The sequence below is a fragment of the Antechinus flavipes genome, chromosome 4 (genome assembly GCF_016432865.1).
Source record: "Antechinus flavipes isolate AdamAnt ecotype Samford, QLD, Australia chromosome 4, AdamAnt_v2, whole genome shotgun sequence".
Lineage (NCBI taxonomy): Eukaryota > Metazoa > Chordata > Mammalia > Dasyuromorphia > Dasyuridae > Antechinus > Antechinus flavipes.
This window is the reverse complement of record NC_067401.1, coordinates 135,039,952-135,184,130: the sequence shown is the minus strand read 5'-3', so window position 1 is coordinate 135,184,130 and position 144,179 is coordinate 135,039,952. Positions and strand designations below refer to the sequence as shown.

Below are 144,179 nucleotides of genomic sequence, written 5' to 3'. Positions count from 1 at the left end.
GGATCAAAAGGTAGGCACAGTTTGATAACTTTTTGAGCATAGTTCCAAATTGCTCTCCAGAATGGCTGGATGTATTCACAATTGCACCAACAATGTATCAGTGTCCCTGTTTTCCCACATCCCCTCCAACATTCTGCATTGTCTTTCCCTGTCACTCTAGCCAATCTGACAGGTGTATAGTGGTATCTCAGAGTTGTCTTAATTTGCATTTCTCTGATTAATAATGATTTGGAGCATATTTTCATTTGACTATAGTTTTAATTTCTTCATCTGAGAATTGTCTGTTCATATCCTTTGACCATTTATCAATTGGAGAATGGCTTGATTTCTTATAGAGTCAGTTCTCTATATATTTTGGAAATGAGGCCTTTATCAGAACCTTTGACTGTAAAAATGTTTTCCCAGTTTATTGTTTCCCTTCTAATCTTGTCTGCATTTGTTTTGTTTGTACAAAAACTTTTCAATTTGATATAATCAAAATTTTCTATTTTGTGATCAATAGTGATCTCTAGTTCTTCTTTGGTCATAAATTCCTCCCTCTTCCACAGGTCTGAGAGGTAAACTATCCTATGCTTACAATATTTTTTAAAGGAGGGAGAGGATAGCACAATTATTAATAATACCTAACAAAAATAGGAAAAGAATAAACATAAAAATTAAAATAAAAAAATTCAGAGTGGTGAAGATTTTGGAGGTACAGGAAGATTTCTGAATGCAAATATATCACTGATTCTAGGCCAGTTTTAAAATCGAAATTAGAAGGGATAATTTAGTTACTCTAGATGATTATCAAAAATTAGTGAGGGATATTAATTGGATAAAACACATGAATTGACAAAATTATTCAAAATTTTAAGAGGAGATTCTAACCTTTATTCAAAAAGAAGTCTGAGGATCAACTGCAAGTAATTGATGGTATTTACAGATGTTACTAATAAACAATCAGCTGCTTTATATATATTCCCCCTTACTACTAAATACGGTTTTAACACCCTGTTTGAATACACAGCAGAATGAATTATATGCAATTATTATTGCACTGTATACTGTTCAAGAACTTCTTAATATTTTTTCAGATAAGCAAATATGCTATTTCTATGGTCAACACATAACATAACATAGAAACATCCCCAACCCTGGGCACCTTGCTAGCAAAGTGAGATTCTTTTAATGTTAATTATTTCTGTTGTTTAAAAGAATGGTATGTGTTTGCACAATATTAGTAACTGAGTAGTTATTTTTATTTTTCAAGTTTATGGCTTTTGGCAAAGCTGAAACAGTTTCCTTCCATGTCATTTTTGTCTGTGTCTGTTGATTGTGTTTCTGCAAAAATGTTTGTATCATGTTTGTTCTATGAGCTAGATTTTGTTACCTGGAAAGATTTTTTAACATCCTTAGTTCCCATTTTAAAAAAGGAAATAGCCTGACTTTTTCCTGTGGATCCCAGTTCTGGCCAAATTGAGGGCTGCAGAAAATAAGTTAGTTAATCAAAATTTGTAAAGATAACTAATCGTTGTTGTGAAAAATCACATGATTGCAAAAGTGCTTAGCATAAAACAAATACTATATGAATGTTAATTGTTTTATTGATAAAATTGCTTCATATTTGATAACTTTATAGGTTTTTAGATATGACCAACATACAATACCAATGTTGAGATAAATAATTTTTGGGTGTGTGTAAATTAAATTAAGGAAATTCAACTAATTTAAGACCTCACCAGGCCTAGGAAGATAGTGTATAGAATCTCTTTCTCTTTCCTCCTTCTTTCCTCTTTTCCTAACGGAAAGAAGAGTTAAGAGAGAAAGAGAGAGAAAATATACACAATTCAGTGAAATTTGTTATTTGAGATATGATAATAAAAGCAGCTTTAAAGGAACTCTAATCAAAGCCCACTAAAAGGTTATATAAATTGTAATCTATTTGCACTAAATTTAGGAAAATAGAAAAGCAATTCTTTGCCACTTAAAAACTGCCCAAAAAAAATGCTTTTGAGTTACCTAGAGTCAGGCTTCTCAGAGCCCGGTCATACACACACACACACACACACACACACACACACACACACACACACAAACACACACAAACACACACACACACACAATTTTTCCTGTCTCACAAAAAAGAAATGATTTGTGAACTGGAAAATATCAATTCAGTTTGTCTAGAACATTTAATTGAAATTAGGAAAGCTCATGAACTAAAGTTAGGTAAATTTTAAAATCTGTTCTATCTTTATTTTTAAAATTGTTTTATTTTCACTCTTAAAAAGAAAAAAAGAAAAATTATTTAAGGGAATAGAAATCCTCCCTGAGAACTTCCCAGCTCAGCTTGAGGATAGAATAGATTTGTCAACTAAAAGATGGAGAATTTATTTAGCTTTACTAATCCTGTTTTACCATATATATACTTATATATATAATATATATTTTTTTTGCTGAGGCAATTGGGGTTAAGTGACTTGCCCAGGGTTACACAGCTAGGTAGTGTTAATTTTATAATATTTTGTAAATATAATTTAAGGAATTAGTATTTTCACTGTCTCTGAAAAATTAAGAAAAAATTACAATTAAGACTATTTGGCTATTATTAAGGAAAAGTCTAAAATTGTTAACTAGGGGCAGCTAGGTGGTGCAGTGGATAGAACATCAGCCCTGAAGTCAGGAGGACCTGAGTTCAAATGTGACTTCAGATACTTAACATTTCCAGCTGTGTGACGCTGGGCAAGTCACTTAACCCCAATTGCCTCAGCAAAAATTAAAAATAAATTAAAAAAATAAAATTGTTAAGCTATTTGGTACTATTATTAAACCTAAATCTGATACCTTTGCTATTGATAATATCCGTTTTGACAGATAACTTTACTATTGATAATTTCTATTCTTTACAATTCTGTTTTGACAAATACCTTTACTATTGATGATTTCTGTTATTGATGACCCTGTTACCATGGATAATGTGTTATTGCTAGTTAAGGTGAATTGAAAGTATGATTTATGCATTAATCCTGGAAGGTATATGGTGCCCCCTGGAGGTGGTTGTTTGTTAATGTAAGACTAGTTTAAAGAATATAAAATCCTGACATTCAGATTAATAACCGAAGATTGCAAAGCATATCTTCTGCCTGGCCTTGGGTATTCATTACAGATACATACTTTTGGCATTCACTAGAGTTAGACTCCAACACTTTACATCTTTTTTCCCCAGATTTCTTTGAGGAAATTGGATTGGAATATTGCTGTAGTATAGTAAATCATGAGCTGATTGATTTAGAAAGACATGGGAAGATGTATCATTGGGATTAGCTCTCTGGAGGATCTCTGTACTAGCCCAATCAAAGACCAGTACCTTGGTCTTAGAAGAAGAGTGAAAAGGCAGGAATCCACGTGGATGGTCAATCATGGAGTCTCTTTATTTCAAGTTCTTGTAGCCTACAATTATATCACTACAAAATGAGCAGAACCAGGAGATCATTATACACTTCAACAACAATACTATATGAGGATGTATTCTGATGGAAGTGGATTTCTTCGACAAAGAGAAGGTCTAACTCAGTTCCAATTGATCAATGATGGATAAAATCAACTACACCCAGAGAAGGAACACTGGGAAATGAGTGTAAACTGTTTGCATTTTTGTTTTTCTTCCCAGGTTATTTTTACCTTCTGAATCCAACTCTCCCTGTGCAACAAGAGAACTATTCAGTTCTGCAAACATATATTGTGTCTAGGATATACTGTAACATATTTAACATGTATAAGACTGTTTGCCATCTAGGGGAGGGGGTGGAGGGAGGGAAGGGAAAAATAGAAACAGAAGTACGTGCAAGGGATAATGTTGTAAAAAATTACCCTGATATGGGTTCTGTCAATAAAAAGTTATAATAAAAAAATTTATATCACTACAGCTATAGTGCACATATGCCAATTATAAGCACCATGCTATTATTATGTAGATGCCTCTTTACTACAAGTATCTTTGCTTCAAGTAGAACACAGGTTGTCATGCCCCCTGAATTCTCAAGAAGGCTGAGATGCCATGAAGGGATGATGAGAGCAGAACCAGACATTGTCAATACATTCCCTCTGGGCTGAAGGGTTTTATACCTCACCCAGAGTTCTCCCAATCTCTGTGAATCTCTACAGGAAGACTTGGATTTATGAAAGGAAAATACTATTCATCTGTCATCAGATGACAAATAGAAATAAGCATATTACAGTCTTACATATATATGTAGGAGAATATATGTTCATATTTATAGATATCTGTACACATAAATATACACACAACATATACACACATTCAAACATATCCACAATTAATTGTAGCCTTCTTTAGGATGAAGAATGGAAGTAAGGGAGAAAAAAATTAAAAGTATACCACAGAGAACAAAAGAAAATCTATCAGGAAGCCAAGAAAAACCAGGCCAGCTTTGAAAACAATGGTATTATATTTAACATATATAGGACTGCTTGCCATCTGGGGGAGGGGGTGGAGGGAAGGAGGGGAAAAATCGAACAGAAGTGAGTGCAAGGGATAATGTTCTAAAAAATTATCCTGGCATGGGTTCTGTCAATAAAAAGTTATTATAAAAATTTTTTTTAAATATTGGTTTGGGTAGAGGAAAAAAAAGAAAACAATGGTACTTATATAGATTATATATATATGTAGTATTTATTATATAGATTTTCTTGAAATGAAAATTTATCATTCTATTTTGAATTTTCTTATGTTATTCTTTGATCATGGCAGGTTTTTTTTTTCCTTTTCTCATTTTGTATTTCAGTTCAAAATAAATTTTAAAATTTACCCCCCCCCCAAAAAAAAAGACCACTGGTCAATTCTTCAGTCAACCAATAGCTAACTTTCTGATATTTACTTTAAGTCAGCTTGAGATACTTCTCATCTCCTAGAGGAGTAAAGAAGTACTTTTTATATCCTTTACACAGATGAGTTGTTTTTGTCCTTCATTCTCAGAAGGAACCATGACATCATGAAAATGATGCCATGACATGCAAGTAAATTGAATTTAAGTGAGGAAGGACTGTACAAGGTCACCTGTGTCACTTTCTCCTCCAGAATCATCTGGGTCCAATGGCCAAATAGAGATCAGGATACCTGGAAATGGCCCTGGATAAGTAAAGATAAGGGAGCTGTATTGGTACATCTATGGAAACAGAGGCTCTGGATATATGTAATTACAGAGATAAAATCAGCTACACTTGGGAAGAGGAAGAATCATACAAAGTGAAATGGGTGTGCAAGTATATGGGTATGTAGTGGGAAAGCAAGTATTTATGAGAAATCTTCTATGTGCTAATTGCTTTACAAATAATAACTCATTTGATGTTTCATGTAGGGTAAACACCACTAATTGGGGGAATCAGAAAAGTCCTGTAGGATATTGTCCTTTAATTGATTCTTGAAGAAAGTTAGGAATTCTAATTCAACAAAGAAACAAATTATAGCTCCAAAACTAGATTTAATCTATTATCCTGAAACTAGCTCTTTTTCTAACTTCACCATCTGTTGGGGGCAACATTCAAAATCCCATCTTGAATTTTTAAAATATTGAGGTCATCTTTGACTGTTTCTCTTCCTTATTTCAATGTTACCAAGTCTGACTGATTCTTTCTTTGTAATCTGTTTCCATTGACACCCTTCTAGTACAGACCCTCACTTCTAACTGCCTGAACTATTATCATTGCCTCCTAACTATTCTTCTCATTTCCACTCTCTCTCTCCTTTTCATCCATTCTTCATATTCCCAGGCTAATAATCTTCCTTAAATATGGAAGGTCATAATCTCACCTCTGTATAAAATCCTTCAATAGTTCCTTTTGGCCAGGGAATAATACACAACATTCAAAGGTATTAAGACTCTCCAAAATCTGGCTACCTAATATACCTTTTCAATCTTATTTTATGGCTCAATTTGTCACATATTTTTCACCCTCCTCAAACCCAAATTTTCTGGCCTCTATGATTTCCTATTATTCCCATAGATAAGTGGATCATCTTCTCTACTGGAACAATTATTTCTATAAAACTAGGTCCCAATTACTATGAATAAATAATTCTCCGAAATTCATACTATTCAAACTTATAACCAGAATATCATGAGAAGGAACTGAACTTTAAGAATGATCAGTTTTCCTTCAGATACCTAAAAGTGTACTCTTAAGAGATATTTGAGAGATGGCAGATAGATATAACTCAAAGTTATAATAATGATTTCAGCACAGTGGAAATAGGTTATTTGAACTTGCACTAGCTATATATATCTTATATCCTTTGATTAATTTTCAAACTTACACCAATCACCTTAATATACTTATTCACTTAATATAATGCCTGATCTATAATGCTATCCTGAGTAACAGTCAGAAAGGGAGAACAGAAATATAGTAAACAAGAGTTTTTACTATGTAAATCCTTCTCAATATGCCAGTTAAGACTGTCATAGAGGTATTTTAGCCAACAAAATTAAGTGTATCTGCATGTAGTTTATGTGTGGGATATGAGGGACAATCTATATATGGACATGAGATTTGAGAGTGGTATAGACAGATTTAATCTGAGATCTGGCCCATATATGTGGGAAGCAAGAGGCAGGCCTTGTCTGCACTGCCAGCAGTCGTAAGTAGGAAGGAAAGGAGAGAAGATCCAAGGAAAGACATTCTTTTTCCTTTAGCCCTCAAAAAGAATACTGGGTCAGAATTACATGTGTCTACCATTCTTCAAATGTCTCTATTCTAGTATAATTTAGGGTACCAGAAAGTAAGTTGATCACTCTCAAAGCTAAGTTTCTTCCTACAAAAATGCTGGTTATACATAAGATCATCACAAATAGTGAAAAGCAAGTAAACCCATTAAGCAAAACACAAACAGGAATCAGAGTTTTACAGATTAGAATATACCAAAAAATACATGAGTTAAAATGAGTTAAGAGGGAAATAAGATTTCAACTCAACCTGAGAGAAAAAGAACAATCTCATCATAGGCAAGCTCAGTCATAGCAGCCTTTAGAGTTGGAGGCTCTGAAGGTCAAGGAAGATTAATGAGTTTAGCTTTTCATCAAGTCCATGGCTCCAAGGGCTCTAGTCTGACATTTGAAAATTCACATCATTGAAAAACCTGTCTCTCTTTCTCTTACCCCCTCTCCCATGTGTGCCTGTTTCTCTATCTTACTGTCTTTATCTCTGTGACTGTTTCTTTGTCCATCTTTCTCTCTTTTTTTGAAATATCTGAAAAATAAATTCAAGTAAGTCTAATTAACATCAGGACTAATATCTCCTTCCACATACACACAAATCACAAAATACAAAACTGTTTTTCAGGATACCCTCCACGGGGATGTTATATACATTTGGAAGTATAAATGTGTAATCTCATGGAATATACTCAGGGTTGCCCTTCCTACTTTCAGTCAACCAAGTGGGAACTTTGGGTTTGATTCTAGTTATGATGTAACCCAGTGCTGTACTGATATAGAAATCCAGAAAGGAGATAAAAAAGGCAATGCTCTCTAAGTCCTGAAAATCCCACATTTTATTTTCTTTGCCTTTAAAAGGGTTTTCTTTTGCTAATTTCAGTGGTGCAAGGGAGAGAAGAGAATGAGATGCATGTTGCCTTGTTCCTGCTAGTCACAAAAAGCAATTGGCTTCTTTGCTCAAATAGACATTTTTCAAGTACAGTTAACACACACACACACACACACACACACACACAGAGCCATGGCTTGAACCTCGATTTACTTGTACTTTGATGGGGACAACATGATAATAGATGCAAGACAAAGATATGTTACCTATTAGTACTGTGGGGGGTTGGTATGGAGCAGAATGAGTCAGGATTGAAATAGAGATGAAATTCTGGCCACCTGGACCAACAGCTTCTGAAAGCTGTAGCAACTGGTGAGATGCAAGGAGCACAAACTTCTTTCTCCCACACTGTTTCTTTGATCAAGTTAACTGAGGCCCTGAAAAGGAGTCCTAGGTAAATTTCTGCTCCTTTCATCACTAGGGAGAAGAAGAAAGGACAGCAGGAGGATGTTTTTTTCTGTGGGGAATTGGTTTGAGGCCATTTTCCTGTTTCTTTTTTTTTTCCTCTGTTTAGGAAAAAAAACCCATATTTTTGTTTTTTTGTCCATTAAGGTGTACTGTTTGTAAAATGACATATACAAGACTTCTGATTGAAAAGAATCTCCCAGTTGTGAGCTGGGGATAGAGTTAAGGTGAGAGCTATGTTAATATTTCCAAAATATTAATAATTAAGAGTGATATGTCATTGTCTTTTTGTCATCATATCTTTAGATGAAGATGGAATTAAGGTACCATTACTACCCGATTCTGTTACACCAGAAGCATAAGAGAGGTCTGGCTATAAGAACTTGAATTTTATACATGTACTGATGCAAAATGAAGTAAGGAGAACCAGGCGAACATTGTATATAGTATCAGCAACATGATTCTATGATTAATCATGACTGACTTAGTTCTTCTCAGCAATACAATGATCTAAGACAACTCCAAAAATCTCTTGATGGAAAATGCTAAACATATCCAGAGAAAGAACTGAGGTTCAGAAAGAACCTGAATACAGATCGATATTGCTATTTTCATGTTATTTTTTGTGTTTTTTCCATCTATTCTGTTTCTTCTTTCACAACATGACTAATATAGATGTATGTTTTACATGATTGCATATATATAACATATAAAATTGCTTAAAATATTTTGAAGGAGGATGATGAAAATTTGGAACTCAAAATTTTATATAAAAATGAATGTTAACATGTAATTTAAAAAAATAAAATATTATACTGGAAAAAAAATTTTTAAACAGAAGTTGAAGTCTAGCACACTCTGGTAAGCATTAAAGCTCTTACTTTGACTGGGAAAGCCAGTGTATTTATATACATTTTAGATTCATATTATATTAAATACATTATATTGTATACTGGCTAATCTTTGAGGAAACCACTTGTAGGAGGTGGTATCCTGAAGACAGCACCATCTGGTGGCCAAAATATATTCTACACTTCAAGATTGGTTAATTAAGTGATAGCCTGCTTTTCTGTAGGTAGCAGAAAGCTGGGAGAGGAGCCAGGTGTAGGCTGTTAGTTTTTTAATCCCACAGAACACATAATTAGCATGCTGACTGTCACAAAGGCAACACAAAGCACTGGAGTCCTGTGACTATTGGAAAATCGAAAACTTCTGCATCTATAGTGTATTCAAGTCCTAGAACCAAGACTCACTTGATCTAAGTCAAATCTGCTGAGCTACTAATTCCCCACATTTCTGTACACTAATAAGGAACTTTAGTATGTAAATTTTCTACAAATTACTCTGAATGATAGCTTTGCAAATTATTCAGATGTGTTTTAGCAAATGCAAACCTGTACTAACTTTGATAATTAGAAGAAGCTATTTGACTCAATTTGGAAATCAGGGAGACAAATCTTTCAATTAGTTACATTCATTCTTTAACATAAAGGCCTAATCTCTTATAAACTCCATCCTGGGTATCAACAAGAGAAAGAAAAGATGTAGAAAGATGTGATCCTTGCTTACTTGAGCTTAGAATTCAGAGTGGGAATACATAAGGGAAAAAATACAAAATGCATGACAAAATAATCCATATAACCCACAAGGAAGATCCTACATAGAAGAACTGCCCAGAAGTAGAAGGCAATTCAGATATCTAGTGGTTCTGATGTTTGGAAGCACCACAAATTGCCCCCTTTTTCTATAACTCAGATAATGAAAGAAAAAAAAGTTTAAGAAAAATGGGAAATCTTGTATGAACTGACACAAAATGAGCAAAACCGGAAGAGTAATTTATAGTATAACAACAATATTGTAAAAACACATAACTTAAAAAGAAAACTTGGATTAATGCACTGATCATTGCCATGAATATTTGTTACAAGGATTTTTTAAATTTTTATTTTATTATATGTGAAAGATGAGAGGGAGGGAAAATTAATTTTTATGAATTGAAAAAAATTTTAAAACATGAAATATAAAATAAGGAGGTTGGGGAAAAGAAAATCCAACTCTAAATTGCCCTATCAGAGTAAGGCAGGAAGACAATTGAGGGGCTGTGTATCTTTCAGGAAGCCAAGAAAAACCAGGCCAGCTTTGAAAACAATATTTATTATATAGATTACGTATATATATATATAATATTTCTTATATAGATTTTCTTGAAATGAAAATTTATCATTCTATATTGAATTCTCTTACGTTATTCTGTAAGCATGGCAGGGTTTTTTTTCCTTTTCTCATTTTGTATTTCAGTTCAAAATAAATTTTAAAATTTACCCCCTCCACCAGAAAAAAAAAAGAACTAGAGGAGAGAACTAGGATTTGGGAACATAAAGCTCTATGATGGAAGAAACTCTAAAAATCTGCAAAAATTCAGCGATCCTAGATAATTCGAATGTACTTGAGATGGAAAATGCCATTTGCGTTCAGAGAGAACTGTGGAGACTGAATGAAGCTTTATATGTTCACTTTTTTGTTATCATTTTTAATTTACTTGCTTTTTTTCTCTCTTGATGTTTTCCCTTTTGATCTGATTTTTCTTGTTCAGAATGATAAATATGAAATATGTTTAGAAGAATTGCACAAGTTTAAACTTTGGTTGTTTGCTGTCTTGGGGGAAGGAGGAGGTAAGAAAAGGAAGAAATTAAAAATTGGAACATGTCCTACAAAAATGAATGTTGAAAACTATCTTTACATGTATTTGGAAAAATAAAATATTATTAAAAAAAGAAGAAAAAGACCACATGAGGAGCAAAGAATTGGGAGAACAAGGGAAAATATCTTGACTTTACAATCCAAATCAAGTCAAATATTTATAATTTTATGGGGCTTATTTGTATTTTTAAAAACCAACCTTTTGCATTAGCCAAGATTGGATCAATATAGTATATATTAATATATTAATAACAAATCATTATTAATTATTTCTAATAAATAGTATTAATACTAATACCATTATTAATAATAATACTAAAATTAAAATAACTACAAATTATGAGGTCCTGAATGGTGGATGTAATTGGCAGAGAGAAACTGAAAAATTGATAAGAATTATTTCCTGGGGTAGATGGGAAGAAGGCTCTGATAATCAAGATCATTTTAGTATCTTGGTCCCATCCTCTCGAGTAGATTCATTCAGAAATCCAAAGTTACATGAAGTCCCTGAGGCTAAACTTTCTCTACAAAAAAGTTTATGAACCATGGCCTCGATACCACCCTCCTCTGGGTTAGTTGCCATGACACAATGTTTTCCAACCCCATTTCTCCTTACAGATAACTTTTAGGGTACTAAGTCCCTTTCAAGATTTAGCCTGCCAGCTAAGGACATGCCCCAATCTCAAGGCTACTCTCTTTCTACTTGTGAGTTCCACTGAGGAACGTGTCTTTTGTGTGCTCTCCCACTGTATTTCATATTGACCATTTTTGGTGTCTATTGTATCCCAAAATTATGTCCGTAACTCTTCCCTAAATAAACCTGCCTTTTGCCAAAGAGAATGGCCATTGTGAATTCTTCACACAACCGAACCCTAAAGCACATCATCTGGTACCTAAATGACAACATTTGGGGCTACATCAGTCACATCACAAAGACATATCTGGGAACCTGCCACCTGAAGAAGAGACAAAGAGCCAGGACAGAGCTTACCTGGGATGGGGAAGTGCTGCCATCTGGTAACTTTCTATTCTGTCTAATTATTGGTGATTAGCTAGTGAATTTATTTTTCCCATCTGCTAAAGGTAGACGTGCCATTTTTTTTTTAAACACCTGGAACAGAGACTCAATTTGACAATGAATTTTCTTTCATAGATACAATTGATAATGACTCTAATCACTAAGTGGTGTTTTCCTAATTGTACGATTTCTGTTTTCTGAGCTGTTGTTCTTCCCTTTTTATTTTGTAATATTGTTGAAGTACCAGGTGTGTGTCTTGGTATCTCTAATAGAATTCAGGCTCAAATTAAGCATGAGTATTTATTTGGAATAGCACAATCAGTAGGCTCCCCTCCTTAAGGGAAATAGTAAGCCAGCAGAGTAAGATGAGGGTTTATATAGAGAAGGGAAAGTAAGAAAAAACAGGAGAATTGGGCAACACAGGAAAATTGGACAGTGTCAGATAAAATGGACGTGAGAAAAATCCCTTGATTAGATATATCTCACATAGGATATGCCTGGGGAAAAACAGTGTTGATCTAGTAAGGCTCTTAAGAGAGAAGGAGTCAGGATTTTGGAGTTGGGGCAACAGCTAAGATTTCATCAATATCAGGGAATTTTTACTTGGATCTTTGCAACAAATGATTTGGTCTGATCATACAAGATGTCCACAGAATGACCAATTAATAAATTATTTTGGGGGATAAATGATTGGAATAATAACGATGAGACACAGCAAGAATCAGAAGAGAATCTCCTTGAAAACTATATACTTAAAAGTCATTGGTCACTTGAAGATAGCCAGCTTTTAAAATTTTTTCAAAATTATTTTATTTTTTCTAAATATATGTAAAAATAATGTTTTTCATTTAATTTTTTAGTTCCATTTCTTTTTAAGGAAGTGTTTTTTAATTGATGTCTTCTATTTCTTAAATCATCAAAATTATTCCAAGTACCTCTTCCTGTTCTTCCTACATATATATATATATACATATATATATATGTGTGTGTGTGTGTGTGTGTGTGTATATATATGTTCATATATGTATGTGTGTATAGTGCTTTTAGAAGGTGGAAAATCAAACAAAACCAATCAATACATTGAAAAAGTTCAAAAACATATAAAATGTGTAACAACTGTGGTCTTCCCACTTCCACAAAGGGGTGGGTTAGGGGTATCCTCTCACATTTCTTCATTTGAATTGTGCTGAATCTATAACTTTGCCACATTTACTTTTGATTTTTTTTGGTGTGTGGTTCTTTCCATTTACATAGTTGTAGTTATGTGTATTGTTTTCTTGGCTCTGCTAACTTCACTCTCAGTTCAAATAAGTCTTTCCAGTATTTTTTGTATTCATCAATGTTACAGCATAATATGCTACTACATTCATGTACCACGATTTATTTAGTGATATCCTAAGTGATGGACATCTATTTTGTTTCCAATTCTTGTCTGTCAGAAAAAAAGAAAAAAAATGCTGCTATAAATATTTTGGAGTATAAGCCCAGTAATGGAGTGTCTGGTTCAAATGATATAGAAATTTTAGTCATTTTATTTATATAATTCCAAATTGTTCTCCAAAATGGTTATTTCACAGCTCTATCAAAAATATATGAGTGTGCTAATAATGTCCACAACCCCTCCAACATTGACTATTGGCATTTTTGATCATTTTTGCCAATTTGCAATGTTTGAAGTAAAATCTCAAGGTTAGTTTGATTTCTCTTTCTCTTATTAATGATTTGAAGCATTCTTTCATGCAGTTGTGAATATTTTGCATTTCTTCTGTTGACAACTATTTGAATACTTTGACCACTAATCTATTGGGGATTGTCTATTAGTCTTAAATAGTTTTTAACTTTATGTATATTAGATACCAAACATTTATCAGAAAAATTTGATTTAAAGTTTTTTTTTCCCCATTTGACCCCTTCTCTTATCTTAGGTATATTAATTTTGTCTGTTCAGAAGCTTTTCACTTTTATGCCACCAAAACTGTCTGTTTTATTTTTTGTGATTGTCTCTATCTTGTTTGATTAAAAATACATCTCATATCTATGGCAGTTAAAGGTGGTATATGATCTGTTTCTCTTCTAATTTTTCAAGAGTGTAATATAAAGGTTAGATATGCCTTTATAAGGTAGTTTTGGTGAAAATTATTGGCTTAAGCCTAATTTCTGCTTAATTTTCAGTTTTCCTAGAAGTTTTTAGCAAATAAGGAGTTTTTCCCTAGGTAATTTATGTTTTACATTTTATCACACATTGGATTATTGTGTTATAGTGTTTTCAGTTCTCCATTAACTAATCTGTTCATTGATCTATCTCTCTATTTTTTAACCAATACCAGATATTTTTGATGACTGCTGCTTTACAATATACTTTGAGATCTTTTCATCATTTTCTTTGATATTCCAAATCTTTTTCTAAAAATTAATTAATTTTTTTGCTGAGACAATTGGGGGTTAAGTGACTTTCCCAGGGTCATACAGCTAGGACGTGTGTTAAGTGTCTGAGTCCAAATTTGAACTCAGTTCCTCCTAACTTCAGGGCTAGTGCCCCAATCTTTTGTTTTTTAAAACAAAACTTATTTCATCAAGTTCTATAAAGTATCATCTTGGCAATTTGATTGCTATAGCATTAAAAGTATAACTTAGTCTTGATAGCATTGTCATCCCCTCCTCCCATTTAATAGTATTTGTTTGTTTCTTTTTATGATGCAGTTGGAGTTAAGTGACTTGCCCAGGGTCATACAGCTAGTGTTTAAGTGTCTGAGGTCCTTTTGAGCTCAGGTCCTCCTGACTCCAGGACTGGTATTCTATCCACTTGCGCCATCTAGCTGCCCCTATTTAACAGTATTTTCCCCAAAATTTCATATAAAGATAATTTTCAATATTCATTTTTGTAAGAGTTTGAGTTCTACACAACATAGCATTTTCACACTTTCTGTTATTTACTTGCATTTTGTTTTCTTTCTCAGTTTCTTTTTCTTCCTTCTTGATCTGATTTTTCTTGTGCAACAAGATAACTGTATAAATATGTATTATACATATATTGGATTTAACGTATTTCAACATATTTAACATGTATTGGACTACCTGCCAGCTAGGGGAGAGGGTAGGAAAAAGGAGGGGAAAATTTGAAACAAAAGGTTTTGCAAGGTCAATGTTGGAAAAATTATCCATGCATATGCTTTGTAAATGAAAAGATTTAATTTTAAAAAAAGATTTTGAGTTCCAAATTTTTCTCCAATCTTTTCTTCCCTCCTCCTGTCCCCAAGACAGCAAGCAATCTAATATAGGTATAGAGATATAATCATGTAAAACATAATTACATATTAGTCATGTTGTGAAAGAAAAATCAGAACAAAAGGGAAAAATCACAAGAAAAAAAAGATGGGGGGGGGAATAGTATGCTTTGATCTGCATTCAGTCTCTCTATTTTTTTTTTTTTCTGGATATGGCTGGCATTTTCTATCACAAGTCATTGGAACTGTCTTGGATCATTGTATTGGTGAGGAGAACTAAGTGTGTCAATGTTGCTGTTACTGTGTATATAATATTCTCCTGGCTCTGTTCACTTTATTCAGGTTCAATTCATGTAGGTTTTTCCAGATTTTCCTGAAATCTGTGTGTAGGATTATCATATTTAGCATATTAACATAATTAGCCACGAGCACTGAATGTTCCTCTATTTAAGTTATTTCTTCAAGAAGCACTTTGTAATTAACTCTATACAAGTCTGTTTAGATATTTTATGTATTTAACAGTCATTTGGAATGGGATTTCCATAACACTTAGACATTATAGTACCAATCCACTCCTAGCTTTATTTCTCCAGATAGTAAAGAACTAGTTGTGATCTCATATCCCAGACATCTGCCATTCTCAAGTAAATAAAATATCTGATTGTCTGTGCTAGAGTTAAATTGCTCTGTAATCCTCAGCTGGGGTGCTGTTGTATTCCTTCAGAAAACAGAGAGGGTCAAGATGGTGGGATAAAATTAGGAAGCCTGACCCTTCTACTGCACCTTTTTGACAAAGATCTAGAAAAACTTCCAGACAAAATTCTAATTAGTAAATCCAAGAAAAATTCACAGTGAGTCATTATTCCTGGAGAGACTTGGGGAGATAAACAGACTGAGAGGTCTGTGGACTCTGGGGATGGGTCTGACCAGGAATGCATGCAGTCCCAAGCATGCTAACGTGAGAACTGAAAGAAGCCAGACTGGGCACTGGGGGCAAGAAGTTCTGGGGCAGACAGATATCCAGGGGGATCCCTGAGTGCAGGAATAGGTGCCATCTGGCAGATCTGTAGCTCATTACGTAGTGGTCTCAGAGGAATAGTCTGGAGGAAGGTCCCTAACGGTATAATGAGCAAGGAACAAACTCCAGAGGCAAATATAGTAACAGCTAGATAGCTGGAATCCCAAAAGTAAATCTGGATTGTTTGTAGCCTAGGGTGGAAGCCTGTACAGCGGAATAACCAGGACAGTCATTGAACCTGCTAGTAGGTTTAAATGACTGGAGTCCAGCAACTGTCTAGTGAAACTCCCAATCAGGAAGATGAGAGACCCAAACCAGGATCAAGAGCTTGAAGAACTTAAAGTAGCTGGGCAATGAGTAGATTTTTCCTCATTTGAGAACATTGAGAGATGGCAGGTTCCCAGTTGAATTGTGAAAACAACAGAAGCTCAGAGCAGATATTCCACCCTCAAGAAGTACAGAACATAGCATTTACATAAAGTCCATAGTTAAGAAATGGGCTAGAAGAATGAGCAAACAAACAAAAATCCCATATAAAGAGATATTGGGGCAATTTGGTACTGGCTAAGAAATAAGAGTAATTGATCAGTGGAATAGGTTAAGTTCATAAGACACAATAGTCAATGACTATAGTAATCTAGTGTTTGACAAACCCAAAGACTGCAGTTTCTGGGATAAAAACTCATTATTTGATGAAAATTCCTGGGAAAATTAGAAAATAGTAGCAGATATTAGGCACTGACCCAAACCTAACACCTTACACCAAAATAAGGTCAGAATGAGTTTGTGATTTAGAGCAAAGGCTTGTCTACCTCTCAGATGTGTGGAGAAGAAAGAAATTTATGGCCAAAGAAAAATTAGAATATAGCATAAAATGCAAAATGATTAATTTTGATTATATTAAATTAAAAAGATTTTGTACAAACAAAACCAATGCAGATGAGATTAGAAGGGAAGCAGAAAACTAAGAAAAATCTTTACATCCAAGGGTCCTGATAAAGGCCTTATTTTTAAAATATGTAAATAACTGACTCAAATTTATAAGAATACAAGTCATTCTCTAATTGATAAGTGGTTAAAGGATCTGAATAGATAATTTTCAGATGAAGAAATTAAAATCATTTCTCATCAAATGAAAAAAATGCTCTAAATCATTATTGATCAGAGAAATGCAAATTAAGACAACTCCAAGTACCATTACACACTTCTCAGATTGGCTAAGATGACAGGAAATGATAATGATAAATATTGGAGAGGATGTGGGAAAACTGGGACACTGATGCATTGTTGATGGAATTGTAAACTGATTCAACCATTCTGGAGAACAATTTGGAACTATGCCCAAAGGACTATAAAACTGCTTACCTTTTGATCCTGCAGGGTCTCTATTGGGTTATATCCCAAAGAGATCATAAAAGAAGAAAAGGGACCCATATGAGCAAAAAATGTTTGTGGCAGCCCTTTTTGTAGTATCAAGAAACTGGAAACTGAGTGGATGCCCATCAGTTGGAGAATGCTGAATAAGTTACATGAACTGATGCTAAGTGAAGTGAGTAGAACTAAGAGAACATTTTACACAGCAGCAAGATTATGTAATAATCAATTCTGACGGACGTGTTTCTTTTCAGCAATGAGGAGATTCAAGCTAATTCCAATAGACTTGTGATGGAGAGCCATCTGCATCCAGAAAGAGGAACATAGTTTTTTCATCTTTTTTGTAGTAGTTTGCCTTTTTTTCCCCATTTTTGACCTGATTTTCTTATGCATCATGATAAATGTGGAAATATGTATAAAAGAATTGTACATGTTTCACATGTTTAATATTGGATTACTTGCTGTCTGGGGGAAGGGATGGAGAAGGGATGGAGAAAATTTTGGAACACAAGATTTTGCAAAGGCAAACGTAAACTATGTAAGCATATATTTTGAAAATAAAAAGGTTTTATTTTTTAAAAAGAGAGAAATTGGGATAGTTTAGGAGGCAAAATAGATAAAAGTACCTGCCTTGGAGTCAGACAGATTCATTTTTGTGAATTCAAATCTGCCTTCAGACACTTACTAGCTGTGTGATCCTGATGCTGTGGGAGAGTTTTTAGTTTGGAGAGCATTTGGTTTGAAGCTGGAATACAAACACTTGCACAGGATTTTCTTTAAGTCAAGGCTTTATTTCACCAAAGTAGGCAGGCCAAATAGCATGGGTAACTAATTGGCAATTAAGGGCAGGGGGAAGAAAGCTTTTATACCAAAATGTTGGCTCTACGCCAAGTTAGGGCTACAAAGGCTGCTAAAAACAGAATCTTTTTTCAGGCAGTTAAGTAGCTTAGCCACAGGATCTGTTAAAAAACAGTTTGTGAAAACAGAAATTTGATTACCTGGGTTCAGTTTATTGGGCAAATAATTCTTTCTATGGGCCCAGAAAGTCTAAATATACAATATTAGTGATTTTAGAAAATGTTTATGTTAAAAATTTTCATAAGCTATTCTAAGGCCTAGGGTTAGAGTTCAGCATGTCTTTTACACTAGGATAGTCACTTAACTCTATTTACCTCAGTTTTTCATCTGTAAAATAAGCTGGAGAAGAAAATGGCAAACCAGTGTAGTATCTTTGCCAAGGAAACTCCAAAAAGGGTCACAAAGAGTCAGATTCCACCACCACCAAAAAGACAGTGATGATGATGATGATGATGATGATGGAGATGATAGAGTTCCTACTATTTGCCAGGCATTGTGCTAAGCACTTTGGAAACATTATCTCATCTGATCTTCACAATCTCAGGATTTAGATGCTATTATCATCTGCATTTCATGGACAAAGAAGCTTACATATCTAGCATCTAAGCATCTGAGGCTAGATGCTTTCTGACTTCAAGGAGAGAGGACAGCCAAATGATGCAGTGGATAGAGAGCCTGATTTGAAATCAGGATTCATCTCTGTGAATTCTAGTCTGGTTTCAGACACTTACTGTGTAACTCTGGACAAGTGACTTAGAGACTTGACTCTTGACTGAGACGAGAGAGAGAGAGAGAAAGAGAGAGAGAGAGAGAGAGAGAGAGAGAGAGAGAGAGAGAGAGAGAGAGAGAGAGAGAGAGAGAGAGAGAATTCCATTTTCTATTACTTCAGATGAAAATGAGATTCAAGTGTTACCTCCCTGGTCCGTGTAGTATAATTTCTACTTTTTTATATAAAGTTGTTACATACTTTCCCCTATATTCCAAAATAGTCCCCCTTCTCACCCTTTCTATATTTGTTTTAAAATCATCAAAATGTAGCAGAATCAATCCCAGGCCTCCTGTCAATTTAGACTACCACTGTGCCCCTAGTGATGATGATGGCATTCTGAGGGGCTACATGTATTCTCTCTCCAGTTTTCTGTCTCTGTTTTCTGTAAAATCAGCTGGAGAAGGAAATAGCAAACCACTCCAGTATCTTTTTAAAGAAAACTCCAAGTGGGATCAGGAGTTGGACATGACTCAACAACAATAACAAAAGCTGTCCCTATGACAGGGAAGATCCAGACACAAACCCAGAATAGAATATCTCAAAAAACATCTATAAAGGAAATCTTAGAAAAATGTAGATTAAATTTGGAAGTGCGCCCAGAGTTATAAAACTATGTATACTTTTTTACCCAGAAATACAGTTACTAGCTCAATATCCCAAATAAATTAAATAAATTTTTAAAAAGGGGGAGAGGGGAAAGAAAATTTGACCTATAAACACAGGAGTCGAGAGAAGTATAGAATGTAAATGTGGACATGCAATCAAAAGGGACTGAACAAGATTAAACTGTTTACATTCTGTAAGAAATGGATGGGCAGTTTTTTGATTTCCACAGTTATGAAAAATAAATTGGAGAAATAAAAATTAAATTAGAAAACTGAAATCCGCAGGGATATCCAAGGGTGGTCTGGAGTGGAGGTTATTGCTCCCCAAAGAATGTAAGAATAAATTCCTTAGGAGCAGGGACTGGGTCTCTTAATCAGAGTGATGTCCATAGCTTTCCATTGCTATCTTCCCCTTGTAGAATGAAAGCTCCTCAGGAGCAGGGACTGAATTGCGTAGGAAATACCCTGTCCGGTTAAGCATTATGATAGCCTCAGGCTTTCTTAGCTCACATTTTTAGAAACTGCTTTAGAAACCCTAGCCAATGGGTAAAGGAACCAGGGGGTCCGGGAGGGGAGTCAAGTTAGGGAATAAAAAAGGGACTGCCCCTTGTCTAAGTGTGTGTCTCTCTTAAACCAGACTTTGTGTGTCAGAGAATGTGCACCCTTTCTCTTGAGAAATAAACTTTTTCCTGCACTCATACTCAAACTTCTGATTGTTTTAGTGGTCGTTACCATCCCATGCAATTCTTATATGGAGAGAGAATACATGTAACCCCTCAGAATGCCATTATCATCACCAGGGGCACAGTGGTAGTCTAAATTGACAGGAGGCCTGGGATTGATTCTGCTACATTTTGATGATCTTAAAACAAATATAGAAAGGGTGAGAAGGGGGACTATTTTGGAAGATAGAGAAAAGTATGTAACAGAACTTTATATAAAAAAGTAGAAATTATACTACACGGACCAGGGAGGTGACACTTGAATCTCATTTTCATCTGAAGTAATCGAAAATGGAATACTCTCTTTCTCTCTCTCTGTCTGTCTCTGTCTCTGTCTCTATTTCTGTGTCTCTGTCTCTGTCTCTGTCTCTCTAGCTCTCTGTCTGTCTGTCTGTCTCCTCTCTCTCTCTCTCTCTCTCTCTCTCTCTCTCTCTCTCTCTCTCTCTCTCTCTCTCTCTCTCTCTCTGTGTGTCTGTCTCCTCTCTCTCTGTCTGTCTCTGTCTCTCTGTCTATCTCTTCTGTCTCTGTCTTTGTCTCTCCTCCTTTGTCTCTCTGTCTTCTCTGTCTCTGTCTCTGTCTGTCTCTGTCTCTCTGTCTCTCTCTCTGTCTGTTTCCTCTCTCTCTGTCTCTCTCCTTCTTTGTCTCTGTCTCTGTCTCTCTTTCAAAGAGTTGTGAATAGAAATGCATTTTACCCAGAAGTAAAAGGAAGGAAAGAAATCAAGGGAAAGGCAAAGTCAGAGAATAAGAGAAGGTAGATTAAGGATGAGATTAGTCAGGAACAAAACAATCTCTTAAAAGAAAAATTGGAGAAAAAAATTTTAAAGTATGAAACAATAGAACAGAAGGAAATACACAATTAGCTACAATAACTGTGAGTGGGAATGAGATGAATTTATCCATAAAATGGAAGAAGATAGTCTCCAATACACACTTGAAAGAAACACACTTGGAACAGAAATGATATGGTTGACATAGACACCAGATGATGGTAGGGACCAAATGTTAGGATTCCGTCGTGTGAAGAATTCACAATGGCCATTCTCTTTGGCAAAAGGTAGATTTATTTAGGAGAAGTTACAGACAAAATGAAGAGATACAATAGACACTAGAATGGTTAAAAAGGAAATAGGGGTTGGGAGAGCTTAAAAAAGGGTTTTATGGAAAAGGCAAGTTTCCCTAGAGGAACTTGCTATTTATCAGGAGAAAGAGAGCAGCCCATGAGGTCGGGGCATGTCCTTGGAGCTGGCAGGCTAAATCCTTAAAGGGACTTAGCACCCTAAAAGAGTTAATTAGCTATAAGGAGGAGAAGTGGGGTCAGGAGAGAAGAGACATCATAAAATATGAGGGAGGGGTAAGCAAAAAGATACTATGAGGCAGAGTGTATGAGTCAAGCATGACATGGACTCTAAGTAGATTTATAGGGAAATTTTTTTTTGTCTGCTCATTTTAAAAAAATGTTATAGCTTTTTATTTACAAAACATATGCATGGGTAATTTTTCAACATTGACCCTTGCAAAACCTTCTGTTCCAACTTTTCCCCTTTCCCACATCCCCTCCCCTATGTTAAAATATATATTAAATGCAATATATATATAGATATATAGATAGATAGATATATTTATATAGTCATCTTGCTGCACAAGAAAAATCGGATCTAGAAAGAAAAAAAGTATAGGGAAAATTTAACCTCAGGGACATGACAAGGATTTCTGGCAGGACATGGCAAGGTGGGCTGCCTATGACCTCCACAGACAGTGGGCTCCAGTGGTTTGACATAATTTGTATTTCTGTCTGGATGACAAGACAGAGGATGATTGGATCTTGAGACTAAACTGATCTCTATCAGAGCTTTTCCCTAATTGCCTCAAGGATCCATTTGATCAATTATTTAGTTTCTCTAAGACTCACACACCTACCATTCAGGACCTCATCAGAAAGATGAAAGAATTAAAGTGAAGAAATAGAGCAGACTCTATTGTTTTTTAGTAGAAGTAAAAAGGGAGTAGCAATCAAGACTTCGGATAGACCTAATTAAGAGAGAAAAACTGAAATTATATTTTACTTAAAAGGTGCCATAGTCAATGAATTAATATAAATGCATATATGTACCAAATGGCATAGTATTTAAATTTTTAAAGGAGAAATTAAATGAGATACAAGGAGAAAGAGTAAAAGTATAATTGGAATATTTAATCTTTTCAGCTCTAGATAAATCTAATAAAAGATAAGAAATTAAAATGTTCAATAATGTTTTAGAAAAATTAGATATAATAGAACTCTGGAGGATATTGAAAGGAATATTATAAAGGAATATTTCTCGTGCATGGCACAAAAAAAATGGAAGAACTTCACAAATACAGAAAAGCAGAATAACATATATCTCTTATGACTATAATGCAACAAAAATTATATTCACCAAAAGGCCTTTTAAGAATAATTGATCGGAAACTAAATAATATTAAAGAGTGGAATGGGTGAGTCAAAGAACAAATAGAAACAATACATAATTTCCTTACAGTTTACACAATTAAACAATATCTCAATCTTTGCAGCTAAGAGTTAGGGGAAAATGTGTATCTTTAATTCCTTTTGTCAATTCAAAAAAAAAAAAAAAAAAAAAAAGAGATCCAGCAGATCAATGAGTTGGGCAACTAAAAAAGCCTAGGAAAACCAACAGATTTTAAAATTTCAAACATCATAATAGAAATTCTGAAAATCAACGGATATTAACAAAATTGAAGAAAACCCATTGGATCAATAAATAAAACTAGGGCTGTGTTTTTTTGTTTTTTTTTTTTTTTTTGGAGGGGAGTTGGGAGGGGTGGGGAGGAAAGTACAATAAAATAGATAAGCCATCAGCTGACTTTATTTTTAAAGTAAAGAAAAACAAATTACCAGCACCAAAATTTAAAAAAGGTGAATTCACACCCAATTAAGAAATTATAAGCTATTTTGCCCAATTATATAGCAGATAATCTAAATGAATATTTAGAGCACAGAGAACTTTAAAATTTGGTTTAATCATTTCCTGTTCTTTTCCTTCAGGGACTTAACCCAGAGATTTGCCACCACTTAGACAAGAGGGAATTTGTTTATAAAGCCTTTCCTTTTGGGAACCCCTTCAGAAGGTAGACTCAGTGAGATACCTTATCCTAATTTACAGTGACTAGAACATTTCCCACATTTTCATTTTTTCAAGCAAGACCGTATTTAGGCAATAATCATTTGTCCAATAATCAGTAAACAACCCAGCAATTCGAGTTGTAATTTTAAATACCCTCATGATTTGGGGTTGGTTTATGTTAGAAAAACGGACAGAAGCAAACCTATTCCCCAGGGGCCAAATTTCTTGTTTGTGCAAGGGCTAAGGTAAAGAGGCAATCTAGGTCCCTGGGGACAAATTCTTTGTCAAGCTTTTCATGTGCAAATTAGCTACTCTAAGCCCCGCTTTCTTTATTTGGTGCAAATGAGGCCAAAGTTTTTAGTCTTTTGCGGAGTATAGAAAACTCCACTTAACATCAGAAAAGGAGCTTGTGGAACCCACCGAAGGTCCTTACCGGAGAATAATAGAGTGGTTGGAGGGAGGGCCGAGGCTTGGACAGAATTGCCCTTTAGGAAAATCACCCCCGGGAGAGACTAGAAACGCGGAGAACTATTAGGACGTAATTGCTATAGTCCAGTTGAGAGAGGAAGAGGGTCTGATCTAGGGAGGTGGCCCGAGAGGAGAGATGGGGATGGAGACAGAGTGGAAGAAGACATGACGAGGTTTGGCAACTGTTGGGGATCCATGTGAAGAGTTGAGTGTGACACTGAGATTATGATTCTGCTAAACAGGAAGGACGATGGTGTCCTCAATACAAACAGGGAAGTTTTCAAAGACAATTGGGTTTGGGAAAATATTAAGTTCTGTTTTGAACCTCTGAAGTTGTTAAAGGACCTCCAACTTGGATTTTACAATAGGAGCTGCAATACAGGCCTGAACAATTTTCAAAGGAAATTCTGGTAGGGATGATTTGCTCTGCTTTAGTTAGAAGTTTGAGGACTTTCTGACTTCTTAGTGAGAAAGAACATTTCAAAAACAACGTAGTATTTTAATAATAGAAAACGTGGTTAAGGGGGCACCCGGATTTGAACCAGGGACCTCTTGATCTGCAGTCAAATGCTCTACCCCTGAGCTATACCCCCACACGCCCTGGGTCAGCTGTTCTTCCCAGTCCATTTGTAGTGACTCACTCCTAATAGGTTCCACCCATACTGGTTTCTGTGTGCTAAGCTCCTCCTTTCTTTCTACATTCACTTTTCATCAAACAAAAGACACCAGGGCAATACAAATAGCTTGGGTCACTTGGAAAAAAGATTTGTTCTAATTTCCCTTTGATTGCATCTTTGACACACCCTGGAAACTACAGCCCAAATGCTGAAAAGGAAACCAGTCCCATCCTGTACGCAGAAAGCCTACACTTAATAAAAATGAATAGTTAATCACCTTCCACTTTCTGACTGAATAGAACTATCAGGAGGACGCATTCAGACATTCCTCAGATCTGCCTTCCAACATACATACAGAATGCTGGGTTTGAATTTGAGCTCTGCTACTGTAGACGTGCTGCACAATGCCAGCTCATTCCTTATTTGTAAAGGGAAGAACTGAACTAGACGGCCTGCTAAGTCTCCTTCTAGCTCTAAATTGATGATCTTTTGATTTCAAGGCTAGTCTGCCGATGGGAAGGACAGTTCCTAGGAAAGTTCCACATTTCCTCCCTCCGGCACTCTTATCTTAAGGAACTCCTTTCTAAAGCCAACTTTAGGCCTCTGTTAGTGCCTGTTTCGTCTTGGATGAACAGGGAGAATAACTAGTTGCTGTCACCCCAAGAGCAGGGAGACATTGTGACTCCATGGACAACTGTTTTTCCATTCCGTCTCAGACTGAGAAAGAACATAGAAAATGGAATGAGCGTCCTTCCTCATCCTTCTACTCTCTCCCTCTCCACCACTTTATAGAAGATGAGAGGTAGGGAAATTTGTGGAATTTTTTCTATCCTATGCTTGACTTGCTTATCTGGGGGGAAAACCCACACTAAAATGTTTGGAGCCACAGTTTGCTAAAATAAAGCAAATTAAAAATCAAAATTTATTTAAATGTATATACTGCGAAATAGGGTAAGGAATAGGGAGGAAAACCAGTGAGATGAGGCTGTTATTAGAATAATGGAAATGCAGTGACTTCTCCAAAAACTGATGTGCGCTGGCGAAGGGCAGGAGTATTTCGGCGATAGCCAAATCGCCCATTATAACCCCGGATCGTTCTGAGATCTGCATTGAAGCTGTCATGTCCAGTCACCTGCTGAAGGGAGTGTCCTTTATGGGCAAAGAGAGAAAAGTTAACTCTCCTACTTCGGTCAGAATCTCATCCTCTCCCTCCAGCACACAACCTCCCCCTCCCCCAAGGAGGACAGAATGGGAAGCACGCAGAGAAGTACAATTGAGTGCTCAGAAGTTGGGTCAAATGGAGAGTATTTTAAAATGTTCCAAGCTCTTGGAATGAAGCATTAAGGCCCGAGGATCACAGAGTTGAACCTCTACATACCAGAGATTATTGGAGGTGAGATCAGAGAGAAAGAAGGGAAAATTTCAAATAAATGCAAGGGAATTGGGGTATCTTAAGCATTCCTAAGTAGCAAGCAAACAAGTTCCTTTCATGGGAAGTAATTCTGCATTTCTTCTTGGTTGAGTCACTGGATCAGTTTGACCCCTGATGAAAGGAACCCATAGGTTCACCTGAAAGAAGGAAGAGCTTCCCTTGCCAAAGGGAAGATCTGTTCTCTGGATAGATGCTTTCCCAGTGCTGCTGCTTCTGAACCTCCTTCAAATGGGAAGGAAACTACATAGGTAGGAAACAGCACAGTTTTCCTGGCGGGATGTCAAAAAACCAGAGGGCCTAAATTATAACATTATAAATAATTACAAACAGAGGGCCCTGTTATAACATTTCTCCCTTCCCCCAATTTGTTTCCTTTAGGCTTCAATTCTCTCTGCCCACACCCTCCACCCCCTTTTGAAAGATGAAGAGGCTCTTACCTGCCCCTGCCCAATTTCTCCTGTTCAGATATCTCTGTCCCGGCCCAAAGATGTGGAAGTAATCTACTATCCAGCCATCTTGACTTGTCCCACCATGTGTCTGAGGGAGTAGGGAGTTGGGGGAGGGGAGTGTAGGGAGGGGTAGAAAGGAAGTACAGAAATTGTCACTTCTTCAGTGACAACACTGGTTGCTCCTATCTCCTTGAGGCTGGAAGAGGTCAAGAGGAGTAGGGGCCACTAAAATTTGGACACATTTATCAGGTGACCTAGTTCTTCTTTCCAAGAGCTTAATGTAAGCCATGGCATTTTTCAAACTACAGATAGTATTGTGAAATAAGGGTCATATAGATGTGTATGTGTATATATGTGTATACATACACATAACCTGTAATCACGCTCATATATATATATAAAGATGTATGTCTGGGCTAAAAAGAGGCAGCTGGATGGCTCAGTGTATAGAACTATAAAACTCAGTAGATGGAAGTATAATTCTGGGTGTTAAATCAGGAGAAACTGAGTTCAAATGTAGCTCTACATACTTACTAGCTGTGTGACTCTGGGCAAGTCACTTAACCTGTTTGCCTTAATTCATTGGAGAAGAAATAACACAACATTCCAGTATCTTTGCTAAGAAATCACCACGGACAGTATAGGTAGGAAGAATCAGACACAAATAAACAACATGGGCTCAAAAAGAAATTTCCCTTAGCTGCCCTCCTCCCCAAAGTAATGTACACAGACACATAACTATGAAAGCAATGGCAGGGAATACGAATTAGAAAGATTAGCAACTGTGAGGCTACTTGGGATGTACGGTCTTCTTGAGATGAAGTCAGTTGGATGAGAGCTAAGAGAAATGGATGAGAATTTCCCTTTCCCGCATCAGTGCCTAGAATAGTCCAGAATAACAACAATTGGGAATCTCCTGATTTCCCATCTTCATGAAGTCCCCCCTTCCCTTATGCTATCAAGGTTTAGAGCTCCGATTATGACATCACAAGGCAGTGAAGATAGAACTCAGGTACTACTTTCCCTTTGTTCCGTCTTCTGACGTTAAAGGTCTCCACTGTCTGGAAGCTGTCTGTGGACAGCCCTCCGGAAGGTCAGGACCATGACGTCATAAAGGACCCCGCAAACGATTGGAAAGCTTAATTCGAGAGTAAAAGTGCCGTGCCGCTTCTTTTGGTTAATCCTTCAGCATCCGAAATCGGAACTTCCAACATCGACAGATTTCTAGAAATCCATTTCTTCCCAAATTCTTCCGCTTCCTGCCGTCACCTAATTCTCTACCCAGTTACAGGTTTTTATTTGTATCTTTTGTGGGGGGCGGAGGTGAGAAGAAAGAGGAGGGGAAATCTATAAGGTGGGACTGGATCCTCCTGTCACCCACCTAGGAATTCGAGGAAACAATGGGGGAGGAGGAGAGCGTGGACTGTTAGTTGTGGGAAGTTGGATGGTAGGACTTAACTCATTCTGGGAAGCTTCTTAAGGGGCCTAAGAGGGTGGGATCTGCTTGGTAACAGCGAGGGAAAGATTCCCCCCTCTTCCCTCTCCCCCCACCCCCCAGGGAGACCCATCCTCCTCTCTCTGATTTCTGGACCTTCTCACCTGGTCTGTTTTTCGCAACACGGATTGGACCACGGGAGACTGGAAGTAAGAGCGCGCGTGGACGTCCAGCTGTGCGTTGTAAGGAGGTATAGCAGACCAGAGCTTGGGCAAAGTGCGTTGGTAAGAGCTGGCCATGGTGCTCAAGGCCACCCCATCTAGGATGAACTCCTTCTCCTGCCGCAGGGAACGCTCCGAGAGTCGCACCATCTCAGCCTGCCACGCACCCAAGCTGCGGTGGAATTTCTTTTGCCAGGACCCTGAACAGTTCCTTGCCTTTCAGGCTCCGCCCACATTGTTACGTGATTCCAAAGCCCCAGGCGCCACAAACCTTTTTGGACCCACCCTGCCCTTGCACCCAGATTCCGAGGTTCGGGAGAGCAGTACGTTCTCAGCTACGGTCCAGATCGCACTGCTTGGGGAGGTCTTATCCTGAAGACCTCTTGCTTGCTACAAAGGGCCAGAGAGGAAAAGAGGTAAACCTTTTCGGGATGCTCCAATTAAATCTTGATCTACAGATCTGCCTTTCCCAAGAGGGTGGTAATAAAACCTTGGCCCCCTTTACATTAAGCCTAATTAAACAATTAACTCGGTGTTCCCTAAGGAAGTTGGAGAGTTCACTCTGAGGATCTCATATTATTACTGGAAGTTTTTCCTTCATTTTCCGTGTTGTGTTAACTTGGATAAACCTGCATTTTTTTTATACTCAGATTATCAAAGACAGGAAGAAAAGACCTTGTCGAAACTATTCATTTTTGCCGATGAAAAGAGCATTAGAGATGAAGTGGATTCTAGTTCTGGGCCTAGGGAGTAAACTCTGGATGTTCCCAGCCAATTCCCATTAGTGATGCTCACAATCCATAGCTAGTTCTTTTCTTCCCCCACTGTTACTTCAATATGCATTTATAAACTCCTAAGTGCCAGGTGCAGGAAATATAAAGGTAAATTGCACAGCCCCGGCGGGGAAAAATTACACCTAAAAAGAAAGCCCAGGGATAAAGGTCCTGGCAAAACTTTTCTCTTCAAATGCAGATTTCCTTTTTCTTTAGATTATTTCTAGTAATACATTTCTCACCAAGACAAATGCTTTGGGAGGGTATTCAAGTTTGAAGATTCAAAAAATGCAATATGATAATAAGCTCAAGAATGGGTGGATTTTTTGGAGAGGAAGAGCAGATGGAAAAAGAAATAGCAAGATATTCCTGGGTGCCTTGTTGTAGAGTGGATGAGAGATGCCTGGGTTTCTCCCATTCTAAAAACCTTCGCTTGACCATATTGTCAGTCCTTCAGGATATCACAGGATTTCCCCCCAAAGTCCAGCTTTACAGTCATTGCCTTCCCCTTAACTTCTTTAATAGGAATTGTTTGGGTTTGTTCTTAAGTTCCCAGAGCCCAAACACAATACTGGACACATAATAGGTACTTAGGGTTTACTGATCCTCACCTTTCAAATTTGAACTCAGGGCCTTTTGACTCCAGGACTGGTTGGTGCTCCATCCACTGCTCCAGCTAGATGCCCCCAGGAATTACCAGTTTCTAATTGGCTGATTTTATTGGCTTGTTTTGTTCTTATCCTCCTTTATCTGTATCACTTGACTAGACATACCCTCTACTAGAATGCTATCTCCCCATTTTCTTGACACTGATTTTTCTCATGTGTCTGGCTGACTTCTTTGTAGCCTTTGCTGGACTGTCTTCTATAAGCCATCCCTAATCCCCGGAATCCCTCAAGGTTCATTCAACTTTAGGCCCCTTTTCCTTTCCATACTTGGGTCTTGTGATCTCATGACCCAATGATGGGTTCAATAATCATTTTCCTCAATCTCTCCTTAAACTCCATTTTTATATCAGGAAGATGGTTAGCTGCCTATGAGGTAGGATTATTACTATAAATTCAAAAGCAACATGCTAAAGTCCTCTCTCAACTCACATCTCCCAGCCCTTTTCTGTTTAATGGGGAGGACTCACTGTTGTTCCAGTAACAATGGTTTACTATCTCATTCATCTTTCTTTCCCCTTACCCCAATTACCAAATTCTGTGACTGTTTCTCACACTCACTCAGTATCTTGAATATATCTTGATTTGACTCATCCATTATTTCTTGGGACTTCCATTCTCTTTACCTTAAGTTGTCAAAATAATCTTAAAGCATAGATTGACCATGTTACTGTCCTGATAAATATTTTCATTAACCATTTGCTCATAATATAAAACTCTGCAGTCAAACCTCTGGCTTCTGATTTATCTTGCATTACTCTTTTCACTTGTATCTTCTGAAATCCTTAGCTTCCTTCAAGACTTATTTTACATACTATTACAAGAATCTCTTAATACCTATTTTGAACACTTAATTGCAGAAAGAATTCAAATTGAATTGCCAGAATAAGGGGCTACCAAAAAACTTTGAGCATATTAAAGGTTAGAGAGGATGCCAGTTTAGATTTCTTCTGCATTCTGGTTAAGGCTTTGAATGTAAGGGAGGCAATAGTGAACCTTCGTTCACTAACAGCAACCTAACACTTATTTCGACTTCCCATTAAGAACTGGGTGGGGAAAAAAAGTTGATGAGTATGACACTTCATCTTTTCCTTTTCAAAGAGGGAAGATTGTTACTTTACTTTTGTGTTTGTAAGCTCTTTCCCCATCAAAACCTTCCCATTAAATGTAGCTATGTTAAAATTAAGCTCAAATCACATTAATTTAAGGTTTTAGGGCTTCAAGCATCTCGAAGAAGAGCTTCACAAAAATCACCTAAGAGGATGTTCAGGTTCCATGACAGGGCAAGTACATTACCATGCCCTGAAGAAGTGAGTCAATAAACTTTTATTAAGGCACCTACATACTATATACATTGTTCTAAGTACCAGGGACAAAAGGTAAGATAGTCTCTGTCCTCTAGGAGCTCACAATATAAGGGGGGAGGGGAAGAGAAGACAATATGTAAATAACTATGTACAAATAAAGTATATACAAGATCAATTGAAAGTAGGTCCAATTCTTTTCCCCCTTATGCCCTGTTGCTCACTTCCCCTCGTATTTCTCAAAGTTTGAAATGGAAATCCTATTTCACAATTCACTTATCCAAACCCCTCAGTCTCTCACAAATCAGATTCTATCTAAAGGCACATTTGTCTAGTTGGTATCCAACTGTTCTATAAATCACCAAAACCTAATCTAAAGGAACTATTACTATCTTATTATTTGTAGCACAACACAATGAAAACCTCAATCTACCAAATCACTGAACCAGGAAGCAACAGGGAAGGGAACATATAGTATATACAGCATATCCTGGCGTCATTGAATGACTCAGTTTTTTTTTAATTAGCAGAAATGCTGGAGTTATTTGCTATCCTTTTCGAGCTCATTTTACAGATGAGGAAACTGAGGCAAAGAGGTTTAAGTGACTTATCCAGGATTACAGAATATCTGAGGTCAGTTTTGAACTTAGGAAGAAGAGTCTTCCCGACTGACTTCAAAGTCAGCTATTCTGTCCATCACACGACCCAACTACTCCTAAGATTACAAATCACTTCACATTTATTCATCAGGCTAATAAAATACCAATATTTTAATATATCACTGACACACTGGAATCAGTCCCAAGTAGATGGCCCTAGCTTTGGGTAACAGAACCACTAGTGGGACAACTTTAAAGTTTTAGAAAAACACTTGTCCAGTTTTTAAGATTTCAATGGCTTTGAAAGAAAACCAAAAAACACAATGTAAGAAAGCAAATAGATGGGCAGACACTTTAATGAGGTTTTTTTTTTTTTTTTTACACAAACGGGCTTTAGGAGAATCAAGCAATGCTGCCAGCATTAGATGCAATCCTGGGCCACAAGTCAGCACACTCCTTGGCAACAGGACCCGTGATGGCTGAGCCTATAGAAGAAGAGGAAAAGCAAAAGCTGAACAGGTACTATCTTTCCCAGGAACTAACCACCCAACCACAGAAGAATAAACTGAAATCCCTACCTTTCATCTCGCCTTTGTTGTTTACTATCACCCCTGCATTGTCTTCAAAATAAAGGAACACACCATCTTTTCTTCGATATGATTTCCGTTGCCGTATTACCACTGCTGGATGAACTACAGAGGAAAACAGAGTGCATCTATATTAGGTATGTTACTGAACAAGGGAGGAAATACGGACATTCCCTTACTGGTCTTCTATATCTTCCTCTACTACATATTAAAAACAAACTTTAAAGATATCTGGATTTTTAGAGTTCATCTTCTTGTTTTTAGCTTAAAAACTTAGACTTGAAAAGAGCTTAGAAATCACCTAAGCCTACCCCTCCTTTTTTCAGAGAAAAGCATCCATAAAGTGAAGTTACTCTCCCAAAGTCACCCAGGTACTGAGTAGCAAACTGTGAAGCCAATCCCTTTGACTCCAAATGCAGTGCTGTTACACTAGGCTACTAGGTTGTTGGTTCTCAAAACGGATAACCTGAACGAGTCTCTGACAAGATTAATTAGTGAATTTTGAAAACACTTAAAAACTTTCCTTCAAAGCCACCTGAACTCAGTTTGGGAAATACCGCCTCAAACATTTTTTCTATTGAGGAAAAACTGCAAAGCAATTAAAAAAAAATTCCTTAAGAGTATAGGCTTCCTACCTTTGAGATGCTAACATTATATTTAGGGGAAAGAACTAGATAGGTTCTTAGTTAGGGGTCTATAATCTTTCCCGAAAATAAAAGTCACATAAAAAGTTCTCTGGTGAAAAAGTTTAAGCCTTGCCCTGCCTGATTTTTAAAAATCTGTAGACATATCACACCACTGATTGAGACCAACAGCACATTGAGCTGTCACCTCACCCAAAAGTGATGGTTGTTATATTCTGCCCTTTCTGGACGACTTCCTAGGCCACTGAAAAGACCCATAAAGTGCTTTTGAAAGGGCTCTATCTACTTTTCTATAACCTTGGCCCAACTAGGAATAAGCAGTAAGTAGCCAGACATCTTGGGAGACAAGGTTTCAAAACTAACCTAAACTGCAATTTGTGCAGCAACCTCCTTATTCCTGATTATCAGAGTCAGAGGCAGGGACTTCAGAAATCCTTATTCCACACATATTTCAAGATATAAATAAAGATATATATACACACACACATACATACATATATAGAGAGGACACGTGGCACATACTGCCATCCATATTATGAACCATTTAGATGGTTGTGGACCAGAACTCATGAAGAGAAGCAAAAATTATAGCACGATGGTGCTTTGTGGTCTTTTAAAAAAGCTTAAGCAAATATGTGACATCAGGTGAACTTAAATAAAATCCTTTCTGATGCAGTCAAGCAATTTAATCTCAGAAATCACTATTTGTAGTCTTTATGCTTCTCAACACAAAGGAGGTGAGAGGCCTTTTCTCCTGTGGACAGCCACCTTTCAGAGCTTAATTTCTCTTCCTGAATGTGGATATTACCCCATCAAAGGCATGCAGAGTCCACCTAAGCAAACCACTGTTGAGCAGATACTGAGGTCTAACATTCCAGAGCCAAAGCTCAAGGCCACAGTAAATGATGTAATTGAAAATTCTTGATAAGGGATCACAAACTAAAGTACGTAGTTCAATTCTCATCAAGAGAACGAAGGGAAGATTCTTTTTCCTCTACTTACCCTTTTTCCGGAGTTCTGGTTTTCCCTTTTTGACTGTAGCCATTACCATGTCACCCACACCAGCTGCAGGAAGTCTATTCAATCTCCCCTTAATCCCCTTCACAGAGATGATGTACAGGTTCTTGGCACCTAAGGAGATGTAGCAATGCTTTAAAACAAAACAAAACATAAATTGCTACCTACTTCCATAAAGCAATTATTCTCACCATTCTGCTCTTCGTGAAATAGACACTGAATAATACCTGTATAAAAGTTTTGTCACACCACTGATTGAAGCCAAACAGCACAAGCTGCCGCTTCACCCAAAAGTAATGTCATTTTCTTTACCCTTTCACGACGGCTCTATGGGTCATTGCAAGAAGGCCCACCGAGTGCTTTTTGAAGGGAGTAATTAAGTACAGCTAGATAGTCAGATGCTTCAGGTTTCTACCAGATGATGGTAAAATCCAAAGGGAGATTAAGAGCCAAGTGTATGTCCCAGGGACTCACCTGTATTATCAGCACAATTGATGACAGCTCCCACTGGGAGACCCAAGGAAATTCGGAACTTGGCTCCGGAAGACCCACCTCGTCCTAGGAAAGATGTACAAGAATCAACCTACAATCCAGAAAGTTCTCCTAACTAGGTCTTTATTTCTCCTTAGAAAGCTGCTTTTGTTTTTGGACTTTAGGTCAAAAAGGAACGCAGAAACCACCTTATTCTACACTCAACTCGCTTTCACATTTCCCGCGTTTCATGAGTATGGCCTTATTTGTGGCTGTAAGGGAGAGCTGACCAACTATCACAAGGCTCCTTTGTACTGGAGACTACTGATCTTATAATAACAAGTATTATATGAAACATCTTCCTTCTTGGGATATCCACACCTTCTCTTGCATAGGTTTGGCTATCCAGGAGAAAACTTCAGGCTCCTATAAGCAGAAGCCCTATTCAACTTATTAGTAAGTATTTATTAAAACCACACTGTGAGAGGACTGGCGAGACTTACATGAACTGATGCTAAGTGAAATGAGCAGAACCAGGAGATCATTATACACTTCGACAACGATATTGTATGAGGACATATTTTGATGGAAGTGGATTTCTTTGACAAAGAGACCTGAGTTTCAATTGATAAATGACGGACAAAAGCAGCTACACCCAAAGAAAGAACACTGGGAAACGAATGTGAACTATCTGCATTTTTGTTTTCCTTCCCGGGTTATTTATACCTTCTGAATCCAATTCTCCCTATGCAACAAGAGAACTGTTCGGTTCTGCAAACATATATTGTATCTAGGATATACTGCAACATATCCAACATATAAAGGACTGCTTGCCATCTAGGGGAGGGGGTGGAGGGAGGGAAAAAAAAAATCGGAACAGAAACGAGTGTCAATATAAAGTAATAAATAAAAATTAAATTAAAAAAAAAAACACACTGTGCTAGGTACCAAGGATATAAGGAAAAAATGGGTCCATTTCTCAAGTTTATATTGTACTGAAAAACATGTAAACTGACAACTAAGCAGAAATGGCCTCATGATGGAGCTGATACTTGTGCTGAAGGTAAGCGACTCAGCTGAGAAATCCTGCCATTAAGGACCACCTACAAAAGATATATGAGGAGTACGGGGAATTTTAAAATAATACAGTGGAGTTGGTCAAGGGGAGTAAGGGTGTGCCAGGCCGGGAGACGTAAGCTGGAATTAAAATGAAAAGGGATAAACTTGGGTGTTCGCTTTTACAATGGGCCAACAGCAAACCATAGCAGCCTTTCGAGCAGGGGAGCGATACAGCTGTGTGAAGGCTCCATTAAGGCAGCACTAGCACGGTGGTTGCGAACGGAGAAGGGATGGAACATCCTGCCCCCTACGACGAGAGCTGCATGAGTCCGGCCCTAGCCCACCCCCACCTCCCTTTTCCAAACAGCCCCTTGCTCCTCAGCAAAGGCCCACACGTTGCAAGCCTCCTTCCCCGGAGCCTCCCCCTTGGCCTCCTTTCGGGACTCCCCGCTCTCCTAGCTGCCCCACCAGGCGGGCCGGGCTGGGCTCGCCTGTAGCTTAGACCTCCGGAAGCCAGGCCACGAGAAAATGCCGGGTGGCCCAGTGCTCGAGTTCATGTGTCACTGAAATCAGGAACAACCAGTCGGGCCCCTCTATCACCTCCTCCCCACCATCTCCGGGACTTTCCCGCTGCTCTCTCTCAGGACTAGGCCTTCCCCAATTGGGTCCCGAGAGGAGCTCAGAGTTCTCGCTTTCCCATTCGGCGACTCTCCGGCAGGCCTCGGTCCCGAGGGCGACGGATGGCGGCGGATTCCCCAGCTCAGGAAACTCACCTCGCTTAGACATCTTGGCTCCCGGAAAGCACGAAAGAGAGAGGAAACAGGGAGGACGTCGGGATATGAACTTAGAAGCTCCGCCTCGCTACTCTTGTCACGTGACCAAGGGCTTGCTCCTTTCCCCGGGAACGCTCCCCTGTCACGTGACTCGGAAAACACGCTAGCATCCGAGTGGAGGGCGCTGCAAGACAATTTGGCGCCCTCTTCAGCTCTGGCGGAGGAACTGCAGTTTGGAGCCACTGCTTTCACATATCGTTCCATCTCTCATTTGAAGAGGTGGAGGATTAAGGGTGTGGAATATTGTATGTATTTTTGTTGTTCAGTCCTTTTCAGTCGCGTATGACTCTTCGTAATCCTTTTCGGGATTTTCTTGCCATTTCTTTGTCCACCTTATCTTAGCCCACCTGGGCTTTGGCACAGCCCAGGGTCACAATTTTAGTCGTGTCCGAATGAAAATTTGAACTCGGCGTTTCCTGACTCCGGGCCTGACATTAATCACTGCGCCACCTAGCGCCCAGCTATGTTATTATCAATCCTGCTCTATTACAATGAGGCATGAACCAAAAGGGATTATTACAAAGAATAAAACAAACAATAAAGAGAAATAAAATTCTATGAAAAGCAATCACTCATCAACCGAATTTGAGTATCTGCAACATTAACACGTTAATGGCAATAATTCGTTAGTCAATATAAAAATTATGTATGGACAGTTTAATTGACATAATTTATCATTTACATCTGCCAAAATAATATAAATTGTAAAATCTGAATATACTAATTATTTAAATGAAATTACACTACATTTTATTAGTTATGAATGGTATAATTTCAAATAATTTATTGACATATCATTGTAATATAATTTCCATATCAATAAATTGTTATAATTAATTATATGCATATTATCAATATACATCTTATTTTATACAATACAATCTTATTATGCTAAATTATAACAAAGGATTGGCTCGCTGGGCAGGAGGAGAGCTATATATTCAGAAATGAAGGTAGTGTCAAAACAAAAGGTATCCACACACATAAAAAGATTTTATTTTATTTTTTTAAATTTAATTTAATTTAATTTTTTTAAATTTTTATTTAATAATTACTTTATATTGACAGAATCCATGTCAGGGTAATAATGTAAAAAAATTACAACATTATCCCTTGCACTCATTTCTGTTCCGATTTTTCCCCTCCCTCCCTCCACCCCCTCCCCTAGATGGCAAGCAGTCCTATATACGTTGGATATGTTGCAGTATATCCTAGATACAATATATGTTTGCAGAACCGAACAGTTCTCTTGTTGCACAGGGAGAATTGGATTCAGAAGGTATAAATAACCCGGGAAGAAAAACAAAAATGCAGATAGTTCACATTCGTTTCCCAGTGTTCTTTCTTTGGGTGTAGCTGCTTTTGTCCGTCATTTTATCAATTGAAACTCAGGTCTCTTTGTCAAAGAAATCCACTTCCATCAAAATATGTCCTCATACAATATCGTTGTCGAAGTGTATAATGATCTCCTGGTTCTGCTCATTTCACTCAGCATCAGTTCATGTAAGTCTCTCCAAGCCTCTCTGTATTCATCCTGCTGGTCATTTCTTACAGAACAATAATATTCCATAACATTCATATACCACAATTTACCCAACCATTCTCCAATTGATGGGCATTTATTTTCCAGTTTCTAGCCACTACAAATAGGGCTGCCACAAACATTTTGGCACATACAGGTCCCTTTCCCTTCTTTAGTACATAAAAAGATTTTAAAAACTCAATGTTTAGTGAAAGAGATTTGGGAGTTAATTCATTTTAGTACAACAAGAATTTACTAAAGTAGTAACCGAAGATAAGATAAAATGGAAAACTCCCTTCTCAAGAAGGATTTCAATTTTCTACTTTCGAGGGAAGACTGAGACCTCACAAATGTCATCTGGATCCTTCTAGTTTTCTACTGCATATTTTACCTTTTCCCAGATGAGATAATATATGTGTCATTTTGCAAATTGTGTTGTATAAATGTCAGTTATTGTTCTAAATTTTAAGATGGTAATTTATTAATATGAGAGCAGGTGCTTATTCCAGGGGTGTAATTTTCATGAATTAACAGTGGTGTAAGTATGTCTACACCTCTTCCACCATACACTCTGCCCGAAATTATACTTTACTTATGATAACTAGTTCACACACTAGGTGTCAATCTCCACAATATATTCACTTACCTCTCTGATACAGGTGATACATATATGACCTAGGAGTCTTCCCGAGACTGACTTTTCTAATTGTGTTCTTCTGACTTCCTTTTACAAAGTTCTCTTGGCCACCTCATTCTGGCCTTTGGGTCGGCTGGATTACCAGTCCCAGAAGACTGAAGCATTTGGGATTAGAATACTCCTGAATTTAATCAAATTACTTTGATTAAAAAGCTGTTTCCTTAAGGGGGCACCCGGAATTGAACCAGGGACCTCTTGATCTGCAGTCAAATGCTCTACCTCTGAGCTATACCCCCCACACAATCTCTCGTCCTTGTTGTTGCTTAAATGGATTATCAACAAGGCACTTTAAGTACAGAACATTCTTGGTATATGTAATAAAATTAAGTCCACTTTCCCAGACTCAGAAACGATAATTCAATTTTTCAAGCTTTTTTTTGTTGTTCTTTCCACTGACTTTGTTATAGATAACGTGCATCTTGTTTTTCTTGTTCTGCCTACTTTACAAAATCTAGTTTTTAGTGGGGGATGGTATTGAAGAATTGGAATCTGCCCCTGACCAATAGGTCAAATGAAAAGAGAAGGGGTGGGGGGCACCTTCTTCCTGCTGGACCTCCATTGTTGCTCTCTTTATGTGGAGGAAGTTCTTCATTTCTAATCTCCACTTTACTGGCTCGTACATTGTATTTCATTTCCCTTAGGTGTTAAGGCAGCTAGGAAGTCCTTTGAGTCTAAATTCAATTCTACTGCTTTAACTTATTTAATTTCCAAGAATGGTGAAAATCGAAGACCGGAACTCTCCCTGAGAAAAACTTTAAAATGGTAGTCTTGACCCTGGTTCATTGGCATTGCCAATTTTCATTACTTAGCATGACTTCAAGCTAGAGTATTGGAAAATCCCATCTAGATCACCATAAATTTATTGTCCAACTTTAACTGCATCCTCTTTAATTACTGACAATCTTTTTCTTCATTTCATTGAATCCCTCTTACTCACAATAACAAAATTTTAGCCCCATCCCTCCCCATCTTTCACTTTTGGCACAAGGCCTACAATTTAATTTTCCTGATACCCAAATAATCAGGTGTTGTATCTTCATCTCTACTTGCAAATCTTTCTCCCTATATATAAATCTTTTTTTATCTCAGAGGAAGAGGTGTCCTTTATAAGTCTGGTGATCTTATTCCTCCTTCCTTCATAGTTATCTCCTCTCTGTGTCTGGGTCTGGGTCAGTGTCTCTCTTTCCTAATTGCCTCCCTCTAGCCCCTCAGTAAAGGAGGAGGTTGAAGGTTGGACTAGATGTCCAAATCCAAATCTCTTCTCCTGTGATTGTCAGTTTTTCCTTCTTCACCTTAGCTTAGATATGTACAAGTCTCTAAAATTTTGATAATTATTTCTTTGCTGCTCATTCTTTTCTTATCCCCTCCATTTTAGTATAACTGCTCTCCCAAAGTTTACAAAAAAATTTATAAAAACCAACATTCTTCCCAATTTCTGTTCTTTTACAATATCTGATCCCTTCTTGAAACTAATTTCTCTTCTCTTTTGGTTCCCTGGCTACATTGCTTTTATCTATACAAAATATTGTTAATTCAATGTAATTAAAAGTATCCATTTTACTTCCTATGAAGTAAAAGTATCTATTGATCATAAATTCTTCCATCATTCATAGATCTGACAAAATTTTTCCCCTTGCTCCTCTAATTTGCTTATGTTATCACCTTTTATAGGTAAATATGTTCATTTTGAGCTGATCTTGGTATATGGTGTGAGATGTTCTTGCCAGGTTATTTTCTGTTTTTTTCCAGCAGTTTTTGTTCAAAAGTAAGTTCTTGCCATCAAAGTTTAAATCTTTAATCAAACATTAGATTACTATGACCATTTACTAATGTACATTGCATAGCTAATCTATTCCACTAATCACCACTTTCTTATCTTCTATCAGATTTGTTTTGATGATAACCACTTTATAATGTAATTTGAAATCTGGTAGTATTAGACTTTCTTCGATTTTGATTTTCTTTGTTCTTCCAGATGATTTTTGTTATTATTTTTTCTTGCTCTATAAAATAATTCATTCTTTGGCAGTTTGATCCCAGCACTTTGCACACTGTAAGCAAGTAATAAAGGCTCATCCATTCATCCCTCCCTCCCTCCCTTCTTCCTTCCTTCCTTCTCTCTCTCCCTCCCTTCCTCTTTCCTTCCTTCCTTTCCCCTTTCCCTCCCTCCCTCCCCTTTCCCTTCCTCCCTTCTTCCCCCTTTCCCTCCCTTCCTCCCTCCTTTCCTCCTTTCTTCCCTCTTTCCTTCCCTCCCTCCCTCCTTCCTTCTCTTCCTTTCTCCTTCTTTCCCTCCTTCCCTCCCTCCTCTCTAGCTCAGTTTGATGGTCTCCATTCTCTAGTAATTATCACCTATATTACTAGTTATCTGTCTCTCTGAATTGGTTCACATTCTTTATATTATTCTTCCTTTTGGATTAAATGGTCTCAGTACATAATAAGTGAATAGCTGACTGAGTTACACAAAGCCATTCCCTTACTTGCTATGTAACCATAGTATAAAGTTTTTTCTGTCTCAGACTGAGAGGAAGTAATTCAAGTCTTTTCTCTCTCTTTTGGTTTAAGTCACTGAATTTGTTGCTTCTTAAAAAGAAAGAGACACTGCGTGCAAGTTTGGTGATCTGTAGTTCTTTAAGACTTGATGGCCTGTCTTAATTTTTTCATCTGCAAAATAGGCAAAAAGCAACTATATATTTAATAGGATTATTTTGCTCCGAAGCTCAGATTTTGTTTTCTTCGGCAGACATCGTGAGAAACAACATCTGTCTAGTCCTGAGGAAAAAAATTTTTTTTTATTTTGCTAGTACCCAGAGGAAGAAAGATGGCCGGGTTCCAGAAGAGAAAACCAGAGAAGTCGTTTGATAATACCTTATCTGTTCTCTTTACAATTTATAAATCCTTCCTAATCTCAGATGTTCTCACAAGATCTTGTGAGTCGGACGGAATAGGGATTTTTATCTTTAATTTGGGTATATTGGAAATGAAACTAATATTTTTAAAAATCTGTGATTTTAGGGTTGGAATTTTAGATCTAGCTCAAACATTAGGAAAACTAATATTTGAGGGAAAAAAATCTATCTTTTCAGACGGAGAAAATTTAGCACAAGGTTTTTTACAGCTGCAGGAAGGCGATTGCGTGGGATTTACCAGCAGAGGGGGTATAGCTCAGTGGTAGAGCATTTGACTGCAGATCAAGAGGTCCCCGGTTCAAATCCGGGTGCCCCCTGGGTCTTCGCTTTTGCGTTTTCGTTAGCAGATTTCACATACTAAATCAAACCCCTGGAAACAGGAAAACCCAAAGCCAATTCCAACGCAAACATGAAAACCGACCGAGTGTGAATTCTGTAATCGATTGAAACAGAACAAATGGTCTCGTAGACCTGAAATAAGGCTGAGCGGAATTGGGAAACCCGCGGTTCTATAACTCTTCAATTTGATTGTTCTAGTCCTAGTCCGGACCCACCAGATTCCCACCCCCTCTACCTCCCCCCATCCCCAGTATTTCTCCGAGTGTTTGGAGAAGATGGGGCCAAAGTCGGGCAGACTGTATTCCTTGAATTACAAGAATCAGAGCCGCATTTGCTTGGACTTAGACCTAGGTCACCAGGCTCCTGGACAGGGGGAGGGGAGGGAATGCTTTGACAACTATAGAAAATAGTCATAATAATAATCAAGAGTGCATTGTAGTTTTAAATTTTTGTTACACATCTCCCTCCTTCTCCCTCCTCCTTCACCTAAACTAAGTATGTGGGGATGCATGCTCTTCTGCTTTTCTAAGACACTGCACTTTATCTACATGTTGGCCTTTTGTAGCCAACACAAATAAATATAAATATGTGTGTGTGTGTATACAATATATGCATATTATATGTGTAAAGGAAATCTATTTTATAAAATGGTATAAGTATATCAAAGTTTTATGCATATAAATCCTGTTTCAAAGTCCACAGATTTATTAATCTGTGTATCTAAAACTATAATATGAAAATGTGTGTGATGGGCAGCTAGGTGGTGAAGTGGATAGAGTACTAGGCCTGGATCCAGCCTAAGACACTAGCTGGTTGACTCTGGACAAGTCACTTAACCTGTTTGCCTCCCTTTCCTCACCTGTAAAATGAGAAGGAAATGGAAAACCACTTCAGTAATTTTGCCAAGAAAAGTCCAAGGGGAATCGGGAAGAGCTGGACACGACTAAAACGACTGAACAAAATTGTTTTCTCTATAGAACGTAAGTTCCTTGATCATTGTACAGGGCAACAGAAAGATTATAAGATGATCAATTCTGAGGGATATGGCTCTTCAACAATGAGACAATTCAGGCCAGTTCCAACGATTTTGTGATTAAGAGAGCCAAATACACCCAGAGAGAGGACTGTGGAAACTGAGTGTGAATCACAACGTAGCATTTTCACTTCTTTTGTTGTTTGCTTAAATTTTATTTTCTTTCTCATTTTTTTCCTTTTTGATCTGATTTTCTTGTGCAGTAAGATAATTGTATAAATAGGCATGCCTATATTGGATTCACATATATTTTTACATGTTTAACATATATTGGATTACTTGCTATCTAGGGGAGCAGTTAGGGGGGAAAAGGGAGGGAAATTGGAAAACAAGATTTTGCAAGGGTTAATGGTGAAAATTTATCTTTACATATGTTTTGAAAATAAAAAGCTTCAATTAAAAAAAAAAAAAAGAATGTAAGTTCCTTGAGGTCAGGAACTGTTCTTTGTTTGTCTTAACACAATTTTATAATATACATTAATTATTGTATCCTAGCATATTTTTCTTTTAGTCTTTATTGAAATCAGAAGAGTTAGAGGAGAAGGCACATAATATTGATTAACTCTGGGTCCTTCTCATACTTCTGTGAACTTGGCTTTGGGAAAAGACCAGGAAAGGGAGAAGGGAAACATACTTCGGTTCCCAGGTAAAGTAATTCTGCAATTCTCAAACCCCACCAGGAATATTGTTAAGGGAGTAGGTAAAGAGCAACACCTCTTAAGGGGTGGAGGTCAGAGGAACAATTTCTACCTCCTAAATGATGAGATCATGAGTTTATGTGCTTTGGAGAATTGGGGGAGTAGAAAAGCAAAAGCACCTGGACGAATTATGAATGATTTTTACAAGATAATTAGCCACTCTTGATTTTCAATTTCAGAAGTCAGGTCCCTATGGTTCTGCTGGATATATTGGTTCTCCTTATAGGGTTGAGAGGGCGTTTTTCCTAATAGAATGGGAGGGTATTTTGAGGAGCTTCATTTTTTCCCCCCCGACGTTTGGGTGGAAAGTGATGAGAATGGAAAGAATGCAGCTTCACATTCCCATGGGTAGGGTGAGAGATGACAGTCTTGCTCTGGATTTAAAATAACGCGGTGACCTCTAACCTAGGAAGCATGCGCTACTCCTTCCCTTATTTTTTCCCTTTTTTGGGGGTAAAAAAAGCATTTGGAGAAAAAATAGTGATTACAGAGGATCTAGGTTTTCTCACTTCCCTCTCTTCTAGTGTTTCCTCTGGATAAGAATTATAACCATATAAGCAGTCAATTGCCATTCCAGCAGTAGGTGGTAGTGATGAGATTAAAAAACACTTTAACATTTTAATGAGTTGGCATTTGATTTATCTGAAATTTTAAATGAAATAATTACAACATAGTAACAATAAATGCTTTGTGTCTGCATGATACTTTTTACTTTTCCTAGGCTGTTAAATTGAACGCAAGCTCTTTTCTTTCTCATCTCCATCTCCTAGCTTCCTTCAAAAGTGTCAGCTAAAATTCCATCTTCTACCTTTCCCAGTTTTTCTTAATGATAGATAGATATGGTCCTCTTCGAGAAAGGAGGACAAATACAGCCTTCCTCCTGAGATGATTTCCAATCTATCCCACTTATATCTTTTTGCAGGTTTTCAGATTGTCTCACCATTAGAATATAAACTCCTTGTGGGTGAAGGCTTTTTCTCTTTTTCTTCCTTCCTTCCTTCCTTCCTTCCTTCCTTCCTTCCTTCCTTCCTTCCTTCCTTCCTTCCTTCCTTCCTTCCTTCCTTCCTTCCTTCCTTCCTTCCTTCCTTCTTATTTCTTTCTTTCTTTTTTCTTTCTTTGTTTCTTTCTTTCCTCCTTCCTTCCTTTCTTTCCTCCTTCCTTCCTTTCTTTCCTCCTTTCTTTCTTTCTTCCCTCTCTCCCTCCCTTCTTTCCTTCAGCGTTTAGCACTGTGACTAGCACACAGTAGACGTTTAATGTAGGTTGACTGACTAATTAGGAGCAAGTGAAACTTCAAACCGTCACTGAATCCTCTTCATCTGCCACTAAGAAGAGAGAGAGAGAGGGGTATTTAGAGAGAATGGGAAGAAGTGGAAGGTGAACAGAAGTTTGTTCTTTCCCGTGGATTTCGTGGAGAAGCGCAATTTGGTCTCCAGGCCATAGATAATCGGGAAAAATGTTTGGTCCACTCATCCACCCAACCCCTGATCCTCTACGTCTTCCACCCGGTCCTCGGAATGGAGGGCTTGCGGCAGATTTGCAAGGTAGCTCTGTAGTTCCAAAACCTTTGAACTGGAGGGAGTGCAAGGTCCATGCTTGATTCCCTCCCTCTCCAGGAATAAAGCCAAAGAGAATAAATTTTTCAGGCAGATTTATTCATCCACAATTACGGAAGCAATAAAAGTGTCCAGCATTCTTTCCCTTTTTCTTCGAACCTAATGGCGTCATTTTAAGACCGGGTTCTTGAGCCCGGATCCCATCTATAATAAATTCCATAGGAAAAGAAAATTACCGAAGGGGGCACCCGGATTTGAACCAGGGACCTCTTGATCTGCAGTCAAATGCTCTACCACTGAGCTATACCCCCAACGCTGCTCGAGGGTTTGGAAGTAACTCTTTTCAGCCATGAAAAATGGTCGTTACTGCTACAGCTACAGACCATGTGGGGTGGGCGGGAGAGGAAAACCAGAAGTTAGCTTGAATCCTGCAAAAGTGGCTTTTGGGAGAGTTCTTGAAGGTTGGGGTAAAGTTCCTGATCTGACAGAGATCTCGGTCTCAGAAGGCGCAAGGTGCAGTTGCGGTTTGGTTGAGCAGCTGCTGGAGGGGCGTGACAGGGAGAGACCTCCCCCCCTCCCCCGAAGCACACCCCAATTTATGGGGGTGGGGACAAAGGACCTCTCCTTAACTACTCATGAACTCAGCGTGGGTGTGTGTGAGTATGTGTACGCGTGTGTGCTCTGGACTCCCTGGGGTCGCCGCCCCGCCCCCTTCAGCCCCTCTCCCCTCTCTTCTCTTCTCCTGAGCTCGCCCCCGCGCTTCCCCTTAAGCGCGCCTCGTGAGCGCGCCTCGCTCGCTCCCGGGCTCCTCTCGGAGCGCGTCCCCGTGTCGGCGGCGGCGGCCGCGCGCTCCCCGCCCCGGTGCAGCCCCTCCTCCCGGCCGTGTTTATTAGGGGAAGCAGGGCGGAGGCGGAGGCCAGTTCCCTAGCTCCAGCCGCTGCCGCCACCGCTGCAACACCCAGCTCGCCTGGGGAAGGAGGGAAAGGAAGGAAGGAGAGCACCAGACTCGCGAGCTTGGGCGCCCCCGGCCCGCTCCGCACGCCACCATGAACCCCAATTGCGCCCGGTGTGGCAAGATCGTGTACCCCACGGAGAAGGTGAACTGTTTGGACAAGGTGAGCTAGCTGCCGCCGCCGCCACTGCTGCTGCCACCGCCGCCAGGCTGCCCCCCCGGGCTGCATCCCAGCGAGCCGGGCGGGGCTCCGAGAGGAGGACTGCCGGAGCCCGGCCGCTGCGTGCAGCCTCCGCTGCGGGGTCCTGGACCGGCTGAGGGGGCGCCTTCCCCCTTCCCCCAGCTCGGACAATTTAAGGGAGCGGAAAGGGGACGTGGAGAGCAGGATCTCTGTGGGAAAGGGTACCCACCCTGGCTGAGAGCACCCCGTGCTCCAGGTGTTGGGATTCAGGGCTGGGGGCTGGATACTTCTATTCGTGGGGTCTCTCTTTGGGGGGCGTTCATGCTTGTCCAGGGGCCGCTCTGGGAGGCGGCGTGGGTTTGGGATTGAGGAGAGGCTCTAGTTGCTAAAGGGAGGAGTAGGGGAACCGGACTGCAGGACTTTCGGGGATCACACTTGAACCCCTCATCCCCGGGCTCCCCCCGGGCCCCGGGAAGGAGCCGCTCCCTCTACCGCGCTGAGCGCCAAGTAGGCGGAAGCGCCGGACTGGGGGGAGGGGGGCGGGGCAGAGACTGGGGGGCTCCGTTACACTATCCCTTTTGGGTGTCTGACCTCTGCCCAATTTCTAGGCTGTACCTGGGGGCCAGCGATGGAGACTGAGAGCACAAGGATGGGCTTCCGCCAGTATTTGTTTGTGGGCAAAAGAGGGGGTCCCTAGATAAGAGCCTCTACTAAGGAGAGGCAGCCTGAAGCACCCCCACCCCCATCCCCAGGTTCAGAACTCGCTCCTCTTGACTTCCTCTTACCCCCCAAGGGGTAAAACCCTCAAACTAGTTGCAGCCTGGTGCAAGGGACTGTGACTAGGCCCTTTGGATGCCCCGTTGGTGTAGATGGAGATGAGTGGAAGAATGGAGTGGGGGGGCGGTTGTCCTCAGGTGGGGTCAGGGAGCTCGGTTGTAGAACAAAGAGTGAACTGATTGTTCAGGAGGTAGCGAGTGGGGAGGGTGTCGGGGGCCAGGGCTGGCGGAGTCTAAGGGAAACCTAAGAAATTGGGGAGAACGGTGTTGGGAGAGAAAGTGGCCTTTTGGAAATTCCTTCACACGGGGGTGGCCTTTATAAAATCTCCCCTCCCCCCAATACCTTAACTTGCTCATCTGATTCCCATTAGTCTCTTTTGGGGCTTGGGTGGGGAGGTGGAATGGTTGTGTTTCCAATTCTGGGTTCCTCCTCGCTCTTCTGCGAGGTCTATTTAGGAAATCCAACATGTCCCCACACTTCCCTTTCCTCCCTCCAGGTAGTTTCCCTGGAGCCACGTCCACCTGACGACCTTGGGAATGTGCCTTTGTCCTAGTCCCTTACCTTCGGTTCCTATCTCTTCTTCCCCCTCCCCTCCTCTCCCTTTTTCAGGCCTCACTGTTCCATGTCTTCTCATTTTTGCCCCAGAACTGTTCTTTGGGGGACTGGGGGAGGGGAGGGGCAGCCGGGTTGGGCTGGGATTTCCAGGCCAAGTTTGTTCTGGGACTTTGGCTGATTTTTCTTTTGGAAGGGCAGGGATAGCTCTGTGGACACTTTGTTTCTTCCCCTTTCCCTCCTCCCCCTTCCTGCTCTGACTTCCTTGCTGTCCCTTTGGTCCCTGAGTCAGAGGGTGAGGGGATGAAGTTCTCCATTCCACCAGAACTTCCTTGGAGCTCTGGGGGCTGGTGTCCCTGCCAGGGCCTGGAGGGATGGGAAGCTGCTGGGGGGGAAAAGTGGGGTTAAGGGAGAGTTCTGCTTCTGTACCTCTCCTATACCCTGGTGAGTGGGTGTCTTACAGTTAGATTGGACACCCTGAGGGGAGAAATCTAATGAGAATTGAGATCCTTTGTACCCTAACCTGACATTTGGGGTGTGTGTCGAGTAGATTTTATAGGGATTTATTTCTGGCCCTTTCCTTCTAAGAAGGGGTGGCAGACAGGAATGTAGGGAAAAGAACCCTAGTTCTACATCAGGTGAACTGGGTTCTAATGCAGCTGGACAGTTACTACTATGTGACCTTGGACAAAGACCTGGAACCTTCCTGGCGCCTCAATTTTTTAAATCTGTAAAATGAGGGAGTTGAACTAGCTGGCCAGTAGGCCTCTGTAAGTTTGCTCCTTGTGTATTAGGAGTTAGAGAGTGTTTTGGGGAGGGAAGGTCATGTCTCTTGAGAAGATATGCCCACTTAATACAGTGCTGAGTTGCAAGGTGCTCTTGGTTCCCTGAGCCCAACTCAGCCAGTTTGGAGGAACTGAGAGAGCCTTTTTTGCTTAGTGAGTGGGAGGAAGGAAAAGTAAGGTCAGGAATAGAGAGTTCCAGAAAGTGCCCTGTGTTCCTCCTGGCTTCTAAATTGGCCCTCTCCTGATGCTCCTTTTCCTTGACTGGAAGAGGAAGTTCACCTAACTTTAGTCTTGTATTTGGGAAGACCCTGTATCTCTTCCTTATACCTCCTCCCCTTTGTGAAAGCTCACAACCTCTATTACTGTCTCCTCCAGATCAAAGGTGGCAAAAAGATTATATCCCTTTGCCTCTCTGACCCATCTTATGTACCAAGGTGGACTTTGAAGAAAGCCAGAAGTTGAATGAACAGTTTAGAGGATCCTGGCTTCCCTAGTGGTCAAGTGCAAGCTATTTCCCCCTCCCTGCTCCCAGAGTGGGTCCTTGAAAGCAGCTGGACTTGAAAACTGGCATGGAATAAATAAATGCCTCTCTTCAAGCTGTAACACAGTGTATGTTTTAGTTCCTGCAACATAGGCTCTAACTTTCCATGTCTCCTATTAGTAGAGAGAGGATGGGATGGGAGAAGTGGTCTAAAACTCTGTAGGTTTCCATTTGGGGAGTGAGAGCTCATTTTGGTTCTATCTCCCCCTGTGGTGAAGGGTAACCCCGAGGAGTTTGCCTTGCACCTTTAAAAGAGAGTGAAATCTTTTTCCCTTAGATATGGGGAAGGTAATTTAGTCTAGAAGCAGAGGAAGGAACAAGAAGATCTCTAGAGAGGAATAATACTCCCTCTCTTATTTAGGATATAAGGAAGGAGGCTTGCCACCCTCTGTCCTGGTTCCTTAATATATTTAAGAGAACTTCAAGGCTCTGGCCTAGTCCTCAGACTATAACCACGAATGTGGCAGAGTTTTTAATACCTGGGGTGAAAGGGACTTTGAACCTCCAATGTTCATTCCCTTTTTTCTCTTCCATCCCCAGCTGGTTCTTTCTCAGATTCTCTACCTGACTTTGGGTTCAGATACTGTGGAAAACTTAAAAGAGAAAGGCGTAGTTTCTTAAAAGCAAGAAGAATATGAAAAAGTAAAGGGAAGATTTCCCTTCCCCTCCTCAATTTTTCCTTTAGAGTTTAGGACTCTTTATCTTTGAGGCCATAGTTGGGAGGGAGTGGCTCAATAGAGAGAGCAAAAGTTGTTTTCGGGGATGCCTCAAGGCTGAAGTCTGACTTTTCTAAGACCTAGAGTCACTTTAAATATCAGTCTCTTTCCTTCCCCGTTTTTCTCCCCCTCCCCCCACTCCCCAAATCCCTTCCCATTTTCTTTAATGTAAACTGACTTGAGTAGAGGCCTTATTGTTTCCTGAGCCTAGACTGGGAAAAAGTACTGAGATCTGGGAGACTGAGACATTAATCATTCATTATAATAATCATTGTACTAGTTGGTTAACAAAAGGTCCATTTGGGCAGGCTCTTTTATCTAGTTTTCCTTGAAAACTAAGCTAAATTGGTGATTTCTGAGATTGAATGCATACTGTAGGCTCTGGTAGGGGAAGGAAAGTTTGTTTCCCGGGGGCATGGGAAGGGGAGGGTCAGGCTTCATGCCCTAGCTGTGAGTCATTGCCTAGCCAATAGGTATTAGGTATGTGGAAAGGGGATTCCTCCATCTGGAAACTGAAGACCACAGAAGTCTTCTGGAGCAAGCCTTTCTCCTGCTTTTAACTCTTGCAAATTATTTAGTTCTTTTTTGGTACGAACAGTACTGGTGTTAATGGGACTCAGAAGAGTTGTGGAGCCATTGTCAGAAGGGGAAAGGGACATTTATAAATTGATTTCTCGATGGCTGGCACGGTGCTAGGCACTTTAGAAATATCTCATTTGGTAATGCCAAAACAAGCTACGCAGAAAGTCTTTGAGAAGCCTTGAAGCCTCCATGAGAGGCCCTGGGAAGGGAAGAGGTTGTGGAATGAAGGGCCCTGCTGGACCATTAACTTTAGTCTAAGGAGTTCCTACCCATGAGAACTAGAAGGAAACAATGGACTCAATTTAAAATAAGGAGGGATTTGTTGTATTCTTAGACGGACTTTGCCCCCTAAGAGTCATGGGACTAAGTTCATGAAAGTCTGATACCCTTAAAGAAAGGGAAACTGCTTTCTGAAGAAGGCACTTGGGTAGTGTAGTGCCTGGAGGCCAGGGGAGATGGAGCTTTTTGTGGGCTCCCCTCTAGTTCCCTGACTGTCTTAGGGTCATTCTTTCAACATAGCCTGGGAGCCCCCTCTCTACTCTACTCACACTCTTCTCCAAAAATCTAAAACACACCAACATCCAAGTGATTGCTGATTTTTCTTCCATGGGTTCTTTTTGGAGGTGTTGAGACCTGGACTTGGATCTCAGTTTGGTTATGGCCCTACCCTAACTAATCCCTTCCTTTAGCCAAATAGAACTGAGTTACGCTTTTCACATTCCCATATGGGATGGGGAAGAATTAGACCAAAAGCTTCAGCAACATCTTGCTCATCATTTTGTTAAAAATTGTTCTTAAACCTGGAAAGGGCTGAATAGTAACATCCTGACTGTGGGAGACCCTGTCTTCCTTGTCACAAAGATGGGATGTCAATGATTCTATCCCCAGCCTGGTTTTTTCTTCCCTTATATCTTACCCTTTATTTTCCTTAGAAACATGCTTTTCTCAACTCCTGGGTGCTCCTATTAGTGGCTGGACATCCGGGGGAGGGGGGAGGGCTAAGGTAGAAAGAACACCTGGGATGGGGAGGGGGGAGTGGGAGTCCTGGTCCAAAAGTCCTAGGTCACTGGGTGTTTCTGTGTGTATGTGTGTGAGAAAGTGGGTCACGGTCTGGATTTTGGAGAATGTTTTTCCTGGCAGGCTTGTCTTTGGAGAGGAGGAGGGGCCCCAAGCAGGGGCATTGGCAAAGACCTTCTGACTGGGTGGTGTCGGAATCGGGGCACTGGGCCAATACCTCCCTCTAAGGGGGCTAGAGGATGTGGGGGGGATATTGTGAGGGAAGAGGGTGATCCCTTTTCCAGGGGGCCAAGTTATAACCTGCCCGGTTTTCTCTTTTTCTTTTCTTTCTTCCTTTCTCCCTCCTTTCCCTTTCTCATTCTCTTTCTTTTTTTCTTCCTTTTCTTCCTCTCTCTCTCATTCTTTCTTATTTTCTTTCTTTTTCTTGGGAAGATAAAGATGATAGAGAATAATTTCAGTTCTAGCATTTATTAAGCACCTAGCATAAAACTGGCTTTGTGCTAATCCCTGAGGGAGAAAAAAAAGAATGAAACCATTCCCTGCCTTCCAGACACTTATAGAATTTATGGCTTACAAAGTATTTTCTGCTTGGTTTTAGTGATGCAGAAATTGAATTGAAGTAGATAGAGATGAGACTCTAAGGTAATCAAGTCATTCAGTCCTTAAATTTTCACTATACTCTTTGCCAGGAGATAAAGATAAAAGCTAGCTCTCTCATTCTAATGAGGGAGATAACATAGAAATAACTAGATAAATGAGTGAACTTTTGTAGTTGGGAGTTAATTTCTGTAGAGAGAGGAAGGTTCTAGCTACCAGTCAGGTGGGGGAGGGGAAGATCAGGAAAAGTTTCTTGTAGAAGGTAGGACTTAGGCTAAATCTTTTTCTTTTTTGGGGGAAGGGGGGAAGCAGTGTCACACAGCTAATAAGTATTAAATGTCTAAGGCTGCATTTGAACTCAAGTCCTTTTAAATTTTGGGTCAGTCCTCTATCCACATTTTATCTGTCGCTTGAGTTAAATCTTGAAGGAAATGTAGGCAACTGAGTCATAGAAGTGAGAAGTGAAAACATTTTAGGGGGCATGGTAGATTACCTTGTAAAAGGAACAAAGCCAGGACATAGTAAATTTTTGGGGGGGGATTGTTGGGGTCACACAGCTGTTAAAGTCTGGGTCCTCTTGACTTCAGATTCAGACTCGGTCCTCTTGACTTCAAGAATGAAGCTTTATCTACTAGCTGCTCCTGAAACTTCAGGAGCTTTGGGAATCCATCCTAATTTCCTTGGCTTGACAAAGCTGACTTGTGGTTATGGTGACTCCAGCCAGAGCCAGTATCTTCAGTGCTCCCTTATCCCTCTGGGCCTTTTAGGAGACTAGGGGCATCTGGAGAGATTCCTTTGGATCTCGGAGATTTCTTTGGGAGTCTCCCTATTAAAAAGCAAATACCTCTGGGTATTGAGGGGCGTTTCCATTTACTTTCAGGGTATCAGTTGACTGCTCTCTTGAGAATGGTTCTGGAAGAAGGGGAGCTGTCAGATCCAGAGCTGGCAGACTGAAGATTTGGCTTTTGGCCTACTTTGGCTTCTGGTAGCAGCCCCTCTTTAGCTAGGATTCTCCCCCATCCGAGTCCCAGGGAAGAAGGGCCACAAAATAAATGTGAAGATGCTGTTTTTAGTCCAACCTCCTAATTTAGTTCAACCTTTAAATTTTATTTAGGAGGAATGAAATTCAAAGCAAGGCATTTAAAAGACCTAGCTCTCCTGAATCCCAATGGAAGGGGGAAGGGAAAAGACCTTACTTGCCTGAGGGCCGGGAGCCCAAAGGTCAGTCCCTGTGGAGGCCCCTCTGTTGGCAGTAAACTAGGGAAAGCTATTGCTGGGATTTACATCTCTTTTGTATCTGGTTTGACTCTCTCCCCAGCCAGGAATTTCAACTCAGTTACATTGTTCCAGCCTCTGCAACTCTGGACTGTCTCCCCAACAGCCCTTCCCCGGTTTTTCCATCCATCTCTCTTGTCCTTGCTGTCCCTGATCCAGATCCCCCACAGTAGATGTGGGAACCAAGGCTGGGTGAGATGGGCCCAGTAGACTACTTTAGAGACTGATTTAAGAGAGATGGGAGGGAGGGGGGAACGAGATAAGGCTGTAAATGGGAAGACGTTTACTATTCCTGTAATATGTCAGAGCAGGCGAAAGGGGTCTCAGATCCCCTCAGCCCAACTCTGGTGTTCGGATGATGCACTGAGACTCCAGAAAAATGAACTGCTGAGGCGCGCTTATCTTCAGTGTGCCTTCTCCTGAGATTATTTCCAGTTCGTCCTCTATCTTGCATGTACATAGTTACTTTATGGTTATGCCCACTTCCCCACCCCATCAGATTATGACTTTCTTGAGAGCCCTTTTTTGTATCTCTAGCTCTTGGCCCATTTTTGTGATCAGGGCAACCCATGGGGCTTTCTTGCCAAAGATACCAGAGTGGTTTGCCATTTCTTTCTTCAGTGCTTTAAAGCAAATAGGTTAAATGACTTGCTAACTTAACCTAGTGTCTAAAGCCAGATTTGAACTTGGGGGAGATGAGCCTTCCTGCCTTCAGGCCTGGTCCTCTATCTATGGGGCCCCTATTTGGCACCTAGTAGGTGATGTGGGTGTGGCCCCTTTAAGATTCCTTGCTTTCTGATTCCCAATCCCTCCTAGTTAATGTAATTATCAATCAAAGACCTTTTGATTCACAAATCCTGGTCTCTTTGAATTCCAATAGAAGATCCGGAACTGTCCCAGCCCCACCCATATCCTGAGCCATTTTTGGGGCCACACCCACAGGCCCCTCTAGCTAAATCTCCCATTATAAAAAGGGCCAACCTGGAACCCCCTCTTAGGAGAGGTCCCAATCATGCCAACCTTATGTCTAGCATGTCAGGACCCTCTGTCCACCTGGGGAAACCCTATTTCCGGTGCCTTTCTTATCTCTACCTTCGCCTATTTCCTTAACTCTACTTTAACTTTACTTCCAAACCCCATAATAAACCTCTTATCAATCTAGCTTTTCGGGCCAATATATGCTTTTATTGGGGACTTGTGCCTCCACTAGACCTCATTTAACTCCATATCCTTGAGCCGAATCCAAAGGGATTGCAGGGGAACTCTATTTGACTCCCTGTATCCCAAACCTGCCTCTAGACCTCAATTAATCCTAATTTCATTTAGGTACCCCATATCTATCCCTCATCATTGGTACTCAATGAGGGCAGTTAGAGGGTACACTGTATAGAGTGCCAGGCCTTCTTCTGGGTCCTACTTGACACATAGTAGGTGCTTAATAAAAGCAGGGGGCACAATGTATAGAGTACCAAGACTAGAGTCAGGAAGACCCATTTTCCTAAATTCAAATGTGACCTTAGACACTTATTAGCTGGATAAGTCACTTAATTTTGCCTTAGTGTTGTCATCTGTGAAATGAGATGAAAAAAGGAAATGGCAAACGAGTCCAGTGAATTTGTTAAGAAAATCCCTGATGACAGCAGGAAGAGCAGGATATAACTAAATGAAGGTGTTTAATAAATGTTTGTAGACTTAGCTGGGACCCAGGGTTCTTTTGTCCATATCCCACTGAAGTCCTTCTCCTGAGCTCCCACCCTGCCTGCCCTCACCCACTTTTATTCTCTCCCCTGGGAGAGAATCCCCTTAGTAAACCTGACTGGCACTGAGGGCTTTTTCCTGCCAGGAACTTGGACTTTGTGACCTGGACCAGAAGATAGGGCTCTCTTGACAGGGCTGCTCACTGCTTTCCCTTTTTGAGTCTGATCCAAGAGAAAGAAGCTGCCCCTTCCTCCCTAGCAGTTGCTTCTTAGCAACTGAGCCTTTAGCTTTGCATAAACAATTAGTACTCGAAGGGCTGGTGGCACTTGGACAAGCTGGGGGTGGGGAGCTACTGATGGGGCATTGCTCTCTTCTTCAGGGGGCCAGTTTTGCTGGGAAGTATCTGGACTTAGAAAACCATGTGAAAATGGTACTTTGTCCTCCCTTCTCCCCACACTGTCCCCTTAGTACTCAGGCACTTATTTTGTGCTCTGACTTGTAGGAGGCAGGAGACCAAGCAGTGCCATTCCTTAATTATGTGAGTCTTGGTCCTGCTGTTAGATCTCACTGAGCCTCTTTGAGGTTATTGTTCAGTCATTTTTGTCATGGCTGATTCTGTGATCCCGTTTGGGGTTCTCTTGGCAAAGATACTCCAAGAGATTTGCCATTTCCTTCTCCAGGTCATTTTACAAATGAAGAAACTGAGGCAGGCAGGGTTAAGTGACTTGCCACATTGTAAGTATCCAAGGCTGAATTTGCACTCTAGACTTCCTTCTCTGAAACATTAGACCAGTAGGTTCCTTCCATCTCCAACTTTCCTTAGAGATTCTGAGTAGAAAGGTACTTGAGATCCTCTTAGAGAGCTTCCCCTTTCCTTGGGGTCTGATCACCTAAGTCTGTTTTACCCTTCTTCTGCCTTCTGTTAGCTCCACTGGGTCAGTTTTTGAGAAGGCGTTTTGGCTCTTACTGGTAAATGTATAAATTGCTTTGGCTATATAAATGGGAGTGTGAATGTACTTGGCAGTGATCTTCTCCCTAATGTAGAATTCCCTGCTGTGCCTCCCAGCCTGCTCAGGTATGGGAGACTGGGAAGATCACTACTGCCAGCTGCTTGTTTCCTGTCTGAAGGACTGATTTAGGACCAGGAGAAACCATTGAAAAGCCATCTAGTCCAGTGGTCTGGGAACGTGTTTTCTTAATACGGTGGTATTTGTGTTGCAATATAATTTCTTTGTAGTCCTATATGTTTTATTTTATGCATTAAAAAATTTATTCTGAAAATTATTCTCTAAGGCTTCACCGATTGCCAAAAGTCCCATGGCACAAAAACCCCTTAAGTTCTCTTAGATTTAATTCATTGCTTTTCATGTTGGCAGAAGAGGAAATTCAAGCATCTTGCCTGTGGTTTCACCGCAGAAACTGCACTTGAACCCAGATCCCTCTGGCTCTAAACCCAATGCTGTATGCTACTCTGCTGAGAGGAGACCCTGTGAAATGAAATATCCTCAGGGTTTTACCTGTTACTCTTTTCCCCAGAAAGCAACAAAAACCTATGCCAGTGGCTCATCTGTTCAATGTATTTTTCCCACCCAGTGAATGAGAAGCAAGGTCTTTTTGCCCCGACATTAGTTGTAATTTTTAGAGAAGGGAGAAGATTACCTTCTCCTAGGAAGGTATTCTGAACTTTGTTTCAGCCCATCTTCTTTCTCCTTGCCCACAGTACTGGCACAAAGCATGCTTCCACTGTGAGACCTGCAAGATGACACTGAATATGAAGAACTACAAGGGCTACGAGAAGAAACCCTATTGCAATGCGTGAGTACAGGGCTCCAGGAAGTGGGGAGGGAGAGGGAAGGAAAAGGGCAGAACAGAGGGGAGAGGGAGAGAAAAGGAGAAGGAAAGGAGAGAAAGAAAAGGGGGGGAGACAAGAAGAAGAAAGAAAAGGAGGAAAAGAGGGAGGGGAAAAAGGGGAAAGAAAAGAAAGGAAAAAAAACAGGAAAAAGGAGAAAAGGAAAGAGGGAAGAAAAGAAAATAAGTGAAAGAGGAAAGGAAGAATGAGAGACAGAAAGAAATGACATTTGGGCTATTTTATTGGAATATGTGTTTGAGTGCAGTCAGGTTGAGTGTTTGCAAGGCACATTTACGCTTTCCCTTTGGCTTGTTCCTTAGTTTCTTCTTATCTCCCCTTTCTTCCCTCTGATACACAGACTCCCTGTGGCCTGGAACATCTTATGCAAACCTCCTCTATTTCAGAAAACTCCCTTCTCTATTTCTGCCCCTTTATCCTCCATATTAACAGCACCCCCTTACCCCAATTTCCTGTCTTCCTGGTAGCCTGTGTTTCTGCCCATCACCATTTCTTCCACTTAGCCCCTCATTTCAGTGGGGTGCTGGTGAAGTGTACCCCTTCCCTCTCCCTGGAACCAGTGACTATTATGTCTCAGAAGAGAAGTCTGTGTCTGGGGAGGGCTGACAAGAGAGACAGATAGACAGACAGATACAGAGAGAGTGTGTTTTTCCTGTGGGTGTTTTTCCTTGGCTGTTGCTATTCAAGTCTTGTGTGGAGGAAGAGCCCTTTTCTATCCTCTCCCTTCTTCCTTTGCTTTTAGCTGACCTGTTATCATTGCAGTGCAGTAGAGAGAAGCTTGGGTTTGGAGACTGAGGACCAGAAGTGTCTGTCATCTCTGAATCTGCCTCTCCATCATGTCACTTCCCATTTACCAGCTTCTTGGAAAAACAGCGATTTAGGAGATGATCTCCAAGTGTATTTCCAACTCAAACTTTCTGATGTGATCATTCTTCCTTCCACTACAAGGACTGCTCATTCAGCAAGCCCCAATGCATACATGCATTTATATACATACACATGTGTGTATTTGTACACATGGGTAGGGACACATGTGTGGGAGTGTGTACACAAACATACATATGCACACACAGTAACCAGATATGAAGGTAAATCCCTATGATCTCTCCAGCTGGGTAGGCGGAGACTGCTGGGTCTTTTGAATTCAGTTGGGAGAAAGCCAGTCCATGTCCTCACTAAGTTCAGCACCTGTAAAGTGAGTCCCAAGGAGTGGAAGGCCACTAGACTTGGGAGGGAGAACTAGCCCAGCTCAGAAAAACGGAGCAAGTTAAAACTTCCATTTTCCTAAGTCTTAGTAGCCAGATGTATTTCTTGCCTAGAGGAAATTGAAGAAAACTGGCTCAACATAAATATGGAATAAAAAATGTTGGGTTTTTCCCCCTTAGTTGGGGATGAAGGGGTGCCCTGCTCTGCCTGTACACACCATCCCCATTATTAACAAAGCAGTTATCTAGGGCAGAGGTATCAAATGTACCAGCTGCATGTGGTCTGCAACATTCCTGTGCCACAGAAATTAGATTAAAATGTAATTGGGAAATATGTTGCAAAAATCAATGAAGATACAATAAAACATAGATGATATTACTAGGTGGTTTTCTCAGTCAATATATGGCCTGCTGAGATCCTTCTTATGCAAATTGGTGGCCCCCATTTCTATTTGACACCATTGATCTAGGGCATGACCTAGGAGAAAATATGGTACTAGATTTAAATGGTTGCTCCACTATTTCCCAGTCCTGTGATCCTGGAGAGGTTATATTTCCATGCTCTTTTATCATGTGCAAAATGGGGACATTATAGTGAAATTTTTTTTCACTATAATAAAAAACTTAATGTGAGAGAAGTACTTTATAAATCTAGGGTGAGGGGTATGTTATAGAATCTGAATTGTTATTATCTGTTAGATATTTTTTCTCATTTCCACAGCTAGCACTAGCAGCGTTCTCTCTAGAGGCCTGTGGATTTTTTTTTTTTTTTAATGGGCCAGTGGGTTGGGTAGAGCTTACCTCTTAATAGTTAACTCTTTTTTAATTTTTTTTTTTAATTTTTGATTTTCAAAACATATGCGTGGATGATTTTTCAATATTGACCTTTGCATAACCTTGTGTTTCAGATTTTCCCCTCCTTCCCCCCACCCCTCTCCTAGATGGCAAGCATTAATAGTTAATTCTTAAGAAAAACCCTGTTTTCCCATTTCTGTAGTGGATAGTTTAGGATTCTGGGGTTTCCCTTTGCTAAGAGGCCTGGGGGAAAGAGGCTGAGGTTCAGGGTCTTCTAGGCTAATTAATACCAGGAGAGAGCTTGACTTGAAATTGTCCCATCCCAATTTGGGGGAAGGAAGTCCAGTTTCAGTTCAGCTTAATGAACTTATCCAGCAAGGCACTATACTGGGTGGGAGGGAAGACCAGATCTGTATTTTCATGGGTGTGGAGAAAGTCCTTACAATCAGTATAGATTGTCAACTCTTGTATAATATATGGTTTCAGCGTCACTTAAAGTCTGGAGATTGTGTTTACCTAGGATTTGGGGGGGAGGGAGAAGGGATAGCGGTCTTTTTCCTCCCAGTACTGCTATATTAGAGTTAACTGACTTGCCTGTGGTCACATAACTAGTATATAGTAGGTATGACCCATACCTAGGTTTTCCTGATTAAAAGCAAGCTGCTGTGATCCCTCTGGCATTAGGCTAGGGTGTTTACTTCTCTTGGGATGGTACCCTTCTTGGGATGAGGTGAGATGGGGTGGGGATGGGGTTATTTGAGGCAGAGGACCAGTCATTCAGTCTTAATTCCTGGCTTGGGCCGGGCACCTTTTCGTATCACAGGATGTAAATAGAGAGGCTTATTGTAGGCAAAATGTGCTTGGGAGAAGTGGTGGGGACTTGGGAAATTTGTTTGTATGGAGGGGACCCCTTTCTGCATTATAAGAAATACATAGTTCTAAGTTGTTTCCCCATATCATTCTAAGTCGTTTCCCCATTTAATTTCTGGGGATAAAAATTCTTTTCTGATGATTGGAGACTAGAAGGGAGAGGGGTGGTCTCTCTCCACCCCCTCCCAACTGCCCTTATTCTTCCCCCTCCAGCTTCCTCTTCTTTCCTAGTAAGCCTCTCCTCTTCGACACCCCCCCCCCCCCCAAAAGGGAAATGGGACATTCTTCACATTCTTCAGGGCTCACACAAGTCTAGTAGAGGCTCTGGTTTTCAGCAGCTTCCTCCCAGCATGGGGGGTGGGGGGGGTGGGGGGAGAAAGAGCAGTTAACTCATCGATGACTGGGTGTTTTTGTCTGATGGAGGTCCTGGCTGAAACAGCCTCTGAGCTCCTCTCCTAAGACAATGTCTTATTTTGTACTGATACAGTCTTCTGAGAAGTGTCCCCTATTTAAGAACTCCATAAGTGTTGATGGTGGGTGACTTAGGCTTTGTTTTTTCTCATTCTCAGCGGATTCTGTGATTTATTCTCCTCACTGGGCTAGGACAGTAGCATCAGGACCTGAAGGATGCTGAAATGTCAGTGGGGGCCCAACTGGCTGTTTAGGGGGAGGAGGAGGAGGACAAGAAGCTATTCCATTTCCTTAGCTGAATCCTATAACCCGACAGAGCACAGAGCACAGAGGTCTCTTGTCTCACCCCTGGCTCTGGGCCAGACAGCAAGCTTTTTTCCCTCTTTTCTTCTTCCTTTTGCCCAGGCCCTGAGCTGGAGGAAGGGAACCACCTTGCCAGCCTTAATCCTATCAGCTGATTCTGCCCCTCACGAGAAGGAGGTCCTATTATCCTAATTCTTAGATTCTGATTCTGAGTCTCCAGAAATTTAAACCATCATTCCCCTCCAAAACCCTCCCCAGAACTTAACAGTTCTTTGCTACCAGTGTTTCAGGAGCCTCTGGACTTAGGTTTATTCGGAATGTCTGAGGCACTGTATAAATTTTAGGCAAAAGTAAATTTTCCATACTTTTACCTCCACCCTTTTTCTTCAAGGGTGGGAGATATATATGAACCATCTTTTCCTGCCCCACCAGCCCTTCTCCCAGGATGCAGAAGATTCTAGCATCTAGCTTTGTTTTCTGATAGGATTGGAGCACTAGCTAATTCGGAGGCTCTTCAGCTCTAAGCTTGTCTCCCAGATGCTGTTCCTTCGTCTCCAGGAAAGTTCAAACAGGGAAATGTTCATCACTGGGCTCTGTTGTCTGTTAGAGAGAGTATTTTTCTACTATCCTTGCTTCTGCCCCCAGGGAGGAGCTCCCCAAGAATTGGAGCTGTGCGCTTTCATGGGATTGTGAATTTAAAAGCTGGGAAAGAACTTCAGGACTACTGAGTGCAATCCCTTCCTTTACGGGGTAGGCATTGAGACCAGATAGGATGAATTACTTGCTTAAAGTCATACAGGTAGCAAATGGAGCATGGATCCCTTGGTAGATCTTCCAGCTTTGGGAGGAAGCCTGTGGGTTCTGTTGCCCACTTGCCAGGATGCTGACTCCAGAAAGCCTCTGTCTCTGGTTCATTTGGGCTAAGTACAGGCTGTCATCTCTCCTCCTGCTTTCCTACTACTCCCTCTCCCCGGGGGAAAGAAATAGCAGTGACTTCTTTGTTTCCCTTTGCTCAGCCCATAGACCTTCAGCATCTTGGGAGGCTTTGGGTCCAGCCCCATGACCCGATTTTCCCATTCTGGGCCGAACTTGACAGTTTACATCCAATCAGCCTTATGCCAGAGCAAGGGCAAGCAGACACCATTCCTCAGTGCAGCCCGTCGGTAGGAGTGGGATGCGTCCCACCCTCCTGTGTTGGGAGGAGAGATGAATGGATAGAAGGATTCCCTGGCCAGACTCCCAGGCCCCAGAGGAGCCCAAATCTTTGAGGGGAGCCTTGGAGGTGGGGGTTGGTGGGAAGGAGCTGCAAGAGAGGCGCTTTTTCTTCCTTCTCCTGTTGACTTCACAGGCTTGGGATGTGGCTTCTGGAAAATGTCTCAATCGACAAAAAGGCCTCTTCAGTTTCTTCAAATTTGGGGGGCGGGGGGAAGAAACCAAACTAGCAGCATTGGCTCCCTGCCAACAGCGAGCGTCCCTGGGCCCTGAGACTTCCCGTCTGTGATGGCACATCCAAGTGTGTTCCCAGAGAAGCTGGGGGAGGGGAGGTGTACAGGGAAACTTCACGGAGGCTCTGTTGGAATATGAATATATATATACGCACACATATACCCAGATGTGTGTGTGTATATAGTATGTGTATGTGTGTGTGTGCATAGTCCAATATAGACTATGCCAAATTTTCCCTCCTATACACACACACACATATATGTATATATATATTCCAATATGGCCTATGTCGAGTTTTCCTCCATATGTATCTTTACACACAGATATACATGTATATACATATATACACACACGTGTGTGTGTTTGTGTGTATATATAGCCTACGCCAAGTTTTCCCCGTACATACATATATATATGTATATATTGGAAGAGAAGCCTCCTGCTTGTTCTCACATCGGATTTTATCACTCCCAGAGGTGTAAGACACACATCCTTGTACACACGGGGATGAAGCTGGCTGGCTATACATAGGTTTATAGAGAGAAGGCCCTGAAAAGTTTGTGTGAATATAAATTGTTGGTACGAAGGATTGTATTTTAAAGGTGTCAGGGTGGGGGAAGATGGGTCTAGAGCAGAGAATCTTTTACAATCCTCCCCTTTCTCAAGTCATTCATCTGGCAGGAATTCTGTGTACTGAGTTTTCTTAAAGGGAGGTTCACACACAGGCCCTCTCTGAGAATCTTTGCAAATGGGGTATATCAGTTTACTCTTCTTTACCACAAGCCCAGAAACAAGCTGTCATGGCGGGGAGGGGGAAGTGTAGAATGAGCTTGTGCTTCCCTCCCCTGTTTGATCTATAAATAATTGGGAAAGGAGATGGTTTGCTGCTTTGGGGGACATAGCTCGGTCAACAAACCTGGTGGGTGGGACAAGAGGAACTTAGAGAATGTGGATCAGAGAAAGAGTGGCTAGATTAAGAGTCACATGCCCTCAGCTTCTTCCTCTATAAAATGGGAATCATAATATCTACCTGCCAGGTTGTTGGGAAGCTCAAATGAGACCATGAGGGAAAGTGCTTTGCAGACATTTTAAGACTATATAAATGTGAACTATTCATTATTTTTATTAGTTCTGATTCTGCTACTAATAATAGTTCTATCATCTTGGGCAAGTCACATCATTTTTGTTATCTAAAATGAAGGGGGGAGCGTTGGATTCTATGACTCCTGAGTTTTAAATTGATAATAACATTATTAGGAAAAGGGGAGGCAACTCTAGGGATAGATGGGGGAGAATGGGAGGAAGGAGCCTTAGTTCTAGTTGTGACATAGCCACTGACTACTAGTCTTGTGACCCCAGTTTTCTCACTTATAAAATAGCCTGAACCTAACCCAGCCAGACCTGATACTTAATGGCCCCAAGAAACCCACATGGGAAAAAGGCAGACCAAAGGGAGAACTGAGGGAGAAAAGAGATGTTAGTTCAGGGGGATAAGCTCCATTTGGGATTAGCTGGGGCAGCCAGTCTGTTGGAGGAGCATCCTCTGGCTTGCCTTTCCCTCTGTCGCCTTGTTCTGATTTCTTAGAAATTCATGGTATGTTCTGGGAGAGTCTGTTAGGGGCTCAGGAAGAGAGGGGTAAGGTATTAGTGAAAGGAGGGAGAAACTCACTGAATGTAGACTGAGAGATGAAAGTTAGAGGCTCTCTGGGGAAGTCATCCCCTGTCTGAAGTCACAGAGATAGAAAGCATCGGAGTCATGTTTGTGTCCTTTGATTTTGGAAGTTAACAAGCAGTCCCACGCTGCTTCCTGATCCACCCTTCCCTCTTTGACTCTCTTCCCCTTTACTCAAATATTTTCCCTGGGGCCTTTGGGTGGGAAACCTTGGCTTAGCTCTTCCCTCTCCCTTCCTCAAACTTCTCTGTTTTTAGGGGATATAACTGAGGAAGTTCAACAAGGTGAAGCTTTGACTGGGAAATTGTCTGACCTTGAATGGAAGCTATAACTCAGGGCTGCTAATCTTTTTGGAGCTGAAGGGGTTAGTGAGAGATTTATGTCATGGGATAGCAAGCTCATACAAACCAGCATAACTTCCCAAATAACTAGAATAGCTTATGAAATGCCCCTTCTCACACCCAAAGAATCAGGTTTTTCCAATTAGAAGTAATTTTGAGAGTTTGTTCAGCCAATTCTTATTATAGTCATCCTTTATACATAATGGTGGTTTGGGATTTAGCACTCCCAAGACATGGAAAATCTATGCATAGTTTTTTGATCCTTGCTTTATCCCAGAGAAGATGACATTGTTTATATTTATGGTATTAAAGATTACATATGTTTACATTATATATTACGATACATATTTTATGCATTTCTGAATTTCTAAACCTTCTGTGTCATCTACTGGCCTTGTGGCTTCTTCAAAATTCTGCCAAAATTTCTATTTAATTTCTTATGTTGACCCATGATATATATCAAAAATATATATATATATATATATATATATATATATCAAAACTGTAATGGGGAAAGTCTGGATGTGGAAAGGATAACTATAGACTAGTTCCTCACCTGGCATTTGAATTTTTTAAATAATATTATGATAATTGTTTTCTTTTGTAATTCTATGTTTCTCATCTTATTTTATGTATTTAAAAACATTCTGAAAAGGAAGTTCATAGGTTTCACCAGACTACCAAAGCTAGAATTTGTGACACTGAAAAGATTAAAACAAAATGTATCAGAACCATTTTTCTTCCAGCCAACTCTAACTAGACTTCTTTTTGCCTTCATTGCCATAGCTGGTTCACCTTCTTGTGTCTCCTCATTCCTGAGGTTTGGAAAGGACTTGCCATTACTCATTATTCTTGCTGCTGCTTTATTACGCCTCTTCTACCTCCCACCCCAGTGGGGCAGAAAGTGAGGAACTGCTTCCAGGAACAGAGTTCCTGTTTTCTCAGGGAGTGTTTCTAGGAATGAGCAACTTCTTCTGGAGTCAGGATGTTGAGGCTTTGGGTTATTTGAGAGATCCAGATTATTTCCTTTGGTTATCCTAAGTGGTTACCAGTACCACTTTTTTGGGGTCTAAATAAACAAGCTTACAGTTTTTGAAGGGGGTAGACTTAGTGGGAAGTTCATAATGGGTGGGGAATTGGGGAAGAGGGAGCTGCACTTATATCTCCACTGATTTCCCTTGGCCTTGTTGCTTTTCCCATCTTAGAAGCTAGTTTTTGGAAAGCAAGAAAAATGAGACTGCTATCCTCTTTAGGAGGCTGTTCCCATAGTCCACGACCTTGAGAGCTCCAGGCTCCAATGGAGAGAGAATAATTTTCCCATCTACTCTTCCCTGCACCATCTCCCATCTATGGGCGAGAGAGTGGACTGTTTTTTTCCTTCGGGGTCCTTTCAGTAGAGCTTTCCAGGTTAGCACCCTTGTTACTATAGGCAGATTGTAAAATGAGGAGAAAGGAGGTCTTCCTCCAGACTGATTGGCTGGTACTATTCCCTTTTTACAAGGCAATTGGAGCTGTGCCAGTGGGTTGGTGATAGTGGATTGGGTTAGGGGAAGCCTGTGCTGTTGATCCCTCCCCCATTTCTGGGAGATGGGTGCAGAGGCCAGTGTTCTTGGATGTCCCCTCCTTCCCCCCTTCTGACCTAGATGGCAAAGATGGTAGATGGTGGTAAGACAAAATTGTAGGAGTGGGAAGGTGGGGGCACTTGATAAATGCTGGCATGCCAATGTTGCCCTTGCCGATGTCACCTTAATCCATGCCTTGGATGTTAGCGTTGCTAATAGCAACAGCTGTCACACCACAGGGCCCCAGTTGCCTGTCTGTGTCTTCGTCTCATTCAGACAGGCAGGGAATAACTTTGTCTTGGTCTTAGCCTTGTAAATGCTGGATTTTTCCTCCCATTGGACCTTCAGCCAGTTTTCCTCCTTAAGAGCTCAGCTTTCCCCTCTCCTCCTAGGTCTGTCTCCTTTCCCAGGGATAACCAGAGGTTGATGGTGATTGTATGATTGGAGATACAGTTCATGATAAAGTACTGAATACTTGGAAACTGATTTAGGTTTAGGAGAAGAGAGTCAAAACTCCCCTCTACAGGGGTTTTTAGATGAGAACAGAAAAAAGTTTATAGGAACTAGAAGGGACTTTGGAAACCATCCATCTCAGTCTTTGTAGATGAGAAAACTGAGCCCAGAGAAGGTCCCTCAGACTCTGACTTAGGGCTCCTATTTCTGAGTATCTTTTTTGGTATCTCTGCCTCTACTTATCACCCAAGCAAGCCTAAAATTGAAAGTTAGGAGATCTGGGTGCTTTTGTCCTTCTTTACTGTTCCCAAATGGTGACCAGAAGGAAAGCTTCTCGCGGTGAAGGACGCGAGAGATGGGTGTGGGAGAAAGGGCAACTTTAGGCGGGAGTAGGAAACTAAGGATTTCCTAGCTCCTACTTCTGAATAGAAGCAAAATGAGGGTGGGAATTGTAAAATCTTAAGGTGGTAGTGGATATTATACCTGTCCAGATTAATAGGCTCATTACTCCTCACCTTTCACCTCCTAAAAGGATACATGACCCTATTTGTAACTCTACTCCTTCCTTGCCCCATGACATATTCTCCCAGCTAGCCCATGCTTTCTACTCCAAGGTAGTATGAGCCTTTATACCAAGGCAATAGGTATCTGGAAGGAATCATATGGGCTTGGGCCAGATGCTGACATGGAATTAGGTTGTGTCATCTTCCATTCTAGGGTTCTCCCTCTCCCTGAACTCCAGCTTTGTAGCTTCATGTCTTTCCTGTCTCTGCCTGCTTTCCTTTTCCCTTCTGTTGTCTCCTGAATGGCCTCCCCCACCCGAAAACTCTCCTTTCCCTTTGCTGCCTGTGCATGCTTGCTGGTGCTCAATTCTGCCTGGAGCTGGGGATGAGGTTGCCATGGGAACCTAAGGAGCAGAGAACTGGGAGGGGGGAGGGGAAAAGATGGGAGAGCCCTCTATGTCTCACCATGGTGGTTCTGGTGGTGTTGGGGGGAAGCAGGTGGTGCCTCGAAACAGTCCTGAGTGTCTCTTCTTCCACCTCCCTGTCTCTGATCCCTTAAAAGGGTGGGGTGCAGGATGAAGACAGCAGTGTTGATGGTGAGTGAGCTAGATTGGTGTCTTTGGCTTTCTCTCCTGTTGAACCAAGTTAATCTGATGTGGGATTAAAATTCCCACTCCTAGATTAACCTCTCTTGGAATGCAAGCTGGTTCTCCCCTTCTCTACCCCCCACTTCCTCCAGTTGTCAGGGTGGATTGGGTTTTCCAGCTGTCACTAAAGCCAGAGTCTATCAGGGAGAGGTTGTTCTAGGAGAATAGCTCACAGGGAATCTTTGGGGATGATGGTAGTGAGTGAAGCGGAGGAGCTAGTGTCTCCCCAGAACCCCAGTGAAATAGAGCAGAATGCCAGTGGAAAGAGAATGGGGTATGTGTTAGTGTAGGAGAGGTGTGTGAATGTGTACTACATGTATGTAAAGATATATTTTTCTTATTTTAAAGCTTCTACTCAGTTTTAACCATGTATAGGCAGGATCACAGGAAATGCTTAAAGCTCCTCGTTCTCTCAGCTATGGGTGTCAGCCACGCTGAACATTGCTTACCTCCCCCTATCCTACTTCCAGCCTAGCAACCTTAAACACACACTCACACACACAAACAAACATGCACATACACTACTACCCCCACCATTTAACACGCAGTCCAGGTTTTCTCTCCATAGCTACCAATCCTCCTTCTCTCTCTCTCTCTCTCTCTGAATACACACAAATGTCTTGGACACAAAGGCTTCAAGGTGAGATGAATCAGTCCTCAAGGGGTCTCTTCTTCTGCTTCTCAATCTGACCCTATCCAGCCAAAAGAGCCAAATGAGGCTCTTTTATATATTTAAGTATGCCCCATTTTGACCCTATAATAATCCCATCCCAAGAAAAGAAAGACATTGCAGTTTATCATGTTCCAGGCTCTTAATGCAAGGAAATTCTTCCTAAGAAGAAAGTTTACCTTTCATGGTCCAGTGGATGCAAAGAGGGAATGCCCTTTTTTAAAGCCCCCCAGCAGCATCAGAGAAAGCTGCTATGTTGTCAGGGCCCATGCTGTCTGATGCACAGATTGAGTCTCATGTTAACTTACCAACTCTCTTAAGACTTTCTTGCCAGTCTTTAGGCTCAGTCCCTTTAGGAACTGGCTGTCCTAGGTGTGTGTGCGTGGGGTGAATGGCAATCACTGGAGAACGAAGAGTTTGGTCATTTCTTGGTTTCAGCAATAGAGGACTACATCTGGGGTCAGCATGGAGAGTCGGGCTGTCTTTGGCACAGTTAACTATTTCTGTTTGGGGAATGATATTGGTGACAGATCACATTTACATGGATCACATTGTGGTTTACCTGTTACTTTCCTCACAATTGCCTATGAGGTCAGTGATATCAGTTTTATCATTCATATTTAAAAGATGAAAAAATCAGATTTGGAGACGTTTGGTGCCCAAGTTTGCCTAGAAAGCATCAACATTAGTCCTCCCACAATTCTTCTTATACAGATACATAATACGTGTATCCACATACACACCTATACACCCAAGTACATATATTCATGTACACACATATATTTGTCTCTGTGTCTCCCTTTCTCCACAACCCCAAAGAATTTCTGGCTCAGGAATACATAGTTGACTTGTAGTTCTGAAGGCAGTTAAGAGTTTTCCAGTCCCATTTGGGGCTCATAGTGGGCATTGAGGTAATCCAAAAGAGATTCAGGAATGAGAGAAGGCCAGCTTTTCTGGCTGATGGATCAACAAGTGAGCATGACGGAGACCTTGGTGAGTAAGGGCTGGCTGGAATATTAGTTATTGTTCAGTCATTTTTCAGTTGAGTCCTGCTCTTTGTGGCCGCATACATAGATATTCTTGGTGCCTCATTCTTTTCCCACCCTGAATCTCTAAGCATTTGCTGAATTTCTGGCTCTATAACATCTTGCTCGCCTGAATTCTTCCCCATACTTATGTAGCCATACATCCAGCATTCAGCTCCTCTCACCTGGACTATTACAATGGCTGCCTAATTACATTTAATCGAAATGATTTTCCTTAACTACAGTTTATCCCTTCCCCCTCGGTAAATTCTCTCCTCTATAAATGCCTCTGTTTGGCTTTTAGAGCCCAGACCGCTCTCCCCTCCACTTTATCAGCTTTGTTGTATACAACTCTTTCTAAGTTCTGTGGTCCAGTCCCATTGATGTTGTTACTCTCTGAACATACTATTTTCATCTCTCCTCCCTGTGTCTCAGCACAGGCCATCCTGTGCCTGGAAGCAAATGAGTTCCAGCTCTTTGTGAACCTTAAAGTGCTATCTATCTAGTGTTATTGTTGTTACATAATGTGCTTTCTCATCACCATCTCCGAGAATCATTTACTTCTTTCCTGACTGACCTCCAACCTACTATCTCTTGCAGAAGCCTCTTCTGATCTCCTCCTTTTCTCCCCCAGACTACCTTGTATTTTTTTTGTGTGTTTATTCTATGCTTAGATAAGTGCATGTTATATAGTTTCCTGTTGCTGGGGTATTTAACGTAGGATCAATGAGGTCTTATGTAAGTAAATTTCAGGGGTGTGTGTAAACTTAGATGGGGAAAAAAATCTTTATTTCCACTAATATGTAATTGAAATTTAGCATTTCCTTCAATTATGAATTTAGAAAACTGATTCTCAGAAAAGATAACTTTATCAAAGTTGTTCACCACACAAAAGTTCAGAACTCTTGCTTTATAGAGTATAAATAGGCATAGTTTCCTTTTCATCCCCATCAGCAATCATGGTACCTGGCATATAGTTTTGGGGAAAAAAAAGAGAGAATTCTCTCTTCCCTCCAATATGTCGTTAACATTTATATGTGGCCTATTCTGTGCCAGGTACTGGGTGAATAGCTTTATCATTATTATCTCATCGAAACAGTCTTGGGAAGTAGATGACCTCATTTTACAGATGAGGCAAGTGAGGCAAACGGCTTAAATGACTTTCCCAGTGTCTGAGGCCAGATTTGAACTTGAATTTGAACTTCCTGAATCTAGACTCAGCTTTCTCCCCACCATGACATTTAGCTGCCCCTAGTTTAATAATGCTTGTTGGTTGATCTTGGGAATGAAGACAAGTTGCCAAACATTTATTAAACACTATGTGCCAGGCACTGCTAAGTACCCAACCAGGTACAAACAAGCTATACACAGGACCAACTGGAGCTTTTTGAAAGGGGAAAAGACTCTAGTATTGGAGGGGAAATTGGGAAAGGAATGGGCAGTGAAAGGAGCATTTACAGAAGTAGCATTCAAGAAGGAAATCTGGAACTAGCAGGGGCCAGGCCAGGTTATGGAAGGCTTTAAATAGGAATTTAGGTTTGATCCTGGAGATAACAGGAGGTGATTGAATATAGAGGGGTTTCATGCTCCGGGACTGTGTTGTAGGAAGATCAGTTAGATCAGTGGTTCTCAAAGTCTGGTCCAGAGCATCCTGGGAATCTCTGAAATCCTTTCAGAGAGTCTACAAATTCATAATTAGTTTTTATTTTTAATGTGATCAATATCTATAACTATAAAGCACATAAACAAAAACTCTTTGGACAGATCCTCAATCATTTTTAATAGGATAAAGATAGTGAGAACTAAAGTTTGAGGACCACTGGGTTAGATAGCTGAGTAGGATGGAGAAAGGCTTGAGGCAGAGAGACTCCAGACTATTGCACTAATCCAGTTGATGGGCAGCTAGTGGATGGAGTCTGGAAGACTCATCTGCCTAGTTGGGGGACTCTAAGTGAGTCATTTAATCCTGTTTGCCTCAGTTTCCTCATCTAAGAAAAGAGCTGGAGAAGAAAATGGCAAACCACTTTATGGTCTTTGTCAAGAGAACCCCAGATGGAGTCATGGAGAGTCGATACGATTGAACAACAATAACAAATTGAGATTATACCGGGCTGGTGATAGTGTCAGAAGAGTATGCCGGGAGAAAACAGTGGAGGTAGGGGGGTAAGGAAGCCCCCATTTCCTCTGCCTCTGAAAATGATCGCCACTTTCCCTTCTGTTTTCCAGACACTACCCCAAGCAGTCATTCACGATGGTAGCTGACACCCCTGAGAACCTGCGTCTTAAGCAGCAGAGTGAGCTCCAGAGCCAGGTAAGGAGGAGCCAGGGCTGGGACCCGGGTGCTGCTTGGTGGTGTAACCTTGGCCTTTGGCAAGGGTTCCTTCCCCTCCCAGTTACACAACAGGCTTTGGGGCAGCTACCCCTTTTCTCCACCCCTCCCCCACCGCTGCCTTCCATCTACAAACTCGTACCATGCAGGAGATGGGGTGACCTTTGAGAGCTCTCCATGTTCTTGAAACCCAGATAGTGACTCATGTTTCTGTGGGGCTCTTAAAAAAGATTCACAAGCGTTTTTCTCATAATACCTTGTAAGGGAGATTGGGTAAGTGTGCATCCCCATTTCACAGACGAGGCAATCGAAGCTTTAGGCAATGAAGGTAACTACATAGAGTAATTGTCATCCCTGTTATTTGCCCACATACTGTATTTTCATCTCTGTGTTTTAGTTGAGGAAGCTGGAGCTGAGGGAGGTTGTGACTTGCCTGAAGTCACGTAAATCTGAAGTGCCTCCATTCTCTCCCCTTCCTCCCCACTATCCCCTGACACAGTTCCTTTGTATTTCCTGGGAGTGGTCATGGGCTCAGTTGGGAGGAACCTGGTCTGGGTTAGGTCTAAGGCCCCCATTATTAAGTGTGTTTCTGGCCTTTAAATGAATATTTGTGTAGCATTTTTCATCTAGCCTCATCTTTGAGCCTTTATCTTAGTGTGAAGGTCTGTGTTTTAAATCTCAGTTCTGATACTCACTGGCTACATGATTGTATCTAAGTCTTTTCGCTTTTTTGAACCTCAGTTTCATTATCTGTAAGATGGGCTTAATAAAACTCAAACTCTACTAACTAGAGGTATATATAGGAAGAGCTTCAGAAAAGCTCGAGAAATGTGGTTTTTGCTGATAGAATAATAACTATAGGAAGGCATGAATGGAGGAAAACCATTTAATTCAGTTTGGTGCTATGCACTAAGCATGACGCTGAGCACTGGGGATAAAAACTGAAATGTAAGAAAGCTTCCTGCTCTCAAAGGGTAGGATGGGGCGAGGAAACCCATATGAAAAGTTCCAGCTGTAAATAAATCGGAAAGGCCCCTTGGCCTTAGGGGAGCAGCAGAACCGGTGACATCGAGTCTTGTTCATCAGGCTATTTTCTTGAATAAAAGTCTGATCTGTGGCTGGTGCTGCGGGCTTTGGCAGCGGGGCTCTTCTGCTTCTTCCGTTGCTGGAGAGGTGGGGGTGGGGGGAAGTGTAGCGCTTGCGGAGGAAGTAGTCAGGCTCCAACGGTGGTCTGACCATGAGAGAGTTCTTCAGGCGGGATGCGAGAGACCGGGCTGTGAAGTGAGGAGACTGGCCTTCAACTTAAACCAGCACCCCCCACGCTTGGCCAAATGACCTTAGGAGGCCATTGGGTTGTGTGGCCGGGGTTTAGGTTTGAGAAACCTGAGTTCAAATGCAGATTCAGATGCTTAACTAGTTGTGTGACCCAGGCACTTTAACCTTTGTCTATTGTAAGGGAGACTGGAGCTTTTATTGAGATATTTGTCACATGTTTAGCCCTTTAGTAGATACTTAATAAATGCTTACTCCCTCCTTCCCTCCCTCTTTCATTCCCTCCCTCCCTCCCTTCCTTCCTTCCTTCCTCCCTTCCTCCCTTCCTTCCTCCCTCATTTCTTCCCTTCTACCCTCCCTTCCTCGCCCTTCTTTCCTTCCCTCTTTCCTTCAGAAGTTTTGTTCTTCAGAGTGAATTCCCAGCTACCTACCACAGCTGCCCTCTTTCCTTGAATCATTCACATTGGGACTGTACTAAGTTCAGGATAGGGGAAAAATTTGCCAGAAGCTGGCCCAGGTGGTGGTCGGTAGCTATCCATTACACAGACTTAGGGCAGCAAGAGTAAAAAGCCAGGCCTAAATTGGAGAAAGCCAGACATAACTCATGTTTTCTCTTCAGAGAGTAGCAAATGGTCTGGCAGTCATGGAATGTCAGAGCTGGAACAGGACCTCCCTTGCTTTAGTTCATTCCCCTTATTTTTCTTTTTTATATTGGAAGAAACTGAGACCTGGGGAAAAGGCCTCAGTAATTTGTCCCATGGCACATGTCAGCTTAGTGAATGACCTCAAGCTTGGTCTGGAGTTTCCGGTCTATTATTCCTTCTTCTGTATAACAGATAACTTCTTCTTAGTTCCTAGCCAGGGAGAAGTCTGGTGGACTTCCTGAGGGGTGCCTCCTCCGTGGGGCCTTTTTTTGAGGTGGCTCCCAAATTCCCTGACCTCATCCAGAGAACTTGACCAAGAAAAGGAAGGGAGACATAACTAGCTAATCATTTGTGATTTCTCTTGGGCTACCTCCAATTACCTCTGGGCTACTGGCATCCATGAATGGGGTGAAAGAAATGCACAACAATAAACGTTAGTAATATATATATATATATATCTATCTATACCTGACTTTGGAATGCATGATAGGGGTTCGCCTCCTCCCCCCAGAAAATTTTCCTTCCTCATTCTCTTTCCCAGGCTGATAATAAAACAAATAGACTTTTGCTGAGCATATAGGTGAGGAAAGCAAGAGGATCATAGCTCCAGAGCTAGGGAGACCTTAGACAAGACATAGTTCCCTTCGTTTTATAGAGGCAACCCCTGGGTATTTTGAGTAATGGTCTTTTCAAAATTTTCTGGAAAGCAAAGAGCTCATATATAGCATGAGGGGAGTTCAATTTTTTTGCTTTAGCATGACCTTAGAGAAAATGCTTCCTTCTTTGAGGTTCAGTTTTCCTAAGTGAGAAGTTCCCTATAGAAGAATTAGTTTGTTTTTATACCTGGTGTTGACCCTTTCTTAGTCTCCCACATTAGAACATTGTGTGTATTTCTGAATTCTGGAGGAGGGAAGAAAGGAAGTTCATTTTTACACATGGCCGCAGTTCACATCTGTCTCTTCAGGGACCCCCGCCTCTGCTGTAGGGGAGAAGCTGCAATTATTTGGCAGTGGGTGAGCTTGCCAGGCACGTTGGTACAAGAGGGGTGGCGCCAGGCTGCTGCTGGGGGGCATATCAGCAGGGAGGCTCAGGCCAAACAAGGAGTCTTTGGCAGGCTTCCTGGGTGGGGATGGGGGCCCAGCAGTGCCCACTTTGGTAAGGATTCCTGCCAGACCCCCCATTTTGGGGTAAAATTGGAGACCAGCTGGCCTCAATGACTGGGATAAGATTTCACCAAATGTCAGCTTGGAGAGGCGGGACGCTGGGTCTTCCCAGAGCTGTCCTGTAACATCTGCCCCTTCAGCCAAATCCCCCAAACAGCTGAAGGGATATGTGAATTTTGGCCAAAATCCCAGCCTTAAGTCCCCCTTCTCCTCCAGCTCCTAACACATTCTCACCCTTGAGACAAATAGGAAACTTTTATGGGTCTGATTTACAACTGTAGATTCTCTTGTCAGGGTCTTAGGGTGGGGAGGTGGGCACTCTGGGAAAGGTCTCCAGACTGAGATACTAACGAGACCCTCCCAGACAGACCCAGTCAGGAAAGCAGAACACACACACCCAGACATACATACATGGTACACACACATTTATACACACCCTTTCAAGGGGAGAGAAATTCTAGACCTCTTCATGATAGAGATCTTAATTCCCCTTTCTTTTGTCTGAGTCACAAAGGAGGCAGCTGTAGCTCTTTTCTCCCCACAGCATCAAATACCTGAGAAAGAGACAGGGTCAGATAGAGAAAGAGAGACAGACAGACAGAAAGTGTGAGAGAGGGAAAGTGTGTATGGTTTAGGGATGAGGGAAAAGGTTCATACTGGACACTGGGGGAACCAGGTACAGGTGATAGCCAGTAATTAGAGAATGTTTGCACTTGGTGAAGGGTGTGGATAAAACCAGATCTTATAAAGAAACTAGATAATTTCATATTTTCCCTTGAGAGGTGTGGTAAGTAGTCTGATAGTCATGGAATGTCAGTCTCCTTCCCTCTCTGTCTCCCTCCCTTCCCTCCTTCCTTCTTTTTTCCTTCCCTTCTTCCCTCCCTTCGTACCTCCCTCTCTCCTTTCTCTCCTCTCTTCCTTCCTCCCTCCCTCCCTTCCTTCCTCCCTCCCTCCCTTCTTGCTTTCTTCCTCCTTCTCTCTGTCTCTTCCTTCCTTTTCCCTTTTTCTCCTTCCCTTCCTCTTTTCCTACTTCCTTTCTTTTCCTCCCCCCTCCCCTAGGAAAGTTAAATAAATTCATGGGCACACATCACAGGGAATATTTGAACCTAGCTTCTCTGACTGCTGCTGTTTTATTCTGGAAGCTAGTCTCTCAAGCTCTTTGTCAAGTCTCTGTTCTTAAGTTGGGCCATCTCTCTAGCAACAACTATATTTGGTGACCAGTTAAAAAGAGAGAAATGGGTCTGGCTGTCCCCAGCTCGTGCTGCCTCACTCGGGCTGGGGAGGATGATGCTGGGGAGGTAGACTACATAGCATGTGCTTCCTGAGGTGCCTGAGGACTGGAGACAGGTCTGCTAAGGCTAGAGCAAAATAAAGGAGGTCCTCAGCCTTCTCCCATCGTCCTCTGCTGCTAAGAGGAAGAAGAAGCAGTTCAGGCAAGTGCTTCCTTTTTCTGGATCTGTCTCTGTTTCTCAACTCTATGTCTCCATCACTTTGGAAACCCAACCTGTTCTATTTTGGAAATCAACCAATCTATTTTGGTTGGTTTGTTTTTCCTGTGTCTAAACTGGTTCCCTCAAAGTAGTACCTTTGGTGTCTGGGACACCTCAGGCTACCCCCACTGGGGCTGGCAACCACAGGATTGGATTACTCCTCTGCCTGGGTGTCCATCCAGAAATGACCATCTTAGGGACTCCACCCTGAACCTTGGCAAAGGAGGGGTAATCACACCTACACAGATCAAGCAGGGATGGACTAAAGAATGGGATCTAAGTTCCTGTTCTCTTAATCCCATCTCATTCCTTATCTATCTTATTTTCTCCCTTCCCCTTTCCCTTTCTTTTTCCCTTTCTACCCCCCTTCACCTTCTGCTTTCCCCTTCTCCTGTCCCTTTCCCTTTCCTTCCTTTTCCTTTATTTAATATTTTAATTTTTTTTCTGGTCAAACATGTACATTATTAATTTATTAATTTTTTTTTTTTTTTTGCTAAGGCAGATGAGGTTGGGTCTCAGAGCTAGGAAGTGTTAAGTGTCTGAGACCAGATTTGAACTTAGGTCCTCCTGACTTCAGGGCTAGGGCTCTATCCACTGTGCCACTTTAGCTGCCCCTATTAATTTTTTTAAATACACATTTCTTTATGAATCAGAAGAGAAAAATCAGAACAAAAATGAAAAACCACAAAAGAAAAAAATTAGAAGAAAAAGTGAACATATATTGAATTACAGTCTCCCTCCCTCCCTTCATCTCTCCCTTCCTTCCTCCCTTCCTTCCTCTTTCCCTCTTTTCCTTCCCTTTTAAAATAAAACTTGATATCTTTTGGCTTTTTGTACCATCCAGATATCTCCTAGTATCCCTTTTCTTGCTCCCAGAGAACCATCCAACAAAAAATATTTTAAAAGAAAAAAATCAGCAAAACTAACCATTACATTAAAAAGAAGCAACCCTAAATATGTATAATGTTGCATATCCACATTCCTTCAACCTTGCAAAAGAATGTTGTGAGGGTATCTCTTCATTTCTCTTCTTGGAAGCCATGCATGTTCTTTATAATTTCACAACATTTATTTTTGGTCGTTTTGTAGCTCTTTTCCATTTTAATCTTGAACTCATTGTGTTCATTATTTTCCTGACTATTCTTTACAGCAAGGGTCCTCAAACTTTTAAAATAGCGAGCAATTTCACTGTCCTTCAGACTTTAGGAGGGCCGGACTATTGTTTTGTGGGCCTTTAAATAAAGAAACTTCATAGCCCTGGGTAAGGGGGATAAACGTCCTCACCTGCCATGTCTGGCCCGCGGCTGTAGTTTGAGGACCCCTGACTTTACAGTGTTGTACCCCCTTCCATTTTGCTCTTAGACCCTGAAATACGGAAAGGCTAGGGGATGTTGGAGTGAGAATTTTCCTTTTTTAGACAGGCAAATAACCACACCCCAATCCCTAGCTCCTTGTGGTGGACTCATATGTCCACTTCCTCCTCCTCCTTGGAGACCAGGTCTGCGGGGGAGGGTATAGATTACAGGTCTGAGGTGGGTGTGGTCTTTCTCTCTTCCTTGAGGAGGAGAATCTCTGCCTGATACCTTAAGACCTTTAGACAGGTCTGAGAGCATTGCAGAGTTGCAGACAGAGGAAGCTCGGGCTTTATTTAGCTGGGTGGTATAGTAGAGAGCTGCCCTTAGAAAAGCTCTAGCTGTGTGACTTGGGTCACTTATGCACTTAGGTTAAGGCTCATTGGTGTCCTTATTTCTAAAATGGGGATAAAAATAGCATCTGTCTAACAAGCTGGTGAGGATCACATAAGGTAACATATGAAGTTTTTATCTAAATGTTGGTTTTTAGTGATTGTCCCTTCCCAGGTACTGGGATGAAGAGTGTCTGCAATGGCTTTGCTCAGAGCCCTGTTTTCTGCCCTTTTTCTGACCTTCTCTGGCCTACTGTTCCAAGCATAAAAGTGAATCACCCCTTTGCACAGCTGTGTTGGGATTAGGGGTGGGGAGGAAGGCTAAGAATTAGCTGATGTCACCATAGTGGACATTACCCTGTATAAAGGGCCACAAGCCTTATAAGGGCAGAAAGATTCAACCCAGATGAGTAGGAGTTGAGAGAAGAATGAGGTTCTATCAATGAGTTGTCCCTAAGCCCCAGATTAATTGGGGCAGCAATCCTGCCCCCAAAGAGGTTAGGACTAAACCAAACTGACTTGGTAGGAAATGGTAAGAGTGATGAGGAGATGGACAAATGCAGCTCAGAACTCGGGAGGATTTGAGTTCAAATGCAGCCTCAAACATTTAGCAGCCACTTAACCCTGATTGCTCCAAAATAAAAAACAAAACAAAACAAAAAAAATATAATATATATATATATATATATATATATATATATATATATATATATATATATACTTGAATGAAGAATGAAGAATGGTCATCCTAGGATCATAGATGGAGAGTTAGAAAGGATTTCAGAGATCACCTAACTCAATCTTAATTCAATGGGTAAAGAAACAGAGGGACCAGAGAAGTATCCTTGGGCCACATGGAAATCTCCACAGCTGCAAGGGACTTGTCCATATTTCCTATTTAAAAGATGAGAAAGTGGAGGGTAAAAAGGATTTCTACCCAAGTCCCTTTGATTCTATATCTAATACATTGCCCATCCCCAAGAGTTTCCATTTTACCCACTGCTTAATGGGTAGCTGGTGAAGGTTTTTTGAGTAGGTGGGAAATGGGATCAAAACTTTGCTTGGAGGGAGATTGAGTGGCTTCTGGAATCATCAGATCTCTAGAGCTAGAAAGGACCTGAAAAGCCCATTAGCCTTCAGTTCACACCTACCCCCCCCCCCCTTTCCTTTTTTTTTTTTTTTTAAAACAGATAAGGAAACAGACCTAGGGAAAATAAACAATATGTTCAAAGTCAGAGAGGTAGGCTTTGAACCTGGAGCCTTTGACTCAAGTTGGCATTCATACTGCCTTCACTTGAACTTAGGGTAGCAAGAGACATACTGCTTGAGAGATGGCTCTTTTTTGAGGCTTAGGCAAGTCAACTGGAGTCTCTAGATCTCCATTTTTAACTCTGTAAAGTGAGGTCAGCCTGAGATGATGAGCTTTCAGGTCCCTTCCTGTCCTAAATCTGTCACCTTTTGAATATAGCAGCACGGCAGAGCCCTGCCATGTTAGCTTTGCTGTAAGCCGTGTCTGATCTCTAGCAGCTCTTACCATCCCAAGAGCCCACAGTCCTTCCCCCATTCTTCCTCCCTTAGCCTTCCCCTCCCCTTTAAATATTCTGCAGCCAGGCCACACTCCTGGAACTAACATTTGTTAGCTTCTGCTGAGCCCCAAATAGCCTGTAGCTCAAACTTGTGGTCTTACTGGGGTTTAGCCCCCCAACTTTAGTGCAGAAACAGCACCCGTTCTCCAGCTGGCCTGGTCACATCCACAAAGCTAGTGGATATCGGAGGGAAGACTTGCATTTGGACTTTTTGGGCTCTGGAGGCTTCCTCTTTGCTCCATCATGACACCCTGCCTCTTACTCTCAAGCTGATCCCAGGACTCCGTGACCTGGCCCTGGGGTCCTGCCCCAGAAGCTAGAGGGATTCCCCTGTTCACTGGGAAGGGTCCTGGTACCCTCCGTTCGAGCAAAGGATTTAACAAGCTGGTGAGGATCACATAAGGTAACATTATTACATGGCTGAGGATGGCTTCTCAGTAAAGACAGACAGGGGAGGCCTGGTCTGGAGTTGGGCCTGAGTTCTGGTGACCAGGGACGCTCTGAAGGCCTTGTTTCTTGGCCCTTTGGGCAAACATTTAGTAAGGCCGAGCCAGAGATGCAGTCCTCGGACTCGCTGCCTCAGGGGATGTCCTGAGGAAAGTGTTCTGTGTGTGTGTTGTAGTAATGGCATCTTCACAGGGTCTTGACCCAGGCTTTGGAAGCCTTTAGAGTACTGGGGATTGGGGGCCAGCGACAGGTGGTGAGGGGTGGGGGGGTGGGGGAGACCGGAATCATCTGGCTCAGCCTGACCTTTGGCCTCCCTTTCTGCGCCTGGGAACCACCCGGATCTCATCCCGGAAACTCTCAGGAGGCTTGGTCATGTGGTCCATGTCCTGGGCTGACCTGCCTTTCAGGGACCCCCCCCACGGAGGAAATACGGGCTGGAGGTGGGAGGAGAGAGGAACTAACAGGAAAGGAACAGCTGCTTAGAGGGAGGCTGAAGACCTAGGGATCTGGACCCTACTGATTCCCAATGCATGTGGGAGAAAGGAGGAAGAACTTTCAAGAGTCCCCAACTTTGTTTTTCTCTTTTCCTAATGATGATGATAATGATGATAAAAATAAAATAATAAATTTGTCTAATGATGATGATAAAAATGAAATAATAATAATAGATGATAATAAAATAAAACAAAAAATGAGGATTTTTTAAAAAGAAAGTTATTATTGAGACTAATCATTACTATCAAGTGAGAAATAAAATTAGAAAAATGTCTAAAATTAGAAAAATCTGTCCAAACAGATTTACCATTATTTTAATGATAACCTGCACAGAGTCCAAGTCAAAGACAGATTCCCAATAAAAGATAAAATTCTCACTATTCTGGTGAGATTTCTGTATTTTACATATGTTCATATATATGCATATATACATATACATAAATTACATAGTTTTTAAAAAGTGTTTACATGGTACTTAACAAATATTATCATATTTGAGCTTCACACTATCCCTGACGGGTAGATGCTATTTATCATTCTGTTTTACATGTGGGGAAAATGAGGCTGACAGAGCTTAATAAGTGACTGAAGCAGGATTCAAATTCAGCTCCTTTTAATTCCAAGTGTAAATAACACTATCACAAAGTTGCCTGCACTTTAAACTCAGTCTAGCCCTGTTTCTGTATATTCCCAGGGAATTCTCAAATCTTGGTCCCTCAGTTGCCTTCTGCATCTGGAAATTCTTCTCATTTTTTTCCTAATCTCAGTTTTGCTTATTGTAGAACTACCCAGATTTCTGCTAAATCTCCAGGACTAGATGGTCACTATTGGCTTCTTTAGGATTGCCATGTAAACACTTGAGGCTTGAGGATTATTCCAAGGCAGGGATTCTTCATTTCTTAGGTGCTGTGGACTTCTTTGGTAGGCTGGTTAAATTTGGGGACTCCTTCTCAGTGATGTTTTTAAAGGCATAAAGTAAAACAACATGAATTGCTAGGTTTTACCTAGAGGTTGTTGAAAATAAAGATTTTTTTTTTTCCTCTGAGTTTACAGAGACTCTGTAATTTATCCGTGGGTCCCAGTTAAGAACCTGTGTTGAATTATGGTCTGTTTTCTCGCTTTTTTCCCATTCTAATAACCCTTTCTGAAGTAAGTCCCAAAGTGTTGGCAGTTTCCTATCTATTGGCCCAACCCTTGGTGTCGTGGTGGTCACTCAATAAGAAGATTTGTGGGTACCTTTCAGACATCACTTTACTACCTTGGCATCAGCCCAGGTATTTAAGATAGTGGAGCATCCTCCTTATGTCCTTTGATCGTTGCCCCCCTCCCTCTTTCATTTCCTAAGGGCCCCTCTTTGGGGTCCCTTCCATTCCTCCCCCAGTAGTTCCCTCTTGGAGCTTACTTTCTTTATTCTCTCCTCTAGGTGCGTTACAAGGAAGAATTTGAAAAGAACAAGGGCAAGGGCTTCAGCGTGGTGGCCGACACACCTGAGCTTCAGAGGATTAAGAAGACTCAGGACCAAATCAGTAATGTAGGTTTGTCCCAGCCTCCCTCCTTCCCACCCACCTCTCATTGCCTGGCACATGGGGGAGAAGCTAAGGGCTGAGTACTTCCTGAGACCTCTTGCCTCCTTGAGTCCCTGATCAGCCCCTGGAAACAGAGGGAGGGGCTTGTGTGTATTTGTGTGTGGGGGGGTCCTTCACACTGAGCCCTTCCCCCCCTTTCTCAAAAACCAGGGATTTTTGTTAGCTGGTGTTTTTTAAATTTTTATTTTCCAAGGTTGGATTATGAGATGGGGATGGTCGGCTTGATTAGTAGGTTCATTTTGCATTTGAAGATGGGGGTGAAGGAGGCACGACTCGCTGTCTGTCTCTCTGTCAGTCTCCAGCTTGCTAAGGAAGCAGGAACTAGGGAGGCCATCATTTCCTCCCTCACCCTGGGTTCTTACTTCCTTCCTGTGTAAAGAACCTGGCCAACACATCCTTACCTCAATACCTCCTGACACCCTACCACCCCTCCCCCAGATTCCATCAGCCCCACAAAGATAAATTCACCTTCCTCAAGTCCTTCTTTTTAGAGAGGGGGGAACAGGAGCAGTGCTGAAAGAAAGGGGTGCCATCAGTTCTCTCTCAAGGGCCCTTGGCACCTCTGAGCATGCAGTGGAGCGCGGTTGGGTACCTTCTTTGGGCTACAGGTTGGACTGTGGTTTCATGCTGACCATTCTTGTTAGCGAAGGAAGGCTTGGTGTTTCCTGCCTGACACTGCACGAGAGAAAGAGATGGGTGGGGGAGGGCTCAAGGGGGAGAGAGGGACAGTGAGACAGGGAAGGCAGAAAATGGGGAGATGTAAAAGGGTCTTTGGGACCTCCTGTTTCGGGACCTCAGTCGGAGGACAGAGCGTGTGGATAGGTAGTCTACCAGCATCAACACTTTTGTGATGTCTAATGATAACAGAAAACATTTATGTAGCATTTTATCCTGTATCTTTCTTCCTTCTCAGCCAAACATCTAGGGGAAAAGTTCTCTACACTTATTTCTCCATTTCCTCTTTGTTTGCTTGTTATCCACCCCATTCGATTATGAGCTCCTTGAAGACAAGACTAATTTTTGCCTTATAATGTAGGCATATATGCTAAATAAATACTTTACATCTCATTTGATCCTGACAAGAATTTCCTTGAATTGGTTAAGTGCTGTTATTATCCCCATTTTACATATGAGGAAACTGAGGCAGGAGTTAAGAGGTTACACAGCTGGTAAAACGTTGAGGTTAGTTTTGAACACAGACGTTTTTGTTTCCAGGCTCTGTGTCCTGTTCACTTTGCCACCGAGCTGCCTCAATTCTATATTTCATCATTCTATGTACTTGCATTTCCCCCCCTGTACCTGGGGGTAATGGAGAGTGAATGACTAGTTCTGAGAAGAAAGCCTCATCCTACAATTATTGTCTCTGTTTGGAGGGAGCTGGAAGCCCAGAGATTTTCATTGCTTTCTTAGAGTCCCCAAGGGAGCTAGTGCAGGGGCCCGGGCTGAAATCTGAGTCTGCTGCTGTCCTGGGCCTAAGCCTGTAGGCTCTCCATTGCTGCATCCTCCATCTTTCTATCCACCTTCCTGCAGGAGGAGGTGGGAAGGACAGAAACGGAATTGGACCAGTTTCCATTAGTCTTTCTACCCCGCAAAGCATTGGTGTGTCATTATTAGGTAAGAGGGTGGTTAGCTTATGGAGGAGATGCTTAAATCCTTTCCCTCTGCAGGGTTACCCCGAGGGCTCACCCTCCAGTCCCCCTAATATCCTTTACCACACGCACACAATCCACACATTCCTCTGTGGCTCTGTGACTTAGGCCTAGCCTTAGGGATAAGAACTGGACCTATAATTTTCATTATTATGGCATACTGGAGATTTTTCAGTTTTTATAAGAAACAGGACTTCCTGATTCTAAAGTTGACTTTTCTCACTATGTCATGGTATATTTCTGCATTACACAATAAATTAGCCTTTTAACCTGCTTCTAGATCCTAAATGGCTAAGGTTATGTTGATTTTCAAGTTATATATCTTTTTTAGAGCCTCTAGTAAGGGGAAAGGGAAGAAGAGGAAGGTAAATGTTTAGGATTGCCACGAGAGGCCTTCCTGTAGATTTCTTTTTTTTAAGTATTATTTTTTGTTTTTATATCACTATTTTCCAATATATCCCTCTTTCCTTTCAGATAATATTCTTTTATCATGAAAACTTTTTATTATTTGGCCTATGCTTATGTACGCTTGACTTTTTGGCATTGCTACTATATTGAGCTGTTAGGGTGACCCTAAATTCCTAAAGCTTTCTGTAGTCCCAGGGGGAAGAAAAACCAGAACGTCATTGAATTATGGATTTAATGACTGTGTTTGAATCCTCCTGCTATTTGTTACATGTGTAATCTTGGGCAAATCTATTAACTTTTCTGGGCCTCAGTTTCCCCATTTGTAAAATATAATGGTTATATATTATTCTCTGTGGTCTTCTGACCCACTTCCTCTTGGCTTTTTTCTCCATATAGTTGTCTTACTCTCTTCCTAAATAATAGAGGTATTAATGTTAGAGGAAAACCTACCGGGGAGCTAGAGCCTTGGAGTCTAGGTATCAAAGCTAACTATAGCAGAGACATTCACACCTGGAGAGATAATAATCAGTTGCAACTCCTATTGCCATTTACTGATTAAGTCTTTTTGAGAAGGTGTTGACCATTAACTTAACCATTCCACCAGTTAAGTAGTATTAAAACTCTTTTGTTTGTTTCCCTTCTCTGAGAGATGTTGACATTAACTAGACCTGTTAAATGATATAAGTTATTTAACTGGACTATTTAAGGAAGTTAGGTAGTGAAGTTTTTAATAAAACCTATTCAGCCAAATGAAGATCCACCACTGATTTTGAAAGCTTTTTCAGCAAAGGGCCACACAAAGATCTGTTTTATTCCTTTATCATACCTTTTTTTTTTTTTAATTAAAATTGTTTTACTACCTTGATTCACCCACCTTTTCCACCTGATTTTATTTTCCAATGACTTTTTTTTAAGTGAAAGGAAAAAAATCACAAACTTCAAAATTGAAAAGGACATCAAAAAAATCATTTAGTCATAGACTTTCCAAGTTGGGAGGGACTTTCCAGGATGGCTTGGACTGGTATGAGCAAGATCCAAACCATTCTGGAAAGTCCCTTTATGGAGGAATATCCATGACCTGTGGCCATCCCAGAAAGGTAATCTGCACTCCCAAGATAGGCTGTTCTAACTTGGAATAGCTCTAAAAGGCATTTTCTCTTAGGACATCAAGCCCAAATCTTATTTTCTGCCATTTCCTCTTATGAGAGCTCCAAGTTATACCACACTGAGTCCTCCCAGTCTGACAATAATTCCTCTTCTGAATGGCACTCTTCCAAATATTTGAAGACAGTCACCAGTCCTTTCATTTTCAAACTGAGAAAAGTCAGTTAACTTGTTCTATGTCATGAAGCTGGTACCATGACAAAGCCAGGATTAGCATCTGGGTCTTCAGCCTCCCAGGCTTTTCTGTGTACTTTTTTGAATAGATATATCCTAAAAAATTTGGGATTTACCATTCAGAAGAATTTGTGCTAAGTTCTGAAAATCATCTTAAAAGGATCTTCTGAGAGGTCCAAATTAGTAAGGACAGTTGGGTATACCATTTCTATTGGTTCATTCCTGTAGTTATGGGATTAAAGGTTGAGAGCTGGAAGGAACCTGGGAGAACATGGAGTTCTGTCTTTTCATTTTACAGTGGAAGAAACTGAACCACAGAGAAGAAAAATAACATGGGTCACACAGCTAGTAAATGAAGTGGGATCCAACCCAGGTCTAATTGATTCCAAGTCCAGTGTTCTCCTAGTGTAAAGGGCAGTATGTTGATTAAAGGGGCATTTTGGCCATAGGTTATAGGACTCTAGATTTAGAAATGTAAGGGACTCTAAAGCCTTAGACTCCAACTCCCAACCTCATTTCCAGATGAGAAAACTGAGGCTTAGAGAGATTGTGAATTATTCAGACACAGCTACTAAATATTTGGGGCAGGATTTGAATTCACTTCTTTCTTACTCTCATGACCTGTGTTCTGTCTGCTGCACTACATATCTATGTCAGTGGAAAGCACCTGACTGTTAAGATAGCAGCCCACCTCTCTTCCAGCTTTCCAGGTACAATCCTTTTGTAACCTTCTGTTCTGATAAATTCTTGAGAATCCTAGATTTGTCGATTTACATATAGAAATTCAAACATAATTATCTTTTATTCATGCATAGAAATGCCTTTAAATAAAGGCAGAACATTTTAATTAAAATAGATAATTTGTTTCAATAGCAAAACCTTGTGGTTAGTTAATTGTTCTACATTGTATCTTAAGTTTGGTCTTTTAGCAATTTTTTTTCCTTCTCACTAGTATTTTATTTTTCCAAATACATGTAAAGACATTTTTCAACATTCATTTTTTTAAGACATTGTGTTCTGAATTTTTTCTCCCTCCTTTCTTCACTTCTCCCCTCCTCAAGATAGCAAGCAATCTAATAATAGGTTAAATATGTGCAATTGTTTTAAACATATTTCCACATTTCTTATAGTCAAGAAAAATCAGACCAAAAGGGGAAAATCCATGAGAAAAAAAAATCAGACAAACACAAAATAGATGAAAATACTGTGCTTTGATTTAGATTCAGTCTCCATAGTTCTCTCTCTGGATGTGATGGCACTTTCCATCCCTAGTCTATTGGAATTTCCTTGAATAGCCTCATTGTTGTAAAGAGCTAAAAAGTCCATCACAGTTGATCATCACATATATCATAAGTTATTCAGCCATTCCCCCAACTTATGGGCATCTATTCAATATCCAGTTCTTTGATACTACCAAAAAAGGCTAGCATTTGCTTTCTTTTTTAAAAAAAATTCATTTCATTTCAAAAGTAAAAGTATTTTTCTCTCCTACCCACTTCCTCTCCTCCACTGGGAAAAAGAAAAAGAAAAAAGTCTTGCAACAGATATGTATTGTCAAATAAAATAAATTCCCACATTGGCTGTGTATTATTAAATATATGTTTCATTCTATAAGTTGAATCCATTGCTTTCTCTGTTCAGAAGGTGGGTAACATATTTTATGACTATAGATCTAGTGCACTATCCATTGTGCTATTCTTCCCAGAATAATTATATTGAAATTATTTTTCTTGTTATATAAGATACATAGATATCTTTATATATGTGTGTGTGTGTATACACAAATAAGTATGTATACACACATTTTGTATACACAGTATACATATACACACATATGTCCCATAGTAACACAATATATGTCATATAATACACCTAGATATGTATGTATGAGATACTTAGAGAAATCTTAGGCTCCAAAAGGGAGGAGATACATGCATATAACATGTTCTCTCTCTCCCCCTCTCCCTATATTTATCTATATCTCACATGTATACACACCCTCTCTGTATGTGTATGTTTGACTTATAGGCTGTGTTAAATGTATTAAAAATCTCCATGCAGGTTTAAGCTCTTTGTAGCTTTGGAATACTTATTATTTTAGTGGTTTTGCCATGGAATATATTATTATCAATTTCATCTTTATGGAAGTTTTAGCACTTTCCAAAGAATAGATCTTTGAGATGGGCTGAGGAGGTAATAGTGCTAATATTTTGTCTTCCAGATTAGGAGGGGGCTGAACTCAGTAGCCTCAGATGCTTTCTGATTCTTCCCTCTGATCACTATTGAATGCAAAGCATTTTATACACATCATCTCCCCTGGCTGAAATGGGCTTCAGACTCCCCCTCCCCCCTTCCCTGTTTTCCTTCTTCCCTTCTCCCCCTCCGTGCTCCCCAAAGACACACACACACACCTGTCAGCTGTGCTTACACATGAAGTGAGCCATTTCCATGGACTGATGGACCGTTGCCATGCACGGAGTCAGACCCTGCCTGCCAGCAGTCCTTCTGCATGGGGACGGCCAGCTCCTAGGCCCTTTGGGGAGGAAGCCTGATGGTGAGATCGGCTCACCCAGCAGGGATCAGTGGGGGCTGGAAGTGACCAGGGAGCTGCACTTACAGGTTGCTCATCTTGTGTTTTGGAGACCAGCCTTGAAACAGGGAGTGATCCTCATATCTCCTCATTATCAGCCTCTTAATGTACAAGTTCTGTTCAGTAAGATTATTTTGTTCTCTCTGTACCCCTCTCACAAGCTGTGAGCAAAGCCATTCAATTCAGTCAGTGGAGGTGAAGGAGAGAGACAGAAGGTAATTCAGGCATTTCTTGCTCCTCCTGCCCTACCTGTGGAGGTGGGCTCCTCCCTGAGGTGAGGGCCCTGCATCCATCCAGTCTGCCCTCATACTACCCGCTTCACCTCTTACTTCCATCCCAGACTCTCCCCTGAGATCAGATCTCTTTTCTTCCTTGGAAAAGAAACACCATAGGTCTCCCTATCCCCCAGGCCAGAAAGCGGAAGGGCAGAGAAGCGGCCAGCTCTGGGGAAAGGTGAGTGGAGTGGAGAGGCCCTTTTGTCACAGAGATCTGAGGAAAAGAGGGCAGGATATCAATTCCATTCATCTCTTCATCCCTTCCTCCCCTATCATTCCATCCTATTATTGAAGTAATGGAGAAAAGAATAGTGTTTGTGGCAAAACTGGTCTCTCAGTTGCTCTGTTTTGACTGAGATAGAAAATTTCTGTTCCCGAAGGCTTCTGGACAATAGTGTGTCTACAACCCTCCACCCTCAGCTTGATCCAGAGCAGGAGAAAGGACCATTGCTCCTGATTAATCATTCGTCCTAGATGTGAACCTCCTGCCCGGTCCCCTTGTGCAGAGATCTCCAAGATCCTTTTTTGCTTTGAATCTCGATCCAGGAGAAGGAAGAGACTGTAGCATCATCCTCCTGGTCCCCTGCTCCTCCTGCCCCTGGGGAGCTGCTCGCGTGGGGGATCAAGTGCCCCTCTGCGCTCCATCCCAGGCTTTGTCACTGCACAGCCCCTCTCCCACCCCCCTCTCTGCCAGTGTTCCTTAGCCCTGACTGTGGTCAATAACTGTTATTTAGCCAGGAGACATAGAGATCCAGTTGTTATCCGATTGGCTGCAGCTTCATTAACTCTAGCCTAGCTATTAATTTTTAAGTCCCGGCTGGCTAGACGTTAACCCTTTCCTTCCTCAGCAGGCTGCTGGTAGATAGAAAGAGAAACAGACCTGCATGGGGCGGCTTGTAGCAATGGCTGGGCACATCCCCAGGAGCAGGGCTGAAGGCTCTCCTTTGCTTACCTTTGCTTGCTTAATAGGCTTTTCTGAAATTTCCCATGTACAGAATGGAGTGCTTCTGGGTTAAGGGGAGGAGGATTCTCCCCCCTCCCCCCAATCCAATCCATCCTCTTCCTACTGCTTTAAAAATCAAAATTAAAAGCCAATGCTTTTTCTTAACACTTCTACCCAGTTCAGTGGGTCACATAAGGGGGAAGGGGCAAAACCAGGCCCTCTTCTCATCCTTCTTCCCCTTTTAAAAAAAATCCTTTAAAAATGTCTTTTGTTATTGCATCACCTACTACTACTTCTCTGAACACATCTTCCCCTTGGGCAGCTAGCCTTTTCTCTAAACAAATATTAAAGAAGGAAGGAGGGAAAGCCCAGTTACGTAAAACTTACCAACATATTGACAGGCTGTGCAATTTTCCATATCCATAGTTCTCTTGGACTTTTTTAGATTGAGATAAAAACCTCTATTGAGTATGTACCAAGTGCCAGGCTAACATACAAACAAACTTGTTTTATCAATAATTTTTATTTCATATTGCTTCCCCATCTGTAGTTCACCCTCTTTCCATCCAGAGGAGGTCAGTATGCTTTATTCATTCTCACTCCCCTGGAATCGAGATTGGTCTTTGCGTTGATTGAAGTCTTGACTTTACTTCTCCATTGTGGTCATTGTGCAGCTCTTTCTTTGCTCTGTCACAACATCCCTTGCTGCCTTCCTTCTCTTTGTTTTGTTCCCTTACTGGGTTTAAGGAGCGCTTTAGCCACCTATGATGAATGAATTAGAATGGTCACTTGTCCACTGATGGTCACTCACTGCCCATAGCACAGGCGCCCCCGCCCTTCAGAGTGCAAGGGTATCTAGGCAGCTGATTACTTAGGGAGATAAATAGAGAAAAGTTAGTGGTTCCCTTATTATTCAGCCCAGTATACCTGAGCTGGTTATCTGGGAGTCTCTTTGTTCATGGTCTTTTCCTATATCTCTATTTCTGCTTGTCTGGATCTCTCTTGGGTAAGGAAGAGGATCAGACTTTCCAATCTGCCCACCTTCCTTCACAGTACTTCTGGGAGCCACATTGGGAGTCAAAAAGTTGACCTGGATCATCCAAATATGGTTTTTTTGGATTAGCTGAAGATTCACTTAGGTGTAGACCATGGTGAGACCCTTCCTCTTCTGAGTCTCAGTAGCCTCATGATCAGTGATCTTATGAGCCAATGCTTACTTGTGCAGAAAACTGCCCCTACTATGTGCTTTTGTTGCTCAGGTTCAGCCATGTCTAACTCTTCAAACCCATTTGGGATTTTCTTAGGGAAGTTAATAGACTGGCTTGCCATTTCCTTCTGTGATTCATTTTATAGATGAATGGAGCTCTATCCATTCTATCACCTGGCTGTCCCAACTGCGTACTAGGCTAAGTGTTGGGACTACAATGCAGAATGGCAGGTGGCCCCAGCTCTGAAGAAGCTTACTCTCTTTTTGTTGTTGTTTATTTGTTTTCTTTTTTTTTCTTTTTTTGTTTATTTTTTTGTTTTTTTTTTTCCTGAGGCAATTGAGATTAAGTGACTTGTACCCAGGTCACACAGCCAGGCAGTGCTAAGTGTCTGAGGTCAGATTTGAATTCAGATCTTTCTACTTGAGGGCTGGTGCTCTATCCATTGTGCCACCTAGCTGCCCCACTTTTTTTTTTTTTTTCTTTTTTTGTAGTTTTTACCCCTTTTGGTTTCATTTTTCTTGTGCAACATGACAAATATGGAAATAGGTTTAGAAGAATTGCACATATTTAACCTATGTTGGATTGCTTGCTGTCTTGGGGAGGGGAGAAGAAGGGAGAAAAATTTAGAATACAAAGTTTTATAGAGTGAATGTTGATGACTATCTTTGCAAGTATTTGGAAAAATAAAATACTATTAAAATAAAAAGAAACATAGCACAGGAACCACTTCTAGATTATGCTTTCCCTGGTCTCCTCAACTGCAAGTACCCTACCTTCCCTCTCAAACTGACTTTTCCTTATTGGGGCAGCTAGGATATGTAGAGGATAGAGTGCTAGGCCTAGAGAATAATTTTCCTGATTCCCATCCCAGCTGTGTGATCCTGGATAAATCAATTAATCCTGTTTGCCTCGGTTTTCTCATCTGTAAAATGAGCTACACAAGGAACTGGCAGAACACTCCAGTATGTTTGCCAAAAAAATCCTGAATGGGGTCACAAAGAGTTGGATAGGACTGAACAATAACAAGTTACTGGTACTTTATTTTTTCTTTGTATACTCAGATAGGTTATTGAGGGACTTGCTTTTTAGAATGTAAGCTCTTTTGTGAGTGGGGTTTATTTCATTCATTGAATTTGTGTTTCAAAACCCAATATATAGGAGGCCCTTAATAAGTACTTGTGAATTGGTTGATTAATCAATCAACAAGGTATTTTTTAATTAATCAGGGGAAATAACATGTACAAGTATAAATTTATCCAAAGTAAATTACAAGGTTGTTTTTTCATGGGTGGGCGAATGAAGAGGAACTAGCTGCAAAGAGGGATCAGGGGGTGATATTTAAATTGATCTTTGAAGGAAGCTACACATTTCAAAGTGGGCACAGGGGAGAGGAGCAAGTATATTCCAGGAGGAGGAGATAGACTATGCAAATGTTCGGGGGCCTGGAAATGGAATGCTGTTATAGAAATAGCAAGAAAGGCTGTGTGGACAGTGGAGAATAATATGTAATATGTCTGGAAAAGGAGGCTGGAGCCAGGAGCCATTAATTTATTTATTTATCTGTATTTTATGAAGTTGCTTGCTCTGGCCAAAGTACTGTGCAGAGCACTGGGGTAAGATAGAGAATTTGTATTAAACATGTTCCTTATGGAGTTTGGAGGCTGAGAAAAGAAAGGAGACAAGCTAATAATAGCAACAATAGCTAACGTTTATGTAGCATGTAAAGTTTATAAAACATCACATCTATGCTAGCTTGTTTGGCCCTCACAACAACCCTTTGAAGTGGGTACTATTATTATTCCCATTTTACAGTTGAGGAAACTAAGGCTGAGTGGGGTTAAGAGACTTATCCAGGGTCACAGGGCTATTCTTTGTCAGGACAGTATTAGTATTCACGGTTTCCCCACGTGAATGGATGTACAGTATGAGTAACAATCTAAGCAGATCACACCATAAAGAGCCTGGAGCACTTTCAACTCTAACCCTAAGATTCCAAATAAACATATGTTAGATGAGATTAGAGATGGAGAGTCAGGGAGACTTCCTAGAAAAGGTGATATTTGGCTGGGGGGTGGGAGGGGGGGAGAGTGTCAGGTTGCAATATCAAATGATTTGTAAGGGCCTCTCTAGACCCACCCTTCTCAGATATTCTTCTATTTTATCTGTGAAGACTTTTCCTTCTTCCATGGTCTTATCTCCCTGTGAGTGTAGGAGTACAATTTTGGAGAGACAATGTTAATCCTGTCTTCCCTTCCCTCTATCTAGTCTTGCTTCAGGGAAGCAGGGGATTGTCTGTGAAGGTAGGAGGACTGTCACTTAAAAAATTTTTTTTGTTTATTTTTAATGCACATTGTTTTATGAATTATGTTGGGAAAGAAAAATCAGAGCAAATGGGAAAAACCCTGGGAGAGATTAAAAAAAAAAAAAAACAGAAAAAAGAAGTGACCACAGCTCATGTACAATGTGTTTCTGGTTCTGCTTGTTTCACTCAGCATCAGTTCATGTAAACAGGGCTGTCCTTTCTTAAGATAGGAATGCTGTTATTTCTAGTCTCTTGATCAATGCTGACCACCCTCTGGTCCTCTGCCCTAATGGAGAGAGATACAAAGTCCCAGATAACCCAGAAAAGCAACTATAGCTATATAGATATATAAATAAATAAAATAATAGCATAGATATATAATACATGGCATATATTAATCTGCTTGGGCTTTGGAATGTGGAAGGAATTTCCACACTGGAAGTACTCTGCATTGATGAAATTACAGGTCTGGATCTCCTTCCCTCCCCATTATATAGTAGGCACTACACTAGGTGCTAGGGAGACAAAAGACAAAAACAACTCATTGTTCATGCTCTGAGGGGTTTGTTCTGTTATGAAAAAATGGTTCATATATCTATTACTTCGAGGAACCATGGGAAGAATGTTGGATTTGAAGTGAGAGGTACTTTATTAACAACTGTTGTCTTCTTGGGACTCCCTGGAGTCAGGTGGTGAATTAGGGAATAAAGAGAGCACCAGTCAGGAAGATCTGAGTCAGACACACCGGAGCTGTGTGACTCTCAGCAAGTCCTGAGTGAGTCAGTCTCAATTTTTCTCAGTTTCTTCTTTGTTAAAGGAGGGAATTGAACTTAGTAGATTTTGTTTGTTTATTTTTTGCTAATGCAATTGGGGTTAAGTGACTTGCCCAGGGTCACACAGCCAGGAAAGTTAAGTGTTGGAGATCAGATTTGAACTCAGATCCGCCTGACTAAAGGGCCAGCACTCTATCCACTGGGCCCCTTTCGTGTCTTCTTGGAGCTCTAAATTTATGATCTTGACTCATTGGTTAGGCAATCTGGATGGAGCTCCCTGGTCATGTGATTACATGTACTTAATTCACTTATATTTCAGTTTCTTCTGAATAAAATAGGGATAGAAACACTTGCACGGCAGTTTTGAGGGAAGTGCTTTCTGATCCTAAAAATATTGTGGAGGGCCAGAAAGGTGGTGCAGTGGATAGAGCTCTTGCCCTGAAGTCAGGAGGACCTGAGTTCAAATTTGGTCTCAGACAGTTAACACTTCCTGGCTATGTGACCTTGAGCAAGTCATTTAACCCCAACTGCCTCAGGAAAAAAAAAAAAGCAATATTGTGGAAATGTATTGTCACTGTACTACCCAGGAGGAGAGGCTGAAGGACACTGATTATTATCTTTGTTTGTTATTAAGCAGATCATGTGGGTTATAATGGGCCAGGTGCTGAATGTGCTTCTGGTCCTGGATTTGGAGTTTGTCCTGCCCACCTCATAAAACTTCCTGGGACTAAAGAGCTCATTTCACTTCTTGGGTCAGTTAGTGTCAGCATCTCCTTGGGAAGACAATTAGCAAATGCCAACAAAGTTGCTATTGATAATTATCTCCCCAGGTGTGAATGTCTCTGCCCTAGCTAGTGTTGATACCTGGGCTCACGGGAACCTCATCCTTGAGTAGAGCCCTGCTCAGCCTGTACTGGGTGTCCAGAGCTGAGACCCAGCCCAGCCGCACAGGGCTTACTGCTTCCCTCAGGGCTGCCCCTCGGGCAAATGTCTGGGTGGGGATAGGAGGGCAGGAGGGTGGCTCCCCCCCTCAGGGCTACTCTGATACCTGGGCCACACTGCCGGCAGGATTTGTATCTCTGGCTGGGGGAACCTCTGAAGTAATAGATAATAGATTTAGAGCTGGCAGAGATCCTGGGGAAACTGACACCAGCACACAGTCACAGATAGGATCCTGGGTTTCTCCTGCCTGAGTTCTCTTACCAGGGAAGGAGAACTTTCTTTTTTCAAAAAAAATTTTTATTAAAACTTTTTATTTTCAAAACATGCATAGATAATTTTTCAACATTAACCCTTGCTAACCCTTGTGTTCCAATTTCCCCTCCTCTTCTCCCAGCCCCTAAGATGGCAAGTAATCCAATATATGTTAAATATGGTGGAAATACATGCTAAATCCAATATCTGTGTAAATATTTATAAAATTATCTTCCTGCACAAGAAAATCAAATCAAACAGGAAAAAAATGAGGAAAAAAAAATACAAGCAAACAATAACAGAGTAAAAATGCTATGTTGTGATCTACACTCAGTTCCCACAATATCTTCTCTCTGGGTGTAGATGGTTCTCTTCATCACAAGATCATTGGAACTGGCCTGAACCCTCTCATTGTTGAAGAGAGCCACATCCATCAGAATTGATCATCATATAATCTTGCTGTTGCCATGTAACAATGATCTCTTGGTCCTGCTCATTTCACTCAGCATCAGTTCATGGAAGTCTCTCCAGGCCTCTCTGAAATCCTGCTAATTGTTTCTTACAGAACAATAATATTCCATAATATTCATATACTATAACTTATTCAGCCATTCTCCTCCTGATGGGCATCCACTCAGTTGAGGGAGAATTTTCTGAGTGAGTTAACGACAAGGGAGAACTTTCAGGTGCTGATGAGCATTTAAAACTGTCTTCTCAGGATAGAGGGAGAAACCCAGAACAAATTCTATTAAGGCTCCTAAAACTCGGAGTTGATCCAAGTTGATTTTTAAAAAAAGGTTAAATCTTCTTATATTCCCTTTCCTCTGTACCAGCCGCACCAGGAGTTGGCGGATGGGTTGATTGTTCTTTACCCTTTGATAAAAGCCATTCCACCTGCCTATGTTGGCAGAAAACAAGGTGCCTTCCTTGTGGTCTTGGCCCCTGGATTCCTATGGGGAATTGTGGGACCTCTTCCTACAGACAATAATTTTAGCACGGGAAGGAATCCTTGAGGTCACGAAGGAAGTTCAAGCCACATGGGAGCAGAACCAGTAGCTACAAGAGGTTTGCAGATGGAAAGCAGCCACAGGTTCTCCCCAATCAGTACACAAAAGAAATCCCCCTATAATATAAATCATCCCCCCAGACCTCTACCCAGTGAGCGGCCCAACCAGGATCAGAACCTGGTTCTCCAGAATCTAGATCCAGTGGTGGCGCCCATTGTCTCCTCCTCCTTAAGTGCCTCATTGGCTTGGGGTATTTTAATTAGACTAGTCAGGTAATCAATAGGTGTTTATTCAACCCTTGATATGTCCCAGGCTCGGTACTAAGTGCTAGAGATACCAAGCAGAAACAATTAGTTCCTACTCTACATAAGATACAAGATAATGCAGTAGAGATGGGAGGAAGCTTTAGAAGGGCAGGACTAGGAAGGACTTTGGGAGGGGATTAATGTGTTTTGTTTTGTTTTTTAAAGAGCCCGGAAGACAGGGAGGGACCTCCTATTAAATGCTTTATGTGCCAAGAAAAGGAGTTTATATTTGATTGTAGCAGTAACAGGAAGTCTTCGGAGTTCACTGAGAGGAAAAGGGACACGGGAAAGCACCAGGCTGGGGGGAAAGTCCAGGCTTGGGTTGATGAGGGTCTGTGTCTGAGGAGGAGCTGTGTTTAAGAGATGCTGAGAAAGCTGTTGTATTGGATTGTGGGATGGATGAGAGAGAGTTGAGATTGGCTATATGGGATGAATGGAGAGGGAGGAAGAAACAGAAGGAGAGAAAGGGACGGAAGGAAAGAGAGGGAAAAGGGGGGGAGAGAGAAAGAGGAGGGACAGGGACAGGAACAAGTTTGGAAGAAATGCTGAAATTGTGAGCCTGGGTGATCAGAAAGGGGGGAGTTGGTGACCTAGACCATAATAGAGAAGTGCAAAAGACAGGAAAGGACTTAGGGGTGGGGAGAAGAAGAATGAGTACAGATTACTCTTTCCCTCTTTTCCTGCTCCTCTATCGAGCAGTCTTATATAGCAAAGAAAAGCAGTTAAGCAAATCAAACCAAACCAATGCAAGAAACTATCCACTCCCCCAGCCCCTGTCAAAATGGAGGTGTTTTTTTTTTCCTCCCATTTTTATTTTTCCAAATATATGTAAAGATAGTTTTCAACATTCATTTTTGTAAGACTGTGTTCCAATTTTTTCTCCCTCCTGTCTCCTATCTAAGATGACAAACAATCTGATAGAGGTTCAATATGCAGTCCTTTCAAACATTTAATGTAAATATTTTCATTAACTATTCACTGGGACAGAGAGTCACTCCCCCTGCCTCTTACAGAGGGGCAATTAAGAAACTTACATATATACACTTCAAAGTTTGCAAAGTGCATTATATGTTATATATTACATTTGACTCTTACAACCCTGGGAGGTAGATGTTATTTATCAATGCCATTTTATAAATGGGGAAACTGAAGCACAGGGAAGTTAAGTGGTTTGCCCAGGATTACACAACTAGTCAACATTTGAGGCAGGATTTAAATTCAGCTCTACTTGACTTCCAAGCTACTTAGTTTATCCACAGTGTCACCTAGCTATCTTTTGAAAAATAACAGAATAATATAGAATCAGAGGTCATTTAATCCAAACCATTTATTGAAGGAATCTGCACTATAACATAACTGACTGATGATTTGACCAAAGCTACCTAATTAATGATTGGCTAAAACCCAGGGAATTTCATTTGTCAAGTGATCTCTTTTTGAAAATTTCATTTCTTTTTTTCTTTTTCTTTTTCTTTTTTTTAGTGAAAAGTTTCTCTTCTCTGCCTTTCCTCCTATGCAGAAAAAACCTAATACAGGAAATATAGCTGAACTAAACAAATTATCAGTGTCCATATCTCTCCCTCCCACCCTCTCCAAATGTCTCTATGAAGAATTTATTACCTCTCTAGTCACAGGGCACATAGCATACTTCTTCATGAATCCTCTGGAATTGTGGTAGTTTATGCTCCATTCAGGTCTTTTATGATTGTTTATCTTTATTCTATCAATGTTATTGTATAAATTGTTCTGATTTGCTCACTTCCTTCTGAATCAGTTCATAGAAGTCTTCCGAGGTTTAAAAATCTTTGTCATTTTTTATAGATTAATGATAAATCCATTACATTTATGTACTATCATTTGTTCAGCTATTCCCCAGTTGATGGCTATCCTCTTAGTTTCCTTCTTTTTCTTTTTTTGACTATTTACCCCCCAAAAATTAATCTTAGCAATTTTCACCTTCCCTACTCAAATGAGATTTTCACCTGTCTTGGGACGATGGAGTTGCAATTTGATCTAGAGGTAGAGGGTTGGATCAGATGACCTCTACCTCTCCTAGATAAGTAAGACATGTCTGTTGTGCTTATGTCCGCGTTGGAGATAGAGTTAAGGGACCTCTGACTTTTTTTTTTATTATATTTCCACTAATGCAGGTTCTCCCTGTTTCTCTAAAAATGCTACCCTTCTTGTTCCCCAAGTTTGTCATTTTTATTATGGACACAAACGTCAATAAAACATAATTTCAATAAACAAGGAAAAACAACAAAAAAAGAGGATTTTATGGAAACTTAGAAATTTTGGGTTTTTATAACAAATTCTGCACATTGGTTGCATGGCTACCCTGCTGTACCTCCATGCAACTATCGTTAAACATTTATGAAGCACCTACTCTATACTACACACTGTACCTCTATTTCATTGATGCTCTTTTTTTTTTCCATGCCATCTTTTTTCACTTCTCCCTCTCCCAAAGCTGGGCCTGGCCATTGGGTTTTTTCCTCTCTTCATTGTGTCCACCTTCCTATTGTCTTAATCTTCTAGTGCCATCTGCTGGACAAGACTAAGGCAGCAGCAAAATCTACCTTCAGCTGACCCTGAACTTCTTAAAATGTCCCTGAAACCCTAGGGGAGTGATAGGTACTGCTGTGGAAGAACTCAGCTCCTTTAGATTTAACTGGATCAGAATTCCACATACTCTGAAATTGAACTTTCTGTATATTGTTCCAGGGAGAATCAGCCTTTCATTCAGTCATCCTGTACACATATATTTAATTGGGGTATTTATTTTGTTTCCCACTGCCCTTGTCTCTCCTGCTAGATTTACGCTACTGGAGATCTTTATTATAGAGTGCCCTGTCCGTTGTGGATAAAATAAATATATATTTCCTGGGGGTTAAAGACAAGAGAAGTCCAGCACCTTCCCAAATGTTCATACTCCTTTTTTTGTGATAGGAAAGACTTAGAGGCAAAGTGGAAGCTTTGGGGGAAGAGTGTCTGAAACGGTTTTGTTATATGAATATAATGGGCTTTTGCAGCTGGGAATGGTGAATATGAGGAAGTCTGAGAAATGGGAAAAGATTCACCTGCAATAAAGAGAAGTATACACTTAATGAAAGGAAGCCAAACTTAATGTAATAACAGTTGTCATATTTACACACTGATAATGAAACATTTCTTTCTCTCTTGTCTGAGAGGTGGGGGATGACAGAGGCAGAATGTTGTATTCTTTTTTTTTTTTTTTTTTTAGCATTTTTTTTTAAATTTTATTTTATTTAGTAATAACTTTGTATTGACAGAATCCATGCCAGGATAATTTTTACACGACATTATCCCTTGCAATCACTTATGTTTCGTTTTTTCCCCTCCCTCCCTCCTCCCCCTCCCCCCCCCCCCAAGATGGCAAGCAGTCCTATATATGTTAAATATGTTGCAGTATATCCTAGATACAATACATATTTGCAGAACCGAACAGTTCTCTTGTTGCACAGGGAGAATTGGATTCAGAAGGTAAAAATAACTCGGGAAGAAAATCAAAAATGCCAATAGTTCACATTCATTTCCCAGTATTCCTTCTTTGGGTGTAGCTGTTTCTGTCCATCATTTCTCCAATGAAACTCAGTTAAGTCTCTTTGTCAGAGAAATCCACTTCCATCAGAATACATCCTCATACAATATCGTTGTCAAAGTGTATAATGATCTCCTGGTTCTGCTCATCTCACTTAGCATCAGTCCATGTAGGTCTCTCCAAGCCTCTCTGTATTCATCCTGCTGGTCATTCCTTACAGAGCAATAATATTCCATAACATTCATATACCACAATTTATCCAGCCATTCTCCAGTTGATGGGCATCCATTCATTTTCCAGTTTCTAGCTACTACAAACAGGGCTGCTACAAACATTTTGGCACATACAGGTCCCCTTCCCTTTTTTAGTATCTCTTTGGGGTATAAGCCCAATAGAAACACTGCTGGATCAAAGGGTATGCACAGTTTGATAACTTTTTGGGCATAATTCCAGATCGCTCTCCAGAATGGCTGGATTCGTTCACAACTCCACCAACAATGCATCAGTGTCCCCGTTTTCCCGCATCCCCTCCAACAGAATGTTGTATTCTGATCAGAGGAGGTCAGACAGAAGTTACTTGTGCTAGACTGTATTTTTGTTACCAGGAAGGGTAGATGATAAAATAAATAGGTATGGATGGATGACTTTTAACTTCCTAGGTCCAGGATGGTACCCTTTCCATAACTTATTGGAAACCTTTGTTTGATTAGGACAAAAGAGTTTAGGGACTTTTAAAAAGTCTTTTCTGTCTGTCCCTTCTGAACTGGAAAAAAAGAGACAGGGGTAGTATGTAATACATACCTTAGCTCTCTTGTTACTTAACTGTCAGGGAGACGAGGGAAGTGCAGCCCCCAGCCTTGTTTTACCTGTTGATCTTCTCTGACCCACCTCTGTATCCTTTATTTTCCTTTCTTCCCCAGATAAAGTATCATGAAGAGTTTGAGAAGAGCCGGATGGGTCCCAGCGGGGGCGAGTGCTCTGATCCTGAACGCCGAAATTCCCAAGACAGTAGCAACTACCGTCGACCCCAAGAACAGCAGCAGCTGCCACATCATATCCCAGCCAGCGCCCCTGGTAGGAATGGATAGGGAAAAGGGACTGTGGTGAATATGGGTGTCAAGAGAGACTTGACTAGAATTTTGGAAGAAATTAGATAAATCCCAGTTAGGGAGTCAGTCTGTGAGCCTCTTAATGCACGGTAGTGGATATATACCAACTACCATATGACTGTTCAAACTTCTCTGCCTTCTGATCTCATCCCCACAGGGTCCTTTTGAGCAGAGATATATTGGTTATCTCTGTTACTATAAGCAACTAATCTGCTTTTCTTCTCCATCCTTTCTGGTCTTAACTACATCCCAGAAGCAGGGAACAATGTTGGATCAGTGAGGGAAAGAAATCTAAAGGAAATCAATACTGTCCCCATCCTACGAAAGCCCCTTTGCCCCCTTTTGTGGGGGATTCCCAAGCATGAAACAAGGCCAAGTGAATGAATTCTGGCTCGTCTCCTTACCTGGGAATAGAAGGCATCTGGACAGTAGTCTGGAAAGACTTCCTGAAGGAAGTGAGTTTAGAATTAGGAAGAAGAACATGACTTGGGAGAAATCAGATGGAATCCCCAGGCTGGGGAATGAAGGCCCTCAGCCAGTCAACAGGACAGCATAAGGAATGGAATAATATTATGATAAGATTATGGGGTATGTGTGGTGGGTAGCTATAGGCTAGGGCCACCAGTTTTCGTGGCCTGAATTGGTGGTATCTCTTAGTCTACCAGCAGTCTCAGCAACACCAGCAGCAGCAGCAGCAGCAGCAGCCATCACAGTCCTATGGCTACAAGGAGCCAGCTGCCCCGGTCTCAATACAGCGCAATGCCCCAGGAGCGGGTGGGGTAAGTATGGTGACCCCCAGAATCACAGTATACTAGGCAAAGATTAACTGTAGCATGTTATTTTTAGATTAACCTAATGATTATCGCTATCCCATCCACCTACTTAGTGGGGATGGTTCATCCATCAAGAGTATTTATTAAGCACTAAACACTGGGGATATTCTCCCAGAGATTAGTATGGTACCATGGAGAGTGTTAGATTTAGAAGACATAAGAGCTGAATTTGAGTCCTACCTGGTCTGCCCTTTACAACAAGCTGTAGTGACCATAGGATTCTCCCCTGTAAGAGAGGGATGGATTGATCATACCTGTCCTGTCTGTCTTATAGGAAGGACAGAGGTAAACATGGGTTATAACCACAGAGCAGTATAGAAAATGGGAGCAGTTAATTAGGACCAGGCTATTTTTTGGTGACTCAGATGAATCTGGCCTTCTAACACTTTGCTATTCCCTTCCTAGGACCAAGATTATTATTCCAGACTCCTTTCTTATAATTCCAATGCTTGCATTCTCAGGCAGTACCATGAGCCCCAGATTTGTGTCTAGTCACTTGCTGTGTGACTGTAGGCAAGCTGCTTTCATCCCTCAAAGTCTCAGTTCCTACATTTGTAAAATACGTACAATGATAAATTGCCCTACTTATGTCATAGAATTAGTATGTTTATAAAGTATATTATTTACAAAGTACCTATGGAGGCAGCTAGGGGACACCATGGTATAAAGAGTACCTAACCTGGAAGACCTGACCCCAGACATTTACTAGCTTGGCAAGTCACTTAACCTTTGTTTTCAAACTATAAAATTTTCTCAACTATAAAATGGTAATAATAGCACCTACCTTCTAGAGTGATTATGAGGACCAAATGAGATAATAGTAACTGTTTGTAAGGTGCTTAGCTTTGTCTCTGGCATGTTGTAGGAGAGTAATACATGTTTGTTTAACTGTGATAAATGCTGGGAATTCAGAGATGAAAAATTACTGGTAATTTACCTGCCTTCAGGGAACTTACAGTCCATTGGGTGTTAGAATTAATTCCTGTGTGCTGGGAGCAGAATCAGCACTTCCCCAACCCTTTTTCGAAGCCTTCTCAGGCTGCTAGGATCTGCCAGAAACAGACCTGCATAACTCTCTATAATAATGATGATGATGATTATAATTATAATAATGACTGACATCAATTTCACATTTTAAAATTTGAAAAATGCAAAAAAACCCCAAATCTCAGGCCTATGTGACTCTAAGTCTAGCACTCTTTCTATTATGATGATGATATTCGAACTTTATATAGCTTTGTATATAGAAAGGCAGTAAGATATAGTAGACAGAACACTGACTTGAAATCTCTCCTCTGATCAATACTCCTACAATGACTCTGAACTTTAATGTATGAAAAACACTGTAAGTACTTTCTCTTAAGTTATCTTTTTGTTCCTCATTACAATTCATTGGAGTTTAGGTACTATTTTTATTCCTATTTTATTGATTAAGAAACTGAGGCTTTTTTCCTTTCCATTATGAGGCTTTTAGACAGTAATTTATCTTTTGGTCCACTGGGGCCATAGAAATGGGCAGGGAGCAGAAAACCATAAGCCTTTTGGCTGCTGTGGACATGCATCTGTCCTTTTCCTTTTCCTCTTCTTCCACATACATCTATCCTTTTCCTTTTCTTCCACATACATCTGTCCTTTTCCTCCTCCTCTTCCACATGCGTCTGTCCTTTTCCTCTTCCACATGCATCTGTGCTTTTCTTTTTCTTCTTCCACATGCATCTGTCCTTTTCCTTTTCCTCCTCTTCCACGTACATCTGTCCTCTTCCTCTTCCTCTTCCACATGCGTCTGTCCTTTTCCTCTTCCTCTTTCACATGCATCTGTCCTTTTCCTTTTCCTCTTCTTCCATATGCATCTGTTCTCTTCCACATTCATCTGTCCTTTTCCACTTCCTCTTCCACATGCATCTGTGCTTTTCCTTTTCCTCTTCTTCCACATGCATCTATCCTTTTCTTCCTCCTCTTCCACCACATGCATCTGTCCTTTTCCTCTTTCTCTTCCACATGCATTTATCCTTTCCCTCTTCTTCCAGAAGCGGTACCGAGCTGTGTATGACTACAGCGCAGCTGATGAAGATGAAGTGTCGTTCCAGGACGGGGACACCATTGTGAACGTGCAGCAGATTGACGATGGCTGGATGTACGGCACCGTGGAGCGCACTGGTGAAACGGGCATGCTTCCTGCCAACTATGTGGAGATCATCTGAGCCTGCGCCGCCCCAGTTTCCATCTTGCCCACCCGCCCACCTCATCTTTGATGCATTCCTCCATTGCGCTCCTGTGAGACGTGAACATCTTTCCCGTCAGTAATTTCTGTTTTTTAGAATCTGAGACAGGTTGTTGGATTTTTCCCACTCTCAGTTTCTTTGGCCAATTTCAGCTGTTTTCCTCTTGCTGAGACCTTCCACCTTCTTCTGTTGGCCTGCTCTCTCTCCCATTGGGATTTATCCTTCTCTCCTTTCCTTTGTCTTCTCTCTGGGTTTAGTAAATGGGAAATCTCATCCAGGCGGGGAGCGTGGGCTTGTGGGGATGGATTGAGAGAGGGACAGGTCAGTGACTGAGATTCCATCTTGGAAATCCTCATTGCTCCTCGTTTCTCTCCCTCTTTCCTTTTCCTTGTCTCCACTGGATCTGTTCTCTCCACCTTTTCCCCCAAGCAAAATAAACATTCCAGGGCTCCTGCAAGTTCCCATTCTCCCCTCAGCTTTCTCCAGAGCTGGGGCAGGGAAAGAAGGACTAACAGGGTCTTAGGGACCAGGAAGAGGTTTGTTTGTTTCTCCCAAGGCAATGCTTGGGTTTGAACCAGGCCTTTCTACCCGGGGTATTCCCCCTTGGTCTCATTCATCTCCATTAGCTTCCATGTTTGGATAGATCTGTGATCTTCATTATCTAAAAGCAAAAAGCCGGGGCCAGGTTGGGGGGAAGCAGTCCCCAACCATTCCTTCAGTTTCAGGTTTACCTGTTCTTTCTCCCACCCCGCCCGTTTTTTCCCTCTTCACACTGTGATTTAGCCAGCCCATCCTGATTCAAACAGTGTAGCTTAAAGAGTGGAGCTGACCACAGTCCTTGTTTAAACGTCTTTCTTTTAATTAATTCCTCACAAGAAGCTACAGAACTCAGAGAAGTCCATCTCTCACCTTCAGTGCCCCAAGCTAGGACAAGGCAGGGGCTCAAGGATGCCTTCTCCAGAACATCTGCTTCTGGGGGCTGGAGCTTGTCTCTGTCCCAGCCCCTCGTGACCATCATCAGGGAAGCAGGGGGGAACAAAGGGAACACCTTCTAGGGCAAGTCTATGGCAAGTCCAGACCCAGCTTCCTCCAAGGGCTTTCCAGGGACCTGATTAGTGCCTATTCCCACCTCTCATTGCTTTTTTGCTGTCATCTTAGTCCATCATAGAGGAGAACATGGTAGATTGGGATTCTGTGGCTTTGCCCCAAACCGGCTGATAAATGAGCTCTGAGCGTTGCTGACGACTGGGCAGGAGCCTCCGTGTCTATGGCTCTTCATACAAGGAGAAAAGGGCACCTGTGGATCTGTGGCTTTTTCTGTGTACCTATCTGCCTTCTCCTAATATATGTCCAATGTGGAGATTGTTGGAAGCAGGGAAAAACAAATCTGAGAGTTATGACTGTTCAAGACCTTTGGATTCCTCCCCTTTCTGGCTGTTCTTCCTCCTCCCCTCCTCCAGGTCAAGAAGCATGTTCAAACTGCTGCCCTTCTGTTTTTTGGGTAAAAATACCTAAGTGTACATAATAGTGGAGAATCTAGGAAGGTCCCTTTCTTTTTGTGTATGACTTTACAAATCAAAAAAAAGGGCCATCTTACTGGCTTTGTAGAACTGGCCCATTCCCACCTGCCATCCTTGGAATAGGAGCATAGGAGGGGAAATAGGGATGAGTTCTTTATCCTGAAGAGATCATTGTATAATGAGTGCTCTTGTCCCCTCTGACCCTAACTGGCTGTTTAGCAGTTCTGTGTAGGGGTATGGAGGACTTCACAATGGCCCACCAGCCTCTCCTGTCCTAAAATCCCATTTTCTTACACCAAACACTCACCTCCACTTGGGGGTAGGTCCCAGGACAAACCTGATAACTGGAAACTGCTCCCCCAGAGCTGGAGCTCCAGCTGCTAGGGGAGGAACGGGAAGATGGTGCTATATCGAACTTCCCTTCTTCCCATCACTGGCTTGGGAGAGTCAGGCTTCTTCCAGCTCTCTGGGATTGGAGCTTCTTCCATCAGCCCTTTCTCTCACTCGGTCCCAGACTCACTCACCCAGCCTCTTCACCAGTGGTCCAAGTGACAGCGATATTTTTGTGCATGGGACAAGAGTGGAAGCTGTCTTGGAGAGGGTCTGACTGAGGGAAGAAGCTCACTTGGCCAGCACCAAATCGTCAGGGATTTTTCTGTTAGAGCGGTTGTGTTTAGGGAACTTAGGTGGGGAGCAGCATTTCCTGCATTGGCCCTTTCCCTGGCGTTGTCCCCTTCGTAGAGAAGGAAACGTCATGGGATGGGAAGAGAGCTTCATGTGGGCAGGCTGAGGTGCCTGAGGAAGAGGAAATGTCAGCACCTGGTGGACTTTTTCTACAGAGGTAGTCCAAGAAGCTAAGCGGGGAACTGGCCTGTTACCTGAAAATCTCAAAGCACAGTGTTGACTCTGGGACCAAAGACCGATTGACCGTGCTTGAAGGGTTGGGTCTGGTGGGTGGGAAGGAACAGAGAGAAGGGAAGGCTTTCGGGAAGGAATATCCTGTTTTCACACATCTCAGTTTACCTCTTGTAAAGAGCCAGTTTGAACCTCTAGACCCCTCCAATCTCTTTTACATAGTCTTTCCCCCAATCTTGGGATTAAGATACAGTGGGATACAGGGTTGTAGTGGATTTCTCACCATCAGTTACTCCCCAAGGAGTATAGTGGGGAGTGGGGGGGAAGATACAAACATGGGGGGGGAGGGGACAGGAGGGAAGGGGGAGGGTTTCTTATTAAATGTCTGTCATACCTGAGCCTGGCTTAAGGAAGGGCTTTCTGGCCTAGTTTCTTCCTCAGTTAAGCAGTGTTCCAGTAGGGGTGATGGCCTGGGGTCTCCTTTTCTTCATGTCCTCAGTTCTTAAAGCCAATTCTGATCCAGGAAAAACAAAACAAAACCACAACATAACTGTAATGTGAATCTATTCAAATGGGACCAAAACCAGAAATATTTGCAAGAAAGGAAGATGGTGAAGAATTGTAAATTCTTTGTGACACTGGTTTACTTGTTCTCTTATCTCATTCCCTCTTTTTCCTTTTCTCCCTCACCCCTTTCCTCTTCCCTCTGGAGAGGGGTGTTCCTAGGGGGCAGGGAAGAGAATTTCCTCTCTGCTTGATTTCTGCCTTTTCTCTCACATACGCACTTTTGGGCCTTTGTTTATAGCTGAAAAACACCTAAACCTGTATTTAAAAAAAAAGCAAACAGAAATGACCCTGTTAGATTTGCCTCTGTGTAAACACTTTTTCCATATGTGTGTGGCGTGTTCATTTGAAGCTTCAAGTTGTGTTTTTAGTGCTGGGCTTTGGAAATTAATCTTTTTTATTTGGGGTTGTCTTTTTTTCTCCCACCATTCCCTCTTTTTTAGGAGGAATGGTGGTAGTCTGTTTTGGTTCCCTCCCTGTGGACATGTGCCCAGGATCAAATTTTTCTGGCCTTTTAAATTCAGAATGGTTGATAGACCCAAAGGGAATCCTCTTGGCGACTCAAATCAAAATAAAAATATAATTTTTACCTGCTGACATGGTTTGGATTTATTGGCTCTGAGATTTTGGTGTGGGCTGTGTGTGTGTGGATGTATTTGGGATAGAGGGTTATGGGTAAAGGACACTCCCCTAGACTTAGTGCCCCTCAACTAAGGGAAGGTGACTAGAGCTTCATCCCAGAGTATAAATTTAGAAAATTAAGAAAATTTTAGAAATTTAGAAAAACTTACAGTCCTTCAACAGAACAGAAACAATAGAAGTTAGTAACTAATTAACAATTACAATTGGTTAAAATAGTAAGCTACTAGTCTGCTCCAGTTGCCTTATCACAACCAAATCCCCCTCAAGCTGAATTGATCCCTACTTGCCCTCGATGCAAAATGTGCTAGTTGTGACTGCTTAAAATGATTTTAATGGACATTGAGTTACAGCCAAACCTGACTGAGTCCCTCCCCCTATCCGCTACTCCAGGTAGCCTTGGCCAGTGTCCAGAGTCTCCTGCCACTGCTGCCCTCACCCCAAGAGAAGGTGAGACTTGATCTTTTCCCTTCATTTGCACACAAGTTTCATTGACTCCTGGTAGAGTCCTGAGGCATGTAGATGAATTATGGCCTAAGCTTTCCTGGGGATGCATGTACGAGTAATGGTATATTGGAAAGAAGGCGGCATTTGTGGTCGGACCCTGGCTCCTCCGTGTGACTTTACACAAGTCACTCGGGGAGTCACTAACACAGTCCCTTGCTTAAGGCTTAAAGGTATGAGACAAATTTAGAGATAGCGCCGAGGTTCGGGAAGGGCAGACCAATTGTGTGCTAGCAGTGCGGAGCAGCACCTGGCAGGCTGGGGCTGTGCATCCCACAAAAGGGGGAAAGCACCAGGTACAGGATTGTCCCATCATTGACTGCTGGGCTGGGCTTCCCCTTCCCCTGAGCCCTGGTCAGGGAGCCAGGTGCATGAAGGAGGCTTGGGTGATGGAGAGCTGGATGAGCCTTCCCTGTTTTATGCCGTAGTGTGAACTCTGGGATAACACCCAAGCAAAGATGAAGGCTTCCAGTATGTAGAAGGACTTTGACTTTGGATTCATCCTCCACTCTCAGCACAAACAAGGTCTCAACCAAGAAAATCTCTGAGCTTTGCGAGGGGGAGCTGAAGTGGGAAGGAGATTCAGGGGAGAGGAAAAGAGCTGTTTGCTTTAAGATGCTTTTTGTAATTAGAACGTGACATGGTTGGAAGGAATGTAGTAGAAATAATAGAATACCATTGTGAGAGCTGACCCTAACATAAAGGGGAAGGAAGGGACGGGATAGAGCACCAGTCCTGAAGTCAGAAGGATCTGAGTTCAAATCCAACCTCAGTAACTTAATTTTTCCTGGCTGTGTGACCCAGGGGAAGGGAGCAAGCATTTATATAGAACGCTTACTATGTGCAAAAATTTGATTCTCACAACAATCTTGCGAGGTAAGTGCTATTATCCTGATTTTACAGTTGGGGAAACTGAGGCAAACAGGTTAAGTGACTTTCCCAAAGTCTGAGGCTAGTTTTGAGCTCCAGTCTTCCTGCCTCCAAACCTATTACACTGCTTCCCCCTCACTGCTTCTGAGCACAGGGGAGTAGGGAGATGTCATCCAGAACTGAGACCTATCACTTCATCAAGACAGCACTTTTCACTTTGGAGATCTCTAATTGTTAAGACTTCCTGACATAAATATTAAATTTATCCCCGTAACTTCCACCCCTTGCTTTTGTTTCTGCCTGTTGGAGTTAAATGGGAAACATAATCTCCTTTGACAGCCTGCACAGCTTTCAGCTTCCTCCAAGTGTTTTCTGTGCTAAATATTGTCAGTTTATTGTTCTTTTTATTTTCTTGTTTTGTGAATCACAGCAAGTGTTGAGTGTCTGGGGCCAGATTTTCAGTCAGGTACTCCCTTTTTCAGGATTGGTGCTCTATCCACTGATGCCTCCATTCCTCCAGCTTCTTTAATTTATTACAGACCATGAAATGAAGGTCCTTGCCACCCTGATTGTTCTCTTCTGGAAGCTCTAGCTTATTCACACCCTTAAACGTTAGTGCTTCACGGTGAAGACAATGTTCTAGTCGAAGAGAAAAGCTCTTCCCCTCGTTCCTGTAAGTTGTGGTTCTCGGTACAGCTCGGTAGCATCCTAACTTTTAGGCTGATCTATCACATCTGATTCGGTTTGCTCTTTTTCAGACAAATGCTGAATACCGGGACTCCCCTCTCCGGTACCTGTGAAGCTGAATTTTGAAACATTTATGTTATTCCTGTTAAATGTTTTACTTTCTTAGATTCACCCAGTGTTTGAGCCTGATGAGATTTCTCTCTGTCTCTGTTTCTGTTTCTCTTCCTCTCTTTCTTTTTGGAAGATCATAATCTTCAGCTTTCCATTACCTGTACAGGCTGTCTAGGTTCAGAGGTAACTAGGGAGCAAAATGGAAGGAATGCTGGGCCGGAAGTCAAGAAGACCTAAACTAGAACTGGTCTCAATCACTTATCAATTGTGTGATCCTTAGTAAGTCATAACTTCTGCCTGCCTCAGTTTCTTTAATTGTAAAATAGGGGATCATAATAACACCTGTCTCCCAGGAGTGTGAAAATCAAATGAGATAATATTTTAAAGTGGTTAAGCACACTTTGGAACATAATAGGCACTTCCTTTATATGCTTTTATCCAAAGCATAAAAAGAGTATTAAAAATAATAAAATGTTAAGCTACAAATAATATAAAAAATTTAAAAATTGTTAAGCTACAAAATTCTAAGCACAGACACCCAGGACACTCCACTAGAGATCTCCTGTTAAGCTGATGCTGAACCTTTAAGGATTTCTCTGAGTTTGAACGTGCTCTTAATTCTGAATCAAGCTTTTCTACAAGAAAAATGTACCTTATCAAATACTTGGTTCAAATCTAGGTGCACGATAGCCTCCCTATCTATTATTTAGTGACTCTGTCAAAAAACAAAAGAAAATAAGGTTGATCCGACATGGCTTATTTTTTATAAATTGTGTTGGCTCTTGATAATCACTGCTTCCTTTTCCAAATATTCCAAATATTAATGATATTTTCTAGTTAAAGTCAATGGTTTGTGAACTGTGTTCTTTTGTTTTCTGGAGGGAAGGGCCCATTGTCCTCTAGTTTTAGTCTGCTTCTCTCAGTTTCCACAATGTTTTGGATATCTAAGAAAATGGTTCAGCTAACACATCTGCAATTCCTTTAGGAGAATGTAGTCCATCTAGGGAAAGTTATCCAGGACACTTTACGGCTCTCTATTTCCCCCATCATTCTGTTAACCGTTTTGTTTTATTTTTTAAAGGTCACTCGCTGCAAAGGTTATTCTTTTGGGAACGAAAAATGGAATATTTCTGATGCCTCTGTTTTCACTTAACATCATCATCTCATCCATCCCAAGCATTAGTCCTAATCTTTCTTTCATCCCCCTCCTTCTAAAAATCTTTTTAATGACCTTAGAACAGCTCGACTCATTCTTAGTGTTGGAAATCCTAAAGCCTTTCCCTTTACTCCTTGCTTCAGTTTTCTGTACTTCAAAAGAAACATGAAGTGATAGGTTTAGAGACTCTCAATAGCCATATGGACTATCTATGGCTCACCTGTGGAAGAGCCTCCCAGCTGGTATTGTTCTGATCAGCTGGACACACTGTACCTGGACTCTGACTGTGATGTCATTATGGTCTTCTTTGAGAACAGACCACAATTCACCAATCTACTCAGCTTTCAAAAATATAATTTGGTTTCATCAGACAAATCCCATTTTCTCTCTTAATTGGAATTGTTTTCCTTTATGTCTTCAGAATTTCATAAGAATTTTCTACGTTTTTTTCTTTTGGAAATATAATTTTACAGCACTTGCTTTTACTCTTTTAGGTATGTGTGGTTGTTCTTTCCATTTACATTATTGTAGTTATTGTGTATAGTCAATAATGCTTATTTCAAAATCAAGAATTTGTTTCATATATCAGGGCACTTTTTGACCATAAAAAGAATTTCTGTTTATTTGGGCACAATTTGAGAAACTATACAGAAAAGTTCATCTCTTCACAATAACTCACGAGCTGCAATCCTTCCAATGACACCATTTACAAGAATACTTTAGGTTTTTGTCAAGGTAAAAAGTCATACTTAATTCTGTATCTTCTGGTGCAATTGGAATTGGGGGAGGGGGAGGGAAGGTTTTCACACCCTCCCTCCTACCTCAATTTCACCATGATCTCTTGCCCAGCATTGCAGCATGCTCAGGCTAAGGACTGTACTTCTGTTTATAATAGTATCTATTTATTTTTAGGCAATTAAGTGCTGCAATGGCTAAAGTACCAGGCTTGGAGTTAAGAAGACCCATGTTCAAATTATATTCAGACACTAGTGTGTGACCCCAAAGCAAATCACTTAATCCCTATTTGCCTCAATTCCTCATATGGAAGATGAGGCTACACTGGAAAGGAAATGGGAAACCACATTAGTATCTCTCCCCTCCCCCCCCAAATTCCATGAACAAAAATGTATAAAGTCACATAGAGTCAGACAAAGCTGAATAACAACCATTTAACATGTATAGAAATGTGCTATTTTTATTAACTTCCTCTCTTTTTCTCATGTATCACTGATAAATTTTTAAGGGTTGTAGTCTTAATTCCTTTTCCCCATAAAATGTGTAATTTGGGGGACAGCTAGATGGCACAGTGGAGTCAGGAGGACTTCAGTTTAAATCCAGCCTCAGATACTTAACATTTCCTAGTTGTGTGACCATGGACGAGGCTTAAAAAACAAAAAAAGATTGTGGTTTCTATTGCTCATTTTTGTATAGTTGAATGCTTTTTGGGAATATGTGTCAGATTGTAGCAGAATTCAGTGTATTCAGTGTATTTTGTGCATTTAGTTGTTTTTTGACTGCTTACTTCATTCTGCATCATTTCACATTGATTTTTTTCCATGCTTTTCTATATTCATTACATTTCTCATTTCTCATAGTACTTAATATTCCATTCTAATCATGTGCCATAGTTTGACTGAGGGGCATCTACTTTCTAATTCTTTGTTCTCACGAAAGGTGTTGCTGTATTTTGGTTTATGTGAGGGCTTTCTTATTATCAATGCCCTTCTTGGATTACAAACCCACCAATGGATTTTTGACACAAAAGATATGAACATTTTTGTTACTTTCTTTGTATAATTCCAAATTTCTTTCTTTCCAAATGGTTGTATAGATTCACAGCTCCACCAACTATTCACACAACCCCTGCAACATTGATTATTACTTTGTGCTTTGCCAATTTTGCAGTGTGAAGTGAAACTTCAGAGTTGTTTTGAACATTGCTTTTATTAATGATTGGAGCATTCTTTTATATGCTTGCTAATAGTTTGAAATTCTTCTTTTGAGAACTTTGCTTATTTCCTTTCACCACTTATCTGTTGGGTAATGGAGGTCATAGATTTTTGCCAATAACTTCTTGCTTAGATTTTGTTTTTTATAGATTTTCAAATGTCTCAATAGCTATTTTCTTTCCTTTTTTCTAGAAAGTTTTTATAATATGAATATCCACACATATTGTCCTCCCTTCAACTTTTTTTTTTTTTCAAAAATAAACTTTACTGAAATCAGTTGTTTTTATATCACTTGTATTTCCAAGGGTATTTCTCTCTACTTCTACCCTGAGTACCATCTTTTATAAAAGAGGGAAAAACCCCTCTCAAAAAATTACTTCAACAAAACTAACTAACACATTGAAAAACATATTGTCAACACATTGACATCATATGTGGTGTTTCATACCCATGATATCCAACTCTGCAAAGAAGTAAGAAGAGGTTCCTTTTTAGCCAGGCTTGGTTATTATAATTTCACAGCATTCAGTTATGGTTATTTTGTTGTTCTTTCCATCTACATTACGGTAGACATTTTGCATGTTGTTTTCCTAGCTGTGCTTACTTCATTTTACATCAGTTTGTGTATATTTTTCCTTGTGTCTCTGTATTCATCATTTTTGTTTCTTATAGTATAGTAATATTCTAGCACATTTATCTGCCATGATTGGTTTAATCTATGGGTATCTATTTTGTTTCTAGTTATTTTCTGACAGAAAAAAATGCTACTATGACTATTATGGCATATATAAGACTTTTCTTTTTGGATATGGAGTTGTATGTTTATATGTATGTATATGTATACACACATACACAAAAATATACAAGTATTTTTGTTTAATTTAATTTAAATTCAATTAGTAATCCTTTATTTTTCTCCTCCTAATTCTTCCCCCAATTCCAAAGAAAAAGAAAAATACAACTCTTGCACAATCAAGCAAAATAAATTCCCTTATTGTCCATATCCAAAAACATATGAATGTATCTTGAATTCATTACTTCTGCCTCAAGGTAGATAGCATTATCTTATTATCAGTCTTCTGGAATCATGGTTGATCACTGCACTTTTAGACAAATATATTCTCAACCTTTATCAGGATCTGTCCTTGGTCAAGAAATTGTGATCTCTATATTTTATATCCCATTCACGGATACCACCTTCTTAGCTTGACAAAATCTATTTTTTTCTTCTGTACATCTTGTCTTCCATTGACAGCAGTGAGGAAAAAAACCTGTATCTCTATGGTTTTCAGTTTCTTGCCCAAGAGTTTGTAATCTTAGATAATACTTAAGTTCCTTCTGTCAGTTTCATTTGTACTTGAGATTCATTAGAAGCCATGGTCATTATCTATTTTGATAAATCATAGGAGATTCTCTGTAATGTCTTGAATACATATCTGGGAGAGGACAATAGACTTCTCTAGTGTCATCAGGTTGACAAGTGACAAATAACTATTTCTGCATTCCACAACCCCTTTATTCTCATTTATTGTTCTGGACATTCTTGGATGAATCCTACAGGACACTTTGGTGACTTTGTTATTTGATTCCTTGGAGGACCAAAATTGATTGATACTCTTTAGGAAAAACCTTAAATTTGTTATTTTAACCCCATGTGTAATTGTCTTTCTTCTTGTCTTCCCCTTCTAGGTAACATTCTTTTTTTCTTTAAAGGAAGTTTTTTCTCTTACGTTTCAGATTTTTTTTTTCCTTCATTGAATTTTGCTTCCCTTTTTGGGGGGTGGGTAGGTGGGGATACACTTCATTCTCTCCAGTAATCTGGAGTATGGAATGTGACATTACTAAAATTCTTTACCTACTTTTCTAGGAGGTAGATCTGCTTATCTCTGTATAGCAGACCCTTGCTGTGGCAGAAATATAGTCATTGCAAGTCACTGCAAAATTCCATGTGGACTTTGTACTGAGATTTTTTTGCTCTCTACCCCCTCCACACTTCTTATGGGTATTTACACATCATCCTTAATTGCTTTTTCTATAATTTAATTTAAATTCAACTAATAAACTGTTCTTTTTCTCCTTTCCATTCCTCCCCTAATTCCATAAAAAAAGAAAAAACACAATTTTATAAGCTTTACAGGGCACTTTACAACGTTCTTAGGATTTTGGCAGCTGCACCTAACTTCCTTTCCTTAATTTCAGCAGCTCTGTAGCTAAATCCCACCTCCTCTCCCCCTTACACTGATCTCTCATATAGGTACTGCATCAGCTTGCCCTATCCACTAATAGTCTTTTATTTTGCTTTAGCCATTCCATTTATTCTGCTTTATCTTTTCCTACTTTTTCCTTGCTAACTACTTTATCTTTAATCTTCCTTCTTTTTCTTCAAGGTTCTTTCACAGAACTAAATGTCATAGAAAAATGTAGAAATTAAGGATGATTATTGTCACTTTTTATCTGCTTTTCCCAACAGCTCAAAAATAGTGAAGTCCACATTCTAATTTTCATACATATTTTCTTTCTTTAATTTTAGATATTTTATGTATTTTAATCAGCCAAAATCCATCTTCTTAATCTCTCATTCCCCGCTCCCAACTGAAAACATAAGAAAAACAAAACCAAACATAGTCAATCAGAATAAATTTCCTTATTAGTTCCCTTCCTCCCCATCTTTTCTTTTTTCTGTATTCTGAGTTCTTCAGCTCTCTATCAAGAGGTAGGCAACATATTTCATCATTAGTCTTTTGAAATTATCATTAGTCACTAAATTGATAAGGGATCAGCACAATAGTATTCCATAACATTTATGTGCCATAATTTGTTAATTTATTCCCTCTGTATCATCTCCACATATTTGAATGTAAATTTAACCTTTTTGATTTAGTCCATTATCATTGTTCATTTATGCTTATCTTTTTATGTTTCGCTTCATTATTGTATCCTTTTGTTTTTTCATCAGAAATGCTTGGGAGTCCTCTATTCCATTCTTTTCCCTCTGTATCATCATAGTTTTCCTGGGTAAATTATTTTTAACAATAAGCTTATATCTTTTGCCTTCTGGATTATTCTATGCTAAGTTCTTTTCTCCATTATAGTATATATAGCTGCTGAATATTTGTGTGATCCTGGCTGTGGCTCTTCATTACTTGACTTCTTTTTTTTTTTAAATGATAATTTTTTTTTCAAAATACCTGCAAAGATAGTTTTCAATATCTACTCTTTGTAAAATCTTGTGTTCCAAGTTTTTCTACTTCCCTCCCTACCACCCCCTTCCCCCAGACAGTAAGTAATCCAAAATAAGTTAACCATGTGCAATTCTTCTAACTATATTTCCACATTTATCATGCTGTAAAAAAAAAAAAAATCAGATCAAAAGGGGAAAAAATAAGCAAGAAAAAACAAGCAAGCAAATAGTAACAACAACAACAAAAATGAAAATACTCTGTTCTGATATCCATCAGAATTGATCATCATATAGTCTTCTTGTTGCCATGCCCAATGATCTCCTAGTTCTGTTCATTTACTCAGCATCAGTTCATGTAAGTCTCTCCAGGCCTCTCTTAAACCATCCTGCTGATTGTTTCTTACAGAAAAATAATCTTCCATAACATTCATATACCATAATTTATTCAGCCATTCTCCAATTGATGGGCATCCATTCAGTTTCCAGTTTCTTTTCACTACAAAAAAGGCTGCCACAAACATTTTTGCACATGTGGCTCCCTTTTCCTCTTTTAAGATCTCTTTGGGATATAAGCCCAGGAGAAACACTGGTGGATCAAAGGATAATGCAGTTTTCTAGTCCTTTGGGCATAATTCCATATTGCTCTCCAGAATGGTTGGATCAGTTTACAACTCCACCAACAATGTTTCAGTGTCCCAGTTTTCCCACATCCCCTCCAGTATTTATCATTGTTTTTTTCTGTCATCTTAGCCAATCTGAGAGGTGTGAAGTGGTACATCAGAATTGTCTTAATTTGCATTTCTGTAATCAATTGTAATTTAGAGCATTTTTTCATATGATTATAAATGGTTTTAATTTCTTCATCTGAAAATAGTTTTTTCATATCCTTTGTTCATTTATCAATTGGAAAATGGCTTATAATCTTATAAATTTGAGTCAATTCTCTATATATTTTAGAAATGAGGCCTTTATCAGAAACCTTGAATATAAATTTCCCCCCCAATTTTTTACTTCCCTTTTAATGTTGTCTGCATTAGTTTTGTTTATAAAATTTTTTTTTAACTTAATATAATCAAAATTATCCATTTTGCATTCCATAATATACTTCAGTCCTTCTCCACAAATCTGAGAGGGAGTCTATCCTTTGTTCTTCTAATTTGCTTATAATACCACTCTTTATGTCTGAATCATCAACCCACTTCAATTTTATCCTGGTATACGGTATTAGGTGTGGGTCAATGCCTAGTTTCTGCTGTACCAATTTCCAATTTTCCCAGCAATTTTTGTTAAGTAACGAGTTCTTATCCCAGAAGCTGGAGTCTTGGGGTTTAATCACATACTAGATTACTGTAATCATTGACTATTATATCTTGTGAACCTAATCTATTCTGCCTCTCTGTTTCTTAGCCAGTATCAAATGGTTTTGATGACCACTGCTGTATAATACAGTTTTAGGTCTGATATAGCTAGGCCATTTTTGTTTGCATTTTTTCATTAATTCTTTTAAATTCTTGACCTTTTGTTCTTCCAGATGAATTTTGTTATTTTTCTAGGCCTATAAAGCAATTTCTTGTCAGTGTAATTGGTATGGAATTGAACAAGTAGATTAATTTAGGTAGAATTGTCATTTTTATTATTTTAGCTTGGCCTACCCATGAGCCCTTGATATTCTTCCAGTTGTTTGGATCTTACTTTTTGTGTGTGAAAAGTATTTTGTAATTATGTTCATAAAGCTCCTGGATTTGCATTGGCAGGTGAACTCCCAAATAGTTTATATAATCTACAGTTATTTTAAATGGAATTTCTCTTTCTGTTTCTTGCTGCTGGGTTTGTTGGTAACAGCTAGAAATGTGATGATTTATATGGGTTTATTTTATAATCTGCAACTTTACTAAAGCTATTGTTTCTAATAGTTTTTTAGTTGATTCTCTAGGATATTACTTGAATTCTTTTTCTGAATGATTGCAATATTTTTCTTTGACCTGGAAACTGTGGACTTTTATAATAAAGTCCCTGGGAGGTTTTGTTTGGACATTTCGTTGAGGAGATGCCAAGTAGATTCTTATTATTTCTTCTCTGCCCTCTAGTTCTAAGAGATTGGGCAGTTTTATTTTGATATTTTTGAATTCTTCTTTTTATCACGATAGTCAGATAGTCCATTGATTCTTAAATTTTTCTCCTTGATTTGTTTTCCAGGTTAGTTGATTTTGCTATGAGATACTTAAAATTTTCTTCTATTTTTTTCAGACTTTTGACTTTATTTCAATATTTCTTTTTGTCTTTTGGAGTCCTGGGCTTATTTTTAAATTTTCTTTTTTCTTTTTTTATTTTATTAAAGCTTTTTATTTACAAAACATATGCATGATTAATTTTTCAACATTGACCCTTGCAAAGCCTTCTGTTCCAAATTTTCCCCTCCTTCCTTCCTATCCCCTCTCCTAGATGGCAAGTAGACCCATACATTTTAAATATGTTAAATCCAATATATGTAGACATATTTATACAGTTATCTTGCTGCACAAGAAAAATCATATCAAGAAGGAAGGAAAAAACTGAGAAAGAAAACAAAATGCAAGCAAATAGTAACAGAGAGAGTGAGAATGCTATGTTGTGTTCCATACTCAGTTCCTTCAGTCCTCTCTCTGGGTGCAGATGGCTCTCTTTATCACTGCACAAGTGGAACTGGTCCGAATCATCTCATTGCTGAGAAAAGCCACGTCCATCAGAATTGATCATATAGTCTTGTTGCTGTATACAATGATCTCTTGGTCCTGCTCATTTCACTCAGCATCAGTTCATGTAAGTCTCTCCAGGCCTCTCTGAAATCATCCTGCTGGTTGTTTTTTATAGAACAATAATATTCCATAGCATTCATATGCCATAATTTATTTAGCCATTCTTCAGCAATGGGCATCCACTCAGTTCTTTTTAAATTTTCAAGGAGTTTGTTGTTTGGGCATGATTTTTTACCTCTTGTGCAAAGCTGTTAATTCCCTTTCCAAATCTTTTTTTCCCAGAACTTTCATTTCATTTCCATTCTTTTCCTCAAGCACTCTAATTTCATTTGTAAAAAAAAAAAAAAAAGTTCTTTTAAAAAAATACCCCAAACTTTTGGTTCATCTGTTCCAGGAATATTGGTTGGATTTTTGCCCAGACTGTGCTTTTCTTTCAGATTTTGCTTGTAGAGGTTTTGGAATCATTCTCTTCTAAGTTTATATCTTGAGTATCTCTGCTATCATAATAGCTCTTTATTATGGTCTTCCTTTTGTGTTGTTTATTCTTCCTTTCTGACTTTGGACATGATGTTAGGGCTGGGCTCTGCCACACTTCTACTTTTTGAGGATATTGAATGTTGTGCTATGTCTGCTAGGATCTCAGTGACAGTTTAACAATCCCAGCATGGTCTAATGCTGGGGCAAAATCTATTTGCTGCTCACCTGGTCTGAGCCCTGCAAATTTTTGAAGTGAATGTGAGTCAAGAATATACTGCTAAGGGTCATCAAAATCATTTGGTACTGGCTAAGAAAAACAGTAGTCGATCAGTTAGGTACATAGGACAAAATAGTTAATATCTATAGCAATATCGTTTTTGACAAACCCAAAGACCCCAACTTTTGGGTTAAGAATTCACTATTTAACAAAAATTGCAGGGAAAATTGGAAATTTGAATGGGCAGAAACTAGGCATTGACCCACACCTAACACCTTATATCAAGATAAGGTCAAAATGTATTCATGATTTATACATAAAGAGTGATACTATAAGCAAATTAGAAGAACAAAGGATAATCTATTTCTCAGATCTGTGGAGAAGGAAGGAATTTGTGGTTAAAGAACTGGAGTATATTATGGAATGCAGAATGGATAATTTTGATTATATTAAGCTAAAAAGTTTTTGTACAAACAAAACCAATGCAGACAAGATTAAAAGGGAAACAATAAACTGGGAAAATTTTTGATATTTGAAGGTTCTGATAAAGGCCTCATCTCTAAAATATATAGAGAATTGACTCTAATTTATAAGAATTCAAGCCATTCTCCAAATGGTCAATCATCAATTGATTAATGATAATATGATAAATGATCAAAGGAAATGAACAATTTTCAGATGAAGAAATTGAAACTATTTCTAGTCATGAAAAGGTGCTCAATATCACTTTTGATCGCAGAAATGCAAATTAAGACAACTCTGAGGTACCACCTCCCACCTCTCAGATTGATGAAGATAACAGGAAAAGATAATGATGAATGTTGGAGGGGATGTGGGAAAACTGGGACGCTGATGCATTGTTGGTGGAATTGTGAATGAATCCAGCCATTCTGGAGAGTGATTTGGAACTATGTCCAAAGGGCTATAAAACTGCATATCCTCTGATCTAGCTGTGTCTCTACTGGGCTAATGTCCTAAAGAGATCATAACGGAAGGAAAGGGACCCACATGTGCAAAAGTGTTTGTGGCAGCCTTTTTTGTAGTGGCAAGAAACTGGGAACTGAATGGATGCCCATCAGTTGGAGAATGGCTGAATGTTATGGTACATAAATGTTATAGAATCTTATTGTTCTGTAAGAAACAATCAGCAGGATGATTTCAGAGGCCTGAAGAGACTTACATGAACTGATGCTAAGTGAAGCGAGTCGAACCAGGAGATCATTATACACAGCAACAGCAAGAGAGCATATGATGATCAATTCTGATGGACATGGCTCTCATCAACCACATCAACCACAAGGTGATTCAGGCTAGTTCCAAAGTTTTGTGATGGAGAGAGCCATCTGCACCCAGAGAGAGGGTTGTGAGGACTCACTGAGCCACACTGCTGCTCTTGATAGCTTCTGAACGTCATCTTTTCTGGGTATGCTGTCGAGAGCCTCCCTATCCAGAGAGGTCCCTTTCTCAGTCCACCCTGGCTCTATGACCTGAAAGCAAATGATGGGAAATGAAGTTGTCTTTGGCTGCAGTGCCCTGGTGCACAGGCTTGCTCTGGGCACTGGAGTGCTCCACGGGCTTCTGTCCTGACCCCAGTCCTCAGCGCCCATGGCCTCCTGGCTGTTGTCTTATGCTAAACTGTGCCAAATAAATGAGTCACTGTGACTTTTTTCGGATTTCTCCACCATACTGGTTTCTATCACAACACCATCTTAGCTCTACTTCTACATATTTTCCAACAGAATGAAATTAGTTGGCAAATTGTGCGTCCAGTAGTTGGTCACTTGTTGGTCCTCTCTGACCTGGAAATGCTGTTATGCACATTTAAGTCTTACAGTTTTCATACCAAGTTTGCTGTCTTCATATTATTGAGGGGAAGTGAAAAACCTTCGTGTTCTGACCTCCGTATATTTTCCTCCTTTACTTTGATGCTGGTAGCTTTTGCTTCTTAGGGATGGAGAGCAGGACAAAGAATTTTATTTTCTCCTAAATGGGGAGTGAACTGCAGTGATCTGAAAACTGGACACTCCTAGTGACCTGGGTAGGTATAAAGGAATGACAGGATGGTGGAAAGCTGCTCAGTAGGCTATGGGGAAAGTATTCCACTCTAGCTCTAGCTAGAAATATCATGTTTTCTCAAACCAAATTGGGTATCAAGAAGAGGACTGAGAAACTAAGTGTTCAGGGACTTGGAAGCCAAAATGTATAACCAGGAATCATGGTGTACACATACACTATCCTAAAATTGATATGAGTACCACCCAAAACAGATCAAAGCTTGGTTAGTGCCTTCAGAGAGCTTCAGATGGAACATGGCCATTGGTGAGAAGGGATATGAGGGGGATGCTCTGGATGGACAGTTGTGTATCTCTTCCAGGGCTGAAGTCTGTATGCTTCTCATTTCTCCTTCAACTAGTGTTAGGACCTCCACTTGGGAATCTGGCATGTGATCCTAGCTCCAAGAAGGGGGAGACACAGATCACACTGATGAAAGAAGAATGGTTATAGAGAGCATTTAAATGTTGCTAAACTGAGCACTTAATGTCCGTAAATGCTCAGATCGAAGGAAACAACTATCAATACCAGAAAGATAAAGAAGGGAAGGCTTTTTGGAGAAAGTGGGTTAACTATCACTAATCCAGAGATGGTCCACACAATATCTTATTTGCCTGAATATATATATATATATATATATATACACACACATATATATATATATATGAATATATGTATATACATATGTATATGTGTATAAATATATACATTATATAATGCATATTATATATACATATATATGTGTATGTGTGTATATATATGTAAATAATCAAGTCTTTAGGATTGGTCATTGAGTCATATCCTACTGGTATTTTTCTAGGACCAGGATTGTAAGGACAGTGGATTAGGGAGGAGAGGGAAAGGGAGATGCAGTGAGGGGTGAGTTCCCTGGCGATTAATGCTTTTCAGTGCTATGCCCGTTTCACATATGGATACAAATGAATGACTCCATTCTTGCAGAGGAATTATGTCTCCTCTGTGGTACCTTGTCTAAATCAAGCATTTCCCAGGCTATTAGACACTCGATTTTTTGATTGGCTGACATGGAGCGGGATAGGAAAAGAAAAGGATGATGATGGAGTAGCCGCCACATTTCCATTCCTCCCCCTCCCCAGCCAGAGAGGGGGTAGGAAGGAGGAGGGAGATTTCCGCTCTTCCTGCTCATTGTCTCACCTCCCTCTCTCCCTCCCTCCCTCCCTCCCTTGCTGCAGCATCAGTGCCTCCAGCTCCCGGGCTTCCCAGAAGCCTGAGCATCCACCATGCTGGATATTTTCATTCTGATGTTCTTCGCTATTATAGGCCTGGTCGTCCTGTCCTATATCATCTATCTGCTCTAGCATCCTAGGAGCCCTCTTGGTGGGGAGAAGGGCTTTGTGAAGGAGAAGGATGGAACCCAGAGGCCGAGCAACCTGCCTGCCCACTTCCAAGTGGACTTGTGCTTCTGATCATCAGATCATCACTTCGGGTATTAACGGGTCCAGAAATCCCTTCCTCCCCTAAAAATTTCATTTTCCCTCGCTGCATTTCTCTAATGCTTCTTTAAGTATCCTGTAAATAGTCATTTAAAAATAGCAAATGTTTTCTGGTTCAAAAATATATTTGGGGCCTAATTTAAACTATTAAGGGATTTTGTTTTTATGTAACCATTCTTTTCATAATAAAAAAGATTTAAGGGAGGAAGAAGGGAGGGGCTGGAGAAATTATTGTTCTTCGATTCTTGTTCGAGTCAGGTTTTCAGTCGGCAAATCTCCTTTCCCACAAGCCGTAGATAGGATGTTTGTACTCTTCAGCAGACAGGTTTATAGAAACAGTACAATTATAAATGCATTTGTCAGTGACTCATTCTGGCTTGGAGATGAGACTGCAAATGAGTTTTATTTGGGGGAGGGGAGGGCTTGTGTTTCTCCTCATCTGGGGCACTCTAGGGATATATCCTTGCATATGGGTTGAGCCGGGTTCGTTTTTTCTCCTTCCTACGGGAAGAGGGGATGGGGTGGAGTGAGGAGGGAGAGGGTAGATTCTGGCAGAGGTGGCTGCTTGTGTTCACATGTGTGCTGTCCTTCCCCTCTGGATTTTCCACAGCTCCTGGTCCCCCAGTTCAACAAGAGACTTCTTATCTTCCCCAGCAGCCACAGATTTCTGCCCTAGCAGGATCTTTCTCTGCGCCTTCTGGAGACTGTTAACCCTTGGCAAGCAAATGGCATTTTGAAATGGAAGCCAGAGGCAGGCTGAGAAGCAGCTGCATCTCAGCATGTCCAGCACAATTCATGGATGGTGCTGGCAGGCTCTGCAGGCCACAGTGAGTTCAAGTGGCAGAAGAAAAGCCGTGAGAAGAGAGTTGGAATGTGAAATCATCCAAATCCCCATGAAGGGCTGCTAAAAGTTAAGATACGAGACAGCCTTTTGCTGGTTCTGTGTGCAAGTGAATCTTACTATACAGTTTCTCATGTGTCCGTTCCTCCTTAAGATTTCCTACATGCAAGGCTTTGCCATATAAATTCAAGGACAATTGGTATGTCTCCATATATGGACTAAATGTTATTGCAAGGGAATAGGATCCATTTTTCACTCCATCTTTGAAACTTGGCGAACTCATTTTTAGAATTAGTTTGCTCTCTTTAGGCCACAGAAATTTATCCTTTCAGCTATTATTGCTGCTTTATCATCCCTTCCTCCAGCCCCAGCTTCTCATTATATGTGGGAAAATTGTAGTATGTAAATCCTCATTCTTTGTGCCAGATGAATTGAAGAATTGGAATTGTAAATCACAAATAAGATGGCCACCATCTGCACCTTCAGTCTAGAGAAGGGGGTTTGTTGTGAAATCTCTGTATATTTGTACCCCAAATTTGAATATTGTAGAGATAGTTGCACCCTTCAACAAAAAGGCATTTTCTTTGTCTTTGTATGATCAACTCCCATCAGTTCCATCCAAACAGGGTTGAAGAAAGCTTTCACCATCTCTAGGGGGCAGGTTAGCCTCAGAATTTAAAAGATGAGGCTGGGGTGACTGAAAAGGCCACACAGCATTGGTTGGTTTAGCTTTGGGAATATCTTTTCCATGTCCTAAAATCTATTTGAAAAAGAAATCAACAAAAAATTAACAACTTTTATTATGGACTCAACACAAATTAAAACACTTGTGCTGTGTTTTCATTTTTTTTTTTTTTTTTTTTTTAGTTATTTTGAAAAGGAAAAGCTTATGTTCTATAAGCTGATGTAGGAAGGAAAATCAGGTCAGGTCAGGATTCTATACATAGAGACAATTTGTTCACTAATTAGCTATATGACCTTGAGCATGTCAAATCTCTTCTCCAGCCCTCAGTGTTCTCATTTGTCAAAGGAAGGAAGTGAAATAAGTTGTCCCCCAAATGCCTTCCAGTTTTAAAATTCTATGACTTGGACTTCACACACAAAATAGGTGATATGTATAAAGACCAGGACTTTGGAGCAAACTCTTCAGAATTAAGCAATAATCTCTTCTTTTCCCAGAAATCAAGTTTTGTAATGAAAACCCTGATGCAATATAAACTATTGTAGCATAACTAGTCAAATAAAGAAAAAAATAATGGTGTTTTATTTTTACCACTTGTGAGTTTAAAGCTTTATTGTATGATGATATTTGGCAGTGACAACTTGAAAGATACATTAAGCCAAGAGGAGAATTTTGGGAAAATTTTTTCTTTAAATTCTGGAACATTTGAGGATATCAGCATAATTTTTAGTGCATTGTTTCTTATTTGTTATTCTTCTATAAAAAAGATCTATGGCATATGTCTCTATGGCACATGTATGAATTCTATCCTGAAATCTTCCATTTTAGGCCAAAGTGTCAAGTCTATGCTGTTATAGATAACTCAGACAAAATTGGCAATTTAGGGGGAAACCTATCTATGTCATTAATATACGTCTTCACTGAAAAAGTTCATTCACCCTTCTTTAATAAAAACAAAAAAACCTTTTATTTTTACAAACTTGACAAACATGAAGAAATATGATCATTTCCACATACAAACATCAGAAAAAGAATATTCTATAAGAAACTACAAATCTATTATATACAGCTTGTTTCTTTTTAAAGTATATAATAAATTTAATACTGTAGTTCCAAAACTATCCTGTTTCTGTGTTTCTCTGAACTTACTTTTGTTCTCTTCTGTAAATGTTAAAAATGTTTCTTTAACACACTTTATTTCCATTTCTTCCCCTTTTTTCCCCCCGTGCATTACTATTACTAGCCTTCCTTTTCCTTCATAACTTTCCTGGCAGAGGGGAGTGAAGGGGTAGAGTGGAGGAAAAATCCTGCCTTTGAGACAAATAAGTACACATAAAAGAAACACACACATTGGCCATGTTTGAAAAATGTTAAGTCTCACTTTGTACCGCTAATCTATCATCTCTCTACCAGTAGGTAGGAAATATGATTCTTTATCATCTTCTGGAGTTATTGTAAATTGTTGTATTGATCAGATTTCTTATGTCTTCTACACTTGGTTTTCTTTATTTTATTATATGAATTGTTCTGTTTTTTTCTCACTTTGATCTCTGTTACTACTGAATCCATTTCTTTCATTGTTCTTATGGTGTGATAATATTCCATTCCATTCATTTACATTCTTTTGTTCAATCCTTTCACAGTTGATGGATACTTCCTGTAGGGGATAAAATGCCAGGTGTGAAGTCAGGAAGACCTGGATTCAAATGTGATTAGATGTTTAGTAGCTGTGTGACTTAAACCTCTTAAACCTCTGACTCAGTTTTCTTTATAATAAAAAAGAGATCATAACAGCACCTACCTCCTAGGATTGTTTTGAGAATGAAATGAGATAGTATTTGTAAAGCACTTAGCATAGTAACTGGCACATAGTAGGTGCTTGATAAATGCATATTTCCTTCCTTTTTTCCTTCCCTCTCTTCCTCTCTTACTCTCTTCTCCTTCTTTCTTTCTTCTTTTCTTCCTCCCTTCCTTCATTCTCCTCTGTTTCTAGTTCTTTGCTATAACAAAAAGAAATGCTATACATTTTTTTCCCCCTCACACATATAGGTCTTATTCCTCTCTCTTCCATCTCTTTGGGACCAAGGCTTAGTAGTAAAATCAATGGATTTGAAGTGTCAGCACTGCTTAGTGATTTTCTGGGAATGGCTCCAGACTGTTTTCCAGATAGGACCTGAACAATTTATAGTACCAATAACAGTACATTAGTGTGCCTATCTTCCTATAATTGTCATTTCCCTCTTTGTTATCTTTGCTGGTATGATGGGAGTGAGGTGAAACCTCAGAGCTGTTTTGATTTGCATTTCTTTTTTTTTAGTGATTTGGAACATTTTTTCATATGGTTTTTGATAGCTTAGATTTCTTCCCTTGCCTATTCGGATCTTGAGATGACTTATTTATTGGGGAATAGCTCTTGTTCTCATTTATTTGATTTAATTCCCCTTATGTCTTGAATATCAGACCTTTTTCTGAGAAAATTGCTGAAAGATTTGTTCCCCAGTTAACTCATTCCTTTCTCATGTCATTGGTTTTGATTTTGTTTAAAAACTTTTCAATTTTATATAATAAAAATTGACTATTTTAATTTGTGATTCTTTCTGTACTTTGTTCAAAAGCTCGTCTCCTTATAATTGTGAAAGGAATCTTGGTTCATGTGCCTCCATTTTGTTTATGACACAATCTTTTATTTTTAGGTGATGCATCTATTTGGAATTTATTCAAGTATAAGATGTGAGATATAAGTATAAACCTAATTTCTGCCAGATTGCTTTCCAGTTTTCTCTCCAGTAAACCTGTTCATTTTTTTTTCTTTTTTTAAACCAGTACCAAATAATTTTAATGGTTACTGCTTTGTAGTATAATTTGTTATTTAGTATTGCTAGATCCTCTTCTCAATTTAAAAAATTACTACCTTGAGATTATTCATGTTTTACTTCTAGAAATGAATTATGTGGCAATTTTTTTTCTAGTTTTACAAAGTAACTATTTAGTAGTTTGATATCATGCTGAGCCTGTAAATTAATTTACATTCTATTAAAATTTTTATTATGTTGACACATCTCAACCATAAGCAATTAATGTATCTCCAATTATTTAAGTGTTTATTTCTGTAAAGTGTTTTGTAGTTATAGTCATATAATTCACATTTTTTAAAATAACTTTTTATTGATAGAACTCATGCCAGGGTAATTTTTTACAGCATTATCCCTTGCACTCACTTCTGTTCCGATTTTTCCCCTCCCTCCCTCTCTCCACCCCCTTCCCGAGACAGCAAGTAGTCCTTTACATGTTGAATAGGTTACAGTATATCCTGGATACAATATACGTGTGCAGAACCGAACAGTTTTCTTGTTGCACAGGGAGAATTGAATTCAGAAGGTATAAATAACCTGGGAAGAAAAACAAAAATGCAAGCAGTTTATATTCATCTCCCAGTGTTCTTTCTTTGGGTGTAGCTGCTTCTGCCCATCTTTGATCAATTAAAACTGAATTGGCTCTCTTTATCGAAGAGATCCACTTCCATCAGAATACATCCTCAAACAGTATCGTTGTTGAGGTATATAATGATCTCCTGGTTCTGCTCATTTCACTCAGCATCAGTTCATGTAAGTCTTGCCAGTCCTCTCTGTATTCATCCTGCTGGTCATTCCTTACAGAACAATAATATTCCATAACATTCATATACCACAATTTACCCAACCATTCTCCAATTGATGGGCATCCATTCATTTTCCAGTTTCTAGCCACTACAAACAGGGCTGCCACAAACATTTTGGCACATACAGGTCCCTTTCCCTTCTTTAGTATCTCTTTGGGGTATAAGCCCAGTAGTAGCACTGCTGGGTCAAAGGGTATGCACAGTTTGATAGCTTTTTGAGCATAGTTCCAAATTGCTCTCCAGAGTGTCTGGATGTGTTCACAATTCCACCAACAATGTATCAGTGTCCCTGTTTTCCCACATCCCCTCCAACATTCCGCATTATCTTTCCCTGTCATTCTAGCCAATCTGACAGGTGTGTAGTGGTATCTCAGAGTTGTCTTAATTTGCATTTCTCTGATTAATAATGATTTGGAGCATATTTTCATATGTCTATAAATAGTTTCAATTTCTTCATCTGAGAATTGTCTGTTCATATCCTTTGATCATTTATCAATTGGAGAATGGTTTGATTTCTTATAAATTAGAGTCAATTCTCTATATATTTTGGAAATGAGGCCTTTATCAGAACCTTTGATTGTAAAAATGTTTTCCCAGTTTATTGTTTCCCTTCTAATCTTGTCTGCATTTGTTTTGTTTGTACAAAAACTTTTAAATTTGATATAATCAAAATTTTCTATTTTGTGGTCAATAGTGTTCTCTAGTTCTTCTTTGGTCATAAATTCCTCCCTCTTCCACAGGTCTGAGAGGTAAACTATCCTATGCTTTTCCAATTTATTTATAATCTCATTCTATAATTCACATTTTAGAATGTGGACTTCCAAAAATCATACACATTTTTGTAGTTATTCTGAATGGAATTTCTATTTTTTGTTACTGGGCTTTCTTGGTAATAAAAAGAAAGAGTGATAATTTATATGTATTTATTTTATGGCCCCTTGCTTTACTAAAATGATTATTTCAGTTAATGTTTTAGCTGAAGTTTTAGAGTTCTCTTGGTAAATCATCATTTGCAAAAAGAAATAATTTTATTTTTTCTTTGCCTGTGTTTATTTCCTCATATTTTTCTCATGTCTTTTGCTGTACCTAGCATTTCTAGGACTGTATCAGATAACAGTGGTCATGAGGACATTCCTCACTTTACCTCTGATCTTACTGAAAAAACAAAACAAAACAAAAATACTTGTGTTTCTTTCTTACAGAGAATGAGGGCTCTTGGTTTTAGAGAGATAATATTTACTATGTTAAGGAAAGATCCATTTATTCTTATGCTTTAAACATTTTTTAAATAAATAAAGTGGACATGATGGTTCACTTCTGCTGAAGAGGCTGAAGCTGGTGGGTGGCTGGAGGTCAGGAACTCTGAGATGCAGTGAGGCTACTTCCAACTAGGTTTAAGCATGACACCAATATAATGAGCCTTTGTGAGTTCACTAGGCTGCTTAAAGAGGGGTGAATTGGCCCGAGTTGAAAAATTGAAACAGGTTTCAATTTTCTGTGCTAATCAGTATTGGATTTGAATCCTAGAGTGATCCCTGCAGTGGCACTGTAAGTGCAATTCATTGGATAATTTGGGTAGATCCAGACTCAAAAGGACAAAATCAAAACCAACCAAAAGGAAAAAAAAGTCATAAATGGATATTTTTTATGAAAAGCTTTTTAAAAAATAAATCTCGATATCATCATGATTTTTGTTGTTTTCATTACAAATATGATCTATGGTTTCCCTAATATTGAACAAACCTTATTGTTAATCGTAACCTGATTATTATGTAGCTTCCTTGTTAATATTTCATTCAATTTTTTTTGCAGCAGTACTTATTAGTGATATTAATCAATAATTTTTCTTCTCTCTGCCTTACTTTTAGACAGCAAGATCATATTTGTTACATAGAAGGAATTTGAAGGATTCTTTCTTTTCCTGTTTTTGAAAATATTTTATATTATGCTGGAATTAATTGTTGAGTTTTTTAAAGAATTGTAAATTCCTCCAGTCTAGGATTTTTTCCTTTTATTTATGATTTGTTCAATTTCTCTGTTTGAGATTGGGTTATTTAAATTTTCTAGTTTCTCTTCTATTGACAGAAGGGGGATTTTAGATTTTTGTAAATATTCATCCATTTCTTTTGTTATCAGGTTCTTTTTGGGCATATAATTGAGCAAAATAATTTCTAATAACTTCGGTTATTTCATCTTCAATTGCTGTTGATTCTTCTTTTTCATTTTTAAATTTAGTAATTTGGAATAAAACCACAGCCAGACCTTGAATTTGCTTTTATTAATAAATTCCTGTTACCTTTGAAGAAAATGTGATTCTGAAGGGGTGCTTGTCTCTTTCCCCATTAAAATGTAAGTAGATCATCCTCAGTTAGTCTCTTCTAGTTCCTCAAATATATTTATTTCTCCAGATTCCTCCACTTTAGGTCTTTTCATCAGGATTGCTTTAAAAGACCTGTTAAAGATCCACTCCCTACCTTCCCCATTCCCTCATCCTCATAGGATTATATTGTCTTGCAGAGTAAATTATTTGTAATTGTAAGTCTTTATCTTTTTTTTTCTTGCCTTTTAGAATATCCAAAATCCAGGGTTTTGGTTTCTTTAGATGGTTTCTTGATAGTCAAACTTTATTTTTGCCTACTTACAGTATTTTTCCTCCTTAGTTTGGAAGCTCTGGATTTTGAATACCTTCCTGGATGTTTTCAGTTTGGTATTACAAATTATTTCTATTTTCACTTTTCCTTATAGTTTTAATAGATATGGGTAGTTTTCTTTTATGATTTCTTGAAATATGGCATTCAAGTTTTTGTCATAGTTTTCAGAGTGCCCCAAAATAAATTATTTCACCTGAATCTATTTTTTAGGTCTATTGCCGTCATTCATTCATCTGTCTATCTATCTATCTATCTCTTTGCTTATTTGCTTATTCATTCATTTATTTATCTATTTGTTTGTTTATTTATTTATTTATATGTTTGTAAAACATTGACCCTTGCAAAACCTTTTGTTCCAAAATTTCCCTTCCTTCCAACCCCTCCCCTAATTGGCAGGTAGTCCAATACATGTTAAATATGTTGAAATATGTGTTAAATCCAATATATGCATACATATTTATGAAGTTATCTTGCACAAGAAAAATCATATCGAGAAGAAAGGAAAAAACTGAAAAAGAAAACAAAATGCAAGCAAATAATAACAGAGAGTAAGAATGCTATGTTGTGTTGCACACTCAGTTCCCTCAGTCCTCTCTCTGGGTGCAGATGGCTCTCTTTATCACTGCACAAGTGGAACTGGTCTGAATCATCTCATTGCTGAGAAAAGCCACGTCCCTCAGAATTGATCATATAGTCTTGTTGTTGTTGTATATAATGATCTCCTGGTTCTGCTCATTTCACTCAACATCAGTTCATGTAAGTCTCTTCAGGCCTCTCTGAAATTATCCTGCTGGTTGTTTCTTACAGAACAATAATATTCCATAACACTCATATACCACAATTTATTCAGCCATTCTCCAGTTTCTTGCCACTACAAACAGGGCTGCCACAAACATTCTTGCACATATCTCTTTGGGATATAAGCCCAATAGAAACACTGATGGATCAAAGGGTACGCACAGTTTGATAATTCTTTGAGTATAGTTCCAAACTGTTCTCCCGAATAGTTGGATTCGTTCACAACTCCACTAACAATGTATCAGTGTCCCAGTTTTCCCACGTCCCCTCCAACATTCATCATTATCTTTTCCTGTCATCTTAGCCAAACTGAGAGGTGTGTAGTGGTATCTCAGAGTTGTCTTAATTTATATTTCTCTGATCAATAGTGATTTAGAGCACCTTTTCATGTGTTTCATATAGTTTCAATTTCTTCATCTGAAAATTGTCTGTTCATATCTTTTAACCATTTATCAATTGGAGAATGGTTTGAACTACTATAAATTTGAGTCAATTCTTTACATATTTTAGAAATGAGGCCTTTATCAGATCTCTTGGATGTAAAAATGTTTTTCCAATTTATTGCTTCCCTTCTAATCTTGTCTGCATTAGTTTTGTTTGTTCAAAACCTTTTTAACTTAATATAATCAAAATTATCTATTTTGTGATCAATAATGATCTCTAGCTCTTCTTTGGTCACAAATTCCTTCCTCCTCCACAGGTCTGAGATGTAAACTATCCCATATTCTTCTAATTTATTTATAATCTCATTCTTTACGTCTAGATCATGAACCCATTTCGACCTTATCTTGGTATACAGCATTAGGTGTGGATCTATGTCTAGTTTCTGCCATACTAGTTTCTAATTTTCACAGCAGTTTTTGTCAAATAGTGAATTCTTATCCTAAAGCTGAGGCCTTTAGGTTTGTCAAATACCAGATTGCTGTAGTCACTGATTATTTTGTTCTGGGAACCTAACCTGTTCCACTGATCAACTTCTCTATTTCTTAGCCAGGACCAAATAATTTTGATGCAGGTCCATTGTTTTTGATAGAAGATACCTTACACTTTCTCCCATTCCTTCTCCCCCTCCCCCATCTTTTCATTTTGTTCTAGTATTTCTTTTATCCCCAAATCACTGAATTTTGCATACTCCATTCTAATTTTCAGTGGTCTGTTGTTGTTCAGTAGTTTCAGTTGTGTCCCTCATTTTCTTGACCCCATTTAAGATTTTCTTGACTAAGAGTGGCTTGCTATTTTCTTTTCCAGCTTATTTTACAGATGAGGAAACTGAGGCTAACAGGATTAAGTGATTCAGACACACCTTGTGTCTGAGGTCAAGTTTGAATATAAGTTATCCTGACTCTAAGCCTAGTACCACTACACTTCAGGTAGTTTAATACTGAAGGAATACTACCTCTGATCCAAACTATTAATGTTCTTTCTCATTTTTTTCTTTATAGTTCCTACGTCATTTATAATTTAACTTTTGAAATTGAAATAAAATTTATTCTTTTTTCAGTCATACTTTTGAATCTAATCAAGCTATTTCTCTTCCTTGAGATTCTTTTTGTGCTGTGTAGTAATCATCTTCTTTTGGCATTTCTAGATTCATTATATTTCTTCATTGTGCTTGATGTTTTCTTCTGTTTATTTCTACAATCTCAGTTCTGGCTTGGGATTTTGTGCCAGATGCAGAGGCTGCTACTTCTGACTCTCTCGGCTGGAGTAGCTAGGTCCCATTTGGTTCTGTCTCCAATTTCTTGGGTCCCTCTCCTTGTTTTCATTTTCCTCAGTAGATCTGCTTTCAGGTCTAGTTTCAGGCTCCATTGATCTCACTAGAGCATCCCAGCTGAGTTCTATATGCTTTTGTTCCAAATAGTTCCAAACTGTATGTATACCTGAATGACCATTAAGTGATACCCCTGGGAATCAGAGATTTGCCTCCTTATTTACCTAAGCTTTTACAGGTTTCATTTCTCCCTAAACACCCAGATATCTTCTCTGAAGTCCTGAGTTAAAAGGAGTATACTATTATTTCTCTTTGGTTATCTTAATCATTCTTCATTCTGGTATTTTTTTTTAGCTCTTTTCTGGAATATATGTAGAAGAGTTGAGCTCTTCTAAAATTTTTCATGTCACATCTTAGCCATAAATCTTAGCCATTGAAATCTTCTTTCAAATGTTGAGTCTAAGGATCCACAGTGATACTATAACAACTACTTGGCAATACTACAACTAGTATATTCAGTGAAAGAAAAAATCAGTAAGATTAGGCACAGTGGAATTTATACAAGTGTTATTAGAGGGAGGACTAATACCTATTCCACAAACTGATTATTATATTGTTTTTATTTTATTTGTGTTTCAGGGGATTTAATTTGGCTACTTATATGTTTGAATTGATGTAGTATTATACATGTAATATTATAACATGGTTACAGTATTCAGCATCATGTAGACCAAAAACAGATTGATTGAGTTTTATCAAGATGTGTTATAAAATGCACATATAATAGTCAAAGTAAGAAATTCTGTAATATAATTTTTTTTTTGATAAATTCACCCTTCAACAGAGATGGGCTGATTAGGATAAGAAAACACTTTCCCAAATTTTAATAATTCTGAAAAAAATGATATAAAAATGAATATAGTATTGTATTAAAATAACAAATTTGATTAGAAAAGATATTTGTTTGTGATAAGAAAGGATTGCAAAGTGGGGGACAATCTGAGAAGCAACACTACAATGTGTAAGTGGCTGTTGCTAAATTCAAACCAACCAAGAATTCTAGGACTAAAAGTTTTCAGTGGAATGCTATTGACATGATAATTTCTTGATTTTTAAGAACATTGTACATTTTTAAAAGGTTCACAGAATCTTAGGCTTCTAAAGACTTTCCAAATGTAATTGAAATGTAAGATGGTTCAGGAAAAATGGGATTACATTTTTCTTAGGCTAAAAAGAGAAGTGAAAAAAATATCTTAGGAAAGTGTATACAATGGATTTATCAAATCGCAAACATTTGCTAACCCTGGAATAGCCTCTCAAAAGTTTCTACTTCCCTCTAATTTAAATATAAACACCACCCAATTTTTATATTTTTTTGGGAAAAGTTGACCCTCATGACAGAAAACCTTCTGTACCCTCACTTCAAATAGTAGAGTAGAAAAGGCTTTTTTTGTTCTTTAGAGAAATTCTACAAGGAGTGATGATTAAAGAAAATAAAAAAATGGGAAATTGCAAGTAATCCAAAATACTTAATTATTTACTTTGTTTTAAAACAAAACAAAACAAAACAAATCCTTCACATGGCAAACAATAATAGATACTTGTTGCATATCTAATTAGGCAACCACTAGAATGTAAACTTTGCAGTGAAAATAGACTAGTATGGGTTAAAGTAATATTTAACTCATATTACATGTTTCTTTATTTTTGTTAAATATGCAGGGCAGGGTGCAATTTGTATTACTGGAGGACATAATCACACAGATTAGCTCATAGATCAACTGGAATATTGAAGTTAAATATTGATTTAACAAATGGCAAATTATTGATAGTTACCTACTTTTGTTTATATGATTAAGTGTTATTTAAATGCAAAATATCACTCTTTGACCATGATAGAATCTCATAATCAAAACCGATGAAAAGATGAGTTTCCACAGAAACATAAATTAAACTCCAATGACTTTATAAAGTCAAACTTTAAATAAGTTGGCGATACTTCCAGTTTTACAAATTCACTTTATTAATATGAAAAAATTAAAATATATATTAGAAAATATTAAATATTAGTTACTTAAATACATTTTATTATAAATATAAAACTTTTTATAACAATGTACAATTTTTTTTTAGTGTAATACACATTTAAGAAAGCAGTGATCTTGGAATTCTACCTATATTAAATATCTTTTTTTCAAAGTCCAGACTCTTGCAAGATACAAACAGTTTGCTTTAAGAAAAAATTCCAGTTACTATTTTTGGTATCAGAGATATGCTCTGGAGTTGTTTTTTTCCCTACTTTTTAAATGAAAAATCTTCAGTATTTCTAGTTATTTCTCTGTCTGGAGAAACTTGTATAAAGCAGTATCTTTTACTCTTATCTCTTCATTCTCAATCTTGTTTCAGCTAAGTATAAGTAGGTAGCATGTGAATATATCTTGATTTCTTCTTGGCTTCATAGCTAACTGATTTGTATAATTGGTAGTGAAGTCATATTGTTATTAAAGTATATAATAACTAAGCAGGCAGACACCCACCAAATGCTTCCTTTTTTATCCTCACAACTTTTTTTAATACAGAAATCTCGAAGGAGATACTTGTATACCACTTGTGTGAGAATAAACTATTCCCTATACTTTTACTGGTATCAAATATGGTTTCCAACTATATATATGTATATATATATACACACATATATATATAACTATACATACACACATATACATGTATGTATATATCTTATGATTGTTATAGTCCTCAAAAGGAGATGAGAATTCTGGCATTAACTCCTTTGTTATTAATTGAGGGACTGAGAATACAAACTACATTATCATAAGAACCAAAATGCATAAAATAAGGTACTTAATATCCATGCCATCAAGTATACCTTGATGATCAGCAACTTGACTAGATCAATTTTTAGGTAACAATTTAGCCTCTTTGTATTTGCCAACTGAGTAAGATGAAACTTGGGAATAAAAAACTGTACCAAAAAACCCAACTTTTACAAGAGATGGTCTATAGTTTCATGAGATACAAAGCACTTGGCACTAGGTAAAAACTCTGAATTCATTTTTAATGAGTGTTATTATTATGATTAATGACATTTTGGAAATCAATTTCTTGTGGAAGTGACCTGTATCTTATCAATAAGTTATAGGTGACTAAGGAAACCAATGGAAGAAAAGACCAATAGAAAAGTCTGTCAATCTAATTTTGGGGGAAAATGCATGTAATTTTTAGTATTTTCAATATTATTGTTGTGATTTTTTTGTTATTGTAATTAGTGAAAATTGATTAATAGCCCTTCTTATAAGAAGGGTATTAATGCAATTTATCTCCCCCAGAATGCCTCTGGTTTGTAGCAACTTATATATTCCTTCCTTTAATTTAGCAGGGGTAATTTTAAAAACAATAATAGAAAACTTTCTTTAAAAGTTTGATTCCACAATTTATTCCTGATGACAAATACATAAGTATCACTTCATGAAAAACTGGACTGGTTAGCTTGAGTAAATTGCAAATTTGGTTTCAAAATTGAAGTCGTCAAAGACTGGCCTTATAAAATCTGTCAGTTTATTTTTTGTTGGTAGCAAAATAAGGCAAATTAGCCACTATCAACAAAGAATGAATGTAGTTTTTGGTTTTTCCCTAATTCTGATTGGAGGGTGATATAACATTTCACTGTGAAAAAGTATAACAAAATATAATTTTTTTTCTTCAGAGAAGCCAACTTGTTTGTACAAATCAAAACAATATAAGATCTAAAATCCAGGTTGGAGAAACCTTACTATACTAATTTAGTAATCTTGCTGAAAAAAAAAAACTAAATAGCTTTGATAATAATAAATAGCTTCAATAATAACATAAGAGAAACCCTGATATGCCATATTTTTAGCACTAAGATGCATGATGCTTAGCTTTTTACAGTGAAACAATATGAAAAATCATTTCTACCTATATGCAAATAATTACCTTTCAAGCTATTATGATCACTATTTAAAAAATAATTTCTCCCTTTTACCCCAAAATTATTCAGTAGGGTATATTTTCAACTTAGATTCAACAATATTTGTACTAAATAAATGCTAGTATGTACAAGACTTTTTATGGATACAACACTATCATGTTTAAATGAAAATTATATTACATATTCTGGTATCTTCCAACTTTTAATTTTTAGACCTCAACTGTAGGAGAATTCTTATCAGAAAAAAGAACAAAATGAAACCAAAGGAAAAAAAAACAAAGCAAGAACCTTTGTCTTTTGTGGAAAAACTAAACCAAAATGTGGAACAAAAACTCCCACTAAGGAATTAAAGTTGGACCCTTTTTTTTTTCTTAAATTCTTTAAAAAGTTCCATGCAAAAAAAATCATGGTAAAGAAATGTTCATTTCTGATCCTCTAACAGCATAAATTTTCTAAGATAAATTCTGTTGGAACAGAAACTTCAATGAAACCTTGCTCTTATATTATTTCCACAATTTATGCTTTTCTTCAGTTTTGTCCAATTTCCTGTCTTATTCATTTACCAAACACAAGCAAACATGGCAGAATTGCCCACAATTTTCATTTCCCCAAGTATTAGCTCCTCTTATTAGAGCTATCCTATCTTCAAGGTCCTTTCTGCATTCTCAGGTAAGTCATTTCAAGTAGTTTGGTGAAGAAAGTAGGAGGTCTGGTGAAAGAAGCCAAGTCCAGCGTGCCAGACCTTGAAAGGATCACAACAGGGTACCAACACTTTATCTTTAGTTAAGAGATGACAGAGCTACAGAGAGATGGATTCTAACACAATTTTAGCTCCGCTGCAGACTATGACTTTTGCTATAACTGTGATGTGTCAGAAATAGTTGGTTATGTTGAAATTATCCTATACCTCTGCTCCTCCCAAATTCCTCTTGCTGAGATTTAATTAATTTGGTTGCAAATATAGCCACAGTCTTTTGAACTAGACCTCTCCGAGGCTAATTCATCTGTTCTAACCTCTGATATTTTCAGTTTCCTTTTTTAGACCCCCTTGAAGTAATTCACTTTCTGAAACTTTATGAAAGAAACATCACACTAGAAAAAGTCAAAATTACTTCTGCAGCTGATCAGGTAGCAAGGTAGGTAATTTCCTTCCTTTTACACTTTTTCTCTATTTGCAACATTTATCTCAATTCCTAGCAAAATATATGATTCACTGTAAAGAAAGGGAGTGAAATGTTTTCTTTATATCTAGATGATCTGCTGCTTTTTACAAAAGCAAACAGTGATGTGAATAATATTCTTAATGTTGGTTATATGTTCAGAGAGATGGAAGAGAACGTGAATTTGTATTTTAAGCAATCCAAAACTCCTTTACAAATCTTTACCAAACATTCTAGGTTCAATGGTGTAATCAGTTGTTGTTAAAACTAGAACACCTTTTTTTTTTTCCCTCTTAGGACACAGTAACTAGGTGATTAAAAAAAAAAGTCACACACGCATTATCCTTCATGTGTGAAAAGATGAACATGGAGAAAAAGCAGCTGTCTAACGGTTGGCTCAATGAGGCACTCTTGAAATCACATCTAAATATTTAGGTGGAAGTACTGTTCATGGTTATATATAAAACTTCCTTATGGAAATTAGCCTGTGCATTCACAAGATGAAACAAATTCAAAAAGCTGCTATCCTCTTCATCTCGGTCTCCTAAACGCCAGAAACAGGATAGAGAGAGTAAGGAGAGGAAGAGAATTAATTTTAAAATATGATTTATTTGAAACACAAGATTTTCAAATTTTTCCTGAATAATTTAACAGAATTTAATCAGCTTTTTAGAAAATATATTGGACTAGGAGTAAAAAAAAGTGGGTGTTATTTCTAAACTTTCCCCTTTCCTAGTAATGTGACTTGTACATTCTTATTGCACACTTGTGTAATGCCTATATAAGTACTCACCAGACATAACTGACTGCAGCATGTCCATTATAACACGTGCAAATGAATTTTCCACATTCTGCAGGAAGTTATTTCTCTCCACCTGACTGCTAAAGACTTTGCAGACTTTTTGCATCATTTTTACTGCCCAGTCCATGCAGTACAGGTCCTTCTCGCAGACCTGATTTAAACATACAAAAATTTTTATAAATGTGAGAGCTCCTGAAGTTGGAATTTGTCTTTTCCTTGAATATGACACTATCTTCCAATACTATGCATTTTCACTGACTCTTCACCACACCTGGATTTCTTTTCTTCCTCACAATCTCCTGGCTTTCTTCGAGAACCAGTTAAAATCCCACCTTTTTTCAAGAAGCCTTTCCCAAACCCCCTTAATGCTAGTTAGTATTTTCCTTCTATTGATTATTTCCAAATTTACTACATATATTTTGTCTGTACATATCTGTTTGCATGTTGTCTCCTCTCCTAGATGGTGAGCTCTTGGAGAACAGGAACTGTGATTTTCTTTTGTATTCCCAGCACTTAGCACAGTGCCTACTTAGCATATTGTAGGCACTTTAATAAATGCTCATTGACTTGGCCTGGCATAGACAGTAATAATTGTGGTACAGAGGTAAGAGACCTGGATCAGTTGTCAGGGGACTTGGCTTTGCTATTACTAACTAGATGGCCTTAGACAAGTTGCCACATTCTTGAACCTTAGTTTCTTCCCTCATCATAAAATGGATGTCATTATACTTGTATCAACTCCCTTAGTGTGTATATATATATATATATATATATATATATATATAGTGCTAGGCCTGGACTCAGCAAATGTGGCCTCAGACACTCACTAGTTGTGTGACTCTGAGCAAGCCATTTAACCCTGTTGGCTTTAGTTTCCTCAAAGGTAAAATGATCTGGAGAAGGAAATGGAAGAATTCTAATACCATTGCCAAGAAAACCCAAATGGATCACAACGAACCAGACACGTCTGAAACTACTGAATGAGAGCCACTTCACAGGATTATTGGAGGAATCAAATGAGATAGTAGCAATATGTAAAGTGCCATTTAAATAGCAGCTATTATCAGGATGATTACTGCTAATAATAATTACAGTTATCCCTTCCACATTGTAGAGGTTAGATGCTACTGTGTTTTAGAAAAACAATAAATTTTTTTGGCTCTCCCTTCATACCAGAGAAGAAATATGACTTTTTTATTTTTCATTTATGGAATGTTTATAGCACTTTATTGTAAAATATGGGTTAAGTATTTGGTCATGGGCTCTGTGTTATCTGCTGGCCTTCATGTCTCATCTGTGGCTTCAGCAAAACTCTCTCAAAATTCCCATTTAATTTCTTATGCTGACCTGAGGTATATCAAAAAGATGATAGGAAAAATCTCAATGAAGAAGGAATAACAGTAAAGGGAATGCTAAACTAGATATAAACAATTACTTTTCATATTGCTACTCTTTGACTTTTACAAATATCTTTTACAAGAAAGAAATATTGTTGATTTTTAAATTAAACTGTATAACTATGCTGGATCATGATGTGTGTTGAAAAATACTCAGTATTCAGTTTTAGCTATGTAACACTAGAATGGAAAATGTTCTCAAGACTAAAACTCATTCAAAAGTGCAAATTAAAAAAAAATTTTAAATCTCTCCTTCATAAGTTGTATACTAGGGAACCCCAATGTCTTACATATATAAGAACATTTTGATGCTAGGGATATTTTTCCATCTGAAATGTTAATTATGGAATTATGCATTATCAAAAATTCTATTTGGAATTTTTGGCATGACAATAAAGTTACTTTTCTATATTAGCTCCAAATTCTCCAAGCCTTTTTTATTCCAGTGATAGCCATAATAGTACATCCTCCCATCTTTCTTCCTCTAGCTCCCACCAGCATATATGGCTTTTATTAATTTTATTGTAAGTCTAAAAATGTTTCACAGCTCAATTAATTTTGAGAAACACTACTAAAGAGTTAATCAGATCCGTGGTTGTTAACAAATATTATTATGTAACATAAGAACCATTATAGGAAAAGTTATTGATTACCTTTATAAAAAATCTAATAATATTGACATTTTCAAGATTATTTATACTAACTTAAGTATAATATTTATGAATATTGGTTGCATATTTGTATTTAAATTTGTCATGAAAGGGGAAAGTTTTATTCACTAACCTTTCAGTTGACCAGCTCATCATGTGTAGCAGATATACATCATGAAAAACTGGATCAGAATATGGATAACTAATTATTATCAGTCAGACAGCAAGTACTCCCTGAATATCTCCTACATACAAAACACCACATAGGGCCTAAAGAATAAAATGACAATCCCTTCCCTCAGAGATTTCATAGTCCCTTGGGTAGTGATGAGATACACATACACAAATGACAATAATATTAGCAAAGATTATAAAGAAAGCGAAAATCCTAGAATCAAAGAGTTGAGATAGAATACAAACTCAACATAGAAGTTTTAGAGAAAAGGAGTGTTTAGATTTAAGAGAAGTTAAATAGGAAAGTATTCCTCAAAAGTTGTTTTTTAAAATTAGATTTTGAAAAAAAAAAAGGCACATGGTATAGTAGAAAAAACACTAGATTTGGAGTCAGCAGAACTGAATCTGAATTCTGTTGTGCTACTAATTATCTAATTGACCATTGGTGAATAATCATTCTGCACCTAATTTTTCTCTTCTGACAAGTAAAAGGATTGAAGATACTAAGATCTAGCATTAATTCTTATTCTACTAAGGTGGTGAGAGATATAAATTGGAAGAGGGAAGGAGATAAAGAAGGAAGGGAGAGATATGAAGGATTTTCAGAAGATGCTAGTTTATTGTATATATTTTAAAAGCCTATTTTAAGATATATTTGCATTCTTAATATCTCAAATAATCAATATTTTAAGTATATTTCAGTTGTATGGGAAGAGTGATCCAATAGGTTTTTAAGTGGTAGTGAATACAGTATTAGTCTGGATACTAGAAGAGACTTTGTTCTGTTCTTACCAAAGCCAAAAAGACTATCATCCGTGCTAATTCATTGGCCCGTCCATTCACAGCTTTGCTAGCCATGAAGGTGAAACAAATGTTGTTCCCGCTTAGGATAAGAAGACGTGCATTATTCTCCAGAAGCCATTCTCGGGGAACCACTTTTATTGGGGAAAAAAAAAATTCTTAATGAGAAGCTGTTCAATGACGGCAGTAATCACCATTATACACATGTGTTACATACTTTTATAAAAGAGAAAATGAATACCACTAACTCAGAAAAATATCTTAGTTTTTCAATTATAATATCCAACCAGAATAAAAATTTTAATGTCATATTTCAGATACACTAGTAATATGTTTATTCCAAATCTCTGATTTATATATTAAAAGGTAGAATGGTATGAATCTGTATACAGTACCTTAGCATTATACAGAGGTCAGAAACTAGTCTTAACTTTCTTACAGTAGTAACAAGTGGAGAATTTTCTCCTCTGTGTATCCCTTATGTATCTATTTTGTTAAAACCTGCAGGGATGGAATTTGAGATCTGGGCTGATTAATTTACTATGAGAATCTATAAATTACATATGCATATATATAACTGTATAGCTGGTATTTGCATTTAATTATATTCATTCTCTTCAACCTTAAAATTACATTCCCTAAATTCACTACCAGCAAAATATTTGCATATTATTATTTAAAATAGGAAATTCATTCCGCATAGAAACTGTCTTCTATTTAATAATTATGCTCTGAAAGCAGAATTCTCAGTAATCAACACTGGTAAAAATACAGTTTTACCTGATAGTTCATCTACAAGACTGATTACATCATCTGCTGTCCATTCTTTAGTGTCAGTGTCATACAGTAATTTAATGGCATCAGCTAAACCTTTTAGACTTGTTTCATCTGTAGGTCCTTCTGTCATTTTTTGCCAAACCACCTGTCCTGAATAAATGGAACAAATAAAATGTGACAAAAGTTCTTTGAGAGGCAGATGGTTTCAGTAGTTTAAAAAATAAATAGTATTAAAAAATGAAATCTCATTATTTAATAAGCACATTATTATATTTATTTGAACTTACATAATGGAAGGGTTATTTAGATTACAATATAACTTTAAAATGTTCTTTATTAGAATGAGGAAACATTAAAATTTAAAGTAGTCAAAAGAAAGGTTGTTTCAATAAGCCAAGTAATGCTTTCAGCACAAAGATAATACTATTGACATACCACAAACAGGGATGAAGAAAAATAGAATTTTGTAATTTTATTGAATTTTTAAACTCACCTCTTCTACTATTTTATCTTTTATCACTCCTTCCTCCATTTTCTTACCTTTTCCTCTAGTTTTTCTGCCCTCTCTTCTATCCTGACCCTCCCTTTTCTTTCTTCTTTCTCCTCCTACTTCTTTATAGGGTTAAATAAATTTCTATATCCAACTGAATGATTGTTATTCTCTCTTACAGCCAAAACTGATGAGATCAAGCTTCAGACAATACTCATCTCCCTTTCTTCTTTCCCCTTGATTGTAATAGTTCTTTTGCGCCTCTTCATGACTTTGTTGAATTTTTTAATCAAATAAATATTAAACTTAGGATACTTTCTATTTTAGGATTTATACTTAGGATATGCTTATCCTTGTCACTTATGCAAAGATTTTAAATCAAAAAATACAAATCATGTCCATTTTTAAATTATTTGCTTAGGGGGCAGCTTAGTGGTGCAGTGGATAGAGCACCAGCCCTGAAGTTAGGAGGACCTGAGTTCAAATGTGACCTCAGACACTTAACACTTCCTAGCTGTATGACCCTAAGTAACTTAATCCTAATTGCCTCAAGAAAAAAAAATAAAATGATCTGCTTCTGGGAAGTAAAGAACACATATGGGCACACATATCACAAAACATTATAAAAAACAAATATGTATTTTGGCTGTTCTTTCGGATTACTAGTTACATTATTTTCTTCTAATTATCTAAAAAAAGATTGAATATTTTAAAATGTAGAGCACCTTTTTAATTTAAAAACTGAAAATAATGGAAATTGATAATGAACTGTAGCAGAACAGTTTCCATCTTTGAAACTTAAGATTTATACCAATTAATACAAGAATATGTCTATGTAAAAATTTTTGGTAAACATGAAAGAAATTTTATATACACCCACATCCATACCCACACATATATAGGCCAACCTCTTGTATTAAGACTAAGATAAACTTCAAATGGATATGTAACTTAGACATAATGACATAAAAAATTAGGAAAGCTAAGAAAAAATTACCTTTCAGATTTGTAAATAAGAGAAAAGTTCATGATCAAAGTATAAAAAGAATCACAAAAGATAAAATAGGTATTTTTTATTATGTAAAATTAAAATGCTTTTGTACCAAAAATTAGTTAAAATTAAAGAGGAAACACAACAAGGGAAAAATCTTCAGCAACTTTCTTTAATAAAGGTTTTACATCTAAGCTATATAAAGAATATTATAAGAATAAGAACTATTCCCCAATAAATAAATTATCAAAAGATACACATTGGCAGTTTTCAAAGGACAAAATCCAAGCTATCAACAATCATATGAAAATTATTCCAAATCAATAATTAAGGAAATACAATTAAAGTAACTCTGAGTTCTACTTCACATCCATCAGATTGCCAAAAATGACAAAAAATGGAAAATAACAAAATGTTAGAGGACGTGTGGGAAACAGGCATCCTAACACATTGTTGAAGAGCTAGCAGTTTGGCACTATGCCCCCAAAGTCATTGCACTTTGACCTAGCAATACCACCAGTAGGTCTATATACCTCAAAGAGATCAAAAAAAGAATAAAAAGATGCATATGTACAAAATATGTGATGTGACTTGGTAGAAAAAATTAGAAACTAAAGGGGTCCCTATCCATTGGGAAATATCTAAATGAATTATAGCATATAAGTGTAAAAGAATATCACTATGCCATTAGAAATTATGAAATAGAAACTTCTGAAGGAAACTAGGAAGATCTCGATAAATGATACAAAATGAAGTAAGCAAATGAAGCTGGCAATGGCAAGAAAGAAAAGCAACTTTGAAAGATTAGAACCCTGATCAATGCAATAACAAACCATGATTCTAGGAGACCAAAGATGAAACATACACTAATCACTTTCTGGCATAAAGGTGATAGACTTGAAATGCATTTTTGGACAATGCCAATATGGGACTTTGTTTTTCTGGACTGCATATATTTATTATGAAAGCTTTTGTTTTTGCTGCTGAATTTTTGGGGGGGAATGGGGAAATCAATATGAAGGAAAGGAAATGCTT

General features: G+C 39.4%; 4 protein-coding genes, 1 long non-coding RNA gene and 6 other non-coding genes across 11 annotated transcripts in view; 3 read left to right on the top strand and 8 right to left on the bottom strand.

The window, feature by feature from the left end:
* Positions 1 to 24,412: 24,412 nt before the first annotated feature.
* On the bottom strand, positions 24,413 to 24,484 carry TRNAC-GCA (transfer RNA cysteine (anticodon GCA)). Its single transcript has one exon. It is a non-coding gene; the product is annotated as a tRNA-Cys (tRNA).
* Positions 24,485 to 25,416: 932 nt separating this feature from the next.
* Positions 25,417 to 28,456, bottom strand: C4H17orf98 (chromosome 4 C17orf98 homolog). The gene is made up of 3 exons (XM_051992187.1): positions 27,989 to 28,456; positions 26,378 to 26,477; positions 25,417 to 25,657 (listed from the first exon to the last, which is right to left on the bottom strand). The coding sequence occupies exons 1-3, from the start codon at positions 28,193 to 28,195 to the stop codon at positions 25,500 to 25,502; spliced, it is 465 nt and encodes a 154-aa protein (XP_051848147.1). The 5' UTR covers positions 28,196 to 28,456; the 3' UTR covers positions 25,417 to 25,499.
* Positions 28,457 to 31,724: 3,268 nt separating this feature from the next.
* RPL23 (ribosomal protein L23) lies at positions 31,725 to 36,044 on the bottom strand. Its single transcript, XM_051994645.1, has 5 exons — positions 35,938 to 36,044; positions 34,109 to 34,192; positions 33,620 to 33,748; positions 31,965 to 32,078; positions 31,725 to 31,871 (listed from the first exon to the last, which is right to left on the bottom strand). The coding sequence occupies exons 1-5, from the start codon at positions 35,948 to 35,950 to the stop codon at positions 31,789 to 31,791; spliced, it is 423 nt and encodes a 140-aa protein (XP_051850605.1). The 5' UTR covers positions 35,951 to 36,044; the 3' UTR covers positions 31,725 to 31,788.
* On the bottom strand, positions 32,759 to 32,894 carry LOC127563638 (small nucleolar RNA SNORA21). The gene has a single exon (XR_007954078.1). It is a non-coding gene; the product is annotated as a small nucleolar RNA SNORA21 (small nucleolar RNA).
* LOC127563637 (small nucleolar RNA SNORA21) lies at positions 33,873 to 34,006 on the bottom strand. Its single transcript, XR_007954077.1, has one exon. It is a non-coding gene; the product is annotated as a small nucleolar RNA SNORA21 (small nucleolar RNA).
* A 2,336-nt stretch (positions 36,045 to 38,380) lies between the features above and the next one.
* TRNAC-GCA (transfer RNA cysteine (anticodon GCA)) lies at positions 38,381 to 38,452 on the bottom strand. Its single transcript has one exon. It is a non-coding gene; the product is annotated as a tRNA-Cys (tRNA).
* A 2,915-nt stretch (positions 38,453 to 41,367) lies between these two features.
* On the top strand, positions 41,368 to 41,439 carry TRNAC-GCA (transfer RNA cysteine (anticodon GCA)). The gene has a single exon. It is a non-coding gene; the product is annotated as a tRNA-Cys (tRNA).
* A 3,545-nt stretch (positions 41,440 to 44,984) lies between these two features.
* TRNAC-GCA (transfer RNA cysteine (anticodon GCA)) lies at positions 44,985 to 45,056 on the bottom strand. The gene has a single exon. It is a non-coding gene; the product is annotated as a tRNA-Cys (tRNA).
* A 550-nt stretch (positions 45,057 to 45,606) lies between these two features.
* Positions 45,607 to 106,138, top strand: LASP1 (LIM and SH3 protein 1). The gene is made up of 7 exons (XM_051994644.1): positions 45,607 to 45,860; positions 56,139 to 56,233; positions 70,415 to 70,499; positions 80,722 to 80,829; positions 99,359 to 99,512; positions 100,205 to 100,326; positions 102,408 to 106,138. Exons 1-7 carry the CDS (start codon positions 45,792 to 45,794, stop codon positions 102,579 to 102,581), a joined length of 807 nt encoding a protein of 268 aa, XP_051850604.1. The 5' UTR covers positions 45,607 to 45,791; the 3' UTR covers positions 102,582 to 106,138.
* Positions 106,139 to 121,001: 14,863 nt separating this feature from the next.
* On the top strand, positions 121,002 to 125,698 carry LOC127560232 (uncharacterized). Its single transcript, XR_007953287.1, has 2 exons — positions 121,002 to 121,584; positions 122,202 to 125,698. It is a non-coding gene; the product is annotated as an uncharacterized LOC127560232 (long non-coding RNA).
* Positions 125,699 to 137,339: 11,641 nt separating this feature from the next.
* The window catches only part of FBXO47 (F-box protein 47), an 18,946-nt gene continuing 12,106 nt past the window's right edge, over positions 137,340 to 144,179 (bottom strand). Inside the window, exons 7-10 of the mRNA XM_051994643.1 lie at positions 141,667 to 141,813; positions 140,878 to 141,020; positions 137,856 to 138,015; positions 137,340 to 137,606 (exon numbers count right to left, since the gene is read on the bottom strand). Coding sequence (XP_051850603.1) covers positions 137,494 to 137,606; positions 137,856 to 138,015; positions 140,878 to 141,020; positions 141,667 to 141,813 — 563 coding nt within the window. The 3' untranslated portion in view covers positions 137,340 to 137,493. The remainder of the gene's footprint in view (positions 137,607 to 137,855; positions 138,016 to 140,877; positions 141,021 to 141,666; positions 141,814 to 144,179) is intronic.

Excerpts from the sequence above, each read along its gene's own strand:
- LASP1 (XM_051994644.1), top strand. The coding sequence starts at position 45,792 with ATGAACCCCAATTGCGCCCGGTGTGGCAAGATCGTGTACCCCACGGAG. Across the intron at positions 56,234-70,414 it reads AAGAAACCCTATTGCAATGC|ACACTACCCCAAGCAGTCAT; the intron begins GTGAGTACAGGG and ends TCTGTTTTCCAG. Across the intron at positions 70,500-80,721 it reads AGAGTGAGCTCCAGAGCCAG|GTGCGTTACAAGGAAGAATT; the intron begins GTAAGGAGGAGC and ends TCTCTCCTCTAG.
- RPL23 (XM_051994645.1), bottom strand. Across the intron at positions 33,749-34,108 it reads CAATTGTGCTGATAATACAG|GTGCCAAGAACCTGTACATC; the intron begins GTGAGTCCCTGG and ends ACATCTCCTTAG. Across the intron at positions 32,079-33,619 it reads ACCAGAACTCCGGAAAAAGG|TTCATCCAGCAGTGGTAATA; the intron begins GTAAGTAGAGGA and ends TTTCCTCTGTAG.
- C4H17orf98 (XM_051992187.1), bottom strand. The coding sequence starts at position 28,195 with ATGGTGCGACTCTCGGAGCGTTCCCTGCGGCAGGAGAAGGAGTTCATC. Across the intron at positions 26,478-27,988 it reads TGTTGCGAAAAACAGACCAG|ACACATGGTGGGACAAGTCA; the intron begins GTGAGAAGGTCC and ends CTACTCCCTCAG. Across the intron at positions 25,658-26,377 it reads GAGAAATTGGGCAGGGGCAG|GACACTCCCTTCAGCAGGTG; the intron begins GTAAGAGCCTCT and ends TTGCCCATAAAG.